Raw genomic sequence first — 144179 nt, forward strand, 5'->3', positions numbered from 1 at the left:
ATTTATTAACGTTGTTCTTATGTTTGTCCATGAAGAAATGCTCTAAAATTTTTGAAATAACATAGACAACATTTCCTGACCACAATGTAATTAAAAGAAAAGTAAATAAAATGTCATACATTTAGCAATTGGAGAACACAGTTTTAAATAACTGATGGGTCAAAAGAGACAAAAACAGAAATTGATCGATATTTGGAATGAAGTGTAATTAAATTACTGCATTTCAAAGCCTATGAAAAATTAAAATTTAGCTTTCAGTGTGTATTAGGAAAGAGAAAGAATGAAAATTAATCAGCAAAATACATATCTGCTTCAGATTCTGTGTCTCCCTCTCTCTCTGCCGCTCCTCCACTCATACTCTGTCTCCCTCTCTCTCTCTCAAAAATAAATAAACACTTTAAAATATTATTCAGTTTCACTGAAGGGTAAATTTTCTACAATCCCTGGCATATGCCTGCTCCTGGAGAAGAACCTGCAGTGTAGACAGGGCTGCTTAGAGCTCTCGCCAACCTGCCCTTCTCCTCCTGTCCTTGCCTTGGCTCTGATTGCTCATGGGCTGGGGGAGAAGAGGCAGGAACACTGAAGACCAGTCAGGTGTAGTCTGGCCTTGGTGGGGGTGGGGGATGGTGGCAGCATACTTAGTGGCTCTTTCCCCGCCCAGGAGACCTTTAATGAGTCTTTAGAGAGTCTTCCCTGGGAATCTGCAATCACAAGTCCAACAGACGGCCACTCTCTCCCTTCTCGCTGGTTGCTTCCATGTCTGTTCCTGGTGCCTGGACTTCCAGAGCTCTGGTCCACACAGAAGCTGTTGGGATCCCTGCTGGGCCCCTGGGCAAGTCCCCCTCAAACTGGCTTTGGCTGCCTCCCTACTGTATGGCCCACATTTGATATGAGGAACCTATACTTTTGCCCCTCCCCCCGCTCCTTAGTGAAAGTTTTGACTGCTTCCAAGACTGCCACCACCGTGTGTACCCTACTCCCTCCACAGAACACAGCAATAGCCTTCATGTATCCCATGGGACCAGCAGGGAGCAAAGCCAAACTCCAAAGGACACACATCAAGTCTCTTAACATACACCACCCACCCACATCCCTCTGGCAGCATCAAAGTCCTGAGGCCACCTCACTAGCTTTTGGGAAGAAGGAACCTCCATCTCGCTGGACATGGCACACAGAGAGGAGTCCCTGTGGGGCTTCCCTTATATAGTCACACGGTACACCTGGGTCACCTTCTGCACTGGGGGGGGGGGATTGCTCTACAGATGAACCCCAAGAATAGACCAATTCTAATTTGTCATTGTCCTTATAATTGAAGCGTTCTCTTTTAAAAGTCATTCCTCCGGGGGTGCCTGGCTGGCTCAGTTGGAAGAGCATGTGACCCTTGATCTCAGGGTCATGAGGCGGAGCCCCATGTTGGGTGTAGAGATACTTAAATAAAACCTAAAAAAAAAAAGTCCTTTCCTCTTGACCCCTTCAAATATCTATCAAATTAGTTGAAGGACTAAATCTTACAAAACTGGTTCTCGCTTCTTCCTTTGGGCATCCTATGTGGATCTTCTGGCATATAGCTTTTGGCTGTGGGGTATTGGCAATTAGAAAGATTCAGCTGAAATTGGAGATATTTATGTTAATATCCACCCACATTTACCCCAAGCCTTTCACATAACCTTCGGACGCAGATTTCAAGTTAAAGCGGGTCGTTTATATTGGACCCTACCTTTGACATCTGATATTCAACTTGTCACAAACCTAACTGAACGCTGTTGCTCCTGACTCTACCCTTCCCGTGAAAATCTTACCTGTCACCCTGAACTTTCCTGTTTGTGAATAGAAGCATGATCATCATACCCATCACCCACATGGACACATCCTACACATCCTTCACAGTAGACTTCACACCTACATCCTTCCTCAGGTCTTCTTCTATAAATTCTTGTTTAAATTCCCCATCATGAGTCATGACTATCACATATTTCAACAACAGGGATCATGCACACATTAAACGCTGGAAATACCACAGTTTTCAGCACTGAAATAGAACCATCTTCAGGGAAAACTGGGACATAAAATATGTTAAGAGAAGTGAGTGAGCAATATTTCAATTGTCAAGTGAAGAGATAATGATTTATTTGATTTACTTGTTTTTCTCTGGGTATGTGTTACCTTCCAAAATAGAACCTAAGGTTGGGAAAAAAGAAGTTAGCTCATGTAAGCTGCACATTCAAACAGCCCTCACACAGGTTAATTGTATTAAGAATGCTTCTGCATATCTCTGAGAGAAATATCTTTTAAACGGTTCTGAAATGAAAAAAGTCAGGAGAGAGCATGAATACTTTGCTCTCTAGAAATACCATCACACAGATGAGTCACTTACAAGGAAGTACTTTTGAACATAAGAAGTGCATGATGCCAAAGAGTACTTTGGTCTCACTTTGTCATTTGACACATGTTTTCTCAGGAGAGGATTTTTCTTCCGTGTTGCTTTTACTGCGTTCTGACTACTGGTGATGAATCTTAGAATGAGCAGGTATTTAGAATCTTAGTTTTCCAGACTTAATCTCTAATCCATCTCCTGAAAATTCACTGATATGGTAAATACTCTCAGTCATGTTCACAGACAAAACAAAGGACGAATAAAAATTCTAATAATTTGGATTTGGGATGTCTGCAATCCTTGTGAGTGACTGACAGTCACCCATCTAACTTTGAAATTTCTCTATTATTTTAGCAAGACAGAACCTTTCATCTACTTACTGCAAATGTCACAGCATGGAAGGCTAAGGAGAGATTTTTCTGGTGTCAGAAAACAAGCACTAGAGGGAATGTAAAACCATCAACAACAATAAAGATGCTCTGAAAGAGAACTGCGTACCATAAGATTTATCAATCAGGTTCTCACAGGAAAAATATAGTCTGCTCTCATTAGGTAATTGGAGAAAGTTTAGAGAAGGGGCCTCTTATACACTGTGGACACAGGAAATTTAGAAAACACGGGGACATTGATAGTATCGATAAGAAAATTGAGTCCCACCTGAAGGGGTGAACAAAGACTGGAATGCAGAGGAAGAGTTGGGTAGAAAGGCCACGAAGGGAAGAGCTGTGACCTTTGGTGTAGGACTGCAGTTAATCAGAGATGGCCCTACAGAGATAGAGGTGGGAGAATGGATACCCCAGCCTTGCTTTTCTACTTCCACAGGGCCTCTGACTTGGACTTCCCATTGGCCAGCCAGGCAGAAGTCAGAGAGCAAGAGACCCCACCGATGTAGTGCAACTAGATCAGCCTCAGGGGGCGAAGAGCTAGGGTGAAGTGTGATTCTGCAGAGGCAAATGAAAACTATGTGGCCCAGATGGGATGTTTCAGATACAATTGGAGACATTTTAAGTTAGGATGGTCCCTAAAACAGAAAAGAGAGAAACACAATAATAGAATCCTGTGACTTTCAGATCTTCATGAAACACAGAACAATCTTTCCAGAGAAACCCAATACCTCCCTAAAAAGTACTTGTGACCATGCAGTGCAACGACACATGTGACCAGTGGTTCAGACACTTAACATGTGCAGGATTTCTGATTTGAATTTTCCTGAGTCTTTGAACTCTATATGCCATTGCCTGATTATGCCAACTTTGTGTGAAGAGGGACAGGTGGGAAGGGGAGGCACTGGGGATTGAGAGCTGGGAAGAGGCTTCATTCTGGTTAGTTCTTGCTGCATAACAAACCATTCGGAAGCTCAGTGGTTAAAAACAAAAACCATCATTTATTTGTTCTCATAAAGCTGCCATTTGGGCAGGACTCAGTGGGAATGGATCATCTTTGCTTTCTGCAACTTCGCCTGAGATGTCGGGGCAGCTGCAGGGCCTGCTTCTGTGTTGCCTCATTTGCATGGCGGGCAAGTTTTGTGAGTCACAAATGAAAGGTGAGCTGGGAAGTGGGCCAGTGACTTCAAGCCCTCTGCATGGGGGCCTCTCAAGAGGCAGCCTGGGCTTTCTCACAACATGACAGTCAAGTTCCAAGGGCAAGAACCCCAAGAGGGCAAGGAAGCATTGCCCACATGTAACCTTAGAGTCACAAGGTGTTGCTTCAACCATCTGCTATTAATTGAAACGGTCCCAGATCTGCCCAGTTCCAAGGTAGAGGACACAGGCCCCGCAACTCAGTGGCAGGAGTAACAGGGTCAGGTTATAGGAAGAATAAGTAGAAGCTACTGTCACAGCTGTCTATGGAAACTACAATCTACCACTATTGCAAATCATCGTAAATTCAAAAGAAAAAATGAAATGGACTTTACTACCAAAACATATGCCATATTTGTGAAAGCACCCTCCTAATCCCATCTAAAACATGTTCAAATATGCCCTTCTCAGCTTCTTCCCTGATATTTTTTAATTGTTCATCATAAATCCTCTTTAACCATTTTATTTTTTCCTCCCGTTCTTCCTGTGATTTATGAGCATATTCCTTTTCTACTAGTTTAATTTCATTATTTAATTGATCAGTGTAGATCTTCCTCAGGACTTCTGCCTGTTGCTTCAGCCTCTTCTCTGTGTCCTCGTAAATGGCATCAGTAAAGTAATCCCCTCCGTTGCTCTGCACCATCTCCTCTATCAGCTCCACCAGCTCCTGCACTTGAGATTCCTTCTCAGCCTCTGAGGCTCTGTTGTTGAAGGCACAGCAGCGGTTCCCACACTCGCTGATGATGTTTCTTAGCTTCACATCTGCATCTGCTAAGAAGTCACTCAGGCTCTGCCCCTCCAAGTTATCTTTGCGAGTGAACAACATGATCATGTGCCTCAAGGCTGGCTTCCCAAAGACATACTTGATCAATGCCACGGTCTTCTGCTCTTCCTCCGTGTAGCGGCCCAGCTGGAGGACCAAGACGATGGCATGGGGCCCAGGGCAGGAGTAGAGGACACACCGGCTGATTTCCCTGCACGTCGTATCCAGGGTCTCCTTGGTGTCAAAGAGCCCTGGGGTGTCAACAACAACAAGTTTCCTCCCCTTCCATTCCTTGGATGATTTTTGACACTTGGGAGTGACAGCATTGGGAGCAACTCTAGCCTCAAAGACTCTACTCCCCAGGATGGTGTTGGCCGTTGCGCTCTTCCCACTTCCAGTTTTCCCCACCAAAACAATCCTCAGAGTGTTGTCCTGAGGGTCTTCCATGTCACTACCAGTGGCTGTGGGGTGGAAAAAAGAGATGGAGAAGGAAAAGAGTCAACGAAGGTAAGTGGAAACCATCACGTTCCTCTTATCTCCTTTGTGTTTCTCCATGAAAACCTGCAGTAGTGTACTGTCCATGTTGGTCCCATAAAGACAAAAAGATGAAACAACTCACTCACCATGGAAGAAACAATAAAGTAGTTAAAGAGTTCCCCTACAAAGAGTACCAGGCCCAGATGGTTTCATGGGGATCTCACTTAACCTTTCTTAAACTATTCCTGATGACTTAAAACAGAAGGAAATCTTTCCTGTTCATTCTATGCCACAAGTATGATATTGATCCCAAAGTTTACCAAAGATTTCACCAATAAATAAAGCTACAGACATGTCTCTTTGTGAATACTAATGCAAAAATCCCAAATAACTTGTCAGACACTAAAAAGTAATAGCCCATAATTAAATGTGATTCATTTCAGAAATAGTAGGGTGGTTCAATATGAGAAAATGGATTGTTACAATACATCCTCTTTAGTAGAGTTAAGAAGAAAAGTACTTTGATGTAGAACAGACATTTCCCCAAATTCAACGCTGTTTTAACAGATACTTCTTTAATGTGATTTTATAGAAATATAAATTTTAACAAATTTGTCACCATTTTTTCTCTGTAGCTAATATAGTTGAGTATAATCTTCATTTGGATGAATGAAGAAAGAAAATTAGCCTGTAGAGTCAAAAAAGAGAAGAACGATGAGGGAGGGCCATATCTACGAGATAGTAAAATATTTTACCCCCTATAATTAAGGCAGTATGACGTGTGTGTGAACAGAGACAGAACGGAAAACAAAAACAGACAATTCAGAGTTAGACCAAATTGGTCTACTATATTCATGAGTATCCAGTGCAATTGTATTACGTTACATTTATCGTCTGTAAGACAGCCTCTCACAGCAATGGGGAGAAAGATGGACTAATAACCAGCATTAGGATAACTACAAAACCACACAGAAAAAGACAAAACTGCACCCACATCTTCATGCCATTCACATGCTAAATACATTAGAAACATAATACTAAAAATCAATCCACATAAATACTAGAAGAAACTCAGACCAATCTTTTGTAACCTAGGGGCGGGGCAACTCTTTCTAAGATTTGAAAGATTGTAAGGAAAAGGATTCATACATCTGACTACATAAAGACCTAAAAGACAATGGGAGACAACGAACATCACAGACAATTAAAATACGAATGTCAGACTATATCAAAGAGGGTGAATTCTCCTCTTATACAAAGAATACCTAAAAGTAGAGAGACAAATATCCAACAGCTCGATAGAAAATGGAGCAAGACATAGGAATAAACAGTTCAAAGAAATAAAAGAAATGCCAATGCTCCTCAACTATGTAAAAATATATGAACACTCACTTAAAGTAGAGAAAAATCCAATATAGGAAAAGAAAATAACTAAATATAGTAAATTAAAATTACACTGAGATACTATTTCTCCACTTATGGATTTGGCAAAAATCAAAAAATTTGCTGCTATAATCAGTCAGTAAAGTTTTAGAGGAAACAGATTCTCTTCTCCATGGCTAATGAAATTGAAAAACAGTCTAAAACCTACTGAGGAGAAATTGGCAATATCGTACAAATTACATATACATTTATTTTTGGATTCTGAGTCCCAATTTTAGGATTTATGCCTGTAGTGGTCAAGGGCAGATCACACCTAAAGGTGCAATGTTGGCATATTATTTTATTTTTATTTTTTTACATTTATTTATTTTGGAGAAACAGAGTGAGACAAAGCGTGACCGGGGGAGGGGCAGAGAGAAGGAGACACAGAATCTGAAGCAGTTTCCAGGCTCCCAACAAGCAGTTAGCACAGAGCCTGAAGCTGGGCTCCAACCGACGAACTGTGAGATCATGACCTGAGCGAAGTCGGACGCTCAACCCACTGAGACACCCAGGCGCCCCGGCATACTGACTATTTTAAATAAAAGTTACTTAAGATACAACCTATGTGGGAAGATTACTAAGACCCTCTTCTGCCCCCCTGCAAGCAGGAAACAAATCTCCCATGTAAAAGGTCCCCTTCCCGTCCAGGAGGTAAAGAGACACTCTCATGACAAGGGATGGGAGATTTAGAGCCAAGAAGACTGTATAAACAGCCCACTACTTTCTACTAATTTACTACCCCAGCCCAAATTCTCTTTAGAATTCCTCCCTAACAGATGCTCCCAAAGTTAAGTTTTCCATGTTTTGTCAATCCCTCACAGATCCATCATCTCTTTGCCTAAAAAGTATAAAAACTGCCTGCCTTGGTCATTTCTCTTGGTCTTAGTTTCATTACTGAGCATTTGTGCACACTGCTTTTTTTTCTGTTGTTAATCTGCCTCAAGTGAATGTAATTCTTAGTGCAGCTGGAAGACCTTGAAGGGTAGAGGAAGAAGTTCCCCTTCCTTTTATCCCAGAGGTACACTGACGAAACCACAGGAAAAGATAAGGCATATGTTTATTCTCTGCATCACTATTTGTAATAATTAAAGACCAAAAATCTACCAAAAGCTCACCAGTAGGAGTCTGGTTGAATAAACCAAGGTACATACACACAGAGATGTACTATCCAACTGTAGAAAGGAATAAGAAATACCTCTGTATGCCGGGATTCACAGATCTCCAGGATATTTCATAAAGCAAAAAAAAAAAAAAAAAAGGCAAAGTGAAGAAAATAATATTTAGTTTACTGTATTTCTCTAATGGGGAGGAACATGAACTGTAGGTACAAAATACAACATATACTTCATGCACATGAAAAAGCAATGGCACATCATCAACCGTCACCAAAGAAGTTACTGACACAGGGATGGGAGGAATAAGGCGGGGGACAGGGTAGAAGCTGGAAACTACTTTGAATATACTTCGATTTCATAGATTTGTCTTGAAAGCATGTACTTCCTTCTTTTTGAGAGTTCGAATTACACCTCTTTTCCTTTATGAAAGACCTACATGTGTACCTGCTGCTGCTGGCTGACATAAATTCAAAGAGGATTTTTCATTTGTACAAAAAAAAGCTGAACACGAATACAGCGTTCCGCATTTGTTTTACAGCCAGTTGAGCTAATGGAGAGGCCAAGTGGGCCGTTGTCCACGCCAGCTGCCAATCACCTTCCCCAGGAACCTCACACAGGGGTTCACCATCCAGTCACCAGTCTGTGAGCCAGATGAGCGCGTGGGCTTTCTCTCAATTGAATGTGTGCATCTGTTAACAAGTTGTGTCTAAAAGTATCAGAAACACATAAGGGAGGTTATTTGGGGGAGATCTGGGAATGCGCACCCTTTTTCCATGTACATTGATGGTAATTGCTTCTTTCCTTTATGTCATTTTGTTTCATAAAAGATTTCATAGGAACGTTCTGCTTGTGGATAGTGAGAAACATCTGTAAATAGCTTACATAATTATAAACAAAAACTATGTTTTCAGATAACTAGTAAAAATCAAAAGCAAATGAAATACATAGTATTTGGTGTAATAGACAAACCACACAAAGAATTGGTCCAAGAAACTTGAAAATGCAGTTGCTTCATTGGCTAATGTCCTAATGGGATATAGTGTAAGGCCAAATAGGGGGGAAAAACGTCAAGAAAATCTTAAATTGCTTTCAGGAATCCTGTCCTATACTTAGCTTTTTGTGCACATGTGTAGTTTTGAAGCCCAAGGACAAGCCCAGTGGCAATGAACACCCTTAGCGCCCATACTGTGCCCTTCAAATGCCATTCATTTCCCACTAAAAACATTAAGAATCTTAGGAGAACGTACCAATTCCAGATCTGGGCCAAGAAATGTGCAAGTGGATCCTACACTATCTAGTCATACTAGAAAGTGAGGATTCTATCAAAAACTACTCAGACTGTGGGACGCCTGGCTAGCTCTGTCAATACAGCATGCATCTCTTGATCCCACGTTCATGAGTTCTAGCTCCACATTGGGTGCAGAGATCACTTTAAAAAAAAAATGTTTGGATGTTACCGAAAGGACTACAGAGCCAACTTGAAGAGGCTGACTGGACAGAGATGGGATAATTTGAGTACCAATGAGAATAATAATTTCAATGGATTAAAATTCATCAAATATGTTGAAGTTCATGAATTCATAACAATACCATGATCACAAAAGAAGTGAAGTGTTCTCTTTGGGGTATGCTAGGAAATGATGTCATCAGTCTGAACATGGACAAAAAAGAATCAAGCATTCCTTTTGTCTTATTAACTACACCTTATGGAAATGAAAGTATGATTCAGGGGAACTTTCTTTTTAAAGGATTATGCCATGCAATAAATGAAGAAAGAATGATAGAATTATAATATTATATTTTGTGACCGTTAATGAAACAAAGTTACTCTAGGCTATCATTACTGTCTGCTGCATTACAGAAAGAGACAGAAGAATATATAAGGTGCCTTCTGATGGACGTTTACAACTGCACCTATGAAATATTGCCACCCAACTAACCAGGCAAGCCTTAATCTGATCAAGCCTCTCCTTAAATTTAAACTTATACAAAACACTGAAACTAGAAGAACATGTCATATGACGTCTTGAGGATTTCATGAGCAAAAAGTACACTGTCCAATTCTCTTGGAAAAAGGACCAACCATTTCTTAACCAAAAACATTTTACAAAAAGAAACAGAAAGGTGAAAACTTATTTATCAAATTAAATTTAAGAGATATGAAAGAATCAAAATTTATTAACCATATTTGGAGCTGATTTCAATTTTAAATTCTAGGAGATGATCTGGGAATTGGAATACACCTGGTAATTTTTTAAAAATTCTAATTGTTTTTTGAACTCTGATTATGGTATATTTTAATGACCTTTATCTTCCAGACATACATATGTAAGTAATTACTGATAAAGTGATAAAATTTTTAGTATTCTAGTAATTTAATACTTTTTAGTATTCTAAAGTTTAAAGTGTATGTATGTATGTATGTATTTAATCTCTACACCGAGCATGAGGCTCAAACTCACAGCCCTGAGATCAAGAGTCCCATACTCTTCCCACTGAGCCACATAGGCGCCCCCACTCTGATTTTTGAAATGAGATTGATGTGGCTCAGAAATGCTGAGAAAGTTGCCCAAGGTCACTGCGCTAATGGGCTTTGGGCAGAGAAGGGATCCAATGCAAAGTATGTCTGACCCACACTCATGCATAACCCTTACACGCTCTGATCTCTTCTTCGTTCCTTCTCAGGTCCTTGATTCTACATTTCTGTTTACATTGGATCAGAAATAGATCATGGGAGGCCAGGGGAGGTACTTCACTCTCTGTCCAGAAATGTGAACTGGTAGCAACCCTGAAATTAAGGAAGGCAACCAAAGGGCTTCACGCACATTTGTTTTCTATAGAATAGCTCATTCTCTCCCCATGGCATCCCTTCCTTACCTCCTCTGTTATACTGTAGATCACACCATTTCTCTCTTACATGTTGGAAAGGACACAGCCAGCTGAATTCTAGACTTCCTGTGCCAATTGTGACCTGGGTATCCCGGGGAATTTGATAAAACCACATGCACACCGTCTGGGATTCAGATTTTCTTTCAGGAAAAAGAGGGATTTGGACAGACTTCTCTCTAAATTGCCTTCCAGGTCTAAAGACCTGCCTTGAGGACACTAGTTTCCCACTAAGGGAAATGTATGGGGTGTCAGGCAGCACTCACTCTGTCATGACAAAAACTGATGGAAGATATGCTGTTCAGCAAGTTTGTCCTGCTAAATAGGAGACGTGTGGACATGGGGCAATCAATCTCCTTACTCCCACTCTTCCTCCCCCCGGGACCCCTATGGCAGCATCCTTTTTGCTGGGCTACTGGCACGACACTTGGTCCCCTCTCAGACCAGAACCCACACCCATGCACACCCCTATGTCCTGCTGCCCCTCACAGCGCCATTGCTCTGAGGCCAGGCTCACCTTCTTTTGAAGGAGCTGAGTTCCCCATTGTTCTCCAAAGAACCTGTTTGAGCTGCTGCTTTTGCTTTCACTTGAGGAAAATGTGTTTGCACCCTTCAAACCTCTGAGGCAGGAAGCTCAGATTGGGTGGAGCTAGTGAAGGAACTATTTGGCTTTAAAGAGACAGAAATATTGCCCTATAATTGGAGGAGTGCGTTATTTTACCAAGGTGTAAGCTTTTTCTCCATGTGCCTGCTCTCACACCAAATTTTCCAAACCTATTTTTGTTGCTTGGGGTTATACTGGTGGATCCCAAAGGCCCTTATTACGTGACACAAATCATGCACACAGAGCCAGGCATGGTGTTGGATCATCTTCCCTGCATGACGTGGGAGACTCTGGCGTGATTCTGGGAAGAAGAAACTCAAATACATGGCTACATGTGTCCAAATTTAGAGCCTGGGATACTTCCCAGTGATTGTATCATATGGGTTTTCATGATAGTCTTTCATGAAGGTCTCAAGTTACTCATTAAAAATTTACCAGCCTTCAGGTACAAAGCCAAGAGTCTAAAGCATTGGGAGCCAAGAGAAAAAAAGGAAGATGTGGCCTGGAAAAAGTCGTCCAATGACCATACACCTTCTCTGGTTTTCTTCATATGGTTCTTTCAAGCCTCAAAGTGTGCATGACCTGACAAGAAAAGATGCACCCAGGGAGGAGATCAAACTTTCCCCTACAACCTTCCTACTTTCCTCTACCCCAGACCCAGGCACAGGTAGATTTTCCCAGATTTAGCCAGTGCATCCATTCCAACCTGCTCTGGAAACTTTGAGATGATAGGCAGATGGTCAAACCTCTCATGGTTGACCAGCTGTTCCAATTGTCTCTTGCATCATCATAAAATAATAAGGTTTTTGATTATACATTTTTGTTCACTACATTGAGACATGGGATTAGTTGATGCTCACACTTGAAGGTGGGTACTAAGAGAACTAAATGTGGCAGGAAGTAGTGGACAATGGGGTGGCAACCCATAGATGGAAGCAGCTGGATTTGGAAATTATTGTATTAATACTATATTATTGGTCCATATCATTAGACCAGTTATTGGTGCTAATGACTTGGAGGGCCCCAGGTAACTGTTTTCCAACTTGCAATAAAGACGCAGACTAGGACCAGCTATGTAATTTGCAAAGTCTGGCACAAAAGGAATATGCCAGGCCCTTTGTCAAAAACAAAAAAGAAAATTAAGAATTTCAAGATGACATCAATAGAACAGTAAATCCTTCTAAGTACAGGGCCCTGTGCAACGGCACGGGTCACATACCCATGAACTTGGTCTTGATGAGGCTACATTCATAAAAGTCTAGAGGAGAGCTAGAACCATATGTCCTCCCCAAAATATCTCTACCATTTCCTAGTTTCATTTCAAGCTACATATTCCTTGAGTGAAACTTGTCCTTGGATGTTTTCATGGTCAGCTAATTGCTTCTCCAGGTATTATGCTCAGGTACGCTGTTAAGTTCCCTAGAGGGAACAGGAGACTAGTTGACACAGAATCCATGGATGCCACAAGAAATCAGATGCGGGTCTCAAATGGTAACAGCCTTGTGATCCTTGGTCAAAAAGGAGCATGTGGCCCCCATCAGTCCCATCCTGAGCCCTAAGTTAGGAGTGATCTCCTTCTACAAGATTCTGCATAGAAGCAGTGTAGCCCCATATCTGTATTGTTCACTTAGCCACACTCCTGATCATTGAGGGCTTCCTTCCACTTGCACCTATGCTGTGAGCCACAGGCCTCTCCACCGCTTGTCTCCTCCTGCAACCCTGGAAACACAACTTTCCACCCAGGATCTTGCTCCTTCCACATAGTCAGAAGCAGAGAGATAAATGTGGACAAAGCCACAGCTACCTTTTTTATGTTTTCCTTTGATTCTTTCCATTTCACACACACACAGAAATGTGGATATAATGAATTTTCAAAAGGTGTGGCGTCATTAAGAGACATTCTTTGAATTCTATAGGAGTCTTCTTGTGGGGCTCAGGGTGTTTTCTGCTGCTCAGATCTAGATAATCTCAAAGCTCAACTTATTAAAATAGTGCAGAAATACTAACTGTAGTTTAAAAGAATCGTTTCCCCATTGTCCTGTTTCTTCTACATATCGTCTTTGGAACCTTGGTGGATCCGTTTCCTATTGCCTCCATAACAAATTCCCAAAACATTAGTAGCTGAAAACAATATACACTTCATCTTCTACAGTTATGGAAGATAAGAGCATGGAATTAGTCTTATGGAGATAAAATCAAGGTCCTGCAAGGTCCAACAAGAAATCTTGTTCAAGTCCAAAATCAAGGTCCAACAAGAAAGCTTGTTCTTTCTGGAGCCTCCAGGAGAGAATCCATCCCTTGCCTCTTACATCTTCTAGAAGCTGCCAGCTGTCCTGGGCTTGTGGCCACATCACACCAATCTCTGCTGCCTTCATCAGATTGCCTTCTGGCCTCTCGTTAGAAGGACCTTTCTGATTACATCTGGGGCCCACCCAGATAATCCGGAATAATCTCCCCATCTCAAAGTCATTAACTTAATCACATCTGCAAAGGTGCCAGTGGAATAAGGTAACATTCACAGGCTCTGGGGATTAGAGTGTGGCCATCCTTCAGGGGCCACCATTCAGTCTGCCACATTTGGGTGAGTTAACCTCTCTGCAACTCACTCCCCTAATCTTTAAAATGGAATACTTACTTCAGACGGTCATTGTGAAACCAGATAAATTTGTAGACATGAAGTGGTACTCAAACCATAGTGATCAATAGGTATTAGTTAGAAGTAGTAATAGAACCCTCTATGCTAGTCTCATAGATTACCCTTCTAAGGCTCACCTACACATCAGAGATGCTGTCTTAATCAGCTTGCACAACCATAATACCAAGCCTGGGAGCAAGAACAACAGGAATTCATCTCACAGTTCTGCAGCCTGGGCAGCCCAAGCCCAATGTGCCAGCCAACTTGCTTCCTTGGGGAAGGCTCACCTCCTAATTTGCGGATGGAGCCGTCTCACTGTGTCCATATTGAAGGAGTGAGGAAGCAACTCTCTGCTTTCTCTTGTTACAAGGGCACTAATCCCATCAAGAGGACCCCAGATTCATGAACTCATGGAAACCCACTTACCTTTCCATAAATATCATCATGTTGGGGGTTAGGGATTCTGGAGCCTTCTCTCTTGGTGCCAAATAAAACTAGTCACTTCTACTTTGTATCAACCTCTTTTAAGTGGATATCACTCAAGGTTTCCTGGTTTCTCCCCACTCACTCCACCCCCAAAGGGCACTGCATGAAAAGGAAGACTCAGCGCCTCCACAGCCTGTCTACCAGGAGAAAGGATCTGGATTATCTATACCCCTGCACTCACATGTCTTCAATGAAATTGTCTTCTGGCTCCTCGGATGTGCAAGAAGAGCTGCCTCTTGCAGGCTCATGGCAGCCGTGTCACAAAAGAGATATAGGTGTTACGTGTGACAGTGCACTTGGGGCTGAATCCCTCAGAGGAAACATTGACCAAACCCTCATGAAATAAGGACCATGCCCCCCAAAGAGCCTCTTACTTTCTTCCACCATGTTATATTCTGTTATGAACCACAACCTTTCAGTCCTGTTCTCAAACAGGTCTCTGCTTCCTCATAAGGCTTCTCTGAAGAACTGCCAAAAGTGACCACTCAGAATTTGTGCCTTCACCAGAGGGTCACAGTCTTGCAGCTTCAGGGGAAAAACTGTAGGACATGCTCTGAACTACTGTTGCCTCAAAGAGACTCTTCAGAGCAGGTTTCCAAGATGGCAGCACTGACTCAATGCTCAGACTCTGCCAGTGAGCAAAGCCACGACTACTGGGACTCTCAGTCTGGAAGCATATGTACCTCATGAAATCAGACAACTGTCTCAAGATCCAGCAGAGTGAGAAGTAATACATAGGACTGAGTGAACGGATTCAAGATGTGCCATTGTGGTTATTTGTTTGGAATATTGATGGCATTCTGTTTGATGTTCTACTTGTAAGGCTATGTGTGGAAACCTAATTGCTTTCTCTTTAAATGAATTAGTAGACTGTGTGTTTGTAAACCCACAACAACCATCTTTAAACATTACCTCATCTTCACCTACCCTCAAAATTGAGAAACAATTGCTTCTATTGAGTTTCATTCAATTTCATCATGATAGAACCATTTGCATAGGTTTAATAAAATTCTGTCCTCTTGTTTACAAAGATACCATTGGAAAAAACGATTCTGTAGCAAGGCCATATGTACAGGGTGATATCTGAGAGTGATTGTTGTTTCATCAAAGACCATCAGACCACTGCTAAGGAGCAATTGTTGGTGTTGCATGTGGAGCTAATATCTCCAAAACCTTCATAAGAAAACTAATATGATTTCTGGCTTCCAGGATCCCAATCTGGGAGAAAGGAAGTCCACTCCCAGGTAGTCCAGAAACCCAGGCAAATTTTGGAGACCTCGGGAAGAGGGAAATTCACTGAGATTTATGGGTACAGCATGCAAAGATTACTGGAGAAAGTGTTTGGGCCTTGGTTTCCTACTCCTAGGATAGAAGAATGGCAGGGGCTTTGAAAAGTCTGATTCAAAATTCATTTTGAAAATTTCCAAAAGCAGTTTATCCTTTGGAATTGATAGTTACTTAATATGATTAGGCTCTAGATTTCCCCAAAAAACTCAAGGAGGCTTTTCCAGTTAATTAAGATTCTTGCTGCATCTGTATAAATAATCAGGCCATGCATAGTAAAAACAATCTTCTAGGATCAACAATACTTGTTGGAGACTGTTTATGATCACAAAGTAGAGAACGCTATGAAAATGATCCAAAACTTAGAAATAGGCAAGAGAGATTACTGGAGTATTCTCTTCTGGGTGGTACTGTGCTTGATGATCAGCTGTGATGTTTTACAACACTTTAAGGACAGAGAGAATTTTTGCACATCTCTGCGTTGGAGATACTCAGCGAATTTTCTGTCTGGTGGAATATACAACTCAAAAATTACATGTTACTACTCTCTTGAACACATCAACCCTTGATTTTAAATGAACATTGTGTTTCTGTTTGTTTGTGTTTTTTGTTTTATTCTTTGCTTATTTGTTTGTTTTTAACTAGGTTTCACACCCAGCATGGAGCCCAAACTCAACACCCTAAGGTCAAGGCCTGAACTGAGATCAAGAGTCAGACGCTTAACTGATTGAGCCACCCAAAGGAACTTTGAACCAATTATAGAATCAAACTGGTTCTCTAGTTAAGCCATGAGTTGAGCCAAATCTTTGATGTGTTTATACTTGACCGGGAGTCATGAGTTTGCTTTTTTTGAAAACTGCAGATAGGAAAGACAGGCAGAAATAGCATGATCCAAGCCTTGGGGTGGAAATAACACTGGACACAGGCAGAGAACAGCTAACAATTTAGAGTGCAGGAATCATTACCAGCCTTTACTGAGGGCCTACTGTGTCCCAGGCACTGACCTCCATATCATTATCACCTTCGTTCCTTACAAAAGTATAAAATGGATATTAATGGGAACAATGATATCTAGAAGAATCTCATTCTTGGAAGAGGAGTTGAGACTGATTATAATGACTGTTGAATACCAGGCCAAGGAATGTGGATTCTAAGCCCTAGGCAGTAGAAGATTTCCAAGAAGCAGAGACCTAAGAAAACTATCCCAATGGGCTTAACCTGGTAACTGCAACGAGGACTGGAGAGGAAGAGATCACGGGTACTGTACCCTCACACTGCACACACTGTCCCTCTCTTACCATCCATCCTAGGTTGAATTGTGTCCTCCTAAAGAAGTGCTAACCCCTGGTACCTGAGAATGTGACCTACTTTGGAGCACGGTCTCTGTGATGTCATGTCATGAAGTTAAGGTTGAGCCCTACTCCAATGCCTGGAATCGTTTCATTCACAGTGAGGGAAGTTTACACACAGATACACACAGAGAGCACCATGTGACAAAAGAGGCAGAGATTGGAGTGAAGCACCTAGAAGGCAAAGAACAAAGCATGAAAGCCAGCACCAGAAGATTAGAAGCAGCAAAGAAGGATCCTTCCCCAGAGCCTTCATGGAGAGTATGGCCCTGGGAACGTCTCGGTTTGGCACTTGTAGCCTGTGCCAGTGAGACAGTAGCCATAACAATGAGACAGTAAGTTTCTGCTCTTTAAGCAACAGTTTGTGGTCATTTGTTACAGCAGCTCCTGGGGGAACTAATATAGATTTTAAGGACAAGAAGTAGGGTCCTGCTCTGGTAATTACCTAAAATGTAGGAGTCGTTTTGAAATTGAGTAATGCATGGAGGCTCGAAGAATTCTGAGGTACATGATGAAAAGAAAGGCCTAAGAGGATGTCGGTGGTAGGTCAGCATCCAGGTCACTTTCTGGTGAGGTCCCAGAGAGAGGTGGGGACCATGCTGCTGGATATTGGAGGGATGATGGCACTTGCTATAAAATGGCAGGGGGCAGGGGGCAGGGAAGTGGGCTAAACTGAGGTGGGCTGCTGGGTGGAGAGTAGACCATGTAAGTGATGAACTTGAATATTTAGCTGAGGAGAATTCCGAGAACAGTGTGGAAGGTGCGGCCTGGTTTCTCCTTGCTGCTTCTAATGAAATGCGTGAGGAAGGAGAGTGGTGACCTATCTGCCAGCCAAGGAGCACCAAGATGGCCAGCTGCCAGCAGAGCCCGGGAAGAAGCAAGTAAATTCCCCCCCTCAAGGCTTCAGAGAGCGCACACCTCTGCTGGCATCTTGACTTTGGACTCCAGGAGCTACCACACAATCCATGTCTCAGCTGTTTCAACTGGAGTTTGGATGACCTGTCGTGCAGTGCTAGGCATCCAGTATGTCCCCTCCACCTTGCCCCTGCCTGCTTTCTTGTCCCATCCTCTGAGAAACTCAAAGGTCTCCCCTTCTGTGGCACGGTGTGAAGAGGGCAAATCTTCTAGACTACATTCTTCCTCATTCCCGCCACATTTCTGGCCCAGTTGGACCCCCGGTCTCCCTGATGAGAGAGAGCTTGGGGCTTTCTCAGAACTTAGATTTCAGTGCTCTGGAGAATTTTCTTTTTGGAAACAATTATACAACACCAAAACAAAACCTAACAATTGTTTCTTTTAAAGAGACACACAGGAATTTAAGGCCTGGGAGCGTGGTTAAGGCCTCCTGAAATCTGAAGGCAAACAGGCAGACTGTCAGGGCACCATGAGCTGGGGGGTCAGAGGTAAAAGCAGGCCCTGGTCCCAGCAGCAACAATCAATCCCTCGCTCTTACAGAATACCAACAGAGCACAAAAGGACTATTTTCTCTTAATCAGCAAAAATGTCTCCTTAATATATAAAAATCATTCAGAGGAAAAGTGTGTGTGCCTGATTCTGCAATGATCAAGATCTATGGCTTGGAGAAAACCCAAACACAAACAGACCCAAAAAACCACAATCCCCATGTGCCCCAGTATCTTTATGGATAAGAAGTCCTAGATTGTCTCAATACAATGCCTCCTACAGAACAGCATCATGCGAGACTATCCGGGCATCTCCCAATGAGGAGGAATCCCAAGACTCTCCCCCCACCCCCGGCATGATTCATGAGCCTGGGCTCACATACCCACACAACCTCTCAGGTGTTGGTTGGCTGTAGGTATAAATCTCCAGCTGGAACAGGGGCCTGTGGCCCCCAAATGGAGACCCTGAGGAAGGCCGAGTCCCAAGACTCCTAGCTGGAGGACCCAGGTGTGAATACGAGTATGGAACTTCTTTCCCCAGGGCTTTGGCATCCCTGGGCCATCAGAGTAATGGACACTTACAGATGGTTATGGACATCACCTTTATTTACCAGCCAGCACCAACAGCCATGAACACAAGAAGGAAAGGCACAGGCATGTTTCACCCCGAGTTCTCTGCTACTCTCCACACACACAGCATCCTTCCTCACTCATCCGGCTAGACTTTCCAGTGCCACACCTCCAAACCCCACAGCCTTTCCTTGGATGGCCCCTGGATTCTTAGCCATTCCTCAGTACCAACGGTGGAAGAGGCGGTTTGGGAGAAAGGGGGTCAGGGAAAGAACTCACAGGCTGCCAGGACCAGCTGACAGCATTCAGTGATCTGCCCTCTCTGGGATTTAGAACAAAGTTGGCACGGTTTCTGCTGTTACCTTCGTTTCTTTCTTTTGGTTTCAAGTTGACATCTTTTATTGCTTCACTCACATCTTTGTGGAGTGTCTCGAGTGCTTTATTACAAATGATAAACACGGTAAGTAAATCTTTAACGAGGGATAAAGGAAAGACTTATATTTATGGCACCATATCACAGCACAGTTTTTTCTGTTATTGTTTCCCACAGTCCCTTCCATTTTCAAGAAATGGGTAACAGGGTGATTTCTCGTAAATTCACTCACGCATAGAAAAACATACATCTTACTTCAGCCCGAGCAATTTCCTGCCTCAATTCTCCCAAGTCTGTCTTCCTCATCAGGCCACAAAGGCAAGGTCACAGATTCATGTCTTCTCATTTATGGCTGCTCTTGTGCTCAAAAGGGTGTGGGGCAGGAAGGCGGGGCCAAGGAGGAACCCCACCATGGAGGTCTCACTGGACTCTGCACAGGTAGCTTTTCCCATCTCTCCTCAGGCTAGTGCTGGCCTGAGGATGAGGTGGACGTCTTCCTGGGAATCTCCCACCAGGGCCTGTTCAAAGCAAGCACAGCAGCTAGATCTTTTGACCCTGACGTGGGCTGAACAAGTCAGTTCTGCTCTTTATTAGAACAGGTGCACACGGATACTGCTATCTTCCAAAATTTTGACCAATTTTTCTACCGGTTGTTTGTTCATTGAATGATTGATTGATTGATTAAAGTTTGTTTATTAATTTTGAGAGAGAACGTGAGGAGGGGAGGGACAGATAAAGAGGGAGAGAGAGGATCCCAAGTAGACTCCCTGCCAGCACAGAACCCGGCACAGGGCTTGATTCAAGAACCATGAGATCATCGTCCTGAGGTGAAACCATGAGTTGGATGTTCAACCAAATGAGCCCCCCAGGCCCCCCTAACTTTTAAAAATTTTTTCACTCAAAACATAAATAACTAACAAACAGCCGAGCAGCCTTATTATTTCGACTATTATTTATTTATCAGGAAGATATAGAACGTGAAAGTTGCACTGAAATGACTCATGTCCAAGCTGTGAAAGAATATAAACAACTCTTTGGAAATACAGGGAGAGACCAGCGTCTCTCTCACCCTCTCCAAGTTCACCATATCTGCAGTTAGTAGGACAGCGGGACTCCATATAAAGACGGCTGTCGGTAGGACAGTGGTAACTGCTACCTGGCTCCCTTTTGGCGCTGTTTCGTTTAACTATAATAAGACACCACAAGGGGAAGACAAAACGAGGCAAACTCCAGGCAGCCAGCAGGAAGGAAGAAGGGGAGGGTTGGCAATGTGGCCAGAGTTTGACCCAAAACTAGGACAGCTTCCATATGTCCTGGAGGAACCCTACAGACCTAGTACTGGTGGGACAGCCATAAGTGGTGCAACATATATATTTTTAAAAATATATTAAAGTCTCTTAAAGTTGTTCTAAGATCATTCAGCAAAAGAAGAAAGACTATTTCAAAAAAAAAAAAAGGTCTACTAAATAGTAGTAAGAACAGTGAGTCTGTGACGTTTACCATAAGCTGCTTCCTCCCTTCCAACACACACTCAGCTCCTCTGGAAGGAAACTGCCTTCTGGGAGGTGTGGCCAAAGGTGGGGCTCCCTGTCCCCTCAGCCTTCCAGCAAGAGGACGGTATCTTGGGAGGAATCAGCTGGAGGTCAGTAGGTTTAACCGCCGGGTATAGTATGGACAGACAGAGTGGTTAGGGAAAGACGCACAGAGTGGGCCTAAGACAACTGTCACCTCCAGGGACTGTGCAGGCCCAGGCTGCACCCTCTCAGGAGAGACACCAGAGGTTTCACCCTGCAGGGGAAGCAGACTTCACCAGGAGAGTCCAGCCAAACACACAAACCCCCTGCACAAAGTTGCAGTGAAGCGACCAGAGCAGATATCCTTGTCTTATCTCTGATCACAGGGGCAAAGCTCTCAGCCTTTCATCAAGTATGGTACCAGTGGTGGGAGTTTTCACACTGATTTCCTTCAGTTCTTCCAACATGCTTAGAATTGCTCTTTGGAAGCCGTCTTTGAATCCAACATCCAGGGCCTCTGCCAGGCAATTCCTGTGGCCTGAGTTCTTCCAGTATATCGGTCACACCTTCCTGTTTCGTTGTACATCTTACAGTTCTGTTTAAAACTGGGCATTTTAGGTAACATCGTGTAGTGAATCTGGATACTGATTCCCTTTCTGCCTTTCTAGGCCTTGATTTGCTGCTGTCTGTGTGTCCATAAGAATACAGAAATTGCTTTTTGAAACAACAAAATAGAAATTCTGCAGCGGAAAAGTATGACTGAAATGAAAATTTTACTAGTGGAGCTCAACGATACATTTGAATGGCTACAACAAAGATTCAGTGAATTTGAAGATGTAATAGTTATAAACACACATGAACTTCACAATTGAGCTCCAAAACACAGGAAGCAAAAAATAACGGGCGTCAAAGAGAAATAGACAATTCAACAACAAGCTGTAGACTTCAATGTCCACGCTGACAAACGTGTTCCAGAGCTAATCAGAAGGTCAAAACAGAAACAGAAGATGTGACCCACAGATAAACAACTAGACCTAACACTAGAGCACCTTACCCAAAGAAGTTGATTATGCATTCTGTTCAGGTACACAGAGAACCTTCTCCTAAATATGACCAATAGGCCATAAAATGGGCCTCAATAAATCTAAGAGACTTGAAATCCTAGAGAATAACAGGGGGTAAGCTCCTTTACATCAGTCTTCGCAATAATTTTTTGGATTTGACCACAAAAGCAAAGGCAGCGACAGATAAAATGAACAAGTGAGATTACATCCAACTAATACGCTTCTGCCTGGCAAAGGAAACCATCAACAATACAAAAAGGCAGCCCGCTGAATGGGAGAAAGTATTTGCAAATCATATATTTGGTAAAGGGTTAATACCCAAAATACATAAAGAACTCATATAATTAATAGCAAAACCCGAGCAATTTATTTAAAAAGGACAGAGGAACCAAACAGGCATTTTCCCAAAGAGGACATCCAGGTGGCACATAGGTGCATGGAGATGTGCTCAGTATCACCATCATCAGGGGAAACGCAAATCAAAACCACAATGAGGTATCGCCTCACACCTGTTAGAATGACTATCATCAAGAAGACAAGAGGTAACAAGTGTTAGGGAAGATGTGGAGAAAAGGGAAGCCTTGTGCACTATGCACGGGATGCAAAATGGTGCAGCCACTGTGGAAAACAGTATGGACGGTCCTCCAAAAATTAGAGGTAGCATTACATTTGATCCGGCAATCCCACTTCTGGGTATTTATCCAAAGGAAATGAAAGCAAGATCTCAAAGAAAGATCTGCACTCACAAGCTCCCTACAGCATTGCTCACAATACCCAAGATGTGGAAGCAACCTAAGGGTCCATCAATGGGTGTATATATATATAGTTCTGTGAAAAGAAAGAGGAATATCTTGTCATTTGCAACAACAGGGTCGAACTTGAGGGCATTATCGTAAGCGAAACATGTCGAACATAGAAAAACAAATACTGTATGATATCACTTTTATGTGGAATTTTAAAGCGCCAAACTGATAGAAATGGAGAGTAGAACGGTGGTGACCAGGGGCTGGGGGATGGGGGGGTGGGGAGACATTGGTCAAAGAGTACAAAGTTCCAGTTATAAGATGATTAAGTTGTGGGGATCTAACGTGCAGCAGAGTGACTATAGCTTATCCCAGTGTATCATACCTTAATAGTTACAAGAGAGTAGATGAGCTTAAATGTTCTCACTCAAAACGAGTAATGGTAAATATGTGATGTGATGCAGGTGTTAGCTAATAATACTGTGGTGGCAATTATTTTGCAATATAGAGTGTATCAAATCAACACATTGCACCCTTCAAAATTACAGTGTTACATTTCAATTATATCTCCATAAAGCTGGATAGGGTGTGGGGGGATAAGGTGGAGGGCCATGGGTTAGGTATCTTCACTAGAGAGAATGAACTGGCAAGACTGGCTAAAAATCAGGCCCCAGAGCATTAGCTTCAGGTTAACTGAAAGCCCTCACTACACACGGGGAGAGTTGACTCCAGAAACTGTAAGTGAGTTGGGCAAGATCGCAGAGTTGATTCCAGAATAAACCAGGTCCGGGGCACATAGCACCATACGCTATTGTAGCCTTCTCTCCACAATTGTCTGCCTATTTTACTCACGGCTATTTTCCTCTCTCATGACCTCCTGACAGGAGAAACAGACACTTGGGTCAGAGATACCAACTTGAGGCCAGACTAAGTCTCCTATGAAAATTCCATCCTCTTCCTGCTGTCTGATCTTTAATAGCTCAAAAGACCTCTTTTTCTTTAGGAATGAGGAGATGGCAGAGAGGACCACATTGGTGGCCCTGTCCACACTGATGTCCAGTCAAGGATTCCTCCCTGATTCCTGGGGAAGGAGATTCTCAAGAGGCCATTTTCTAGGAAAACACCCAAAAAGCAAACGGCAACTGGAGATAAGAGTAGTGGGCAGAGGCCAAAACTGAGAACAGGCCTCAGAAGTCTAAACTGCCCTTCACTGAGGTTACAGCCCCTCCCGGGAACAAGATGTGGTGCCACAGCGACCTTCAGAAAGGATCAGCACAGTCCCAAGCAGGGGGTGGGTTGCGCAGTGAAAAGAACTCAAAGGCACCACTCGCTGGCCCACCTGGCCCATGTCCTGTCCCTTTAAATCGGCACCACTGGGCCCTCCCTCCCTGGGCTCTGAGACTTCCTGCTCTGTGCTGGCAGGAACAGCCTCTGTACTCACAACCCAAGGCACAGCACCAGGTCGCAAGTTTCTGGAGCCAACCACAGAGACTGTCACCACTTCTGCTGGAAGGTGAGCACACACGGGGAGGAAGGGAGCCACCTGGGACAGAGGGGAGTGGAGGAAGTGGGGGGGTTCGGGGGGCTCTAAGGAATTCAGGGCCTGGTTGCAGCTCCCTGAGTGGGCGCCTGCATTCTACTACCTCCCAGGAAGGGGAGCGGGATCTAGAAAGAATAACTTCACCCTTGCAGGCTTTTCAGGGAGCTCTGAGTTTCAGAACAAGCAAGGGAAGAAGAAATGGTAAGCATCTTCTTCAGCCCTGGAGTGCGCACACTTTTACTTGGGACTACATACTTCATCCTGCCCTGCTCCTCGCCTGGTCAGAAAGGTGTTTGCTAGAAGCACTGTCAGGGCTGAGCACGCTGGAGAAGGCTGCAGACACTCCCTCTGAGGGCATGTGCAGCCAAGGAGAGAGACATTTCTGAGGACAAACAAGTGAGTCTAACCTCAGAACACATCGCAGAGTGGAAATCGTGTCTGTGAGCCAAGCTCCACTCACACACTCCACCTCCTCAGCCCTGTGCACCCCCAGGGACTTGCAGGAGCCAGCAACAGTTATGAACATGGTCTTCAGACCTCTGCAGTACACGTGCTTGTGTGTCCTTGCACATCCCTTCCCCCGCCCAAGCTGCCCAGGGCTCTGTGGGCTGGAGCCCTCTTCACCCCACACACTGGCTATAAATGAAGAGCTTGGACAGGATGAATGGCTCACAAACTCAGAGCAAGGAACCAATGCATTAGAATCATTCAGGGGGTTGGGGTGGGTACCTCAGTGGCTTGGTCCATTAAGCTTTGAGCCCTGGGATGGATTCTGTGCTGTCAGTTCAATGCCTCGAGCCTGCTTTGGATTCTTCATCTCCCTCTCTCTTTCTGAGCCTCCCCTGCTCGAGCTCTGTCTCACCATCTCTCAAAAAAATAAGTAAACAGTAAAATAAATTTTTTTAATTAAAAAAATCCCTCAGGAGGAGGGGTGAGAGATACCGTTTTTTTAACGTTTATTTATTACTTATTTATTTGTTTGTTTATTTTTTAGACAGACATATGAGCAGGGGAGGCACACATGAAGAAGGAGGAGAGAGAATCCGAAGCAGGCTCTGTGCTAATAGCTCAAACCCACAAACCATAAGATCATGAGCTGAACCAAAATTAAGAGTCAGACACTTAACAGACTGAGCCACAAAGGCACCCCCTTTTTTCTTATTAAAGTACACATCTATGTAACAAAATGTCAAATATATATTTTAAAGACTCCCATAAATACTTCCAAAAGACAGCAGGTTCAGGAAGCAGGGGACTACATAATATCCAATCGCATTTATGATGCTAGGAGTCTCCATGTTCTACATCAGTCAGTGACTCCAAGCCTCTAAACCCCAGATGTCAGCTCTCAGAAACTCTGGAAGAATTTTTCAAATCCCATCCCAAACCATCGCAAACCTTGGGAACTCCCATAGGGACCAGGAGTCCAGTGGATTTCCTAGAGCACACTTGGTCAGTTCCATCATCGATAAGGACGTCTTGCTTTAGCTAAATTCTTGTTCTTTGCACTGAATCTTCTGGCTGTTTCTTCAGTTCTGCTGTGCAGTGTTATGGGAGTTTGCTAATTTTTACACACAAGATCACTACTCACCTGAGGCCTGTGGGATCAACTTTACCAAGGGTTTGGGGAGCCGAAAGGGGCATTACACAGAAGACAAACCTGACATCTAACGGGTCAGAGACAAGCTATCAATCAACCCTTCCCTTTGCTTGTCCTTGTGTGTTGCCCATGGGACACAGCACGGTCACCCGTGGTAGCCAGGTGTTGCCATGAAGAGGTAGCATTTGAAATGGATGGTGGAGCACAGACAGGACTCAGACAGAAACGTGGGAGAGAATGAGTGTTCATGGGGGTGAGCGCACAGGTAGGCTGGAAAGGCCCTGAAACCTGTCCTCTGCGGAGCAGCTGACCCAGAAGGGGAGTGAGTGGGACACAGGGCTGGCGAAGCAGACAGAGCAGAGCTGCGCCCTTGTGACCAGGTCCTCGTGAGATGGAGCAGACTCCATCACTGAGTGGCTAGCTGTCGCAAATCCTGCCGGACTTGGGGTCATCGCTTAGTTTGAGAGGCCTCAGATTCGAGGCAGGAACACCAGGAGCCGGAAGGGAGTGTCCCATCTCTCCAGCACACAGGTCATATTTACACAAATGACACAAGCCAAATTCTTTGGTCTTCAGAGAGCAGATCACAGGTTCTTCACATCAACATGGAAGATAGGTATCTTTCCTAATTTTCAAAAGCAAACTGCAAACTCGCTTCTTGTCCCCCACCCCCACCCATCCCCGGCCAACCGCCCTAAGGTTGTTCCCCAAGTCACTGAGCAGAATTTCTGATTCTCAGGGTTTTCCAAAGTCTGCCCTGGCTGTGGAATCTTCTGAGAAAACTTTGTGCCTACAGTTAATGCCACTGACATAAATTACCTGGGAAATTCTCAGCTAAGGCTCACTCACTGACACAGATGACGGGTTATCACCACCACTCTGTCATTTGCATTCAGGGTCCCTGAAAGGACCAACGGGGTTCACCAAAGGTTCTCACGGTTTGGTTCCAATACCAACCAGGTCCTTCCAGGGTTCTTCCCCAAATTCTGATGTTCAGAGGAGGGCAGGAAGCATGACCTTTCATTGGGATGTCACCAGCTCTTTGGACCTTGCCTGAGCCACCTTAGGTAGTTATACCTATTCGATAAACGAATGAATGATTGAAGGAATGAAGGAACTAATAGGTTGTGTTCGGAACTCTTTCAGGTGGGCATGGGAGGACGCAAGATGGCCAGAGATGAAGAAAATGCCTATGGTAAGAAATGATTTCAGTGTGTACTTGCCCCTAGACGTCAGCTCTGGGTCCCAAGGCCATGGGCTAACTCAAGACTGAACAGAGACATTGGGGCATCTGGGTGGCTCAGTCGGTTGAGCGTCTGACTCCAGCTCAGGTCAAGATCTCCAGCTCGTGAGTTCGAGCCCCACGTTGGGCTCTGTGCTGACAGCTCAGAGCCTGGAGCCTGTGTCAGATTCGTCTCCCTCTCTCTCTGTCCCAACCCACTTGCATTCTGTCTCTGTCTCTCTCAAAAATAATTAAACATTAAAAAAAGAAAGACTGAACAGAGACAAATCCCAGACACGTCCCCATGCTGAGGTGAAACAGCTAGAGCCCCAGCTTTGCATTTTTGCTGGACCTCTGCCCCTGCCCTACTGTAGGATATTAAATGCCTTGACTAGCCTGTGCCTTGGGTCGCAAAGGGTACAATGAGGATAAACCATCTACTCTGATCCCCACAGAAGTTGTGGAAGGTTGAGATCATGGACTAGAGGGAACACGGTTTACCAGGTAGACTGTGTCCGTGAACAAGGATGGAGGGTTAACTGTGTCTTACTGGAAGCAGGTTTCCTAGAGAGAAGAGGGAGGAGGAGGGGAAGTGGAGGAAGGAAGAAGCAAAGAGATCCTGTCACCTAATATTCTGAGCAACCCTGGGAGACACAACTCTCTGTCACCCCTCCCATTATGCAGAAGACGTTGAACGCTTAGACTAAACTTGCCCAAGGTTCCACAGCTGGCACATGCGGGGCTGTGATTCCAACCCGGGGTTGTCTGGGACTCCAGACAGCCCTTCACTCCCAGGCCTTCTGTGCCCCCCCACATCTCCTCGCTGGGATGGCCCCTGGGAGAAGTCTGGCAGAGGCCTGGGAAGTCGTCAAGCACGGAGCAGCTCTGCACGGTGCGGACGACCACAGGTAATGTCAGCTGAAGTCATGGCCTGCGACCTTCGAGGGGGACCCTCCAGAGCAGTGTGTACCCGGTGCCAGAGCATGGACTGGGGGGCAGGTGCACGCACTGGAGCCAAAGATGGAAGAAAGGTGGCTAAAAATGCCCCCGGAGTCGCACAAGCTCTAACCAGAGCGCCTGGGAAAGGCCTGGTTGGACAAGCAGAAGCGGGAGGCGTCGGTGCCCTCCTCCGTTCAGGAAGCAGCCCAGAGCCCAGGTGGAGCGGGATGCGCGCTCTCAGGACGGCGGCCCACGCCTACTCTGTCCTCACAGGTTCCCAGGACCCGGAAGACCAGCAGCCCCTCGCGCAGGAGCGCAGGCTCAGGCTCATCCTGGCCGGCAGGACCGGAGTGGGCAAGAGCGCCACGGGCAACAGCATCCTGGGCCACAGGCTCTTCCCGTCCAGGCTCGCGGCCACCCCGGTGACCAGAAGCTGCACCCTGGGGAGCCGCAGCTGGGCCGGGTGGCGCGTGGAGGTCACCGACACCCCCGACCTCTTCACCGCCCAAGGCCGGCACGCGGACCCGGACTGCACCGAGCGGGCCAGCTGCTACCTGCTCTCGGCGCCCGGACCGCACGCGCTGCTGCTGGTCACGCAGCTGGGCCGCTTCACCGCCCAGGACGAGGAGGCGGCGCGCGGCGTCCGCGAGCTGTTCGGCGCCGGCGTCCTGGCGCGCGCCGTGGTCGTCTTCACGCGCCGGGAGGACCTGGAGGGGGCCTCGCTGCACGACTACGTGCGCGCCACCGACAACCGCGCGCTGCGGGCCCTGGTGGCCGAGTGCGGCGGCCGCGTGTGCGCCCTGGACAACCGAGCGGAAGGCGCCGAGCGCGATGCGCAGGTGGGCGAGCTGCTGGCGCTGGTGGAGCGGCTGGCGCTGGAGCACGACGGCGCGCCCTTCACCGACGACGTGTACGGCCTGGCGTGGGCCCGGCGCCACGCGCGTCCCGAGGACACGCTCCGCCTGGTGGCTGCGCGGCTGGCGGCCCGCGGTCTGGGGCGGGGGTGGGGTCGGCAGTGGGGGCGGGGGCGGCGCTGGCTGGAGGCCACAAGGCGGTTGTGGCCGCTGGCGCTCCTGCTGCTGGGGGGCGCACTGTTACTTGTCCTGCTGCTTCTCCAGCGGGGGGCTCCAGGGCCAGATTGAAGGCTCTGCCCTTCCAAATGTGGGGAGCCTGGAGGGTAAAGGGGCTGGGTCAAGGCGCTGAGGGGAACTTAAACCCAATTTCAAAGGAAACCTGGAGTTTCAGACTGGGAGTCTTAATGACTCAGGACGCCTTGGACACTGTATCGACTTTGCAAAGGCTCAAGTTCACTTTTAGCATTCAAATGTCACTTTTGACTATATGTACACTATTCAAATAAATGTGGTTAACTTTCAAATGTCCTTAATTCATTTTAGGAGTTTGGATGTATTTTTCCTTCTTGAAAAAATAGTGCATTGACTGGTAGTGTTTTATATAGAAAGTGGATTCATGGCAAAGGGAAACAAACATTTTTTGTGTGTGTGAGCATTTATCAAAACGTAGACACTGTCTTAGTCCGCTTGAGTTGCTATTAGAAAAAAAAACAAACAAACAGGAAAGCTCTCAGTTTTCCCCCATTGAGGATATTAGCTGTGGGCTTTTCATAAATGGCTTTTATGATGTTTAAGTATGTTCCTTCTCTCCAGACTTTCTCCAGGGTTTTTTTTAAGAAGGGATGCTGAATCTTGTTTAATTGTTTTTATGCATCGATTGACAGGATCACATGGTTCTTTTCTTTTCTTGTATTAATGTGAGGTATCACATTGATTGATTTGCATATGTTGAACCAGCCCTGCAGCCCAGGAATGAATCCCACTTGATCACGGTGAATAATTCGTTTTATATGCTGTTGAATTTGATTTGCTAGTAACTTACTGAGAATTTTTGCATCCATATTCATCAGGGATATTGGCTTGTAGTTCTCTTTTTTTTGCTGGGTATCTGTCTGGTTTAGGAATCAAAGTAATGCTGGCTTCAAAGGTTGAGTCTAGAAGTTTTCCTTCCCCTTCTATTGTTGGAACAGCTTTAGAAAGATAGGTATTATCTCTCCTAAAATGTCTGGTAGAATTCCCCAGGGAAACCATGTGGTACAGGACTCTTAGTTGTTGGGAGATTTTTGATAACTTATCAAATTTTTTATTTCTTCCTGTTTGACTTTTGGAAGTATGTGGGTGCTTAGGAATTTGCCCATTTCTTCCAGGTTGTCCAATTTGTTGGCATATAATTTTTCATGGTATTCCTTGAGAATTACTTGTATTTCTGAGGGATTGAGATCAGGAACACGACAGGGATGTCCACTCTCACTGCTGTGTTTACCATGGTGTTGGAAGTTCTAGCATCAGCAATCAGACAACAAAGGAAATCAAAGGCATCAAAATTGGCAGAGATGAAGTGAAGCTTTCACTTTTTGCAGATGACATGATATTATACATGGTCACACCTAGATCAGAGCTTCAGGTCCTTAAGAAGAAGGTTTTCTTACCATCAATGCCACCTTCTGCAACATGGTAATTGTTGATTCCAAACCCCAGAGAATGCAGTCTAACTTAGGAAGAATTTCAGATAATCAAGATACTTCTTAACAGGAAGAAAGAACTTCAGAACAATTGCCTCAGATATTCCATTTTGTATTTTTGTTCATAAACATAGACTAGGCCGAAAATAAATAAATGAAATAAACATAGACCACTGTTTTAAAAACATGCCAGAAATTATGCAACCTTACATCCACATTCACAAATGATGACAAATGCACTCTGGGTTGTTGTTCATGGAATATGTGCACAGCACTTTGGCAAATGATCGCTGTCTCTGGAACATGCATCTTCAGGGCTCATCACTCACAACGTCTCTGAAACTCCCTCAGCAGAGTCGTCTTCAGAGTTAAAGGCGACAATGGAAGACAAGTCTCTAATGTGTAGCTTCTTTTTGCTTCCAAACACTAGCATGCTTTGGTCACTCACCCTATTTACCAGATTGAGATTGTCAAAAATGAAATTCACTCTCAAAAGGCCAAGTTGTGGTCTCTAAGTGTACTCAGAAATTTAGCCCCAGTCACGCCACAAGCCTGCCGGCAAAGTCACCCACACAGATGTAAAGATCATGTGCATTCGGTGCTGTGCTCTTGACAGCCTGTCCTCTCCTCGGATGCAAGGATGTGGACACTCCTTGGCACAGATTTTTAGCTGGTCAAGTCTTGGGTCTGATTGATCTTGAATAAGTAAGGCCCAGGGCCCAGAGGGACCCTGACCACCTGAGATATTGGAGGCCCTACTCCACCTCTCTGAATCTCTAGATTCTCTGTGATTTACATATAAATGTCCCTCCCTGGTGGGATGTGGGAACTTCCTGTCAGTTCTCTGCACGAGCAAAGTGCCTGTCACCTGGATTCCCAGTGCTACACTCATAGGAAACACACACCTCAGTTACAGGATTAGGATGGGCAAGATCTTGGGGTTCTTCTCTACTGGAATCTCCTCTCCATCAAAGTCCTCTTATGTGCAACTATGTGATTAAATAAGAGGGATGTCACAAGGACAGGGAGAGAAGACACTTATTCTTTCCTCCCATCGGCCCTTCAAACTGGCTCCATCCGTGCCACCTGAAGGAAACCTTACACAGGTTCTGCCTTAAACAAAAAACCTTTCCAATCACTATTGGTCACATTCATGTACTCAAATCATCTAGTGTAATAATCACACTCTCAATTTCACTGAGGGGTGGGGTGCCTGGGTGACTCAGCTGAGCGTCTGACTTCAGCTCAGGTCATGATCTCGAGGTCCATGGGTTTGAGCCCCACGTTGGGCTGTGTGCTGACAGTTTGGAGCCTGGAGACTGCTTCCGATTCTGTGTCTCCCTCTCTCTCTGCCCTGCCCCTGCTCATGCTCTCTCTCTCACACAAATAAATAAACACTTGAAAAAATTTTCAGAAGGAGTTAACATGGCAGAGAAATAAGGGAATCTGAAGTTCCCTCGTCCCTCAAACACAGAAGTATTGAAGTGAGAAGGCTTGAAATTCCAGGAATCCAGGCTACAGAGTGACAGAAACATCTCCAGGGGCCCATGGGGACAATGTGATGGGCCATAGATGCATGATTTCAAACTGGGAGAGATAAAAAAAGACAGCGTAGGAACGGAGGGGAGGGATCCCCTTCTGCAGAAAGACAAAAGAAAGCGAAAGAGAGGTTGCAGAAGTGGAAGGTTGTATTTGGACAAGAGAAAAAACATGGGTTGGGGAACAGAAAAAATGGAGAAAGAACCAATTTTTAACTGCAGGGCTTTCTCCGGCCTCTTTGTGTACCTGGGGAGGAGGGGAGCCAGCCCAAGCTCTGTAGCCAGCTCCCAGGCACAGTTGGAGAGAGCAATCCCCTCCCTTGAGCGCTGTGGGAAGAAGGCAAATAGCCATTCCAAGGACAAAGGACACTGCAGGACCCCCCCACCACCCAGAGGCCCTTTGTGCCCATACACTGGAGTGACAGTACGCCAGAACTGGGGCACGTGGAGCAGGATCCTTTAAGACATTGGGGTTTGAATCCCAGCCGACTGCCTTGGAGACCCAAGATCCTGGAGCGAAACAGACTGCCCACTCGTGCTCCTGTGGCACTGTGAGGACGACCTGAACAGAGTGGTCTAAGATGCCTGGTCTGGGGAGGAGAGACTGGGGTGTCACCATTTTACTCCCCATCACCAGCAAGGTGGGGCTTCAGGGAACGGACAATGGATCGACAGTGGAGGTGGACCTGCTCACACCAAAGCATGCCCCTCTGCACCTGGTAACTGTGTGTCTAACAGAGCAAGACTCAACACTGACTGAACCAGACAGTCCCTCCTCCAGACCAGCACAGGCACTGGATACAAGGCACCATCAGATGTTGGTCCAGTAGTTTTGCATTCTCTGATTTGATTCTTGGTCAATTTTTATTTTATGTATATATATACATATATTCTTCTTCTTCTTCTTCTTCTTCTTTCATCCTTCTTCCTTCTTCTTCTTCTTCTTCCTCTTATTTCTTCCCTTCTCTAGGCTGGTTATTCTGGTTGTTGGTTTGTTTAAGCAGACATTTTTAATCTATTCTCTTTATGCCTCTTCTGTATCTCCTTTATTTTCCTCTCTCTCTCTCTCTCTATGGACTAAGCCATAAAGTTTCTCTGATCTCTGTTTGGTCAATTTTTTTTTCTTTTCCTTTTCCCTGCCCCTGTCATTTCTCTCTTTGTATGGGATAAAGCCTCTTCCACCACCACCACCCCCATTAAAAATTTCTTTTTCCAAGCATACTTCAACAACAAATCAAAGCACTCCGGGTGGAAGGTCCAAACCACCACTAGGAATAGGGAGATAAAGTAATCAGAGTCTAAACGACAGAGAGCACAAAACACACTCCAAAAATACCTCTTGAAGGGCCAGGCCCTGGACAACATTATGACCCCCTGTTTTAATATAATAGTCTTCACAGGAGCAAGACCCATAAGAAGCTATTAAAACACATAAGGGACAGAAAACAAGGCAAAATGATGCAACGGAAGAATTCTCCTCAAAAGAAATTCCAGGAGGAAATGACAGCTAGAGAATTGCTCAAAACAGATATAAGCAATATAACTGAGCAAGAATTTAGAATAATAGTCATATTACTGGGCTTGAAAGAAGCATAGAAGACAGAAGAGAATCTATTGCCACAGAGATCAAGGAACTAAGAAATAGTCACAACGAATTAAGAAATGCTGTAATTGAGGTGAAAAATAAACTAGATACAGTGACAGCAAGGATGAAGGAGGCAAAGGGTAGATTAAGTGAAATAGAAGATAAAATTATGGAAAATGATGAAGCCAAGAAACAGAGAGATAAGAACATACTAGACCCAGAGGGGAGAAATAGAGAACGAGGAGATTCAATGAAACATAATAATATCCATATGATAAGAGTTCCAGAAGAAGAAGAAGAAAAGAGAGAGAAAAAGGGAAGAAGGTTTACTTGAACAAATTTTAGCTGTGAACTTCCCTTATCTGCGGAAGGAAATGGACATCCAAATCCAGGAGACAAAGAGAACTCCTTTCAGATTTAACAAGAATAGATCTTCTCCACAGAATATCATAGTGAAACTGGAAAAAATACAAAGATAAGGAGAAAATTCTGAAAGCATCCAGGGAAAAACTAGCCTTAACCTATAAGAGTAGACACATAAGGGTAGTAGCACACCTATCCACTGAAACTAGGCAGGCAAGAAGGGAGTGGCAGGAAATATTCAATGTGCTGAATAGGAAAAATATGCAGCCAAGAATCCTTTATCCAGCAAGGCTGTCATTCAGGATAGAAGGAAAGATAAAGGCTTTCCCAGACAAACAAAACCTGAAGGAATTCATGAACACTAAACAAGTTCTGCAAGAGATCCTTAGGGGGACTCTGTGAGTGGAATGCTGCAAAGACTACAAAGGACCAGAGACATCACCACAAGCATGAAACCTACAGGTCACACAATGACACTAAATCCATATCTTTCAATAATCACTCTGAAGGTAAATGGACTAAATGCCCCAATCAAACACATAACATATCAGAATGGATTAAAAAAAAAAAACCAAGATCCATCTATATGCTGTCTACAAGAGGTCCATTTTAGACCTGAGGACACTTTCAGATTGAAAGTGAGGGGATGGAGAACCATCTATCATACTACTGGAAGTCAAAAGAAAGCTGGGGTAGCCATACTTATATCACACGAACTAGATTTTAATCTAAAGGCTGTAACAAGACATGAAGAAGGGCAATATATCATAATTACAGGGTCTATACATCAAGAAGAGCTAACAATTGTAAATGTTTATGCTCCCAACTTGATTGCACCCAAATACATAAATCAGTTAATCACAAACATAAGTGATCTTATCGATAGAAATTCTGTAATTGGAGGAAACTTTAATTCTCCACGTACAACAATGGACAGATCGTCTGGGCAAAAAAAATCAATGAAAAAACAATGGCTTTGAATGATACAGTGGACCAGATGGACTTGACAGATATTTCCAGAACTTTTCATCCAAAAGCAGCAGAATTCTTTTCGAGTGCACATGGAACATTCTCCAAAATAGATCACATCCTAGGTCACAAAACAGCCCTCAACAAATATAAAAGAACCGAGATCATACCATGCATATTTTCAGACAACAATGCTATGAAACTTGAAGTCAACCACAGGAAAAACTTTGGAAGCCTCCAAATGCCTGGAGGTTAAAGAACATCCTACTAAAGAATGAATGGGTCAACCAGGCACTTAAAGAAGAAATTAAAACGTATATGGAAGCAAGTGAAAATGAAAACATGACAGTCCAAATCCTTTGGGATGCAGCAAAGGCAGTTCTAAGAGGAAAATACATTGCAATCCAGGCCTATCTCGAGAAATAAGAAAAATCCCAAATACAAAATCTAATAGCACACCTAAAGGAAGTAGAAGCAGAACAGCAAAGAAACCCCAAAGCCAGCAGAACAGCAGAAGAAGAGAAATAATAAAGATTAGAGCAGAAATAAAAAATATAGAACACCCCGCCAAAAAAATACAGTAGAACAGATCAATGAATCTAATAGCTAGTTTTTTTCTTTTCTCGAAAAAACAAACAAAATTGATAAACCCCTACTCGGGCTTCTCAAAAAGAAAAGAGAGAGGACCCAAATAGATAAAAAGCACAAATAAAAGTGGACAGATCACAACCAACATCACAGAAATACAATTCTCAGGGAATACTATGAAAAATTACATGCCAACAAACTTGACAACCTGGAGAAAATGGACAAATTTCTAGACACCCACACGCTACCAAAACTCAAACAGGAAGAAGTAGAAAATTTGAACACACCCATAACCAGTGAAGAAATTGAATCAGTTGTCAAAAACCTAACAACAGATAGGAGTCCTGGGCCATATGGCTTCCTAGGGGAATTCTACCAGACATTTAAAACAGAGTTAATACTTATCCTTCTCAAGCTGTTCCAAAAAAATAGACATGGAAGAAAGCTTCTGGACTCATTCTGTGAAGTCACCATTACCTTGATTCCCAAACCAGACTGAGACCCCACTAAAAAGGAGAATTACAGACCAATATCACTGGTTAACATAAATGCAAAAATTCCTAACAAAATACTAGCAAATCAAATTCAACCGCATCTCAAAAGAATTATTCACCACGATTAAGTGGGATTCATTTCTGGGCTGCATGGCTGGGTCAATATTCTCAAATCAATTAATGTGATACATCACATTAATAGAAGAAAGGATAAGAACCATATGATCCTGTCAATAGATGCAGAAAAAGAACTTGACAAAATATAGCATCCTTTCTTAGTAAAAGCCCTCAAGAAAGTCGGGATAGAAGGAACCTACCTTAACTTCATAAGAGCCATGTATTAAAAGCCCACAGCTAATACCGTCCTCATGGAAACAAAGTAAGAGCTTTCCCCCAACATCAGGAACATGGCAGGGATGTCCACTCTCATGGCTGTTGTTTAACATCATGTTGGAAGTCCTAGCCTCAGCAAGCAGACAACAAAATGAAATAAAAGGCATCCAAATTGGTGAAGAACTCAAACTTTCACGTTCCACAATGACATGATACTCTACATGGAAAACCTGAAAGACTCCACCAAAAAGCTACTAGAACTGATACATGAATTCAGCAAAGTCACAGGATACACAACCAATGTACAGAAATCAGTTGCCTTTCTATATACCAATAATGAAGCAACAGACAACTTTCGTACACCATACACAAAATTAAACTCAAAATTGATGAAAGACCTAAATGTGAGAGAGAAAACCATTAAAACCCTAGAGGAGAAAACAGGCAATAACCTCTTTGACCTGAGCCCCAGCAATTTCTTGCTCGACCCATCTCCTAAGGCAAGGGAAATAAAAGAAAAAATGAACTCTTGGGACCTCATCAAGATAAAAAGCTTCTGCACTGCAAAGGAAACAATCAACAAAACAAAAAGGCAACCAATGCAATGGAGAAGATATTTAAAAGTGACATATCAAACAAAGGGTTAGTATCCAAAATCTATAAAGAACTTACCAACCTCAACACCCAAAAAACAAATAACCCAGTGAAGAAATGGGCAGACAACATGAATAGACACTTTTCGAAAAAAGACATCCAAATGGCCAACAGACACATGCAAAGATGTTCAACGTCACTCATCATCAGGGAAATACAAATCAAAACCACACTGAGATGCCACCTTACACCGGTCAGAGTGGCTAAAATTAACAACTCAGGAAACAAAAGATGTTGGCGAGGATGTGGAGAAACGGTAACTCTCTTAACTGTTGGTGGGAATGCAAACTGGTGCAGCCGCTCTGGAAAACATTATGGAGGTTCCTCAAAAAATTAAAATGGAACATCCCTACAACCCAGCAATAGCACTACTCAGAATTTATCCAAAGGATACAGGAGGGCTGATTCACAGGGGAACATGTACCCCAATATTTATAGTAGCACTTTCAACAATAGCCAAATTATGGAAAGAGCCCAAATGTCCATCGACAGAAGAATGGATAAAGATGTGGTTTATATATACAATGGAATACTACTTGGCAATGAGAAAGAATGAAATCCTGCCTTTTGCAACAACATGGATGGAACTGGAGGGTATTATGCTAAGTGAAATAAGTCAGTCAGAGAAAGACAGATGTCATATGTTTTCACTCATATGTGGACTTAGGAAACTTAACAAAAGACCATGGGGGAAGGGAGGGGAAGAAATAATTTCAACCAGAGGGGGAGGCAAACCATAAGAGACTCTTAAAAAGTGAACGAACTGGGGGTTGATGGGGGGTGGGGAGGGGGGAAAATGGGTGATGGGTATTGAGGAGGGCACTTGTTGGGATGAGCACTGGATGCTGTATGTAAGTGACGAATCATAGGAATCTGCCCCCAAAACCAAGAGGACACTGTATACACTGTATGTTAGCTAACTTGACAATTTATTGACAATAAATTGTCCAGCTAGCTATATATATGTATATATATATACACACAAAAACTTTTAAAAAATATTACTGAAGGGTAAATCTTCTACTGTCCCTGGCATCCCTGGCATGTGCCTGCTCCCAGAGAAGAACCTGCAGTGTAGACAGTGCTGCTTAGAGCTCTCCCCACGCTGCCATTCTCCTCCTCTCCTTGCCCTGGCTCTGATTCTTCATGGGCTGGAGGAGAAGAGGCAGAAACACTGAAGATGAGTCAAGTGTAGTCTGGCCTTGGTGGGGGGACAGTAGCAACATTCTTAGTGGCTCCTTTCCCCATGGAACACTGTTAATAGCCTTCAGAGTCTCCTCTGGGAATCTGAAATCATAAGCCCAACAGAAGGCCACTCTCTCCTCTCCCATCACTTGCTTCAACGTCTGTTCCTAGTGCCGGACTTCCAGAAATCTGATGCACATACAAGCTGCTGGGATCCCTGCTGGGCCCCTGGGCAAGTCCCCTTCAAACTGGCTTTGGGTGCCTCCCTCCATGTGGCCCCATTTGATATATGAAGTACACATACTTTTGCCCCCCTGTTAGTGAAAGTTCTGACTGCGTCCAAGACCTCCACCACCATGTGTACTCTGCTCCCTCCACAGAGCAAAGCAACAGCCTTCATGTATCCCATGACCACCAGGCAGCAGAGCCAAACTCCGAAGGAAACACAACAAGTCTCTTAATGTACACCGCCCACACCCCTCTGGCAGTATCAAACTCCAGAGGCCGCCTCACTAGGTTTCAGGAGAGAGAGAACCTCCATCTCTCTGGACATGGCACGTAGAGACGACTCCCTGTGGGGCCTCCCTTACATAGTCACACGGTTACACCTGGGTCACCTTCTGCCCGGGGAGACGATTCTGTCACAGATGAACTCCAAGAACTGACCAATACTAAGTTGTCATTGTCCCTATAAATTAACTGTTCTCGTTTAAAATGCCCTTTCCTCTTGAGATGCCTGGCTGGATCATTTGAAAGAGTACGTGACCCTTGATCTCATGGTCATGAGTTGGAGCCCCATGGTGGGTATAGAGATTACTTAAATGCTAAAACCTAACAGACAAGGTCCTTTCCTCTTGACCCCTTCAAATATCTATCTAATTAGTTGAAGGACTAAACCTCACAAAACTGGTTCTTTCTTCTTCCTTTGGGCATCCTATATGGATCTTCTAGCATATAGTTTTGGACTGCGGGGTATTGGCAATTAGTAAAGATTCAACTGATATTAAGGGAGATATTTATGTTACCCCGAGCCTTTCATATAGCCTTCTGATCCAATAACTTTGAAGTTAATGCAGGTCATTTACATTGGACCCTAACTTTGACATCTGATATTGAACTTGTCACAAACCTAACTGAACGCTGTTGCTCCTGACTTTATCCTTCCCCTGAAAATCTTACCCGTCACCATGAACTTTCCTGTTTGTGAATAGAAGCATGACCGTTGTACCCATCACCCACATGGACACATCCTACACATCCTTCACAGTAGACTTCATACCCTAAATCTTTCCTCAGGTCTTCCTCTATAAATCCTAGTGTAAATTCCCCATCATGAGTCATGACTCTCACATATTTCAACAACAGGGATCATGCACACATTATACGCTGGAAATACCACAGTCTTCAGCACTGAAATAGAACCACATTCAGAGAAAACTGGAATATAATATATGTTAAGAGAAGTGAGTGAACAATATTTCGATTGTCAAGTGAAGAGATAATGATTTATTTGATTTACTTGTTTTTTCTCTGGTTATCTCTTACCTTCCAAAATGGAATCTAATGTTGGGAGAAAACAAATCAGCTTACATAAGCTGCACATTCAAATGGCCTGAACACAAGTTAATTGTATTAATAATGCTTCTGCATATCTCTGGTTGAAAATATCTTTTAAACGGTTCTGAAATGAAAAAGGACAGGGTAGGAATACTTTGCTCTCTAGACGTACTAGAGTCACTTACAAGGAAGTAGTTATGAACATAAGAAGTGCATGATGGCAGAGAGTACTTTGGTCTCACTTTGTCATTTGACACATGTTTTCTCATGAGAGGAATTTTTCTTCCGTGTTTTTACTGCATTCTGAATACTTATGAGGAATCTTAGAATGAGTGGGTATTTATAATCTTAAATTTTCCAGACTTAATCTCTAATCCATCTCCTGAAAAGTCACTGATATGGTAAATACTCTCAGTCATGTTCACAGACAAAACAAAGGACGAATAAAAATTCTAATAATTTGGATTTGGGATGTCTGCAATCCTTGTGAGTGACTGACAGTCACCCATCTAACTTTGAAGTGTCTCTATTATTTTAGCAAGACAGAACCTTTCATCTACTTACTGCAAAAGTCACAGCATGGAAGGGTAAGGAGAGATTTTTCTGGTGTCAGGAAACAAGCACTAGAGGGAATGAAAAAACATCAACAACAATAAAGATGCTCTGAAAGAGAACTGCGTACCATAAGATTTATCAATCAGATTCTCACAGGAACAAGACAGTCTGCTCTCATTAGGTACTTGGAGAAGGTTTAGAGAAGGGGCCTCTTACACACTGTGGACACAGGGAGTTTGGAAACCACAGTGACGTTGATAGTATTGATAAGAAAATTAAATCCCACCTGAAGGGGTGAACGAACACTGGAATTCAGAAGAAGAGTTGGGTAGAAAGGCCACCAAGGGAGGAGCTGTGACCTTTGCTGTAGGACTGCAGTTAGTCAGAGATGGCCCTGCAGAGATAGAGGTGGGAGAATGGATACCCCAGCCTTGCTTTTCTATTTCCACAGGACCTCTGACTTGGACTTCCCATTGGCCAGCCAGGCAGAAGTCAGAGAGCAAGAGATCCCACCGATGTAGTGCAACTAGATCAGCCTCAGCGGGCAAAGAGCTAGGGTGAAGTGTGATTCTGCAGAGGCAAATGAAAACTATGTGGCCCAGATGGGATGTTTCAGATACAAGTGGAGACATTTAAATAGGATGGTCCCTAAAAAAGAAAAGAGAAACACAATAAGAGAATCCTGTGACTTTCAGATCTTCATGAAACACAGAACAATCTTTCCAGAGAAACCCAATACCTCCCTAAAAAGTACCTGTGACCATGCAGTGCAATGACACATGTGACCAGTGGTTCAGACACTTAACATGTGCAGGATTTCTGATTTGAATTTTCCTGAGTCTTTGAACTCTATATGCCATTGCCTGATTATGCCAACTTTGTGTGAAGAGGGACAGGTGGGAAGGGGAGGCGGTGGGGATTGAGAGCTGGGAAGAGGCTTCATTCTGGTTAGTTCTCACTGCATAACAAACCATTCTGAAGCTCACTGGTTAAAAACAAAAACCATCATTTATTTGTTCTCATAAACCTGCAATATGGGCAGGACTCAGTGGGAATGGATCATCTTTGCTTTCTGCAACTTCGCCTGAGATGGCGGGGCAGCTGGAGGGCACACTTCTGTGTTGCCTCATTTGCATGGCGGGCAAGTTGGTCTGAGTCACAAATGAAAGGTGAGCTGGGAAGTGGGCCAGTGACTTCAAGCCCTCTGCACAGGGGCCTCTCAAGAGGCAGCCTGGGCTTTCTCACAACATGACAGTCAAGTTCCAAGGGCAAGAACTCCAACAGGGCAAGGAAGCATTGCCCACATGTAACCTTAGAGTCACAAGGTGTTGCTTCAACCATCTGCTATTAATTGAAATGGTCCCAGATCTGCTGAGCTCCAAGGTAGAGGACACAGGCCCCACAGCTCAGTGACAGCAGTAACAGGGTCAGGTTATAGGAAGAATAAGTAGCAGCTACTGTCACAGCTCTCTATGGAAACTACAATCTACCACTATCGCAAATCATCATAAATTCAGAAGAAAAAATGAAATGCTCTTTACTACCAAAGCATCTGCCATATTTTTGAAAGCACCCTAATAATCCCATTTGAACCATCTCTAAATAATCCCTTCTCAGCTTCTTCCCTGATATTTTTTATTTGTTCAGCATACTTCATCTTTAGCCATTTTATTTTTTCCTCCCGTTCTTCCTGTGATTTATCAGCATATTCCTTTTCTACTAGTTTAATTTCATTATTTAATTGATCGGTGTAGATCTTCTTCAGGTATTCTTCCCGTTGCTTCAGCCTCTTCTCTGTGTCCTTGTAAATGGCATCGGTAAAGTAAGCCCCTCCGTTGCTCCGCACCATCTCTTCTATCAGCTCCACCAGCTCCTGCACTTGAGCTTCCTTCTCGGCCTCTGAGGCTCTGTTGTTGAAGGCACAGTAGCGGTTCCCACACTCGCTGATGATGTTTCTTAGCTTCACATCTGAATCTGCCAAGAAGTCACTCAGGCTCTTCTCCTCCAAGTTATCTTTGCGAGTGAGCAACACGATCATGGGCTTCAACGCTGGCTTCCCAAAGACAGTCTTGATCAATGCCACGGTCTTCTGCTCTTCCTCTGTGTAGCGGCCCACCTGGAGGACCAAGATGATGGCGTGGGGCCCTGGACAGGAGTAGAGGACACACCGGCTGAATTCCCCGCGTGAGGTATACAGGGTCTCCTTGTTGTCAAAGAGCCCTGGGGTGTCAACAACAACAAGTTTCCTCCCCTTCCATTCCTTAGATGCTTTTTGACACCTGGAGAAGACAGCATGGGGAGCAACTCTAGACTCAAAGACTCTACTCCCCAGGATGGTGTTGGCCGTTGTGCTCTTCCCACTTCCAGTTTTCCCCACCAGAATAATCCTCAGAGTGTTGTCCTGAGGGTCCACCATGTCACTACCAGGAGTCTCTGTGCTGTAAAGGAAAGGAAGGAGAAGAAAAAGAGTCAAAGAAGTTGAAAGCATCACCTCGCTCTTATGACCTATGTGTTCCTCCCTGAAATCCTGCAGTAGTCTATTATCCATGTAGGTCCCATAAAGACAGAAAGATGAGACAATTCAATCACCATGGAAAAACAACAAAGTAGTTAAAGAGTTCCCCTACAAAAGAGTATCAGGTCCAGATGGTTTCATGGGGATCTAACTTAACCTTTCTTAAACTATTCCTGATGACTTAAAACAGAAGGAAAACTTTCCAGTTCTTTCTATGACTCAAGTGTGATATTGATCCCAAAGGTTAACAAAGATTTCACCAATAAATAAAGCTACAGACATGTCTCATTTGTGAATACTAATACAAAAATCCCAAATAAATTGTCAGACACTAAAAAGTAATACTCCACAATTAAATGTGATTTATTTCAGAAATATTAGGGTGGTTCAATATGAGAAAATGGATTGCAACAACACATCCTCCTTAGTAGATTTAAGAAGAAAAACACCTTCATACAGAACGGACATTTCCCCAAATTCAACACTGTTTTAAGAGATACTTCATTAACGTGTTTATATAGAAATATAAATATTAAAAAATTTATCTCCATTTTTTTCTCTGCAGCTAAAATAGTTGACTATTAAATTCACTTGGATGAATGAAGAAAGAAAATTAGCCTGTAGAGTCAACAAGGAGAAGAACGATGAGGGAGGACCAGCTGTACAGATAGTAAAATATTTTAGCCCCTATAATTAAGGCAGTATGAAGTGTGTGTGAACAGAGATAAATGGAAAACAAAAACAGACAATTCAGAAATAGACCAAATTGGTCTGCTATATTCATTAGTATCCAGTTCAATTATATCGTGTTACATTTATTGTCCGTAAGGCAGCATCTCACAAAATGGGGAGAAAGATGGACTAACAACCAGCATTGGGATAACTACAAAACCACACAGAAAAAGACAAAACTGCACCCACATCTTCATGCCATTCACATGCTAAATACGTTAGAAATATAACACTAAAAATCAATCCACATAAATACTAGAAGAAACTCAGACAAATCCTTTGTAACCTAGGGGTGGGGCAACTCTTTCTAAGATTTGAAAGATTGTAAGGAAAAGGATTCATACATCTGACTACATAAGGACCTAAAAGACAATGGGAGACAACGAACATCACAGACAATTAAAATACGTATGTCAGACTATATCAAAGAGGGTTAATTCTCCTCTTATACAAAGAATACCTAAAAGTAGAGAGACAAATATCCAAAAGCTCGATGGAAAATGGAGCAAGACGTATGAATAAACAGTTCAAAGAAAAAATAGAAATGCCAATGCTCCTCAACTATGTAAAAATATATGAACACTCAAAGTAGAGAAATATAAACCCAATGTAGGAAAAGAAAAAAACTAAATATAACAAATTAAAATTACACTGAGATACTATTTCTCCACTTACAGATTTGGCAAAAGTGCAAAAATTTGCTGCTATAATCAGTCGGTAAAGGTTTAGAGGAAACAGGTTCTCTTCTCCGTGGCTAATGAGAATAGAAAAACAGTCTAAAACCTACAGAGGAGAAATTAGCAATATCATACAAATTACATATACATTTATTCCGGATTGTGGGTCCCAATTTTAGGATTTATGCCTGTAGTGGTCAAGGGCAGGTCACCCCTAAACGTGCAACTTTGACATACTGACTATTTCATATAAAAGTAACTTAAGATACAGCCTGTGTGGGAAGATTACTAAAACCCTCTTCTGTCCCCCTACAAGCAGGAAAAAAATCTCCCGTGTAAAATGTGCCCTTCCTGTCCTAGGAGGTAAAGAAACACCCTTATGACCAGGGATGGGAGATTTAGAGCCAAGAAGACTGTATAAACAGCCCACTACTTTCTACTAATTTACTACCCCAGCCCAAAGTCTCTTTAGAATTCCTCCCTAACAGATAGATGCTCCCAAAGTTAAGTTTTCCTTGTTTTGTCAATCCTTCACAGATCCATCGTCTCTGCCTAAAAAGTATAAAAACTGCCTGCCTTGGTCATTTTTCTTGGTCTTAGTTTCATTAGTGAGCATTTGTGCGCACTGCTTTTTTTTTTCTCTTGTTAATCTGCCTGAAGTGAATGCAATTCTTAGTGCAGCTGGAAGACCTTGAAGGGTAGAGGAAGAAGTTCCCCTTCCTTTTATCCCAGAGCTACACTAACAAAACACAGGAAAAGATTAGGCATATGTTTATTCACTGCATCACTATTTGTAATAATTAAAGACCAAAAACCTACCAAATGCCCACTAGTAGGGGTCTGATTGAATAAACCAAGGTACATACACACAGAGATGTACTATCCAAATGTAGAAAGAAATAAGAAATACCTCTCTATGCTGGGATTCAGAGATCTCCAGGATATTTCATCAAGCAAAAAAAAAAAAAAAGGCAAAGTGAAGAAAATAATATTTACTTTACTGTCATTTGTCTACTGGGGAGGAACATGAACTGTAGGTACAAAGTACAACATATACTTCATGCACATGAAAAAGCAATGGCAGATCATCTGAACTGTCACCAAAGAAGTTACTGACAGAGGGATGGGAGGAATAAGGCGGGGGACAGGGTAGAAGCTGGAAACTACTTTGAGTATACTTAGATGTCATAGATTTGTCTTGAAAGCATGTACTTCCTTCTTTTTGAGAGTTCGAATTACAGCTCTTTTCCTTTATGAAAGACCTACATGTGTACCTGCTGCTGCTGGCTGAAATACATTCAAAGAGGATTTTTCATTTGTACAAAAAAAAAAAAAAAGCTGAACACGAATACAGCGTTCCGCATTTGTTTTCCAGCCAGTTGAGCTAATAGAGAGGCCGAGTGGGCCATTGTCCACGCCAGCTGCCAATCACCTTCCCCGGGAACCTCACACAGGGGTTCACCATCCAGCCACCAGAGCTGTGAGCCAGATGAGCACGTGGGCTTTCTCTCAATTGAATTTGTGCATCTGTTAACAAGTTGTGTCTAAAAGTATCAGAAACACATAAGGGAGGTTATTTGGGGGAGATCTGGGAATGCGCACCCTTTTTCCATGTACATTAATGGTAATTGCTGCTCTGCTTTATGTCATTTTGTTTCATAAAGGATTTCATAGGAACGTTCTGCTTGCAGATAGTGAGGTACATCTGTAAATAGCTTACATAATTATAAACAAAAAATATATTTTAAGGTAACTGGTAAAAATCAAAAGCAAATGAAATACATAGTATTTGGTGTAATAGACAAACCACACAAAGAATTGGTCCAAGAAACTTGAAAATAAAGTTGCTTCATTGGCTCTTGTCCTAATGGGATATAGTGTAAGGCCAAATAGGGGGAAAAAACGTCAAGAAAATCTTAAATTGCTTTCAGGAATCCTGTCCTATACTTAGCTTTTTGTGCACATGTGTAGTTTTGAAGCCCAAGGACAAGCCCAGTGGCAATGAGCACCCTTAGTGCCCATACTGTGCCCTTCAAATGCCATTTCCCACCAAAAACATTAGCACTCTTAGGAGAAGGTACCGATTCCATTTCTGGGCCAAGAAATGTGCAAGTGGATCCTAGACTCTCCTAGTCACACTAAAAAGTGAGGATGCTATCAAAAACAACTCAGACCGTGGAATGCCTGGCTAGCTCTGTCAATACAGCATGCATCTCTTGATCCCACGTTCATGAGTTCTAGCCCCACATTGGGTGCAGAGATTACTTTCAAAAAAAAAAAGTTTGGATGTTACCGAAAGGACTACAGAGCCAACTTGAAGAGGCTGACTGGACAGAGAATGGGTAATTTGAGTATCAATGAGAATAATAATTTCAATGGATTAAAAATCATGAAATATGTTGAAGTTCATGAATTCATAACAATACCATCATTGCGAAAGAAGTGAAGTGTTCTCTTTGGGGTATGCTAGGAAATGATGTCATCAGTCTGAACATGGACAAAAAAGAATCAATCATTCCTTTTGTCTTAATAACTACACCTTATGGAAATGAAAGTATGATTCAGGGGAACTTTCTTTTATAGGATTCTGCCATGCAATAAAAGAAGAAAGAATGATAGAATAATAATATTATAATTTGTGACCGTTAATGAAACAAAGTTACTCTAGGCTATCATTACTGTCTGCTACATTATAGAAAGAGACAAAAGAAAATATAAGGTGCCTTCTGATGGAAGTTTACAACTGCACCTATGAAATATTGCCACCCAAGTAACCAGGCAAATCTTAATCTGATCAAGCCTCTCCTTAAATTTAAATATATACAAAACACTGAAACTAGAAGAACATGTCATATGACATCTTGATTTAAAGAGCAAAATGTACACTGTCCAATTCTCTTGGACAAAGGACCAACCGTTTCTTAAACAGAAACATTTACAAAAAGAAACAGGAAGGTGAAAACTTATTTATCAAATTAAACTTAAGAGATATGAAAGAATTGCAATTTATGAACCGTATTTGGAGCTGATTTCAATTTTGTTTTAAAAAAAAAAAGTTAATGTTTATTTATTTTTGAGAGAGACAGAGACAGAATGCGAGTGGGTTAGGGGCAGAGAGAGAGGGAGACCCAGAAGCAGAGGCAGGCTCCAGGCTCTGAGCTGTCAGCACAGAGCCCGACGCAGGGCTCGAACTCATGAGCTGTGAGATCATGACCTAAGCCGAAGTCAGACACTCAAACAACTGAGCCACCCAGGCGCCCCTGATTTCAATTTTAAAATCTATGAGATAATCTGGGGATTGGAATATATCTGGTAATTGTTTAAAAATTCTAATTGCTTTTTGAAGTCTGATCATGGTATATTTTAATGACCTTTATCTCCCAGACATACATATGTAAATATTTACTGATAAAGTGATACAATTTTTGGTATTCTAGTAATTTAGTAATTTTTAGTATTCTAATGTTTGAAGTGTATTAATTAATTAATTTAATCTCTACACCCACCGTGGGGCTAGAACTCACAACCCTGAGATCAAGAGTCCCATGCTCTTCCAACTGGCCAGATAGGCGCCCCCACTCTAATTTTTTAAATGAGGAAATAGATGTGGCTCAGAAATGTTGATGAAGTTGCCCAAGGTCACTGCGCTAATGGGCTTTGGGCAGAGGAGGGATCCAATGCAAAGTGTATCTGACCCTACACTCATGCATAACCTTGCAAGCTCTGGTCCCTTCTTGGTTCCTTCTCAGGTTCTTGATTCTACATTTCTGTTTACATTGGATCAGAAATAGATCGTGGGAGGCCAGGGGAGGTACTTCACTCTCTGTCCAGAAACGTGAACTGGTAGCAACCCTGGAATTAGGGAAGGCAACCAAAGGGCTTCACGCACATTTGTTTTCTATAGAATAGCTCATTCTCTCCCCATGGCATCCCTTCCTTACCTCCTCTGTTACACTGTCGATCACACCATTTCTCTCTTAAATGTTGGAAAGAACACAGCCAGCTGAATTCTAGACTTCCTGTGCCATTTGTGACCTGGGTATCCCGGGGAATTTGATAAAACCACACGCACACCGTCTGGGATTCAGATTTTCTTTCAGGAAAAAAGAGGGATTAGGAAATACTGGTCTCTAAATTGCCTTCCAGCTCTAAAGACCTGCCTTGAGGACACTAGTTTCCCACCAAGGGAAACAGATGGGGTGTCACGCAGCACTCACTCTGTCATAAGAGCAACTGATGGAAGACATGCTGTTCAGCAAGTTTGTCCTGCTAAAGAGGAGACGTGTGGTCATGGGCCACTCTAACTCCTTAGTCCCACCCTACCTTCTGCAGCATCCTCATTGCTGGGCTGCTGGCACAGTACTCGGTCCCTTCTAGGTGCAGAACCCACACCCAGGCACACCCCTATGTCCTGCTGCCCCTCACGGTTCCATTGCTCTGAGGCTAGGCTCACCTTCTTTTGAAGGAGCTGAGTTCCCCATTGTTCTCCAAAGAACCTGTTTGAGCTGCTGCTTTTGCTTTCACTGTGAGGAAAAAGTGTTTGCACCCTTTAAACCTCTCAGGCAACAAGCTCCTCTGAGCTTGGGAGGAGCTAGTGAAGGAACTATTTGGCTTTAAAGAGACAGAAATATTGCCCTATAATTGGAGGAGTGCGTTATTTTACCAAGGTGTAAGCTTTTTCTCCATGTGCCTGCTCTCACACCAAATTTTCCAAACCTATATTTGTTCTTTGGGGTTATACTGGTGGGTCCCAAAGGCCCTTATTACATGACACAAATCATGCAAACAGAGCCAGGCATGGTGTTGGATCATCTTCCCTGCATGGAGTGGGAGACTCTGGGGTGATTCTAGGAAGAAGAAACTCAAATACGTGGCTAGATGTGTCCAAATTTAGAGCCTTGGATGCTTCCCAGTGATTGTATCATATGGGTTTTCATGATAGTCTTTCATGAAGGTCTCAAGTTACTCAGTAAGAATTTACCAACCTTCAGTTACAAAGCCAAGAGTCTAAACGATTGGGAGCCAAGAGAAAAAAAGGAAGATGTGGCCTGGAAAAAGTCTTCCAATGACCATACACCTTCTCTAGTTTTCTTCATATGGTTCTTTCAAGACCCAAAATATGCATGACCTGACAAGAAAAGATGCACCCAGGGAGGAGATCAAACTTTCCCCTACAACCTTCCTACTTTCCTCTACCCCAGACCCAGGCACAGGTAGATTTTCCCAGATTTAGCCAGTGCATCCATTCCAACCTGCTCTGGAAACTTTGAGATGATAGGCAGATGGTCAAACCTCTCATGGTTGACCAGCTGTTCCAATTGTCTCTTGCATCATCATAAAATTATAATGTTTTTGATTATACATTTTTGTTCACGACATTAAGACATGGGATTAGTTCATGCTCACACCTGAAGGTGGGTACTAAGAGAACTAAATGTGGAAGGAAGTACTGGACAATGGGGTGGCAACCCATGGAGGGAAGCAGCTATATTTGGAAATTATTGTATTAATACTATATTATTGGTCCATATCATTAGACCAGTTATTGGTGCTAATGACTTGGAGGGCCCCAGGTAACTGTTTTCCAACTTGCAATAAAGACACAGACAGGGACCAGCTATGTAATTTGCAAAGTCTGGCACAAAAAGAATATGCCAGGCCCTTTGTCAAAAACAAACAAAAAAAAATTAAGAATTTCAAGATGACATCAATAGAACAGTAAATCCTTCTAAGTACAGGGCCCTGTGCAACGGCACAGGTCACATACCCATGCATTTGGTCTTGATGAGGCTGCATACATAAAAGTCTAGAGGAGAGTTAGAATCATATTTCCTGCTCAAAATATCTCTACCATTTCCTAGTTTCATTTCAAGCTACATATTCCTTGAGTGAAACTTGTCCTTGGATGTTTTCATGGTCAGCTAATTGCTTCTCCAGGTATTATGCTCAGGTACGCTGTTAAGTTCCCTAGAGGGAACAGGAGACTAGTTGACACAGAATCCATGGATGCCACAAAATCAGATGCGGGTCTCAAATGGTAACAGCCTTGTGATCCTTGGTCAAAAAGGAGCATGTGGCCCCCATCAGTCCCATCCTGAGCCCTAAGTTAGGAGTGATCTCCTTCTACAAGATTCTGGATAGAAGCAGTGTAGCCCCATATCTGTATTGTTCACTTAGCCACGCTCCTGATCATTGAGTGCTTCCTTCCACTTGCAACTATGCTGTGAGCCACAGTCCTCTCCACCGCTTGTCTCCACCTGCAACCCTGGAAACACAACTTTCCACCCAGGATCTTGCTCCTTCCACATAGTCAGAAGCAGAGAGATAAATGTGGACATAGCCACAGCTTCCTTTTTTATTTTCCTTTGATTCTTTCCATTTCACACACACACAGAAATGTAGATATAATGAATTTTCAAAAGGTGTGGGGTCATTAAGAGACATTCTTTGAATTCTATAGGAGTCTTCTTATGGGGCTCAGGGTGTTTTCTGATGCTCAGATCTAGATAATCTCAAAGCTCAACTTATTAAAATAGTGCAGAAATAATAACAGTAGTTTAAAAGAATCATTCCTCCATTGTCCTGTTTCTTCTACATATCATCTTGGTAACCTTGGTGGATCCGTTTCCTATTGCCTCCATAACAAATTCCCAAAACATTAGTAGCTGAAAACAATATACACTTCATCTTCTACAGTTATGGAGGACAAGAGCATGGAATTAGACTTATGGAGATAAAATCAAGGTCCTGCAGAGCTGGTTCTTTCTGGAGGCTCCAGGAGAAAATCCATCCCTTGCCTCTTACATCTTCTAGAAGCTGCCAGCTGTCCTGGGCTTGGGGCCATATCACACCAATCTCTGCTGCCTTCATCACATTGCCTTCTTGCCTCTCCTTAGAAGGACCCTTCTGATTACATCTGGGGCCCACCCAGATAATCCGGAATAATCTCCCCATCTCAAAGTCATTAACTTAATCACATCTGCAAAGATGCTTATGGAATAAGGTAACATTCACAGGCTCTGGATTAAAGTGTGGCCATCTTTCAGGGGCCACCATTCAGCGTGCCACATTTGGGTGAGTTAACCTCTCTGCAACTCACTCCCCGAATCCTTAAAATGGAATACTTACTTCAGACGGTCATTGTGAAACCAGATAAATTTGTACACATGAAGTGGTACTCAAACCATAGTGATCAATAGGTATTAGTTAGAAATAGTAATAGAACCTTCTAGGCTAGTCTCATAGATTACCCTTTAAGGCTCACCTACACATCAGAGATGCTGTCTTAATCAGCTTGCATAACCATAATACCACAGCCTGGGAGCAGGAACAACAGGAACTCATTTCTCACAGTTCTGCAGACTGGACAGCCCAAGCCCAATGTGCCAGCCAACTTGTTTCCCTGGGGAAGGCTCACCTCCTGATTTGTGGATGGCGCCGTCTCACCGTGTCAATACATGATGGAGCGAGGAAGCAACTCTCTGCTATCTCTTCTTACAAGGGCACTAATCCCGTTAAGAGGACCCCAGATTCATGAACTCATGGAAACCCACTTACCTTATCCCTAAATATCATCATGTTGGGGGTTAGGGATTCTGGAGCCTTCCCTCTTGGTGCCAAATAAAACTAGTCACTTGTACTTTGTAACAACCTCTTTTAAGTGGATATCACTCAAGGTTTCCTGGTTTCTCCCCACTCACTCCACCCCCAAAGGGCCCTGCATGAAAAGGAAGACTCAGCACCTCCACAGCCTGTCTACCAGGATAAGGGATCTGGATTATCTATATCCATGCACTCACATGTCTTCAATGAAATTGTCTTCTGGCTCCACGGATGTGCAAGAAGAGCTGCCTCTTGCAGGCTCATGGCAGCCATGTCACAAAAGAGATATAGGTGTTAGGCGTGACAGTGCACTTGGGGCTGAATCCCTCAGAGGAAACATTGACCAAACCCTCATGAAATAAGGACCATGCCCCCCAAAGAGCCTTTTACTGACTTCCACGATGTTATATTCGGTTACGAACCACAACCATTCAGTCCTGTTCTCAAACAGGTCTCTGCTTCCTCCTAAGGCTTCTCCAAAGATCTGCCAAAAGTGACCACTCAGAATTTGTGTCTTCACCAGAGGGTCACAGTCTTGGAGCTTCAGGGGAAAAACTGTAGGACGTGGTCTGAACTACTGTTGCCTCAAAGAGACTCTTCAGAGCAGGTTTGCAAGATGGCAGCACTGACTCAATGCTCAGACTGTGCCAGTGAGCAAAGCCAGGACTACTGGCACTCTCAGTCTGGAAGCATATGTACCTCATGAAATCAGACGACTGTCTCAAGATCCAACAGAGTAAGAAGTAATGACATAGGATTGAGTGAACGGATTCAAGATGTGCCATTGTGGTTATTTGTTTGGAATATTGATGGCATTCTGTTTGATGTTCTACTTGTATGGCTATTTGTGGAAACCTTATTTCTTTCTCCTTAAACGAATTAGTAGACTGTGTATTTGTAAACCCACAACAACCATCTTTAAACATTACCTCATCTTCACCTACCCTCAAAATTGAGAAACAAATGCTTCTACTGAGTTTCATTCACTTTCATGATGATAGAACCATTTGCTTAGGTTTAATAAAAATCTGTCCTCTTGTTTCAAAGATACCATTGGAAAAATCGATTCTACAGCAAGGTCATATGTACAGTGTGATATCTGAGAGTCACTGTTGTTTAATCAAAGACCATCAGACCACTGCTAAGGAGCAATTGTTGCTGTTACATGTGGAGCTAATGTCTCCAAAACCTTCATAAGAAAACTAATATCATTTCTGGCTTCCAGGATCCCAGACTCTCAGGTAATAAGGAAGTCCACTCCCTGGTAATTCAGAAACCCAGGCAAATTTTGGAGACCTCAGGAAGAGGGAAATTCACTGAGATTTATGGGTACAGCATGCAAAGTTTATTGGAGAAAGTGTTTGGACATTGGTTTCCTACTCCCAGGATAGAAGAATAGCAGGGGCTTTGAAAGGTCTGATTCAAAACTCATTTTGAAAATTTCCAAAAGAAGTTTATCCTTTGGAATTGATAGTTGCTTAATATGATTAGGCTCTAGATTTTCCGAGCAAACTCAAGGAGGCTTTTCCGGTTAATTATGATTCTTGCTGCATCTGTATAAATAATCAGGCCATGCATAGTAAAAACAATCTTCTAGGATCAACAATACTTGTCGGAGACTGTTTATGATCACAAAGTAGAGAATACTATGAAAATGATCCAAAACTTAGAAATAGGCAAGAGAGATTACTGGAGTGTTCTATTGTTTCTGTGGTGCTGTGCTTGATGATCAGCTGTGATATACTACAACACTTTAAGGACAGAGAGAATTTTTGCACATCTCTGCCTTGGAGACACTCAGCGAATTTTCTGTCTGGTGGAATATAGAGCTCAAAAATTACATTTTACTACTCTCTTGAACACATCAACCCTTGATTTCAAATGAACTTTGTGCTTCTGTTTGTTTGTGTTTTTTGTTTTATTCTTTGCTTATTTGTTTGTTTTTAACTAGCTTTCACACCCAGCATGGAGCCCAAACTCAACACCCTAAGGTCAAGACCTGAGCTGAGATCAAGAGTCAGACACTTAACTGATTGTGCCACCCAAAGAAACTTTGAACCAATTATAGAATCAAACTGGTTCTCTAGTTAAGCCATGAGTTGAGCAAAATCGTTGATGTGTTTATACTTTCCCAGGAGTCATGAGTTTGCTTTTTTTGAAAACTGCAGATAAGAAAGAGAGGCAGAAATAGCATGATCCAAGCCTTGGAGGTGAAAATAACACTGGACACAGGCAGAGAACAGCTAACAATTTGGAGTGCAGGAATTATTACCAGCCTTTACTGAGGGCCTACAGTGTCCCAGGCACTGGCCTCCATATCATTATCAACTTTGTTCCTTACAACAGTGTAAAATGGATATTAACGGGAACAATGATATCTAGAAGAATCTCATTCTTGGAAGAGGAGTTGAGACTGATCATAATGACTGTTGAACCAGGCCAAGGAATGTGGATTCTAAGCCCTACGCAGTAGAAGATTTCTAAGAAGCAGAGACCTAAGAAAACTATCCCAATGGGCTTAACCTGGTAACTGCAATGAAGACTTGAGAGGAAGACATCAGGGGTACTGTTCCCTCACACTGCACACACTGTCCCTCTCTTACACTCTCTTATCGTAGGTTGAATTGTGTCCCTCTAAAGAAGGCCTAACTCCTGGTACCTGAGAATGTGACCTACTTTGGAGCACAGTCTCTGTGATGTCATGTCATGAAGTTAAGGTTGAGTCTTACTCCGATGCCTGGAATCGTTTCATTCACAGGGAGGGAAGTTTACACACAGATACACACAGAGAGCACCATGTGACAAAAGAGGCAGAGATTGGAGTGAAGCACCTAGAAGGCAAAGAACAAAGCAGGCCAGCCAGCACCAGAAGCTAAGATGCAGCAAAGAAGGATCCTTCCCCAGAGACTTCATGGAGATCATGGCCCTGGGAACATCTCGGTTTGGCACTTGTAGCCTGTGCCAGTGAGACAGTAGCCATAACAATGAGACAGTAAGTTTCTGCTCTTTAAGCAACAGTTTGTGGTCATTTGTTACAGCAGCTCCTGGGGGAACTAATATAGATTTTAAGGACAAGAAGTAGGGTCCTGCTCTGGTAATTACCAGTCGTTCTGAAATTGAGTAATGCATGGAGGCTCGAAGAATTCTGAGGTACGTGATTAAAAAAAAGGCCTAAGAGGATGTCAGTGGTAAGATGAACATCAAGGTCACTTTCTGGTGAGGTCCCTGAATGCGGTGGAGACCACGCTGCTGGACATTGAAGGGACGATGGCACTTGCTATAAAATGGCAGGGGGCAGGGAGGCGGGCTAACCTGCGGTGGGCTGCTGGGTGGAGAGTAGACCATGTAAGTGATGAACTTGAATATTTAGCTGAGGAGAATTCCGAGAACAGTGTGGAAGGTGCGGCCTGGTATCTACTTGCTGCTGCTAATGAAATGCATGAGGAAGGAGAGTGGTGGCCTATCTGCCAGCCAAGGAGCACCAAGATGGCCAGCTGCCAGCAAAGCAAGGAAGAAGAAGCAAGGTCCTCCCCTCAAGGCTTCAGAGAGCGCACGCCTCTGCTGGCATCTTGACTTGGACTCCAGGAGCTACCACACAATCCATGTCTCAGCTGTTTCAACTGGAGTTTGGACGACCTGTCGTGCAGTGCTAGGCGCCCAATATGTCCCCTCCACCTTGCCCCTGCCTGCTTTCTTGTCCCATCCTCTGAGAAACCCAAAGGTCTCCCCTTCTGTGGCACAGTGTGAAGAGGGCAAATCTTCCAGACTACATTCTTCCTCATTCCCGCCACATTTCTGGCCCAGACAGACCCCGGGTCTCCTTGATGAGAGCTTGGGGCTTTCTCAGATTTTAGATTTCAGTCCTCTGAAGACTTTTCTTTTTGGAAACAATTATACAACATCAAAACAAAACTAACAATTGTTTCTGTTAAAGAGACACACAGGAATTTAAGGCCTGGGAGTGCGGTTAGGGCCTCCTGAACTCTTAAGGCAAACAGGCAGACTGTCAGGGTGCCATGAGCTGGAGGGTCAGAGTTAAAAGCGGGCCCCGGTCCCAGCAGCAACAATCAATCCCTCACTCTTACAGAATACCAACACTGCACAAAAGGACTATTTTCTCTTAATCAGCAAAAATGTCTCCTTAATATATAAAAATCAGTCAGTGGAATAGTGTGTGGGCCTGATTCTGCCACGATCAAGATCTATAGCTTGGAGAAAACACAAACACAAACAGACCCCAAAAAACCACAATCCCCATGTGCCCCAGTATCTTTACGGATAAGAAGTCCCAGATTGTCTCAATTCAATGCCTCCTACAGAACAGCATCATGTGAGACTGTCTGGGCCTCTCCCAATGAAGACGAATCCCAAGACTCTCCCCCCAGCATGATTCATGAGCCTGGGCCCATGTACCCACACAACTTCTCAGGTGTTGGTTGGCTGTAGGTATAAATCTCCAGGTGGAACAGGGGCCTGTGGCCGCCAAAGGGAGACCCTGAAGAGGGCCCAGTCCCAAGACTCCTGGCTGGAGGACCCAGGTGTGAATACGAGTATGGGCGTTTTTTCCCCAGGGCTTTAGCATCCCTGGGCCATCAGAGTAATGGACACTTACAGATGGTTATGGACATCACCTTTATTTACCAGCCAGCACCAACAGCCATGAACACAAGAAGCCAAGACACAGGCATGTTTCACCCTGAGTTCTCTGCTACTCTCCACACACACAGCATCCTTCCTCACTCATCTGGCTAGACTTTCCAGTGCCACACCTCCAAACCCCACAGCCTTTCCTTGGATGGCCCCTGGATTCTTAGCCATTCCTCAGTACCAAGGGTGGAAGAGGCAGCTTGGGAGAATGGGGGTCAGGGAAAGAACTCACAGGCTGCCAGGACCAGCTGACAGCCTTCAGTGATCTGCCCCTCTGGGATTTACAACAAAGTTGGCACGGTTTCTGCTGTTACCTTCGTTTCTTTCTTTTGGTTTCAACTTGACATCTTTTATTGCTTCACTCTCATCTTTGTGGAGTGTCTCCAGTGCTGTATTACAAATGATAAACATGGTAAGTAAATCTTTAACGAGGGTTAAAGGAAAGACTGTTATATTTATGGCACCATATCACAGCACAGTTTTTTCTGTTATTGTTTCCCACAGTCCCTTGCATTTTCAAGAAATGGGCAACAGGGTGATTTCTCGTAAATTCACTCACACATAGAAAAACATACATCTTACTTCAGCCCCAGCAATTTCCTGCCTCACCTCTCCTGAGTCTTTCTTCCTCATCAGCCCACAAAGGCAAGGCCACAGGTTCATGTCTTCTCATTTGTGGCTGCTGTTGTGCTCAAAAGGGACTGGGACAGGAAGGCGGGGCCAAAGAGGAACCCCACCATGGAGGTCTCACTGGCCTCTGCACAGGATATTTTCCCATCTCTCCCCAGGCTGGTGCTGGCTTGAGGATGAGGTGGACGTCTTCCTGGGAATCTCCAACCAGGATCCATTGAAAGCAAGCACAGCAGCTAGATCTTTTGACCCTGACGTGGGCTGAACAAGTCAGTTCTGCTCTTTATAGAACAGGTGCACACGGATGCTGCTACCTTCCAAAATTTTGACCAATTTTTCTACTGGTTGTTTGTTCATTGATTGATTGATTGATTGATTAAAGTTTATTTACTAATTTTGAGAGAGAGTGAAGAGGGGAAGGACAGATAAAGAGGGAGAGAGAGGATCCCAAACACACTCCTTGCCAGCACAGAGCCCGATGCAGGGCTTGAATTCAAAAACAGTGAGATCATGACCTGAACTGAAACCAGGAGTCAGATGCTCAAGCAAATAGCCACCCACATCCCCCCAAGTTTTAAAATTTTTTCACTCAAAACATAAATAGCTAACAAACAGCCAAGCAGCTTTATTATCTTGACTATTATTTATTTATCTGGAAGATATAGAACGTGAAAGTTGCACTGAAATGACTCATGTTCAAGCTGTAAAAGAATATAAATGACTCTTTGGAAATACAGGGAGAGGCCAGCGTCTCTCTCACCCTCTCCAAGTTCACCATATCTGCAGTTAGTAGGACAGCGGGACTCCATATAAAAACGGCTGTCGGTAAGACGGTGGTAACTGCTGCCTGGCTCCCTTTTGACGCTGTTTCGTTTAACTATAATAAGACACCACAAGGGGAAGACAAAACGAGGCAAACTCCAGGCAGCCAGCAGGAAGGAAGAAGACGGGAGGTGGCAATGTGGCCAGAGTTTGACCCAAAACTAGGACAGGCTTCCATATGTCCTGGAGGAACCCTACAGACCTAGTACTGGTGGGACAGCCATAAGTGGTGCAACGTATATATTTTCAAAAATATATTAAAGTCTCTTAAAGTTGTTCTAAGATCATTCAGCAAAAGAAGAAAGACTATTTCAAAAAAAAAATCTACTAAATACTAGTAAGAACAGTGAGTCTGTGACGTTTACCATAAGCTACTTCCTCCCTTCCAACGCACACTCAGCTCCTCTGGAAGGAAACTGCATTCTGGGAGGCATGGGCAAAGGTGGGGCTCCCTGTCCCCTCAGCCTTCCAGCAAGAGGACGGTATCTTGGGCGGAATCAGCTGGTGGTCAGTAGGTTTAACCACCGGGTATAGTGCGGACAGGCAGAGTGGTTAGGGAAAGACGCACAGAGTGGGCCTAAGACAACTGTCACCTCCCGGGACTGTGCAGGCCCAGCCTGCACCCTCTGAGGAGAGACACCAAAGGTTTCAGCCTGCTGGGGAAGCAGACTTCACCAGGAGAGTCCAGCCAAACACGCAAACCCCCTGCACAAAGTTGCAGTGAAGCGACCAGAGCAGATATCCTTGTCTTATCTCTGATCACAGGGGCAAAACTCTCAGCCTTTCGTCAAGTATGGTACCAGTGGTGGGAGTTTTCACACTGATTTCCTTCAGTTCTTCCAACATGCTTAGAATTGCTCTTTGGAAGCCGTCTTTGAATCCAACATCCAGGGCCTCTGCCAGGCAATTCCTGTGGCCTGAGTTTTTCCCCTATATGGGTCACACCTTCCTGTTTCGTTGTACATCTTACAGTTCTTGTTAAATACTGGGCATTTTAGGTAACATCGTGTAGTGAATCTGGATACTGATTCCCTTTCTGCCTTTCTAGGCCTTGATTTGCTGCTGTCTGTGTGTCCATAAGAATACAGAAATTGCTTTTTGAAACAACAAAATAGAAATTCTGCAGCGGAAAAGTATGACTGAAATGAAAATTTTACTAGTGGAGCTCAACGATACATTTGAATGGCTACAACAAAGATTCAGTGAATTTGAAGATGTAATAGTTATAAACACACATGAACTTCACAACTGAGCTCCAAAACACAGGAAGCAAAAAATAACGGGCGTCAAGGAGAAATAGACAATTCAACAACAAGCTGTAGACTTCAATGTCCACGCTGACAAACGTGTTCCAGAGCTAATCAGAAGGTCAAAACAGAAACAGAAGATGTGACCCACAGATAAACAACTAGACCTAACACTAGAGCACCTTACCCAAAGAAGTTGATTATGCATTCTGTTCAGGTACACAGAGAACCTTCTCCTAAATATGACCAATAGGCCATAAAATGGGCTTCAATAAATCTAAGAGACTTGAAATCCTAGAGAATAACAGGGGGTAAGCTCCTTTACATCAGTCTTCACAATAATTTTTTGGATTTGACCACAAAAGCAAAGGCAGCGACAGATAAAATGAACAAGTGAGATTACATCCAACTAATACGCTTCTGCCTGGCAAAGGAAACCATCAACAATACAAAAAGGCAGCCCACTGAATGGGAGAAAGTATTTGCAAATCATATATTTGGTAAAGGGTTAATACCCAAAATACATAAAGAACTCATATAATTAATAGCAAAACCGGAGCAATTTATTTAAAAAGGACAGAGGAACCAAACAGGCATTTTCCCAAAAAGGACATCCAGGTGGCACATAGGTGCATGGAGATGTGCTCAGTATCACCATCATCAGGGGAAACGCAAATCAAAACCACAATGAGGTATCGCCTCACACCTGTTAGAATGACTATCATCAAGAAGACAAGAGGTAACAAGTGTTAGGGAAGATGTGGAGAAAAGGGAAGCCTTGTGCACTGTGCACGGGACGCAAAATGGTGCAGCCACTGTGGAAAACAGTATGGATGGTCCTCCAAAAATTAGAGGTAGCATTACATTTGATCCGGCAATCCCACTTCTGGGTATTTATCCAAAAGAAATGAAAGCAAGATCTCAAAGAAAGATCTGCACTCACAAGCTCCCTACAGCATTGCTCACAATACCCAAGATGTGGAAGCAACCTAAGAATCCATCTATGGTGTGTGTGTGTGTGTGTGTGTGTGTGTGTGTGTATATATATATATATATATATATATATATATATATATATATATATATTTCTGTGAAAAGAAAGAGGAACATCTTGTCATTTGCAACAACAGGGTCGAACTTCAGGGCATTATCGTAAGTGAAACAGGTCACAGAGAAAAACAAATACTGTATGATATCACTTTTATGTGGAATTTTAAAAAGCCAAACTGATAGAAATGGAGAGTAGAACGGTGGTGACCAGAGGCTGGGGGATGGGGGGATGGGGACATTGGTCAAAGAGTACAAAGTTCCAGTTATAAGATGAATAAGTTGTGGGGATCTAACGTGCAGCAGAGTGACTATAGCTCATTACCACTGTATCATACCTTAAGTGTTACTAATGGAATAGATGATCTTAAATGTTCTCACTGGAAAAAAAAGAGTAATGGTAAATATGTGATGTGATGCAGGTGTTAGCTAATAATACTGTGGTGGCAATTATTTTGCAATATAGAGTGCATCAAATCAACACATTGCACCCTTTAAAATTACAGTGTTATATTTCAATTATATCTCAATAAAGCTGGATAGCGTGTGGGGGGATAAGGTGGAGGGCCATGGGTTAGGTATCTTCACTAGAAAGAATGAACTGGCAAGACTGGGTAAAAAGCAGGCCCCAGAGCATTAGCTTCAGATTAAGTGAAAGCCCTCACTACACACGGGGAGAGTTGACTCCAGAAACTGTAAGTGAGTTGGGCAAGATCGCAGAGTTGATTCCAGAACAAACCAGGTCCAGGGCACATAGCACTATACGCTGTTGTAGCCTTCTCTCCACAAATTGTCTGGCTATTTTCCTCTCTCATGACCTCCTGACAGGAGAAACAGACACTTGGGTCAGAGATACCAACTTGAGGCCAGACTAAGTCTCCTATGAAAATTCCATCCTCTTCCTGGTGTCTGATCTTTAATAGCTAAAAGACCTCTTTTTCTTTAGGAATGAGGAGATGGCAGAGAGGACCACATTGGTGGCCCTGTCCACACTGATGTCCAGTCAAGGATTCCTCCCTGATTCCTGGGGAAGGAGACTCTCAAGAGGCCATTTTCTAGGAAAACACCCGGAAAGCAAACGGCAACTGGAGATAAGAGTAGTGGGCAGAGGCCAAAACTGAGAACAGGCTCAGAAATCTAAACTGCCCTTCACTGAGGTTACAGCCCCTCCCGGGAACAAGATGTGGTGCCACAGCAACCTTCGGAAAGGATCAGCACAGTCCCAAGCAGGGGGTGGGTTGCACAGTGGAAACAACGCAAAGACACCCCTCGCTGGCCCACCTGGCCCATGTCCTGTCCCTTTAAATTGGCACCACTGGGCCCTCCCTCCCTGGGCTCTGAGACTTCCTCCCTGCTCTGTGCTGGCAGGAACAGCCTCTGTACTCACAACCCAAGGCACAGCACCAGGTCGCGGGTTTCTGCAGCCAACAGCAGGGCCTGTCACCACTTCTGCTGGAAGGTGAGCACACAGGGGAAAGAAGGGAGCCACCTGGGGCAGAGGGGAGTGGAGGAAGTGGGGGGGGTTCGGGAGGCTCTAAGGAATTCAGGGCCTGGTTGCAGCTCACTGAGTGGGCACCTGCATTCTACTACCTCTCAGGAAGGGGAGCGGGATCTAGAAAGAATAACTTCACCCTTGCAGGCTTTTCAGGGAGCTCTGAATTTCAGAACAAGCAAGGGAAGAAGAAAGGTAAGCATCTTCTCCAGCCGTGGAGTGCGCACACTTTTACTTGGGACTACATAATTCATCTTGCCCTGCTCCTCGCCAGGTCAGAAAGGTGTTTGCTAGAAGCACTGCCAGGGCTGAGCACGCTGGAGAAGGCTGCAGACACTCCCTCTGAGGGCATGTGCAGCCAAGGAGAGAGACATTTCTGAGGACAAACAAGTGAGTCTAACCTCAGAACACATCGCAGAGTGGAAATCATGTCTGTGAGCCATACCCCACTCACACCCTCCACCTCCTCAGCCCTGTGCACCCCCAGGGACTTGCAGGAGCCAGCAACAGTTATGAACATGGTCTTCAGACCTCTGCAGTATACGTGCTTGTGTGTCCTTGCACATCCCTTCCCCCGCCCAAGCTGCCCAGGGCTCTGTGCGCTGGGAGCCCTCTTCATCCCCACACACTGGCTATAAATGAAGGGCTTGGACAGGATGAATGGCCCAGAAACTCAGAGCAGGGACCCAATGCATTAGAATCACTCAGGTGGTTGCGGTGGGTACCTCGGTGGCTTGGTCCATTAAGCTTTGAGCCCTGCAATGGTTTCTGTGCTGTCAGTTCAATGCCTGGAGCCTGCATTGGATTCTTCGTCTGCCTCTCTCTTTCTGACTCTCGCCTGCTCGAGCTGTGTCTCACCGTCTCTCAAAAAAATAAGTAAACAGTAAAATAAATTTTTTTAATTAAAAAAATCCCTCAGGAGGAGGGGTGAGAGATACCGTTTTTTTAATGTTTATTTATATATTATTTATTTATTTATTTGTTTGTTTGTTTATTTTTGAGACAGACATGTGACCAGGGGAGGCACACATGAAGAAGAAGGAGAGAGAATCCGAAGCAGGCTCTGTGCTATCAGCACAGAGCCTGATGTGGGGCTCAAACCCACAAACCATAAGACCATGAGCTGAACCAAAATTAAGAGTCAAACACTTAACAGACTGAGCCTCAAAGGCACCCCCTTTTTTCTTATTAAAGTACACATCTATGAAACAAAATGTCAAATATATATTTTCAAGACTCCCATAAATACTTCCAAAAGACAGCAGGTTCAGGAAGCAGGGGATTACATAACATCCAGTCGCATTTAAGATGCTAGGAGTCTCCATGTTCTACATCAGTCAGTGACTCCAAGCCTCTAAACCCCAGATGTCAGCTCTCAGAAACTCTGGAAGAATTTTTCAAATCCCATCCCAAACCATCGCAAACCTTGGGAACTCCCATAGGGACCAGGAGTCCAGTGGATTTCCTAGAGCACACTTGGTCAGTTCGTCATCAATAAGGACTTCTTGCTTTAGCTAAATTCTTGTTCTTTGCACTGAATCTTCTGGCTGTTTCTTCAGTTCTGCTGTGCAGTCAGTTATGGGAGTTTGCTAATTTTTACACACAAGATCACTACTCACCTGAGGCCTGTGGAATCAACTTTACCAAGGGCTTTGGGGAGCCGAAAGGGGTGTTACGCAGAAGACAAACCTGTCATCTAATGGGTCAGAGACAAGCTATCAATCAACCCTTCCCTTTGCTTGTCCTTGTGTGTTGCCCATGGGACACAGCACGGTCACCCGCAGTAGCCAGGTGTTGCCATGAAGAGGTAGCATTTGAAATGGATGGTGGAGCACAGACAGGACTCAGACAGAAATGTGGGAGAGAATGAGTGGTCATGGGGGTGAGCGCACAGGCGGGCTGGAAAGGCCCTGAAACCTGTCCTCTGCGGAGCAGCTGACCCAGAAGGGGAGTGAGTGGGACACAGGGCTGGCGAAGCAGACAGAGCAGAGCTGCGCCCTTGTGACCAGGTCCTCGTGAGATCATGCAGATTCCATCACTGAGTGGCTACCTGTAGTAAATCCTGCTGGACTTGGGGTCATCGCTTAGTTTGAGAGGCCTCAGATTCGAGGCAGGAACACCAGGAGCCGGAAGGGAGTGTCCCATCTCTCCAGCACACAGGTCATATTTACACAAATGACACAAGCCAAATTCTTTGGTCTTCGGAGAGCAGATCACAGGTTCTTCACATCAACATGGGAGACAGGTATCTTTCCTAATTTTCAAAAGCAAACTGCAAACTCTCTTCTTGTCCTCCGCACCCCCCCTCCCCGGCCCATCCCTGGCCAACCGCCCTAAGGTGGTTCCTATGTCACTGAGCAGAATTTCTGATTCTCACGGTTTTCCAAAGTCTCCCCTGGCTGTGGAATCTTCTGAGAAAACTTTGTGCCTACAGTTAATGCCACTGACATAAATTACCTGGGAAATTCTCAGCTAAGGCTCACTTACTGACACAGAGGACGGGTTATCACTTCCACTTTGCATTCAGGGTCCCTGAAAGGACCAACGAGGCTCACCAAAGGTTCTCATGGTTTGGTTCCAACACCAACCAGGTCCTTCCAGGGTTCTTCCCCAAATTCTGATGTTCAGAGGAGGGCAGGAAGCATGACCTTTCATTGGGATGTCACCAGCTCTTTGGACCTTGCCTGAGCCACCTTAGGTAGTTATACCTATTCGATAAACGAATGAATGATTGAAGGAATGAAGGAACTAACAGGTTGTGTTTGGAACTCTTTCAGGTGGGCATGGGAGGACGCAAGATGGCCAGGGATGAAAAAAATGCCTATGGTAAGAACTGATTTCAGTGTGTACTTGCCCCTAGGCATCAGCTCTGGGTCCCAAGGCCATGGGCTAACTCCAGACTGAACAGAGACATTGGGGCACCTGGGTGGCTCAGTCGTTGAGCGTCTGACTTCAGGTTAGGTCATGATCTCACAGCTCGTGAGTTCGAGCCCCACGTTGGGCTCTGTGCTGACAGCTCAGAGCCTGGAGCCTGTGTCAGATTCGTCTCCTTCTCTCTCTGTCCAAACCCACTCGCATTCTGTCTCTGTCTCTTTCAAAAATAAATAAACATTAAAAAAAAAAAAAGACTGAACAGAGACAATCCCAGACATGTCCCCATGCTGGGGTCAAACAGCTAGAGCCCCAGCTTTGTATTTTTGCTGGACCTCTGCCCCTGCCCTACTGTAGGATATTAAGTGCCTTGACTAGCCGTGTCTTGGGTCCCAAAGGGTACAATGAGGATAATACATCTACTCTGATCCCCACAGAAGTTGTGGAGGGTTGAGATCATGGGCTAGAGGGAATACGGTTTACCAGGTAGACTGTGTCAGTGAACAAGGATGGAGGGTTAACTGTGTCTTACTGGAAGCAGGTTTCCTAGAGAGAAGAGGGAGGAGGAGGGGAAGTGGAGGAAGGGAAGAAGCAAAGAGATCCTGTCACCTAATACTCTGAGCAACCCTGGGAGACACAACTCTCTGTCACCCCTCCCATTATGCAGAAGACGTTGAACGCTTAGACTAAACTGGCCCAAGGTTCCACAGCTGGCACATGCGGGGCTGTGATTCCAACCCGGGGTGTCTGGGACTCCAGACAGCCCTTCACTCCCAGGCTTTCTGTGCCCTCCCGCATCTCCTCGCTGGGATGGCCCTGGGAGAAGTCTGGCAGAGGCCTGGGAAGTTGTCGAGCACGGAGCAGCTCTGCAAGGTGCAGACGACCACAGGTAATGTCAGCTGAAGTCATGGCCTGCGATCGTCGATGGGACCCTCCAGACCAGTGTGCACCCGGTGCCGGAGCATGGACTGGGGGACAGGTGCACCCACTGGAGCCAAAGATGGAAGAAAGGTGGCTAAAGATGCCCCCGGAGTCGCACAAGCTCTAACCAGAGCGCCTGGGAAAGGCCTGGTTGGACAAGCAGAAGCGGGAAGTGTCGTTGCCCTCCTCAGTTCAGGAGGCAGCCCGGAACCCCGGTGGAGTGGGACGCGCGCTCTCAGGCCAGCGGCCCACGTCTACTCTGTCCTCACAGGTTCCCAGGACCCGGACGACCAGCAGCTGCAGGCGCAGGAGCGCAGGCTCAGGCTCATCCTGGCCGGCAGGACCGGAGTGGGCAAGAGCGCCACGGGCAACAGCATCCTGGGCCACAGGCTCTTCCCGTCCAGGCTCGCGGCCACCCCGGTGACCAGAAGCTGCGCCCTGGGGAGCCGCAGCTGGGCCGGGTGGCGCGTGGAGGTCACCGACACCCCCGACCTCTTCACCGCCCAAGGCCGGCACGCGGACCCGGACTGCACCCAGCGGGCCAGCTGCTACCTGCTCTCGGCGCCCGGGCCGCACGCGCTGCTGCTGGTCACGCAGCTGGGCCGCTTCACCGCCCAGGACGAGGAGGCGGCGCGCGGCGTCCGCGAGCTGTTCGGCGCCGGCGTCCTGGCGCGCGCCGTGGTCGTCTTCACGCGCCGGGAGGACCTGGAGGGGGGCTCGCTGCACGACTACGTGCGCGCCACCGACAACCGCGCGCTGCGGGCCCTGGTGGCCGAGTGCGGCGGCCGCGTGTGCGCCCTGGACAACCGGGCGGAGGGCGCCGAGCGCGATGCGCAGGTGGGCGAGCTGCTGGCGCTGGTGGAGCGGCTGGCGCTGGAGCACGACGGCGCGCCCTTCACCGACGACGTGTACGGCCTGGCGTGGGCCCAGCGCCACGCGCGTCCCGAGGACACGCTCCGCCTGGTGTCCGCGCGGCTGGTGTCCCGCGGTCTGGGGCAGGGGCGGGGGCGGCGCTGGCTGGAGGCCCGCGGTAGGGGTGGCAGCGGGCGCTCCAGCTCCTGGAGGGGGAACTGTTACCTGTCCTGCTGCTTTTCCCGTGGGGGGGCCCCAAACCCAGATTGAAGGCGCTGCCCTTCCAAATGCGGGGAGCCTGCAAGGAGAGGGGCTGGGTACAAGGCGCTGAGAGAGACTTAAAACCAATTTCAAAGGAAACGTGGAGTTTCAGACTGCGAGTCTTAATGAAGCAGGAAGCCTTGGACACTATATCGACTTTACAAAGGCTCAAGTTCACTTTTAGCGTTTAGATGTCACTTTTGACTATATGGACACTATTCAAATAAATGTGGTTAACTTTCAAATGTCCTTAATTCATTTTAGTAGTGTGGATGCATTTTTCTTTCTTGAAAAAATAGTGAAATGACTGGTAGTGTTTTGTAGAAAGTGGATTCATGGCAAAGGGAAACAAACATTTTTGTGTATGTGTGAGCATTTACCAAAACGTAGACACTGTCTTAGTCCGCTTGAGTTGCTATTAGAAAAAAAAAAAACAATGGGAAAGCTCTCAGTTTTTCCCCATTGAGGATGATATTAGCTGTGGGCTTTTCATAAATGGCCTTTATGGTGTTTAAGTATGTTCCTTCTATCCCAACTTTCTCCAGGGTTTTTTTTAAGAAAGGATGCTGAATTTTGTCAAATGGTTTTTCTGTATTGATTGACAGGATCACATGGTTCTTTTCTTTTCTTTTATTCATGTGATGTATCACATGATTGATTTGCATATGTTGCACCAGCCCTGCAGCCCAGAAATGAATCCCACTTGATCATGGTGAACAATTCTTTTTATATGCTGTTGAATTTGATTTGCTAGTATCTTACTGAGAATTTTTGCATCCATATTTATCAGGGATATTGGCCTGTAGTTCTCTTTTTTTTGTTGGGTATCTGTCTGGTTTAGGAATCAAAGTAATGCTTGCTTCATAGGATGAGTCTACAAGTTTTCCTTCCCCTTCTATTTTTTGTAACAGCTTGAGAAGGATAAGTATTATCTCTGCTTTAAATGTCTGGTAGAATTCCCCAGGGAAACCATGTGGTACAGGACACTTAGTTGTTGTGAGATTTTTGATAGCTGATCAAATTTTCTATTTCTTCCCGTTTGAGTTTTGGAAGTGTGTGGGTGCTTAGGAATTTGTCCATTTCTTCCAGGTTGTCCAATTTGTTGGCATATAATTTTTCATAGTATTCCCTGAGAATTGCTTGTATTTCTGAGGGATTGAGATCAGGAACACGACAGGGATGTCCACTCTCTCCACTGTGTTTACCATGGTGTTGGAAGTTCTAGCATCAGCAATCAGACAACAAAAGGAAATCAAAGGCATCAAAACTGGCAAAGATGAAGTCAAGCTTTCACTTTTTGCAGATGTCATGATATTATACATGGACAATCTGATAGACTCCACCCAAAGTCTGCCAGACCTGATACATGAATTCAGCAAAGTCGCAGGATACAAAATCAATGTACAGTATCAGTTGCGTTCTTATACGCCAATAATGGAGCCACGGAAAGACAAATAAAGAAACTGATCCCATTCACAATTGCACCAAGAAGCATAAAATACCTAGGAATAAACCTAACCAAAGATGTAAAAGATCTGGATGCTGAAAACTATAGAAAGCTTATGAAGGAAATTGAAGAAGATACAAAGAAATGGAAAAACATTCCATGCTCATGGATTGGAAGAGTAAATATTGTTAAAATGTCAATACTACCCAAGGCTATCTACACATTCAATGCAATCCTAATCAAAATTGCACCAGCATTCTTCTTGAAGCTAGAACAAGCAATCCTAAAATTCGTATGGAGCCACAAAAGACCCTGAATAGCCAATGTAATATTGAAGAAGAAGACCAAAGCAGGAGGCATCACAATCCCAGACTTTAGCCTCTACTACAAAGCTGTAATCACCAAGACCGCATGGTATTGACACGAAAATAGACACATAGACCAATGGAATAGAATAGAGACTCCAGAATTGGACCCACAAAAGTATGGCCAACTAATCTTTGACAAAGCAGGAAAGAATATCCAATGGAAAAAAATCTCTTTAACAAATGATGCTGGGAGAACTGGACAGCAACATGCAGAAGTATGAAACGAGACCACTTTCTTACACCATTCACAAAAATAAACTCAAAATTGATAAATGACCGGAATGTGAGACAGGAAACCATCAAAACCCTAGAGGAGAAAGCAGGAAATAACTTCTCTGACCTCAGCCACAGCAATTTCTTACATGACACATCTCTAAAGGCAGGGAATTAAAAGCAAAAATGAACTTTTGGGGCCTCATGAAGATAAAAAGCTTCTGCATTGCAAAGGAAACAAGCAACAAAACTAAAAGGCAACCAACAGAATGGGAAACGATATTTGCAAATGACATATGAGACAAAGGGCAAGTATCCAAAATCTATAAAGAACTCTCCAAACTCCACACCTGAAAAACAAATAATCCAGTGAAGAAATGGGCAGAAAACATGAATAGACACTTCTCTAAAGAAGACATCCAGATGGCCAACAGGCACATGAAAAGATGCTCAACATCACTCCTCATCAGGGAAATACAGATCAAAACCACACTGAGATACCGCCTCACACCAGCAGAGTGGCTAAAATGAACAAATCAGGAAGCTATAGATGCTGGAGAGGATGTGGAGAAACAGGAACCCTCTTGCACTGTTGGTGGGAACGCAAACTGGTGCAGCTGCTCCGGAAAACTGTGGAGGTTCCTCAAAAAATTAAAAATAGAACTACCCTATGACCCAGCAATAGCACTGCTAGGAATTTACCCAAGGGGTACAGGAGTGCTGATGCATAGTGGCACTTGTACCCAATATTTATAGCAGCACTCTCAACAATAGCCAAATTATGGAAAGAGCCTAAATGTCCATCAGCTGATGAATGGATAAAGAAATTGTGTCTCATATACACAATGGAATACTATTTGGCAATGAGAAAGAATGAAATATGGCCTTTTGTAGCAATGCAGATGGAACTGGAGAGTGTTATGCTAAGTGAAATAAGTCATACAGAGAAAGATAGATACCATATGTTTTCACTCTTATCTGGATCCTGAGAAACTTAACAGAAGACCATGGGGGAGGGTAAGGAAAAAAAAAACATTAGAGAGGGAGGGAAATAAACCAATAGGACTCTTAAAAACTGAATATAAACTGAGGGTTGATGTGGGGTGGGAGGGACGCAGGAGGTGATGGGCATTGAGGAGGGCACCTGTTGGGATGAGCACTGAGTGTTGTATGGAAACCAATTTGACAATAAATTTCATATTAAAAAAATAAAAAATAAAATTTAAAAAAGCACAGACTGGGCCACTTCTAAATAGCAGAAACATTTTCTGCATGGTTCTAGAGGTTGGAGGTCCAAGATGGAGATGTGATTTCAGTCAGGATCTGGTGAGAGACCTCTCTGGGTTGCAGGCTGCTGACATCTGGCTGTGTCCTCACATGGTGGAAGGGATGAGTCAGCTTTCTGGGGCCTCTTGTAGAAGGGCACAATTCTCAGTCATATGGGATCTACCCTCTTGACTGACTCACCTTCCAAAGGCCCCAGCTCCTAAAACCATCCTCTTGGGCACGAAATTTTCAATATATAAAACCTGTTGGGGGACACAAACATTCAGACCAAAGCAGACACTGACCCTCCTTAATACAGTCCTAGTTCTTATTCCCGGCTAGATCTGGCCCTTTGTGACCCTTGGATGTTTTATTATCACCCGTGAAAGTGATGTCAGGGTCATACATATTAATGTTTACTTCTGATACATCGGTTTATTTCCTTTACAATAATTTACTGAGAAAAAAGAGAAATAACTATACTGAAAATAAAACAGTTCCCAAGTTTCTAGCATTTATTATGGCTGATGTCTTTCCAAAGTGAAGTCGAAATTTGGGGAATGTCTTCATTGTGCTTCTCAAATGGATTACTATGCAAAAAAACAAAACAAACAAACAAAACAAAACAAAACAAAGCAAAACCCAGAGGTCGTCTCACACAATGGAGAAAGAGGGAGCCACAGGTGCACTGGTGGAAAGCCTCAGACCCTGACATTCCACTGCTATGCTGGTACTATGGAGTTTAATGGGGGTAGGCCAGCCCATGAAAGTGCTTGACCGCCACATCACTAGAAAATCAGATGCCATCCTTAGGTTGTGTAACCAACCCATAGGGTTTCCTTATTGCTCTGTCACAATGTGACAAAACACTTTCAAGGAAGTTAGCTCCTCTCTTCAAATCAGCCATGCTCTAGTCCGGAGGTGTGGATGCAACAGGAGGCACCTACTCACCTGGCCCAGGGTCGGGGGCTGGAAGGAAGGTGGTGTTGGCAGCTCCACGTGGAGAAGGTGGTTGTTGGGGGGACCCCTAGGGCTATCCTAGTTCCACGTGGATTAAAAGGGCCCGCGCGCCTGTGCTTAGATGCCACTAGTTCCTGGGGCGCCAGAGTGGGGGTGGCAGCTTGGACTTCGGGGTTGTGGTGAGCTGTGGTCAGGAGGCCTGAGGGCCCTGGTGGCCCTTGCAGTGAGCTGGGCTCGGTGAAGTGCCTCTGGGCGGAAGTCCACCATTAATCTCCGTCTGAAGCGTCCTCAGCAGCCCTGCGGGGCTCACACGGGGGCTCTGAGTGAGGGGGGAATCCCTTCGGTAACCCGGCAACTCGGGGACCACGGGGCAACAGGGAGGGGACCGGGGTTGGGGGACGGCCGCTGTCCCCAGCTCTGCCTCCAGGGCGGCGTGTGCACGAGCACGCACTGTGGGGCTGACTTTAACCCGTCATTCTTTCATTTCACGTTGTCTCGTGCACACGTGTCCACACACGCCCTCCAATTGTTGTTTGTTTCTGTCTTGTTTGCATATAGAAATGGAAACTTAAAATAAATATAAGTATTTTGGCTTTTAAATTCGCATACGGAAATGTATGCTTGAATCAAAGGAAGGCTTCGACACCCACGGGTAAAAAGCCCTACTTGGGACATTGCGAGGGCGTGTTAGAAGGAGTAGCGGAGAGAGCAGGGTGTGGCACGTGGCCCCGGACTTGTGTCTGTCTCAGAGCCATCCCCTATGCACCTGCTCCAAGAGGTGGGGCCGAAAGGGGTTCCGTTTCTTTATTGACATGATCACATTAATGTTCATCTTGATAGCTTTCGTGTATGATGAAATAATATGATGAAACCACTTTGTAGGTTAAATTCCATAAAACTGTGATACACAATCATCAAATCCAAGAGGAAACTTTTCGTAATAGTAAATACTCATAAATTAAAAAAAAGGATTTCATAAACAGATACATTTCACACTCATACATACTCCACAGGTATTTTTCACAATAATAAATACTGCACATTATTGTGTGTATATTCCTGGGAGCTAGTGGAAGTATAAGGTAGGATATGATTACATGCCAGTTACAAAGTGCAAATGTGGAAAGATACCAATATCTATAGATACAGATATATATCTACATCGAGAGAGAGAGAGAGAGAGAGAGAGAGAGAGAGAGGTATAGATATTGATATCTTTCCACCTGGTTCTGTTTCTCTTGAGAACCCTAGTACAGTCAGACCTACTGAGAAAGTCCACATCCCCAGGCCCAGGTGCACAGGCCATGCTTAAGACTCAGGCTGGACCAGGACAACAGACATATGTGCTGCCCTGCCCCCACACGCCATAGGAGCAATGATTGATAAGCACTAGCCATCCATCACGGGCCTGGAGAGATTCTGGGAAGCAGAGTGTGTAGGGATGACTGGAAGCTGAAGGTAAACGGGATGAGAACACTAAGTAAAACCACATGGCATCTGAGTGCCCACACTAAGCTCAAGGCACCCTAGAGAAATATGGAGCCTTAGCTGCTCCATTGATAATTGTAGCAACAATCCCAACCGGTCCAACTCGCTGTGGGCTGACTCAAATCCCACCCTAACACCCTGATGGAGGACAAGGGATTCTGTATCTAGGCATCAATATTATTTATTTCATTTGCTCCTTTTCTCCTTTGTCTACAATTTAATAAAATTATGAAACTTGTTTTAAAAGCAGGAGAAGAAAAATAAAACACAATCAACAGGGTAGACTCACAAAAAGTCCAGAAACTGAACAGGGATTTTAAAATAACAACAAGGACTGAATAAAAACTGGACAACATGAAATAAAAGATGGGGAAATTTCAACAGACAGATGAAAACCAAAGAATCAAACATACGTGGTAGAAGTCAAAAGCACTATCAGAGATGAAGTATTCCCTAGCAGGTACATCAATCAACACAGTTGACTCAACATGAGTCAGTGAATTTGAAGAAGAGAGAATAGAAATTCTTCCACTGAAAACAAAAGTTAAAAATGAGTGAAAAAAAGAAAGAGAGAAGAGAGTATCCGGGAGCTGCAAAGCAAATCAAACAGGTTAACACACATGTATCTGAAGTACCAGAAAAAGAAAAAAAGAGAATGAACAGAAGAAACATTTGAAGAGCTAATGGTTCAGACGTTTGTAAAAACAAGGGAAGACACCAAGACACAGATCCAAGAGTCCCAGAGAAGCTTGAGCAGGATAAATACAGAAACAAACAAATAAAAATCTAGGCACTTCATACTCAAACTGCAAAAAATCAAAGATAAAGAGGAAGACTTAAAAATAACTGCGGTGTAAAAGGCACGTTATATTAAAGGAATAAAGATTGTAATTACAGATGATTCCTTGTCAGAGCTTGCAATCCAGACGACAATTTACTGACATCTTTATATTACTGAAAGAACAAAAGTGTCAGCCCAGAATTCTCTAAGCCATAAAAAGCTTTCAAGAATGAAATATGGCCCTTTGTAGCATCATGGATGGAACTGTAGAGTGTTATGCTAAGTGAAATAAGCCATACAGAGAAAGACAGATAACATATGGTTTCACCCTTATGTGGATTTTGAGAAACTTAACAGAAACCCATGGGGGAGGGGAAGGAAAAAAAAAAGAGGTTAGAGTGGAAGAGAGCCAAAGATAAGAGACTCTTAAAAACTGAAAACAAACTGAGGGTTGATGGGGGATGGGAGGGAGGAGTGGGTGGGTTATGGGTATTGAGGAGGGCACCTTTTGGGATGAGCACTGGGTGTTGTATGGAAACCAATTTGACAATAAACTTCATATATTGAAAAAAAAATTTAAAAATAGCTTTCAAATATAAAAGTGAGCTAAAGCCTGCCTCACAGAAGCTGAGCGGATTCACTGTTGACTTACCTGTGCTACAACAAATATTGGAGGAAGTTCCTCATCCAGAAGGAATGAAGGTGATACCGGACAGAAATTTGTATTTACCTAAAGAAATAAAAAGCTCCAGAAATGGCAAAAAGGAAGATAATACAAAAGACATTTTGTAGCTTACATTTTATAGTTCTAAAAGACAATTGTCTAAAACAAAAATAGTAATAGTGTATGGAGGGACTTACAACGTATGTGAAAGTAAGGCATGACAACACCCAGGAGGCAGAAATTGTTAAGTACATTAGTGTAAGTTCCTTAAACGACATGTGAAGTGGTCTAATAGTACTTCCATGTAGACTGTGATAAATGGTCTAAACACCCCGGAATAAAAAGCAGGGACTGTAGGACTGGATTAAAAAGCAAGGCCAACCACATGCTATTTAAAAGAAACTCACTATAAATATAACAAGTGCATTACTTTTTTATCGGTGCCTAACAAATGACCTCCAACGTAGCAACTTAAAACAACATACGCTTATTGGCTCCATCTCTGGGGGTCCGGAGTCTAGGCAAGGCCTGACTGGGTCCTGTGCTCAGAGTTGCTTGAAGCTTCAGTCAAGGAGTCAGCTGCTCAGTCGTGTCTTCTGTGGAGTTCAGGGTCTTTTTCCAAATTCATTCAAGTTGGTGGCAGCATTGAGTTGCTTGTGGTTGTAGGACTGAGTTCCTCCTCCCAGAGGGTCATCCTGGCTGTCCCTCTTGATAGGCAGTTCTCAATATGGATATTCAACATGGATATTCTCTCCATTGGGAGAATCTCTTGCTTTTAAATATTTTTTGATTAGGTCAGGCCCACCTGGTATAATCCCACCTCCCTTTTTCCCCTAAAGTTTATTTATTATTTTGAGAGAGCCCGAGATAGCACAAACGGGGAGGGGCAGAGAGAGAAGGGAGACATAATCCCAAGCAGGCCTTCCACTGTCAGCATGGACCCCTACTCAGGGCTCCAATTCAGGAAACCATGAGATCATGACCTCAGGCAAAGGAAACCAATAGTCAGATGCTTGACCAATTGAGCCACCCAGGCACCTCATTAGCATTTTTTTGAAAGACACAGAGAAGGATACAAGAGGGGACTCTCCTCTCTCTAGCTCAGAGGAGAAAGTGCTGATCCCTCCACCTTCACCCCAGGGAAGCAGAAACTCTGCTGCGAGCCCTTCATAAATGATCTCCTCATGAAAGACAGTGACTGATCTGTTTCAGAATGTGAGAATGTTAGGATAGTTCAGTAGACCACTTTTTCCTATTATGTTTTATTTGTTAAAAACATGAAACAGGTGGTAGTTTCTCCGTCTTAGCTTACTGGGGCCAGACGTGACCCACACTTTTGGTCCCTTATTCCATTCTGTATACACACCAAAGAAATTCTTTCTGGCAGGTCCCAGCTGAGTCACCTTCTTGGACAGTAAATCTGGTTGTCAGATGGCCCCAAGATGTGCGACTAGCTCTGTTCCATTCAGGGAGAAGAATAAAGTTTTCCAACTTCGGGTTTTGGCCCCTGCTCTGGTCTCCACTCCCTCTTTACTAGGGAGTCCTAGACTTTTGATAGAAATCTGGTATTTTGCCTTATTTGATTTAGTTCTTTGCATGTATACTTGAGAATCTTGGAGACGAGGAGTCTTCAGTATTCTGAATCTAGCTGGTAACAATTGGAACGAGGGAAATGCCTTGAATATGATTGAAATGACTTTGTCCCTTTCAAATGTGAGATTATTTGCGACTGGGCGGTCACTCTGAAGGTATGGTCCCAGACGAGCAGCATGGGCAACACCTGTGAACAACACAACGTGTAGGGAATGCAGATTCTCAAGCTCCACCCCGAGCCTACTGAATCAGGCTTTGTACTTTAACAAGCCTTCCCGATGGCTCTGATACATGCTAATGCTTCACACAGTATAGAGAAAAACCTGAACAAACAGCTTCTAGACTAAAAAAAGAAAAGAAAAAGAAAAAAGGATTTGTGAAAACATGACAGCCTTGTAATGCAGGGTGTTGGTGTTTCTTCACAAGGGATTGCCTATAGTCTAGCACTTGTCCAATTTACATGAGAAAGCCCAGGGGTCCCTTGCTGCCCAATAGAATTTTATATAGTAGATGTCCAGATAACAGAAGTTGAGAACACTCTGTCTTCTTCTAGGGGTAAGAAAACAGAGGAAGAAAGAATAAACCAATGAGACATGTGTCCCAGATTCCACCTCTCCAGGTTCAGAAAGCAAGAGATATATTGTCTTTTCCTCAGTTCATGGAGGAATGAAGAAGCATGAAGAATTGTATGAAAATTTGGTTGGGAGATTGTCAAGGGAATTCACCATGAGGGTGAGAACGAGATAGCTGTGCAGTGTCTATGTTTAATTTTGCTACGTAGGCTGTTCCCCGTGTACTCCACACTGCTCCACAAGAAGCAATTGACTTAAAGTCTAAGGGACTCATTTCCATAAGCCTGCTCAAAGCATTTTTCCTACAAAAGCAACTATTAACTCAAGAGGAATTAAAAATAGAATTAAAATCTCCCTATCTCATTGTCCTTTCTCACAAATCTGTATCAGAGAATTGGTGCTTAAGAAAATGTGCACACCAATGAGAAAGAATGAAATATGGCCCTGTGTAGCAACGTGGATGGAACTGGAGAGTGTGATGCTAAGTGAAATAAGCCATACAGAGAAAGGCAGATACCATATGTTTTCACTCTTATGTGGATCCTGAGAAACTTAACAGAAACCCATGGGGGAGGGGAAGGAAAAAAAAGAGGTTAGAGTGGGAGAGAGCCAAAGCTGAAGAGACTCTTTAAAACTGAGAACAAACTGAGGGTTGATGGGGTGTGGGAGGGAGGGGAGGGTCGGTGATGGGTATTGAAGAGGGCATCTTTTGGGATGAGCACTGGGTGTTGTATGGAAACCAACTTCACAATAAATTTCATATATTAAAAAAAAAGAGGGAAAAAATAAAAATTAAAAAAAAAAACAGATCTTTTGGAAACAGCCTAAAGATGGGTCTTGTTTTCTTATTCATTCTGTTACCCTATGTCTTTTGACTAGAGCATTTAGTCTATTGACATTTAGAGTGAGTACTGAAAGATATGAATTTATTGCCATTGTGTTGCCTGTAGAGTTTGAGTTTCTGGTGGTGTTCTCTGGTCTTTGTTGCTTTTGTTTTTTTTGTAGTTGTTGTTGCTTTGGTTCACCTTTTCTCCCCTGAGAGAGTCCCCCACACAATTTCGTTCCAGGCTGGTTACTGGCCACAAATGTATATAGTTTTCCTGTGTCTGGGAAACACTTTATCTCTCTTTCTATTTTGAACAAACAGCCTTGCTGAATAAAGAGCTTTGGGCTGCTTATTTTTCCAGTTCATCACATTAAATATATCCTGCCACTCCTTTCTGTCCTGCCAATTTCTGTGGATAGGTCTGCTGAGAACCTGATCTGGTTGCACTTGTAGGTTAAGGGCTTTTTTCCTTTGCTGCTTTCACAATTCTTTCCTTGTCTCTTTATTTTGTGGATTTGAATATGAAATGACTTGTTGATAGTTGGTTTTCCTTGAATCTGATGGGAGTTCTCTGTGCTTTCTGGGTTTTGATGTCTGTCTTTCCTCAGGGTAGGAAAGTGTTCTGGTATGATTTCCTCACATAAACCTTCTTCTCTGTGTTCTCTGTCTTCATTTTCTGGGACCCCTATTATTCAGATGCTGTTCCTTTTTAATGAGTCACCACGTTCTCTAAATCTTATATCATGCTCTTTTGCCTTAGTTTCCCTCTTTTTTTTCCTGCTTCATTAACCTCCATAAGTTTGTCCTCTGCATCATCGATTCCCTGCTCTGCTGCATCCATCCTTGCCTCCGTGGCAACCATATGAGATTGCATCTCAGTTCTAGCATTTTTAATTTCATGATGGCAAATTTTACTTCTTTTATCTCCACAGAAAGGGAATCTATGCTTTTTTCAAACCCAGCTAATATTCGTATTATCGGGACTCTAAATTCTGGTTCAGATATTTTGCTTATTTGTCAGGAGCATTTCCTCCTGTCCTTTCTTTTCAGTGAATTCCTTCATTTTGGAAGAAGTAAAGGAATTTTTTAAAAAATTTAAAAATTTTAAACAACACACAAAAAAATCAAATGAAGGATGCTAGATCCTAGGTGTGTTTTGGTCTGGTTGTTGAAAGAAGCTTGACAGAATAGAGAAAAAAAGGAAAGAAAGGGGGGAAAATGAAATAAAAAGTAGGAAAACATTTGATAATTAAAAACATGCAACCTTCCTTTTTCTCCAGCATCCATCCACTCCCCACTTCTACACTGTGACCAAGCCATGAGGTGGCACCTCCCTTCTGAATTTCATCTCAGAAGGGGCTGTGTTTCCAAACCCCTCATTTCTGAGGTCCCTTAGTCGTGGACCCACTCCAACCCTCCGTGGGAGGGTCTTGCCAAGCAATGGCCAGGTGCTCGCCACCCCTGGGAACATTCACGGGACCACCTGCTGCAGATGCCCAGAGCCTACAGCCAGGTACCAATGTGCCCCACAAGACTTTCACCCAGTCATGTAGCAGCAGCGTCTCAGGGATTGTGCTAAATCACAACACACATCTGGTGCCAGACTTCACTGCCCCATAATGCCTTTGTTCCAAAACCAACAAACAGCTGTTCTCCAGGGTCCACTGGGACACTTACCTGTAGGGAGGCCACACGACCTCTACCAAATGTTCTCTTAGCAGGGGAACCGCTTCTCCCCACGTGGCCCTCGGAGCCCTTGGACCTCGCTCCTGGGGATTCACCCTTCCCACCAGATCACCACCAGGTAGAGAAGTACAGAGTTTCCAACTCTGGGCTCCCTTGTTTATAGGGCCCGTCTTCTTAATGGTATTGAAAATCTACTTTCTCCTTTCTTGCTTTCTTGTTCAGTCCCTTTTGGCTGTTTCCACTCTTTCTCTTTCTCTACAGTTGCCTTTTGGGGGAGTGTTTTCCTGTATTCTACCCCCTGTTTCTGTCCTATCTCCACAAGCAAAAACAACTCCCTATCCTCCATGGCTTCTCTCTCTCCCAAATCACGTCTCATCCTGTGTATCTGCAAGTTCTGTGGCTCAGGTTATACAGATTGTTATGTTGATCCTCAGATAAATTTTTCTAGTGTGCAAAATGCTTTTGTGCTGATCTGGCTGAATTTCAGGAATGAGAGAAGCAGAAAACTTCCATGCTACTCCACCATCTTGGTCCCTTCTCCTGGGGAGAAGGGATTGTGAGGGATTGTGAGCTTCTTAGTGGTGTGCTTCCTTTATCCTTGAGATTAATTAAAAGTACAGTCTAAACTCATGGGTGTTTGAGGAAAACTGGGAGAGGTATATGTCCCTATGGGCAAAATGGCTTTGAGCATGGACAAGCCAATGTCAAGATGGCAGAGTGAGGAGAGTTGCCATAAGTCACATATGACCACCAGAACATATTGGTAGAACATGGAAATGTGCTTTGGGAAGCCTTCACATGGATTATGTGAGAAGTACCAAATAGAAAACTATAAAACAGATAGAGACACCTCCTACTGTTATCCATATATTAAAGGGTATTTTTGCTCCAGGAAAACCAGAAAGGTCTCTAAAGCCTTGGTTATACATAATTTCTATCAGTGCATAATGAATGAATCCAACGAGAAGGTGGTGTTTGACTCGCAGAGGGGTTGAGAATGTGGCTGGGAATTTCCAAGGAAAAGGAGGAGAGATGTGTTGAGGGTAGACCAAGACTAGCTCTGAAATCATCTTGAACTGTTACCAAAAAATGAAACTCACACCTGTAGTCCTAGAAGAAGTGGCAAACGTAGGGCACCTGGGTGACTCAGTCCGTTGAGCATCCCACTCTCACTTTCAGCTCAGGTCATGATCTCATGGTTTGTGGGTTTGAACCCTGCGTCAAGCTCTGCACTGATGTGTGGAGCCTGCTTGGGGTTCTCTCTATCACTGTCTCTCCCCTGCTCATGCCTCTAAATAAATAAATAAATTTTAAATAAAATAATAAAGAAAAAGAAATATCAAAGGTATTTTCCAAGAAGAAGTGGACTGAAAATTTATAGAAATATGACAGAACAGAAAACTTTTATTATAATACCAACTAGCAAGCAGTTCAGCTGGGAGAGGGTGGTATGTGCAGTAAGTTATGAAGGTCTGAGGTGGTGGAGGTGAAGTGGCAACAGTTAGTTTCACATGAAAAGGAGAGAACTGGTTATTCAGCAAATATGTTGCATTGAAGTCTGTCAAAGAGTTGCTGTAGATATATCTGAATACAGCAAACCATTGTTGTCTTCTGTGTTGAATCTCTGTCTTTCAACTGCTCTTTCTGGCATTTAACTTAGTTGAGTTGTGAGAGGTCTATTTTCCAGACAACTCTTTGTTCTTCGGTGGGCAGCTGATAAGAAACAACTTGAGTCCCTCTGTAAAAATGTAACTAAATAAATTTCCATTCATCTGGAAAGAATTCTATAAGCATCTCCATCATTAGACTACCTAACATGAAGAACCAATCTTTGTAACAAACCATATGGGTAAGGTGATTGCCGTGTCCTAAAAGCAAAAATAAGTGAGTAGAAGCAACAAAGGGAGAGCATCCACCAATCTAAAAGGAATCTGGATTTCACTTGGGACAAATAGAGAAATTTTGGGGTCATCTTCTTAGAAGAGCATCAATACCTTCTACTCTGGAGTTCCACAAATTGAGAATGCGTCCCTCGCCTGGTAAGTCAATCAAACATCTACCAATCAACACCAGTGAATCTGGTTATACCCCTTCGTCCTGAGAGTCTGAGAGACAGAATCGAGAGTGCTTCAAGGTTGGTGAATGAGTTCGGGGGTGAGGGGCTTGGCAGGGCCAGCGGAAAATGTGTAGCAAATCAGATCTTCTCATTCAGGTTAATCTTTCATAAACAGGTGAGAGAAGATAGGAAAAACCATCTGCAGAGCTTTCATGATCAAGTCAACTATCTTATACTGATTCTCATCTCTGTGTTTTTGCAGCTTTACAACATATAATGCCTCTTTCTCAGCCAATTCCCTCTCCATTTGTTCCATTTGTTTCTGCTGCTCCAGTTTATCCTCCAGCTTTCTGATCTTGTCTTCAAACTCCTTTCTTATCTGCACTCTCTCTCTCTCTCTGGCTCTGCTGTGTAAAATTCTTGCATTTCTTGCATTTGTTTCTGAATCTCGTTGTCAGCCTTTTGGTACATCTTATTAGTGTAGCATCTTCCTTCATTCTCGGCAACAATGCGCTGGACCAGGGCAAGCAGCTGATTTCTCTGGGCCTCCTGCTCAGCTCCTGTCGCCTGATTGTTGAACATGCAGTAGCGATCACCAAACTTGCCCACCAACTCTAGGATACCTTTCGGTGCTTTCTGTAAGTAATCATGGAAATTGATGCCATCCAAGTCATCTTTCCGGGTGAATAAGAGAATCATGTATCTCCTAGCTCTGAGTCCAAACATTTGCAGGATCTTCTCCGTGGCCTTTCGCTCTTCCTGCGTGTACCGGCCCAGCGGGACCACCAGGAGCAGAGCATGAGGCCCTGGGGAGGTCAGGAAGATGCAGTGAGAAATCTCCTTGCAGGTGTCAGCATCCTGTGCCTCGATGTCGAAAATGCCAGGCGTATCCACGACCACAATTTTTCTTCCCTGCCACCTGCTCTTCCCTTTCTTACAGGTCTTGGTGGCAGATGTTGCCGCAATGCTGGAATGAAACACTTTCTCTCCGAGGATGCTGTTGCCTGTGGCACTTTTCCCTCCTCCAGTCTTACCCACTAAGACTAGTCTCAGCTGTGAATCTCTGCCATCTTGGTTTCTAAGCCCTGGGACATCAGGAAACAAAAGCCACAGCATTAGGATGGTAATCCAGCTGCTTCCCCTGCATGGCCCCCCATTTCCCCTCACACACATCCCTCCTCTGTAGCCGCACGCCCCCCCCCATAAGTGACTGCGGCACTCCCAGAACTCTATAGAAGGCCCTTCTAGAGAAGCCTATTCGAAGTCTACAGAAAGCCTGACGTTCTCTTACAATACTTGGGGAATGCCCAAGTACTTTCCAGGATTTCCTGGAGCTTCTTACTCTTCCTTTTTGTAGCTAAGTAGCCCACAGAAGAGGAAACAAAATATTATAGTTTACAAAGAGAATTCTGAGCTGCTGCTGCTGGTAGCTATTCCTCATAAGAGCAATGCAGCAAGTAACACAAAATCTGACTTTGGGGCATCTCAGTGGGAGACTCCCCTCCCCATTTATATTCAAAATGGAACTTTGCTTCTTCCTATTAAGAAGCCAGCTAGGCAGGTTACACAAGCCAACTCACCCTTGTAGGGTACAAAAGGGATGCCTGTGTGGAAAGACCAAGTGTCTTTTTCTATTTCATGTGTGCAACCATCCTGTCAGGGATTGTGACATGAGAGAGAACAGTATAATTTAACTTTAAAGTTTAAAAGCTTAGCTTAGAATCCAGTGAAGTTTTTATATTCTAAAATAAGGCATTACAGAATTATAGTCATAAATTACTGACATTTCTCCAAAGTTATTATAAAATCCCTTGATACTAAAAAAAATGAAACAAAAAGAGCACCTGGGTGGCTCAGTTGATTGAGTGTTGCACTTTTGATATTCGCTCTGGTCATGATCCCAGAGTCGTGCGATTGAGTCCCACATAGACTACACGCTGAGCATGGAGTCTGCTTAAGATTCTCTCTCTCTCCCTCTCTCTCTCTCTTTATCTCTCTCCCTCTGTCCCTATCCCTTTCTCTCTCTCTCTAAAAAAAATGAGGGGCTCCTGCGTGGCTCAGTCAGTTGAGCATCCAACTTCGCCTCAGGTCATGATCTCACAGTTCATGAGTTCGAGCATCAAATCAGGTTCTGCGCTGACATCTCAGAGCCTGGAGCCTGCTTGGGATTCTGTGTCTCTCTCTTTCTCTACCAAACCCCTCCTCTATCTCTGTCTCTCTCTGACTCAAAAGTAAATAAGTATTAAAAATTTTATTAAAAACTTTTTTTAAAAAACGATCATATGTTTCAGTAATGCCACTTCTGGGTATTTATCCCAAGGAAAAAACACTAACTGGAAAAGTTATCTGCATTCCCATCTTTAATGCAGCATTATCTACAATAGCCAGGATATGGAAACAATCTAAGTGTCCACTGATGGATAAACGGACCAAGAAATCATGGCATATATACACAATTGGATATTAGTCATCCATTTAAAAAAAAAAACCCAAATATTACCATTTGCAACAGCATGGATGGATGTCAAGGGAATCATGCTCAGTGAAATAAGGCAGACAGAGAAAAACAAGTACTCTATGATCTCCCTTATATATGGAATCTAAAAAAGAAAAAACAAGACAAGCTCACAGTTACAGAGAACAGGCTGATGCTACCCAGGTTGAGGGGATTGGTGAAACCTGGGAAGGGATCAAAACATAAAAGATAAAATAAAATGAATATATGTTATGACAACATACACATATATAGGCTAGTGGGAAATAGCAAGACTTGCTGGAGGTATTTTTCAATTGATGATTAAATCTACCTGAAGGAGATGAATTTTATTTTATGTAAATTAAAATTCAATAAAGCTGAAAACTTGCAGCATTTTAGTACAACTGGATGCATTTAGGATAATCCGTCATGGTAGATTTACATGATTTTTTTAAGTTTATTCATTTATTTTGAGAGAGAGAGAGAGAGAGAGAGAGCATGAGCAGGAAGGGGCACAGAGAGGGAGAGAAAGAATCTCAGTCTCCATGCTGTAGGTGCAGAGCCCAAAACAGGGCTTGAACTCACAACCCATCAAATCATGACCTGGACCAAAATCAAGAGTCTAAATTTAAACTCAAGACATCTAATGCACTGAGCCACCCTGGAACCCCAACATTATTTACAATCACCTAAAACTGGCTACAAGCTGTCATCCTCCTGTGTCCATGCCCCGTTACGATATGAATTTGTATCTTTTCTCATCCACAGATCAAGTCTATTTCTGCATCTTTGGGAGCTCAAAGCCTCAAAGGTCTTGCAGTTTGCCTTTTGACAATGTCTGCTTCTTTACACATTTCTTGTTTCTGTTTTATAATTTGACACCTTTTTTCAACCCATGTCCTCCCTCTCATGCATTTAAAAATATCTGTAACACTTTATTAGAAATGACATAGTAAAGAGAAGAAAGGATGATTCCTATGCACCTCACAGCTCAGTACCCAGGAAGTCTGTAGTCTACAATCGACGTTGGCCCACTTCCCAGAACCTTCTCACAACAACAAGCACGGTTGTTGTCAATTTACTGGTGCACAGCCACACTTCTTTCTTGTCTTCACTGCAACCATTTCCTGTTTTTGTCTTCTGGTGACAAAGGGTTGTGAGCATCTCACAGCACACAAGGTTGAGGTGCAAGGCCCATGCCCCCTACCCAGCCCTGCAGTGGAAGCCTGCAGCATTTTGGTACAATTGGATGCAATTAGGATAATCAGTTGTTGTAGATTTACATGATTTTTCAAAGTTAATCATTTATTTTGAGAGAGAGAGAGAGAGGGAGGGAGAGATAGAGAGCGTGAGCAGGAAGGGGCAGAGAGAGCAATCTACAAACTGGGAGAAAATGTTTGTGAGTCACATATCAGATAAAGAAAGAACTTGTGTATATACTTGATAAAGATCTGACAAAGAATAGAATGTGTCAAGAACTCTGAAAATTCATTAATACAAAGACAGTCCAATTTAAAATAGAAAATACAAACATTTTCGACATGATTAAAGTATGTATACACCAGTGAAACCATCATAACAAGCAAGATAGCGAACGCATCCGTCAGCCACAAAAGTTCTTCATGCACCGCTCACCTGCCCATGTCCCTTAGGCACCATTTATGTGCACACAATATGCACAGCAAACTGTTCCTGATGTGAACATTTGAGTGGCCAGGCCTAGATTCAGAGCTTCAGGTCCTTAAGAAGAAGGTTTTCTTACCATCAATGCCACCTTCTGCAACATGGTCATTGTTGATCCCAAACCCCAGAGAATTCAGTCCAACTTAGGAAGAATTTCAGATAATCAAGATACTTCTTAACAAGAAGAAAGAACTTCAGAACAATTGCTTCAGATATTCCATTTTGTATTTTTGTTCATAAACATAGACGAGGCTGAAAATAAATAAAATAAAATAAACATAGATAGACCACTGTTTTAAAAACATACCAGAAATTATGCAACCTTACATCCACATTCACAAATGATTACAAATGCACTCTGGGTTGTTGTTCATGGACTATGTGCACAGCACTTTGGCAAATGATCGCTGCCTCTGGAACATGCATCTTCAGGGCTCATCACTCGCAACGTCTCTTAAACTCTCTCAGCAGTCGTCTTCAGAGTTAAAGGCGACAATGGAAGACAAGTCTCTAATGTGTAGCTTCTTTTTGCTTCCAAACACTAGCATGCTTTGGTCACTCACCCTATTTACCAGATTGAGATTGTCAAAAATGAAATTCATTCTCAAAAGGCCAAGTTGTGGTCTCTAAGTGTACTCAGAAGTTTAGCCCCAGCCACGCCACAAGCTTGCCGGCAAAGTCACCCACACAGATGTAAAGATCATGTCCATTTGATGCTGTGCTCTTGACCGCCTGTCCTCTCCTTGGACACAAGGATGTGCTCAGGTCATGATCTCGAGGTCCATGGGTTTGAGCCCCACGTTGGGCTGTGTGCTGACAGCTTGGAGCCTAGAGACTGCTTCAGATTCTGTGTCTCCCTCTCTCTCTGCCCTGCCCCTGCTCATGCTCTCTCTCTCTCTCTCTCACACACACACACAAATAAATAAACACTTCAAAAAATTTTCAGGAGTTAACATGGCAGAGAAGTAAGGGAATCTGAAGTTCCCTCGTCCCTCAAACACAGAAGTATTGAGGTGAGAAGGCTTGAAATCCAGGAATCCAGGCTACAGAGTGACAGAAACATCTCCAGGGGCCCATGGGGACAATGTGATGGGCCATAGATGCATGATTTCAAACTGGGAGAGATAAAAAAGGCAGTGTAGGAACGGAGGGGCGGTATCCCCTTCTGCAGAAACACAAAAGAAAGCGAAAGAGAGGTTGCAGAAGTGGAAGGTTGTATTTGGACAAGAGAAAAAACATGGGTTGGGGAACAGAAAAAATGGAGAAAGTACCAATTTTTAACTTCAGGCTTTCTCTGGCCTCTTTGTGTACTTGGGGAGGAGGGGAGCCAGCCCAAGCTCTGTAGCCAGCTCCCAGGCACAGTTGGAGAGAGCAATCCCCTCCCTTGAGTGCTGTGGGAAGAAGACAAATAGCCATTCCAAGGACAAAGGACACTGCACGACCCCTCCACCACCCAGAGGCCCTTTGTGACCATACCCTGGAGTGATACTATGCCAGAAATGGGGCACGTGGAGCAGGATCCTTTAAGACATTGGGGTTTGAATCCCAGCCGACTGCCTGGCAGAACTAAGATCCTGGAGCGAAACAGACTGCCCACTCATGCTCCTGTGGCACTGTGAGGACGACCTGAACAGAGTGGTCTAGGATGCCTGGTCTGGGGAGGAGAGACTGGGGTGTCACCATTTTACTCCCCATCACCAGCAAGGTGGGGCTTCAGGGAACAGACAATGGATCGACAGTGGAGGTGGACCTGCTCACACCAAAGCATGCCCCTCTGCACCTGGTAACTGTGTGTCTAACAGAGCAAGACTCAACACTGACTGAACCAGACAGTCCCTCCTCCAGACCAGCACAGGCACTGGATACAAGGCACCATCAGATATTGGTCCAGTAGTTTTGCATTCTCTGATTTGATTCTTGGTCAATTTTTATTTTATGTATGTATATACATATATATTTCTTCTTCTTCTTCTTTCATCTTTCATCTTTCTTCTTCTTCTTCTTCCTCTTATTTCTTCCCTTCTCTAGTCCGGTTATTCTGGTTGTTGGTTTGTTTAAGCAGACATTTTTAATCTATTCTCTTTATGCCTCTTCTGTATCTCCTTTATTTTCCTCTCTCTCTCTCTCTCTCTCTATGGACTAAGCCATAAAGTTTCTCTGATCTCTGTTTGGTCAATTTTTTTTTCTTTTCCTTTTCCCTGCCCCTGTCATTTCTCTCTTTGTATGGGATAAGGCCTCTTACACCACCACCACCCCCATTAAAATTTTTTTTTCCAGGGATACTTCAACAAACAAATCAAAGCACTCCTGATGGAAGGTCCAAATCACCACTAGGAATAGGGAGATAAAGTAATCAGAGTCTAAACGACAGAGAGCACAAAACACACTCCAAAAATACCTCTTGAAGGGCCAGGCCCTGGACAACATTATGACCCCCTGTTTTAATATAATAGTCTTCACAGGAGCAAGACCCATAAGAAGCTATTAAAACACATAAGGGACAGAAAACAAGGCAAAATGATGCAACGGAAGAATTCTCCTCAAAAGAAATTCCAGGAGGAAATGACAGCTAGAGAATTGCTCAAAACAGATATAAGCAATATAACTGAGCAAGAATTTAGAATGATAGTCATATTACTGGGCTTGAAAGAAGCATAGAAGACAGAAGAGAATCTATTGCCACAGAGATCAAGGAACTAAGAAATAGTCACAACAAATTAATAAATGCTGTAATTGAGGTGAAAAATAAACTAGATGCAGTGACAGCAAGGATGAAGGAGGCAAAGGGTAGATTAAGTGAAATAGAAGATAAAATTATGGAAAATGATGAAGCCAAGGAAAAGAGAGATAAGAACATACTAGACCCAGAGGGGAGAAATAGAGAACGAGGAGATTCAATGAAACATAATAATATCCATATGATAAGAGTTCCAGAAGAAGAAGAAGAAAAGAGAGAGAAAAAGGGAAGAAGGTTTACTTGAACAAATTATAGCTGTGAACTTCCCTTATCTGCGAAAGGAAATGGACATCCAAATCCAGGAGACAAAGAGAACTCCTTTCAGATTTAACAAGAATAGATCTTCTCCACAGAATATCATAGTGAAACTGGCAAAATACAAAGATAAGGAGAAAATTCTGAAAGCATCCAGGGACAAACGGGCCTTAACCTACAAGAGTAGACACATAACGGTAGTAGCACACCTATCCACTGAAACTAGGCAGGCAAGAAGGGAGTGGCAGGAAATATTCAATGTGCTGAATAGGAAAAATATGCAGCCAAGAATCCTTTATCCAGCAAGGCTGTCATTCAGGATAGAAGGAAAGATAAAGGCTTTCCCAGACAAACAAAACCTGAAGGAATTCATGAACACTAAACAAGTTCTGCAAGAGATCCTTACAGGGACTCTGTGAGTGGAATGCTGCAAAGACTACAAAGGACCAGAGACATCACCACAAGCATGAAACCTACAGGTAACACAATGACACTAAATCCATATCTTTCACTAATCACTCTGAAGGTAAATGGACTAAATGCCCCAATCAAACACATAACATATCAGAATGGTTAAAAAAAAAAACCAAGATCCATCTATATGCTGTCTACAAGAGGTCCATTTTAGACCTGAGGACACTTTCAGATTGAAAGTGAGGGGATGGAGAACCATCTATCATACTACTGGAAGTCAAAAGAAAGCTGGGGTAGCCATACTTATATCACACGAACTAGATTTTAATCTAAAGGCTGTAACAAGACATGAAGAAGGGCAATATATCATAATTACAGGGTCTATACATCAAGAAGAGCTAACAATTGTAAATGTTTATGCTCCCAACTTGATTGCACCCAAATACATAAATCAGTTAATCACAAACATAAGTGATCTTATCGATAGAAATTCTGTAATTGGAGGAAACTTTAATTCTCCACTTACAACAATGGACAGATCGTCTGGGCAAAAAAAATCAATGAAGAAACAATGGCTTTGAATGATACAGTGGACCAGATGGACTTGACAGATATTTCCAGAACTTTTCATCCAAAAGCAGCAGAATTCTTTTCGAGTGCACATGGAACATTCTCCAAAATAGATCACATCCTAGGACACAAAACAGCCCTCAACAAATGTAAAAGAACCGAGATCATACCATGCATATTTTCAGACAACAATGCTATGAAACTTGAAGTCAACCGCAGGAAAAACTTTGGAAAGCCTCCAAATGCCTGGAGGTTAAAGAACATCCTACTAAAGAATGAATGGGTCAACCAGGCACTTAAAGAAGAAATTAAAACGTATATGGAAGGAAGTGAAAATGAAAACATGACAGTTCGAATCCTTTGGGATGCAGCAAAGGCAGTTCTAAGAGGAAAATACATTGCAATCCAGGCCTATCTCAAGAAATAAGAAAAATCCCAAATACAAAATCTAATAGCACACCTAAAGGAAGTAGAAGCAGAACAGCAAAGAAACCCCAAAGCCAGCAGAACAGCAGAAGAAGAGAAATAATAAAGATTAGAGCAGAAATAAAAAATATAGAACGCCCCCACCAAAAAAAATACAGTAGAACAGATCAATGAATCTAATAGCTACTTTTTTTTCTTTTCTGGAAAAAACAAACAAAATTGATAAACCCCTAGTCGAGCTTCTCAAAAAGAAAAGAGAGAAGACACAAATAGATAAAAAGCACAAATAAAAGTGGACAGATCACAACCAACATCACAGAAATACAATTCTCAGGGAATACTATGAAAACTTACATGCCAACAAACTGGACAACCTGGAGGAAATGGACAAATTTCCAGACACCCACACACTACCAAAACTCAAACAGGAAGAAATAGAAAATTTGAACACACCCATAACCAGTGAAGAAATTGAATCAGTTATCAAAAATCTAACAACAGATAGGAGTCCTGGGCCATATGGCTTCCTAGGGGAATTCTACCAGACATTTAAAACAGAGTTAATACTTATCCTTCTCAAGCTGTTCCAAAAAATAGACATGGAAGAAAGCTTCCGGACTCATTCTGTGAAGCCACCATTACCTTGATTCCCAAACCAGACCGAGACTGCACTAAAAAGGAGAATTACAGACCAATATCCCTAGTTAACATAAATGCAAAAATTCCTAACAAAATACTAGCAAATCAAATTTAACAGTATCTCAAAAGAATTATTCACCACGATTAAGTGAGATTCATTTCTGGGCTGCATGGCTGGGTCAATATTCTCAAATCAATTAATGTGATATATCACATTAATAGAAGAAAGGATAAGAACCATATGATCCTGTCAATAGATGCAGAAAAAGAACTTGACAAAATATAGCATCCTTTCTTAATAAAAGCCCTCAAGAAAGTCGGGATAGAAGGAACCTACCTTAACTTCATAAGAGTCATATATTAAAAGCCCACTGCTAATACCATCCTCGTGGAAACAAAGTAAGAGCTTCCCCCCAACATCAGGAACATGGCAGGGATGTCCACTCTCATGGCTGTTGTTTAACATCATGTTGGAAGTCCTAGCCTCATCAAGCAGACAACAAAATGAAATAAAAGGCATCCAAATTGGCGAAGAAGTCAAACTTTCACGTTCCACAATGACATGATACTCTACATGGAAAACCTGAAAGACTCCACCAAAAAGCTGCTAGAACTGATACATGAATTCAGCAAAGTCACAGGATACAAAATCAATGTACAGAAATCAGTTGCCTTTCTATATACCAATAATGAAGCAACAGACTACTTTCGTACACCATACACAAAATTAAACTCAAAATTGATGAAAGACCTAAATGTATGAGAGAAAACCATTAAAACCCTAGAGAAGAAAACAGGCAATAAACTCTTTGACCTGAGCCAAAGCAATTTCTTGCTCGACCCATCTCTGAAGGCAAGGGAAATAAAAGAAAAAATGAACTCTTGGGACCTCATCAAGATAAAAACTTCTGCACTGCAAAGGAAACAATCAACAAAACAAAAAGGCAACCAATGCAATGGAGAAGATATTTAAAAATGACATATCAAATACAGGGTTAGTATCCAAAATCTATAAAGAACTTACCAACCTCAACACCCAAAAAACAAATAACCCAGTGAAGAAATGGGCAGACAACATGAATAGACACTTTTCCAAAAAAGACATCCAAATGGCCAACAGACACATGCAAAGATGTTCAACGACACTCATCATCATGGAAATAGAAATCAAAACCACATGGAGATGCCACCTTACACCGGTCAGTGTGGCTAAAATTAACAACTCAGGAAACAAAAGATGTTGGCGAGGATGTGGAGAAACGGTAACTCTCTTGACTGTTGGTGGGAATGCAAACTGGTGCAGCTGCTCTGGAAAACATCATGGAGGTTCCTCAAAAAATTAAAATGGAACATCCCTACAACCCCGAAATAGCACTACTAAGAATTTATCTAAAGGATACAGGAGGGCTGATTCACAGGGGAACATGTACCCCAATATATATAGTAGCACTTTCAACAATAGCCAAATTATGGAAAGAGCCCAAAAGTCCATCAACAGAAGAATGGATAAAGATGTGGTTTATATATACAATGGAATACTACTTGGCAATGAGAAAGAATGAAATCCTGCCTTTTGCAACAACATGGATGGAACTGGAGGGCATTATGCTAAGTGAAATAAGTCAGTCAGAGAAAGACAGATGTCATACGTTTTCACTCATATGTGGAGCTTAGGAAACTTAATAAAAGACAATGGGGGAAGGGAAGGGAAGAAATAATTTCAACCAGAGAGAGAGGCAAACCATAAGAGACTCTTAAATACAGAGAATGAACTGAGGGTTGATGGGGGAGGGGGAGGGGGAAAAATGGGTGATGGGCATTGAGGAGGGCACTTGTTGGGATGAGCACTGGATGCTGTATGTAAGTGACGAATCATAGGAATCTGCCCCCAAAACCAAGAGGACACTGTATACACTGTATGTTTGCTAACTTGACAATTTATTGACAATTGTCAAGTTAGCTATATATATATATATATATACAAAAACTTTTCAAAAAATATTGCTAAAGGGTAAATCTTCTACTGTCCCTGGCATCCCTGGCATGTGCCTGCTCCCAGAGAAGAACCTGCAGTGTAGACAGTGCTGCTTAGAGCTCTCCCCACGCTGCCATTCTCCTCCTCTCCTTGCCCTGGCTCTGATTCTTCATGGGCTGGAGGAGAAGAGGCAGAAACACTGAAGATGAGTCAAGTGTAGTCTGGCCTTGGTGGGGGGACAGTGGCAGCATTCTTAGTGGCTCCTTTCCCCATGGAACACTGTTAATAGCCTTCAGAGTCTCCTCTGGGAATCTGAAATCATAAGCCCAACAGAAGGCCACTCTCTCCTCTCCCTTCACTTGCTTCAACGTCTGTTCCTAGTGCCAGACTTCCAGAAATCTGATGCACATACAAGCTACTGGGATCCCTGCTGGGCCCCTGGGCAAGTCCCCTTCAAACTGGCTTTGGGTGCCTCCCTCCATGTGGTCCCATTTGATATATGAAGAACACATACTTTTGCCCCCCTGTTAGTGAAAGTTCTGACTGCATCCAAGATCTCCACCACCATGTGTACTCTGCTCCCTCCACAGAGCAAAGCAACAGCCTTCATGTATCCCATGACCACCAGGCAGCAGAGCCAAACTCCGAAGGACACACAACAAGTCTCTTAACGTACACCGTCCACACCCCTCTGGCAGTATCAAACTCCAGAGGCCGCCTCACTAGGTTTCAGGAGAGAGAGAACCTCCATCTCTCTGGACATGGCACACAGAGACGACTCCCAGTGGGGCCTCCCTTACATAGTCACACGGTTACACCTGGGCCACCTTCTGCCCTGGGGAGACGATTCTGCCACAGATGGACTCCAAGAAGTGACCAATACTAATTTGTCATTGTCCCTATAAACTAAATGTTCTAGTTTAAAAAGCCCTTTCCTCTTGGGATGCCTGGCTGGATCATTTGGAACAGCATGTGACCCTTGATCTCATGGTCATGAGTTTGAGCCCCATGTTGGGTGTAGAGATTACTTAAATGTGGAAAACTAACAGAAAAGGTCCTTTCCTCTTGACCCCTTCAAATATCTATCAAACTAGTTGAAGGACTAAACCTCACAAAACTGGTTCTTTCTTCTTCCTTTGGGCATCCTATATGGATCTTCTAGCATAGAGTTTTGGACTGCGGGGTATTGGCAATTAGTAAAGATTCAACTGATATTAAGGGAGATATTTATGTTACCCCGAGCCTTTCATATAGCCTTCTGACCCATTAACTTTTACGTCATTTACGTCATTTACATTGGACCCTAACTTTGACATCTGATATTGAACTTGTCACAAACCTAACTGAACACTGTTGCTCCTGACTCTATCCTTCCCCTGAAAATCTTACCTGTCACCCTGAACTTTCCTGTTTCTGAAGAGAAGCATGACCATCATACCCATCACCCACATGGACACATCCTACACATCCTTCACAGTAGACTTCATACCCTAAATCTTTCCTCAGGTCTTCCTCTATAAATCCTAGTGTAAATTCCCCATCATGAGTCATGACTATCACATATTTCAACAACAGGGATCATGCACACATTAAACGCTGGAAATACCACAGTCTTCAGCACTGATAGAACCACATTCAGAGAAAACTGGAATATAAAATATGTTAAGAGAAGTGAGTAAGCAATATTTCGATTGTCAAGTGAAGAGACAATGATTTATTTTATTTACTCGTTTTTTCTCTGGGTATGTCTTACCTTCCAAAAAAGAATCTAAGGTTGGGAGAAAAGAAATCAGCTTACATAAGCTGCATATTCAAATGGCCTGAACACAGGTTAATTGTATTAAGAATACTTCTGCATATCTCTGGGGGAAAATATCTTTTAAACGACTCTGAAATGAAAAAGGAGAGGGCAGGAATACTTTGCTCTTTAGACATACTATCACACAGATGAGTCACTTACAAGGAAGTACTTTTGAACATAAGAACTGCATGATGGCAAAGAGTACTTTGGTCTCACTTTGTCATTTGACACATGTTTTCTCATGAGACGATTTTTCTTCCGTGTTGCTTTTACTGCATTCTGAATACTGGTGATGAATCTTAGTATGAGTGAGTATTTAGAATCATAAATTTTCCAGACTTAATCTCTAATCCATCTCCCGAAAAGTCACTGATATGGTAAATACTCTCAGTCATGTTCACAGAAAAACAAAGGACGAATAAAAATTCTAATAATTTGGATTTGGGAGGTCTGCAATCCTTGTGAGTGACTGACAGTCACCCATCTAACTTTGAAGTGTCTCTATTATTTTAGCAAGACAGAACCTTTCATCTACTTACTGCAAATGTCACAGCATGGAAGGGTAAAGACAGATTTTTCTGGTGTCAGGAAACAAGCACTAGAGGGAATGAAAAACCATCAACAACAGTAAAAATGCTCTGATAGAGAACTGGGTACCGTAAGATTTATCAATCAGAATCTCACAGGAAAAAGATAGTCTGCTCTCATTAGGTACTTGGAGAAAGTTTAGAGAAGGGGCCTCTTACACACTGTGGACACAGGGAATTTGGAAACCACAGGGACGGTGATAGTATCGATAAGAAAATTGAGTCCCACCTGAAGGGGTGAAGAAAGACTGGAATGCAGAAGAAGAGTTGGGTAGAAAGCCCACCAAGGGAGGAGCTGTGACCTTTGGCGTAGGGTTGCAGTTAGTCAGAGATGGCCCTGCAGAGATAGAGGTGGGAGAATGGATACCCCAGCCTTGCTTTTCTACTTCCACAGGGCCTCTGACTTGGACTTCCCATTGGCCAGGCTGGCAGAAGTCAGAGAGCAAGAGATCCCACCGATGTAGTGCAACTAGATCAGCCTCAGGGGGCAAAGAGCTAGGGTGAAGTGTGATTCTGCAGAGGCAAATGAAAACTATGTGGCCCAGATGGGATTTTTCAGATACAAGTGGAGACATTTTAAGTAAGGATGGTCCCTAAAACAGAAAAGAGAGAAACACAGTAAGAGAATCCTGTGACTTTCAGATCTCCATGAACCACAGAACAATCTTTCCAAAGAAACCCGATACCTCCCTAAAAAGTACTTGTGACCATGCAGTGCAACGACACATGTGACCAGTGGTTCAGACACTTAACATGTGCAGGATTTCTGATTTGAATTTTCCTGAGTCTTTGAACTCTATATGCCATTGCCTGATTATGCCAACTTTGTGTGAAGAGGGACAGGTGGGAAGGGGAGGCGGTGGGGACTGAGAGCTGGGAAGACGCTTCATTCTGGTTAGTTCTCATTGCATAACAAACCATTCTGAAGCTCACTGGTTAAAAACAAAAACCATCATTTATTTGTTCTCATAAAGCTGCAATTTGGGCAGGATTCAGTGGGAATGGATCATCTTTGCTTTCTGCAACTTCGCCTGAGATGGCGGGGCATCCGGAGGGCCCGCTTCTGGGACAGCCCGAGTTGCCTCATTTGCATGGCGGGCAAGTTGGTGTGAGTCACAAATGAAAGGTGAGCTGGGAAGTGGGCCAGTGACTTCAGGCCCTCTGCATGGGGGCCTCTCAAGAGGCAGCCTGGGCTTTCTCACAACATGACAGTCAAGTTCCAAGGGCAAGAACCCCAACAGGGCAAGGAAGCATTGCCCATATGTAACCTTAGAGTCACAAGGTGTTGCTTCAACCATCTGCTATTAATTGAAATGGTCCCAGATCTGCTGAGCTCCAAGGTAGAGGACACAGGCCCCGCAGCTCAGTGACAGCAGTAACAGGGTCAGGTTATAGGAAGAATAAGTAGAAGCTACTGTCACAGCTCTCTATGGAAACTACAATCTACCACTATCGCAAATCATCGTAAATTCAGAAGAAAAAACGAAATGGTCTTTACTACCAAAACATCTGCCATATTTTTGAAAGCAAGCTCATAATCCCATTTGAACCATCTCTAAATAATCCCATCTCAGCTTCTTCCCTGATATTTTTTATTTGCTCAGCATACTTCATCTTTAGCCATTTTATTTTTTCCTCCCGTTCTTCCTGTGATTTATCAGCATATTCCTTTTCTACTAGTTTAATTTCATTATTTAATTGATCGGTGTAGATCTTCTTCAGGTATTCTTCCCGTTCCTTCAGCCTCTTCTCTGTGTCCTTGTAAATGGCATCGGTAAAGTAAGCCCCTCCATTGCTCCGCACCATCTCCTCTATCAGCTCCACCAGCTCCTGCACTTGAGCTTCCTTCTCGGCCTCTGAGGCTCTGTTGTTGAAGGCACAGTAGCGGTTCCCACACTCGCTGATGATGTTTCTTAGCTTCACATCTGAATCTGCCAAGAAGTCACTCAGGCTCTTCTCCTCCAAGACATCTTTGTGAGTGAGCAACACGATCATGTGCTTCAAGGCTGGCTTCCCAAAGACAGTCTTGATCAATGCCACGGTCTTCTGCTCTTCCTCCGTGTAGCGGCCCACCTGGAGGACCAAGATGATGGCGTGGGGCCCAGGGCAGGAGTAGAGGACACATCGGCTGATTTCCCTGCATGTGGTATTCAGGGTCTCCTTGGTGTCAAAGAGCCCTGGAGTGTCAACAACAACAAGTTTCCTCCCCTTCCATTCCTTGGATGCTTTTTGACACCTGGAGGAGACAGCATGGGCAGCAATTCTAGAGTCAAAGACTCTACTCCCCAGGATGGTGTTGGCCGTTGCGCTCTTCCCACTTCCAGTTTTCCCCACCAGAATAATCCTCAGAGTGTTGTCCTGAGGGTCTGCCATGTCACTACCAGCAGTCTCTGTGGTGTAAAGGAAAGGAAGGAGAAGAAAAAGAGTCAAAGAAAGTAAGTGGAAAGCATCACCTCGCTCTTATGACCTATGTGTTCCTCCCTGAAATCCTGCAGTAGTCTACTATCCATGTAGGTCCCATATAGACAGAAAGATGAGACAATTCAATCACCATGGAAAAACAACAAAGTAGTTAAAGAATTCCGCTACAAAAGAGTATCAGGTCCAGATGGTTTCATGGGGATCTCACTTAACTTTTCTTAAACTATTCCTGATGACTTAAAACAGAAAGAAATCTTTCCACTTCCCACTATGACATATGTATGATATTGATCCCAAAGGTTAACAAAGATTTCACCAATAAATAAAGCTACAGACATGTCTCATTTGCGAATACTAATGCAAAAATCCCAAATAAATTGTCAGACACTAAAAAGTAAAACCCCACAATTAAATGTGATTTATTTCAGAAATAGTAGGGTGGTTGAATATGAGAAAATGGATTGTTACAACACATCCCCTTTAGTAGATTTAAGAAGAAAAATACCTTCATACAGGACAGACATTACCCCAAATTCAACACTGTTTTAATAGATACTTCTTTAACGTGATTTTATAGAAATATAAATTTTAAAAAATTTGTCACCATTTTTTTCTCTGCAGCTAAAAAAGTTGACCCTAAACTTCATTTGGATGAATGAAGAAACGAAATTAGCCTGTACAGTCAAAAAAGAGAAGAACGATGAAGGAGGGTCAGCTCTACTAGATAGTAAAATATTATAGCTCCTATAATTAAGGCAGTATGAAGTGTGTGTGAACAGAGACAAACCGAAAACAAAAACGGACAATTCAGAAATAGACCAAATTGGTCGACTATATTCATGAGTATCCAGTTCAATTGTATCGTGTTAAATTTATCTTCCGTAAGGCAGCATCTCACAGCAATGGGGAGACAGATGGACTAATAACCAGCATTGGGATAACTACAAAACCACACAGAAAAAGACAAAACTGCACCCACATCTTCATGCCATTCACATGCTAAATACGTTAGAAAATACACACTAAAAATCAATCCACATAAATACTAGAAGAAACTCAGACAAAACCTTTGTAACCTAGGCGCGGGCCAAGTCTCTAAGATTTGAAAGATTGTAAGGAAAAGGATTCATACATCTCACTACATAAAGATCTAAAAGACAATGGGAGACAACGAACACCATAGACAATTAAAATACGAATGTCAGACTATATCAAAGAGGGTTAATTCTCCTCTTATACAAAGAATACATAAAGGTACAGAGACAAATGTCCAATAGCTCAACAGAAAATGGAGCAAGACATATGAATAAACAGTTCAAAGAAAAAAAAAGGAATGTCAATGCTCCTCAACTATGTAAAAATATATGAACACTCACTTAAAGTAGAGAAATATGAACCCAACAAAGGAAAAGAAAAAACTAAATATAACAAATTAAAATTACACTGAGATACTATTTTTCCACTTACAGATTTGGCAAAAGTGCAAAAATTTGCTGCTATAATCAGTCGGTAAAGGTTTAGAGGAAACAGGTTCTCTTCTCCATGGCTAATGAGAATAGAAAAACCGTCTAAAACCTACAGGGGAGAAATTAGCAATATCACACAAATCACATATACATTTATTCTTGGATTGTGAGTCCCAATTTTAGGATTTATGCCTGTAGTGGTTAAGGGCAGGTCACCCCTAAACGTGCAACTTTGGCATACTATTTCATATAAAAGTACCTTAAGACACAGCCTGTGTGGGAAGATTACTAAGACCCTCTTCTGTCCCCCTGCAAGCAGGAAACAAATCTCCCATGTGAAAGGTCCCCTTGCTGTCCAGGAGGTAAAGAGACACTCTCATGACAAGGAATGGGAGATTTAGAGCCAAGAAGACTGTATAAACAGCCCACTACTTTCTACTAATTTACTACCCCAGCCCAAAGTCTGTTTAGAATTCCTCCTTAACAGATGCTCCCAAAGTTAAGTTTTCCTTGTTTTGTCAATCCCTCACAGATCCATCGTCTCTTTGCCTAAAAAGTACAAAAACTGCCTGCCTTGGTCATCTCTCTTGGTCTTAGTTTCATTACTGAGCATCTGTGCACACTGCTTTTTTTTTTTTCTCTTATTTATCTGCCTGAAGTGAATGCAATTCTTAGTGCAGCTGGAAGACCTTGAAGGGTAGAGGAAGAAGTTCCCCTTCCTTATATCCCAGAGCTATACTGACAAAAACACAGGAAAAGATTAGGCATATTTTATTCTCTGTGTCACTATTTGTAATAATTAAAGACCAAAAATCTACCAAATGCCCACTAGTAGGGGTCTGATTGAATAAACCAAGGTACATACACACAGCGATGTACTATCCAACTGTAGAAAGGAATAAGAAATACCTCTCTATGCCGGGATGGAGAGATCGCCAGGATATTTCATTAAGCAAAAAAAAGGCAAAGTGAAGAAAATAATATTTAGTTTACTGTCATTTCTCTAATGGGGAGGAACATGAACTGTAGGTAAAAAATACAACATATATTTCATGCACATGAAAAAGCAATGGCAGATCATCTGAACCGCCACCAAAGAAGTTACTGACAGAGGGATGGGAGGAATAAGGCGGGGGACAGGGTAGAAGCTGGAAACTACTTTGAATATACTTCAATTTCATTGATTTGTCTTGAAAGCATGTACTTCCTTCCTTTTGAGAGTTCGAATTACAGCTCTTTTCCTTTATGAAAGACCTACATGTGTACCTGCTGTTGCTGGCTGACATAAATTCAAAGAGGATTTTTCATTTGTACAAAAAAAAGCTGAACACGAATAGAACGCTCCGCATTTGTTTCACAGCCAGTTGAGCTAATAGAGAGGACGAGTGGGCCATTGTCCATACCAGCTGCCAATCACCTTCCCCGGGAACCTCACACAGGGGTTCACCATCCAGTCACCACAGCTGTGAGCCAGATGAGCACGTGGGCTTTCTCTCAATTGAATGTGTGCATCTGTTAACAAGTTGTGTCTAAAAGTATCAGAAACACATAAGGGAGGTTATTTGGGGGAGATCTGGGAATGTGCACCCTTTTTCCATGTACATTGATGGTAATTGCTTCTCTCCTTTATGTCATTTTGTTTCATAAAAGATTTCATAGGAACGTTCTGCTTGTGGATAGTGAGAAACACCTGTAAATAGCTTACATAATTATGAACAAAAACTATATTTTAAGATAACTGGTAAAAATCAAAAGCAAATGCAATACATAGTATTTGGTGTAATAGACAAACCACACAAAGAATTGGTCCAAGAAACTTGAAAATAAAGTTGCTTCATTGGCTATTGTCCTAATGGGATACAGTGTAAGGCCAAATAGGGGGGAAAAACGTCAAGAAAATCTTAAATTGCTTTCAGGAATCCTGTTCTATTCTTAGCTTTTTGTGCACATGTGTAGTTTTGAAGCCCAAGGACAAGCCCAGTGGCAATGAACACCCTTAGCGCCCATACTGTGCCCTTCAAATGCCATTTCCCACCAAAAACATTAGCACTCTTAGGAGAAGGTACCGATTCCATTTCTGGGCCAAGAAATGTGCAAGTGGATCCTAGACTATCCTAGTCACACTAAAAAGTGGGGATGCTATCAAAAACAACTCAGACCGTGGGACGCCTGGCTAGCTCTTTCAATACAGCATGCATCTCTTGATCCCACGTTCATGAGTTCTAGCCCCACATTGGGTGCAGAGATCACTTTCAAAAAAAAAATGTTTGGATCTTACCGAGAGGACTACAGAACCAACTTGAAGAGGCTGACTGGACAGAGATGAGGAAATTTGAGTATCAATGAGAATAATAATTTCAATGGATTAAAATTCATCAAATATGTTGAAGTTTATGAATTCGTAACAATACCATCATCGCGAAAGAAGTGAAGTGTTCTCTTTGGGGTATGCTAGGAAATGATGTCATCAGTCTGAACATGGACAAAAATGAATCAAGCATTCCTTTTGTCTTATTAACTACACCTTATGGAAATGAAAGTATGACTCAGGGGAACTTTCTCTTTAAAGGATTATGCCATCCAATAAATGAAGAAAGAATGATAGAATTATAATATTATAATTTGCGACCGTTAATGAAAGAAAGTTACTCTAAGCTATCATTACTGTCTGCTACATACCAGAAAGAGACAGAAGAATATATAAGGTGCCTTCTGATGGACGTCTACAACTGCACCTATGAAATATTGCCACCCAAATAACCAGGCAAGCCTTAATCTGATCAAGCCTCTCCTTAAATTTAAATTTATACAAAACACGGAAACTAGAAGAACATGTCATATGACGTCTTGAGGATTTAATGAGCAAAATGTACACTGTCCAATTCGCTTGGAAAAAGAACCAACCAATTCTTAACCAAAAACATTTTACAAAAAGAAACAGGAAGGTGAAAACTTATTTCTCAAATTAAATTTAAGAGATATGAAAGAATCGAAATTTATGAACCTTATGTGGAGCTGATTTCAATTTTCAATTCTAGGAGACGATCTGGGAATTGAAATACACCTGGTAATTTTTTAAAAATTCTAATTGCTTTCTGAACTCTGATTATGGTATATTGTAATGACCTTTATCTTCCAGACATACATATGTAAGTAATTACTGATAAAGTGATAAAATTTTTAGTATTCTAGTAATTTAATACTTTTTAGTATTCTAATGTTTAAAGTGTATGTATGTATGTATTATGTATGTATGTATGTATTTAATCTCTACACCGAGCATGAGGCTCAAACTCACAACCCTGAGATCAAGAGTCCCATGCTCTTCCCACTGAGCCACATAGGCGCCCCCACTCTGATTTTTGAAATGAGGAGATTGATGTGGCTCAGAAATGCTGAGGAAGTTGCCCAAGGTCACTGCGTTAATGGGCTTTGGGCAGAGAATGGATCCAATGCAAAGTATGTCTGACCCTACACTCATGCATAACCCTTGCACGCTCTGGTCTCTTCTTGGTTCCTTCTCAGGTCCTTGATTCTACATTTCTGTTTACTTTGGATCAGAAATAGATCATGGGAGGCCACGGGAGGTAGTTCACTCTCTGTCCAGAAACATGAACTGGTAGCAACCCTGGAAATAGGGAAGGCAACCAAAGGGCTTCACGCACATTTGTTTTCTATAGAATAGTTCATTCTCTCCCCCATGGCACCCCTTCCTTACCTCCTCTGTTACATTGTAGATCACACCATTTCTCTCTTACATGTTGGAAAGGACACAGCCAGCTGAATTCTAGGCTTCCTGTGCCATTTGTGACCTGGGTATCCCGGGGAAGTTAATAAAACCACACGCACACCGTCTGGGATTCAGATTTTCTTTCAGGAAAAAAGAGGGATTGGGACAGACTGGTCTCTAAATTGCCTTCCAGCTCTAAAGACCTGCCTTGAGGACACTAGTTTCCCAGTAAGGGAAATGGATGGGGTGTCAGGCAGCACTCACTCTGTCATGACAACAACTGATGGAAGATATGCTGTTTAGCAAGTTTGTCCTGCTAAATAGGAGATGTGTGGACATGGGGCAATCAATCTCCTTACTCCCACTCTTCCTCCCCCGGGACCCCGTGGCAGCGTCCTGTTTGCTGGGCTGCTGGCACGGTACTTGGTCCCCTCTCAGACCAGAACCCACACCCATGCACACCCCGATGTCCTGCTGCCCCTCACAGTTCCATTGCTCTGAGGCCCGGCTCACCTTCTTTTGAAGGAGCTGAGTTCCCCATTGTTCTCCAAAGAACCTGTTTAAGATGCTGCTTTTGCTTTCACTGTGAGGAAAATGTGTTTCACCCTTTAAACCTCTCGGGCAGCAAGCTCAGATTGGGTGGAGCTAGTGAAGAAACTATTTGGCTTTAAAGAGACAGAAATATTGCCCTATAATTGGAGGAGTCCTTTAGTTTTACCAAGGTGTAAGCTTTTTCTCCATGTGCCTGCTCTCACACCAAATTTTCCAAACCTGTATTTGTTGTTTGGAGCTATACTGGTGGGTCCCAAAGGCCCTTATTACATGACACAAATCATGCACACAGAGCCAGGCATGGTGTTGGATCATCTTCCCTGCATGGCGTGGGAGACTCTGGCGTGATTCTAGGAAGAAGAAACTCAAATGGGTGGCTAGATATGTCCAATTTTAGAGCCTGGGATACTTCCCAGTGATTGTAACATATGGGTTTTCATGATAGTCTTTCATGAAGGTCTCAAGTTACTCATTAAAAATTTACCAGACTTCAGGTGCAAAGCCAAGAGTCTAAACCATTGGGAGCCAAGAGGAAAAAAAGGAAGATGTGGCCTGGAAAAGTCTTCCAATGACCATACACCTTCTCTAGTTTTCTTCATATGGTTCTTTCAAGCCCCAAAATATGCATGACCTGACAAGAAAAGATGCACCCAGGGAGGAGATCAAACTTTCCCCTACAACCTTCCTACTTTCCTCTACCCCAGACCCAGGCACAGGTAGATTTTCCCAGATTTAGCCAGTGCATCCACTCCAACTTGCTCTGGAAACTTTGAGATGATAGACAGATGGTCAAACATCTCATGGTTGACCAGCTGTTCCAATTGTCTGTTGCATCATCATAAAATTATAATGTTTTTGATTATATATTTTTGTTCACTACATTAAGACATGGGATTAGTTCATGCTCACACCTGAAGGTGGGTACTAAGAGAACTAAATGTGGAAGGAAGTAGTGGACAATGGGGTGGCAACCCATGGAGGGAAGCAGCTATCTCTGGAAATTATTGTATTAATACTATATTATTGGTCCATATCGTTAGACCAGTTATTGGTGCTAATGACTTGCAGGGCCCCAGGTAACTGTTTTCCAACTTGCAATAAAGACACAGACCAGGACCAGCTATGTAATTTGCAAAGTCTGGCACAAAAGGAATATGCCAGACCCTTTGTCAAAAACAAACAAAAAAAAATTAAGAATTTCAAGATGACATCAATAGAATAGTAAACCCTTCTAAGTACAGGGCCCTGTGCAACGGCACAGGTCACATACCCATGAACTTGGTCTTGATGAGGCTGCATACAGAAAAGTCTAGAGGAGAGCTAGAATCATATTTCCTCCCCAAAATATCTCTACCATTTCCTAGTTTCATTTCAAGCTACATATTCCTTGAGTGAAACTTGTCCTTGGATGTTTTCATGGTCAGCTAATTGCTTCTCCAGGTATTATGCTCAGGTATGCTGTTAAGTTCCCTAGAGGGAACAGGAGACTAGTTGACACAGAATCCATGGATGTCACAAGAAATCAGATGCAGGTCTCAAATGGTAACAGCCTTGTGATCATTGGTCAAAAAGGAGCATGTGGCCCCCATCAGTCCCATCCCGAGCCCTAAGTTAGGAGTGATCTCCTTCTACAAGATTCTGGATAGAAGCAGTGTAGCCCCATATCTGTATTGTTCACTTAGCCACGCTCCTGATCATTGAGGGCTTCCTTCCACTTGCACCTATGCTGTGAGCCACAGGCCTCTCCACCGCTTGTCTCCACCTGCAATCCCTGAAACAGAACTTTCCACCCCGGATCTTGCTCCTTCCACATAGTCAGAAGCAGAGAGATAAATGTGGACAAAGCCACAGCTTCCTTTTTTATGTTATCCTTTGATTCTTTCCATTTCACACACACACAGAAATGTGGATATAATGAATTTTCAAAAGGTGTGGGGTCATTAAGAGATATTCTTTGAATTGTATAGGAGTCTTCTTGTGGGGCTCAGGGTGTTTTCTGCTGCTCAGATCTAGATAATCTCAAAGCTCAACTTATTAAAAGTGCAGAAATAATAACAGTAGTTTAAAAGAATCATTCCCCCATTGTCCTGTTTCTTCTACATATCGCCTTTGTAACCTTGGTGGATCCGTTCCTATTGCCTCCATAACAAATCCCAAAACATTAATAGCTTAAAACAATATAAACTTCATCTTCTGAAGTTATGGAGGATAAGAGCATGGAATTAGTCTTATAGAGATAAAATCAAGGTCTTGCAGAGCTGGTTCTTTCTGGAGGCTCCAGGAGAGAATCCATCCCTTGCCTCTTACATCTTCTAGAAGCTGCCAGCTGTCCTGGGCTTGTGACCACATCACACCAATCTCTGCTGCCTTCATCACATTGCCTTCTTGCCTCTCCTTAGAAGGACCTTTCTGATTACATCTGGGGCCCACCCAGATAATCTGGAATAATCTCCCCATCTCAAAGTCATTAACTTAATCACACCTGCAAAGATGCTTATGGAATAAGGTAACATTCACAGGCTCTGGGGATTAGAGTGTGGCCATCTTTCGGGGGCCACCATTCAGCTTGCCACATTTGGGTGACTTAACCTCTCTGCAACTACTTCCCTAATCTTTAAAATGGAATGCTTTCTTCAGACGGTCATTGTGAAACCAGATAAATTTGTAGACATGAAGTGGTACTCAAACCATAGTGATCAATAGGTATTAGTTACAAGTAGTAATAGAACCCTCTATGCTAGTCTCATAGATTACCCATCTAAGGCTCACGTACACATCAGAGATGCTGTCTTAATCAGCTTGCACAACCATAATACCACAGCCTGGGAGCAGGAAGAACAGGAATTCATTTCTCACAGGTCTGGAGACTGGGCAGCCCAAGTCCAATGTGCCAGCCAACTTGTTTCCCTGGGGAAGGCTCACTTCCTGATTTGCAGATGGCGCCGTCTCACCGTGTCCATACATGATGGAGTGAAAAGCAACTCTCTGCTATCTCTGCTTACAAGGGCACTAATCCCGTCAAGAGGACCCCAGATTCATGAACTCATGGAAACCCACTTACCTTATCCCTAAATACCATCATGTGGGGGGTTAGGGATTCTGGAGCCTTCTCTCTTGGTGCCAAATAAATCTAGTCACTTCTACTTTGTAACAATCTCTTTAAAGCGGATATCACTCAAGGTTTCCTGGTTTCTCCCCACTCACTCCACCCCCAAAGGGCACTGCATGAAAAGGAAGACTCAGCACCTCCACAGCCTGTCTACCAGGATAAGGGATCTGGATTATCTATACCCCTGCACTCACATGTCTTCAATGAAACTGTCTTCTGGCTCCACGGATGTGCAAGAAGAGCTGCCTCTTGCAGGAAAATGGCAGCCGTGTCACAAAAGAGATATAGGTATTAGGTGTGACAGTGCACTTGGGGCTGAACACCTCAGAGGAAACATTGACCAAACCCTCATGAAATAAGGACCATGCCCCCCAAAGAGCCTTTTACTGACTTCCACAATATTATATTCGGTTATGAACCACAACCGTTCAGTCCTGTTCTCAAACAGGTCTCTGCTTCCTCCTAAGGCTCCTCCGAAGATCTACCAAAAGTGACCACTCAGAATTTGTGCCTTCACCAGAGGGTCACAGTCTTGGAGCTTCAGGGGAAAAACTGTAGGACGTGCTCTGAACTACTGTTGCCTCAAAGAGACTCTTCAGAGCAGGTTTCCAAGATGGCAACACAGACTCAATGCTCAGACTGTGCCAGTGAGCAAAGCCAAGACTACTGGGACTCTCAGTCTGGAAGCATATGTACCTCATGAAATCAGACAACTGATTCAAGATCAGCAGAGTGAGAAGTAATGACATAGGATTGAGTGAATGGATTCAAGATGTGCCATTGTGGTTATTTGTTTGGAATATTGATGGCATTCTGTTTGATGTTCTACTTGTATGGCTATGTGTGGAAACCTTATTTCTTTCTCCTTAAACGAATTAGTAGACTGTGTATTTGTAAACCCACAACAACCATCTTTAAACATTACCTCATCTTCACCTACCGTAAAAATTCAGAAACAAATGCTTCTACTGAGTTTCATTCAATTTCATCATGATAGAACCATTTGCCTAGGTTTAATAAAAATCTGTCCTCTTGTTTACAAAGATACCATTGGAAAAATCGATTCTGCAGCAAAGCCATATGTACAGGGTGATATATGAGAGTGACGGTTGTTTAATCAAAGACCACCAGACCACTGCTAAGGAGCAATTGTTGGTGTTACATGTGGAGCTAATATCTCCAAAACCTTCATAAGAAAACTAATATGATGTCTGGCTTCCAGGATCCCAATCTCTGGTAGTAAGGAAGTCCACTCCCAGGTAGTCCAGAAACCCAGGCAAATTTTGGAGACCTCAGGAAGAGGGAAATTCATTGAGATTTATGGGTACAGCATGCAAAGTTTACTGAAGCAAGTGTTTGGGCCTTGGTTTCCTACTCCTAGGATAGAAGAATGGCAGGGGCTTTGAAAAGTCTGATTCAAAACTCATTTTGAAAATTTCCAAAAGAAGTTTATCCTTTGGAATTGATAGTTGCTTAATATGATTAGGCTCTAGATTTCACGAGCAAACTCAAGGAGGCTTTTCCAGTTAATTAAGATTCTTGCTGCATCTGTATAAATGATCAGGCCATGCATAGTAAAAACAATCTTCTAGGATCAACAATACTTGTTGGAGACTGTTTATGATCACAAAGTAGAGAACGCTATGAAAATGATCCAAAACTTAGAAATAGGCAAGAGAGATTACTGGAGTGTTCTATATTTCTGTGTGGTGCTGTGCTTGATGATCAGCTGTGATATTTTACAACACTTTAAGGACAGAAAGAATTTTTGCACATCTCTGCCTTGGAGACACTCAGTGAATTTTCTGTCTGGTGGAATATACAGCTCAAATATTACATTTTACTACTCTCTTGAACACATCAACCCTTGATTTCAAATGAACTTTGTGTTTCTGTTTGTTTGTGTTTTTTGTTTTATTCTTTGTTTGTTTGTTTTTAACTAGGTTTCACACCCAGCATGGAGCCCAAACTTAAGACACCTGAGCTGAGGTCAAGAGTCAGACGCTTAATTGATTGAGCCACCCAAAGGAACTTTGACCAATTATAGAATCATACTGGTGCTCTAGTTAAGCCATGATTGAGCAAAATCTTTGATGTGTTTATACTTTCCCAGGAGTCATGAGTTTGCTTTTTTTGAAAACTGCAGATAAGAAAGAGAGGCAGAAATAGCATGATCCAAGCCTTGGAGGTGGAAATAACATTGGACACAGGAAGAGAACAGCTAACAATTTAGAGTGCAGGAATCATTACCAGCCTTTACTGTGGGCCTACCATGTCCCAGGCACTGACGTCTATATCATTATCACCTTCGTTCCTTACAAAAGTGTAAAACGGATATTAACAGGAACAATGATATCTAGAAGAATCTCATTCTTGAAAGAGGAGTTGAGACTGATTATAATGATTGTTGAATACCAGGCCAAGGAATGTGGATTCTAAGCCCTAGGCAGTAGAAGATTTCCAAGAAGCAGAGACCTAAGAAAACTATCCCAATGGGCTTAACCTGGTAACTGCAATGAGGACTGGAGAGGAAGAGATCAGGGGTACTGTACCCTCACACTGCACACACTGTCCCTCTCTTACCATCCATCCTAGGTTGAATTGTATCCTCCTAAAGCAGTCCTAACTCCTGGTACCTGAGAATGTGACCTACTTTGGAGCACGGTCTCTGTGATGTCATGCCATGAAGTTAAGGTTGAGCCCTACTCCAATGCCTGGAATCGTTTCATTCACAGGGAGGGAAGTTTACACACAGATACACACAGAGAACACCATGTGACAAAAGAGGCAGAGATTGGAGTGAAGCACCTAGAAGGCAAAGAACAAGGCAGGCCAGCCAGCACCAGAAGCTAGGAAGCAGCAAAGAAGGATCCTTCCCCAGAGACTTCATGGAGATCATGGCCCTGGGAACATCTCGGTTTGGCACTTGTAGCCTGTGCCAGTGAGACAGTAGCCATAACAATGAGACAGTAAGTTTCTGCTCTTTAAGCAACAGTTTGTGGTCATTTGTTACAGCAGCTCCTGGGGGAACTAATATAGATTTTAAGGACAAGAAGTAGGGTCCTGCTCTGGTAATTACCAGTCGTTCTGAAATTGAGTAATGCATGGAGGCTCGAAGAATTCTGAGGTACGTGATTAAAAAAAAGGCCTAAGAGGATGTCAGTGATAAGATGAACATCAAGGTCACTTTCTGGTGAGGTCCCAGAGAGAGGTGGGGACCACGCTGCTGGACATTGGAGGGATGATGGCACTTGCTATAAAATGGCAGGGGGCAGGGGTCAGGAGGCTGGCTAAACTGAAGTGGGCTGCTGGGTGGAGAGTAGACCATGTAAGTGATGAACTTGAATATTTAGCTGAGGAGAATTCCGAGAACAATGTGAAAGATGTGGCCTGGTTTCTCCTTGCTGCTTCTAATGAAATGAGTGAGGAAGGAGAGTGGTGGCCTATCTGCCAGCCAAGGAGCACCAAGATGGCCAGCTGCCAGCAGAGCCCAGGAAGAAGCAAGTAAATTCCCCCCCTTGAGGCTTCAGAGAGCGCACGCCTCTGCTGGCATCTTGACTTTGGACTCCAGGAGCTACCACACAATCCATGTCTCAGCTGTTTCAACTGGAGTTTGGACGACCTGTCATGCAGTGCTAGCCATCCAGTATGTCCCCTCCACCTTGCCCCTGCCTGCTTTCTTGTCCCATCCTCTGAGAACCCAAAGGTCTCCCCTTCTGTGGCACGGTGTGAACAGGGAAAATCTTCTAGACTACGTTCTTCCTCATTCCCACCACATTTCTGGCCCAGATAGACCCCGGGTCTCCCTGATGTGAGAGAGCTTGGGGCTTTATCAGAATTTACATTTCAGTGCTCTGGAGAATTTTCTTTTTGGAAACAATTATACAACACCAAAACAAAACCTAACAATTGTTTCTTTTAAAGAGACACACAGGAATTTAAGGCCTGGGAGTGCAGTTAAGGCCTCCTGAAATCTGAAGGCAAACAGGCAGACTGTCAGGGCGCCATGAGCTGGGGGGTCTGATGTAAAAGTGGGCCCCGGTCCCAGCAGCAACAATCAATCCCTTGCTCTTACAGAATACCAACACCGCACAAAAGGACTATTTTCTCTTAATCAGCAAAAATGGCTCCTTAATATATGAAAATCAGCCAGTGGAAAAGTGTGTGGGCCTGATTCTGCCACGATCAAGATCTATGGCTTGGAGAAAACACAAACACAAACAGACCCCAAAAAACCACAATCCCCATGTGCCCAGTATCTTTACGGATAAGAAGTCCTAGATTGTCTCAATTCAATGCCTCCTACAGAACAGCATCATGTGAGACTATCTGGGCCTCTCCCAATGAGGACGAATCCCAAGAATCCCAAGACACTACCCCCAAGACACTTTCCAGTTCCACACCTCCAAACCCCACAGCCTTTGCTTGGATGGCCCCTGGATTCTTAGCCATTCCTCAGTACCAACGGTGGAAGAGGCAGCTTGGGAGAATGGGGGTCAGGGAAAGAACTCACAGGCTGCCAGGACCAGCCGACAGCCTTCAGTGATCTGCCCTCTCTGGGATTTAGAACAAAGTTGGCACGGTTTCTGCTGTTACCTTCATTTCTTTCTTTTGGTTTCAACTTGACATCTTTTATTGCTTCACTCTCATCTTTGTGGAGTGTCTCGAGTGCTTTATTACAAATGATAAACACGGTAAGTAAATCTTTAACGAGGGATAAAGGAAAGACTTATATTTATGGCACCATATCACAGCACAGTTTTTTCTGTTATTGTTTCCCACAGTCCCTTGCATTTTCAAGAAATGGGCAACAGGGTGATTTCTCGTAAATTCACTCATGCACAGAAAAACATACATCTTACTTCAGCCCCAGCAATTTCCTGCCTCACCTCTCCCGACTCTGTCTTCCTCATCAGGCCACAAAGGTGAGGTCACAGGTTCGTGTCTTCCCATTTGTGGCTGCTCTTGTGCTCAAAAGGCACTGGGGCAGGAAGGCGGAGCCAAGGAGGAACCCCACCATGGAGATCTCACTGGCCTCTGCACAGGATACTTTTTCCATCTCTCCCCAGCCTGGTGCTGGCCTGAGGATGAGGTGGACGTCTTCCTGGGAATCTCCCACCAGGGCCTGTTCAAAGCAAGCACAGCAGCTAGATCTTTTGACCCTGACGTGGGCTGAACAAGTCAGTTCTGCTCTTTATTAGAACAGGTGCACACGGATGCTGCTACCTTCCAAAATTTTGACCAATTTTTCTACTGGCTGTTTGTTCACTAAATGATTGATTGATTGATTAAAGTTTATTTATTAATTTTGAGAGAGAGAGAGAGAGTGAGGAGGGGAGGGACAGATAAAGAGGGAGAGAGAGGATCCCAAGCACACTCCTTGCCAGCACAGAGCCCGACGCAGGGCTTGAATTCACAAACAGTGAGATCATGAACTGAACTGAAACAAGGAGTCAGATGCTCAAGCAAATAGCCCCTCACGTCCCCCCAAGTTTTAAAAATTTTTCACTCAAAACATAAATAGCTAACAAACAGCCAAGCAGCTTTATTATTTTTCACTATTATTTATTTATCCGGAAGATATAGAACATGAAAGTTGCACTGAAATGACTCATGTCCAAGCTGTTAAAGAATATAAACGACTCTTTGGAAATACAGGGAGAGGCCAGCGTCTCTCTCACCCTCTCCAAGTTCACCATATCTGCAGTTAGTAGGACTGCGGGACTCCGTATAAAGATGGCTGTCGGTAGGACAGTGGTAACTGCTGCCTGGCTCCCTTTTGACGCTGTTTCGTTTAACTATAATAAGACACCACAAGGGGAAGACAAAACGAGGCAAACTCCAGGCAGCCAGCAGGAAGGAAGAAGACGGGAGTTGGCCTGTGGCCAGAGTTTGACCCAAAAGTAAGACAGGCTTCCATATGTCCTGGAGGAACCCTACAGACCTAGTACTGGTGGGACAGCCATAAGTGGTGCAACATATATATTTTTAAAAATATATTAAAGTCTCTTAAAGTTGTTCTAAGATCATTCAGCAAACGAAGAAAGACTATTTCAAAAAAACAAAAAGTCTACTAAATAGTAGTAAGAACAGTGAGTCTGTGACACTTACCATAAGCTGCTTCCTCCCTTCCAACACACACTCAGCTCCTCTGGAAGGAAGCTGCATTTTGGGAGGTGTGGCCAAAGGTGGGGTTCCCTGTCCCCTCAGCCTTCCAGCAAGAGGACGGTATCTTGGGAGGAATCAGCTGGAGGTCAGTAGGTTTAACCGCCGGGTATAGTATGGACAGACAGAGTGGTTAGGGAAAGACGCACAGAGTGGGCCTAAGACAACTGTCACCTCCAGGGACTGTGCAGGCCCAGGCTGCACCCTCTCAGGAGAGACACCAGAGGTTTCACCCTGCAGGGGAAGCAGACTTCACCAGGAGAGTCCAGCCAAACATGCAAACCCCCTGCACAAAGTTGCAGTGAAGCGCCAGAGCAGACATCCTTGTCTTATCTCTGATCACAGGGGCAAAGCTCTCAGCCTTTCATCAAGTATGGTACCAGTGGTGGGAGTTTTCACACTGATTTCCTTCAGTTCTTCCAACATGCTTAGAATTGCTCTTTGGAAGCCCTGTCTCTGAATCCAACATCCAGGGCCTCTGCCAGGCAATTCCTGTGGCCTGAGTTTTTCCCCTATATGGGTCACACCTTCCTGTTTCGTTGTACATCTTACAGTTCTTGTTAAAACTGGGTATTTTAGGGAACATGGTGTAGTGAATCTGGATACTATTCCCTTTCTGCCTTTCTAGGCCTTGATTTGCTGTTGTCTATGTGTCCATAAGAATACAGAAATTGCTTTTTTAAACAACAAAATAGAAATGCTGCAGCAGAAATGTATGACTGAAATGAAAATTTTACTAGTGGACCTCAACGATAGACTTCAATGGCTAGAACAAAGATTCAGTAAATTTGAAGATGTAAAAATTATAAAAACACATGTACTTCACAATTGAGCCCCAAAACACAGGAAGCAAAAAATAACAGACATCAAGGAGAAATAGACAATTCAACAACAAGCTGTAGACTTCAATGTCCACATTGACCAATGCGTACTACAGCTAATCAGAAGGTCAAAACAGAAACAGAAGATGTGACCCACAGATAAACCAACTAGACCTAACATTACAGCACTTTACCCAACGAAGTAGATTATGCATTCTGTTCAGGTACACAGAGAACGTTCTCCTAAATATGACCAATAGGCCATAAAATGAGCCTCAATAAATCTAAGAGACTTGAAATCCTAGAGTATAACAGGGGGTAAGATCCTTTACATCAGTCTTGACAATAATTTTTGGATTTGACCACAAAGGCAAAGGCAGCGACAGATAAAATGAACAAGTGAGATTACATCCAACTAATACGCTTCTGTCTGGCAAAGGAAACCATCAACAATACAAAAAGGCAGCCCACTGAATGGGAGAAAGTATTTGCAAATCATATATTTGATAAAGGGTTAATACCCAAAATACATAAAGAACTCATATAATTAATAACAAAACCCGAGCAGTTTATTTAAAAAGGACAGAGGAACTAAACAGGCATTTTCCCAAAGAGGACATCCAGGTGGCACATAGGTGCATGGAGATGTGCTCAGTATCACCATCATCAGGGGAAACACAAATCAAAACCACAATGAGGTATCCCCTCACACCTGTGAGAATGGCTATCATCAAGAAGACAAGAGGTAACAAGTGTTAGGGAAGATGTGGAGAAAAGGGAAGCCTTGTGCACTGTGCACGGGACGCAAATTGGTGCAGCCACTGTGGAAAACAGTATGGACGGTCCTCCAAAAATTATAGGTAGCATTACATTTGATCCGGCAATCCCACTTCTGGGTATTTATCCAAAAGAAATGCAAGCAAGATCTCAAAGAAAGATCTGCACTCACAAGCTCCCTACAGCATTGCTCACAATACCCAAGATGTGGAAGCAACCTAAGGGTCCATCTATGGGTATATATATATATATATATATATATATATATATATATATATATAGTTCTGTGAAAAGAGAGAGGAACATCTTGTCATTTGCAACAACAGGGTCGAACTTGAGGGCATTATCATAAGCGAAACATGTCGAACAGAGAAAATCAAATACTGTATGATATCACTTTTATGTGGAATTTTAAAAAGCCAAACTGATAGAAATGGAGAGTAGAACGGTGGTGACCAGGGGCTGGGGGATGGGGGGATGGGGAGACATTGGTCCAAGAGTACAAAGTTCCAGTTATAAGATGAATAAGTTGTGGGGATCTAATGTGCAGCCCAGTGATTATGGCTCATACCACTGTATCATACGTTAACAGTTACGAGAGAGTAGATGATCTTAAATGTTCCCACTCAAAACGAGTAATGGTAAATATGTGATGTGATGCAGGTGTTAGCTAATAATACTGTGGTGGCAATTATTTTGCAATATAGAAGTGTATCAAATCAACACATTGCACCCTTTAAAATTACAGTGTTACATTTCAATTATATCTCAATAAAGCTGGATAGGGTGTGGGGGGATAAGGTGGAGGGCCATGGGTGAGGTATCTTCACTAGAGAGAATGAACTGGCAAGACTGGCTAAAAATCAGGCCCCAGAGCATTAGCTTCAGATTAAGTGAAAGCCCTCACTACACACAGGGAGAGTTGACTCCAGAAACTGTAAGTGAGTTAGGCAACATCGCAGAGTTGATTCCAGAACAAACCAGGTCCGGGGCACATAGCACCATACGCTGTTGTAGCCTTCTCTCCACACAAAGTCTGGCTATTTTACTCACAGTATTTTCCTCTCTCATGACCTCCTGAGAGGAGAAACAGACACTTGCGTCAGAGATACCAACTTGAGGCTAGACTAAGTCTCCTATGAAAATTCCATCCTCTTCCTGCTGTCTGACCTTTAATAGCTGAAAAGACCTCTTTTTCTTTAGGAATGAGGAGATGGCAGAGAGGACCACATTGGTGGCCTTGTCCACACTGATGTCCAGTCAAGGATTCCTCCCTGATTCCTGGGGAAGGAGATTCTCAAGAGGCCATTTTCTAGGAAAACACCCAAAAAGCAAACGGCAACTGGAGATAAGATTAGCAGAGGCCAAAACTGAGAACAGGCCTCAGAAATCTAAACTGCCCTTCACTGAGGTTACAGCCCCTCCCAGGAACAAGATGTGGTGCCACGGCGACCTTCAGAAAAGATCAGGACAGTCCCAAGCAGGGGGCGGGTTGCACAGTGGAAACAACGCAAAGGCACCCCTCGTTGGCCCACCCGGCCCATGTTCTGTCCCTTTAAATCGGCACCACTGGGCCCTCCCTCCCTGGGCTCTGAGACTTCCTCCCTGTGCTGTGCTGGCAGGAACAGCCTCTGTACTCACAACCCAAGGCACAGCACCAGGTCGCGGGTTTCTGCAGCCAACAGCAGAGCCTGTCACCACTTCTGCTGGAAGGTGAGCACACAAGGGGAGGAAGGGAGCCACCTGGGACAGAGGGAAGTGGAGGAAGTGGGAGGGGGTAGGAGGGCTCTAAGGAATTCAGGGCCTGGTTGCAGCTCACTGAGTGGGCACCTGCATTCTACTACCTCCCAGGAAGGGGAGCGGGATCTAGAAAGAATAACTTCACCCTTGCAGGCTTTTTAGGGAGCTCTGAGTTTCAGAACAAGCAAGGGAAGAAGAAATGGTAAGCATCTTCTTCAGCCCTGGAGTGCGCACACTTTTACTTGGGACTACATACTTCGTCCTGCCCTGCTCCTTGCCTGGTCAGAAAGGTGTTTGCTAGCAGCACTGCCAGGGCTGAGCACGCTGGAGAAGGTTGCAGACACTCCCTCTGAGGGCATGTGCAGCCAAGGAGAGAGACATTTCTGAGGACAAACAAGTGAGTCTAACCTCAGAACACATCGCAGAGTGGAAATCGTGTCTGTGAGCCGAACCCCACTCACACCCTCCACCTCCTCAGCCCTGTGTACCCCCAGGGACTTGCAGGAGCCAGCAACAGTTATGAACATGGTCTTCAGACCTCTGCAGTACACATGCTTGTGTGTCCTTGCACATCCCTTCCCCCGCCCAAGCTGCCCAGGGCTCTGTGGGCTGGAGCCCTCTTCATCCCCACACACTGGCTATAAATGAAGATCTTGGACAGGATGAATGGCTCACAAACTCAGAGCAAGGAACCAATGCATTAGAATCACTCAGGGGGTTGGGGAGGGTGCCTCGGTGGCTTGGTCCATTAAGCTTTGAGCCCTGGGATGGGTTCTGTGCTGTCAGTTCAATGCCTGGAGCCTGCTTGGGATTCTTCGTCTCCCTCTCTCTCTCTGACCCTCCCCTGCTCATGCTCTGTCTCACCGTCTCTCAAAAAAATAAGTAAACACTAAAATAAATTTTTTTATAAAAAAAAAATCCCTCAGGAGGAGGGGTGAGAGATACCGTTTTTTTAACGTTTATTTATATATTATTTATTTATTTGTTTGTTTATTTTTGAGACAGACATGTGACCAGGGGAGGCACACATGAAGAAGAAGGAGAGAGAATCCGAAGCAGGCTCTGTGCTATCAGCACAGAGCCTGATGAGGGGCTCAAAACCACAAACCATGAGATCATGAGCTGAACCAAAATTAAGAGTCAAACACTTAACAGACTGAGCCACAAAGGCACCCCCTTTTTTCTTATTAAAGTACACATCTATGAAACAAAATGTCAAACATATATTTTAAAGACTCCCATAGATACTTCCAAAGACAGCAGGTTCAGGAAGCTGGGGAATACATAATATCCAATCGCATTTAAGATGCTAGGAGTCTCCATTTTCTACATCAGTCAGTGACTCCAAGCCTCTAAACCCCAGATGTCAGCTCTCAGAAACTCTGGAAGAATTTTTCAAATCCCATCCCAAACCATCGCAAACCTTTGGGAAGTCCCATAGGGGCCAGGAGTCCGGTGGATTTCCTAGAGCACACTTGGTCATTTTCATCATCGATAAGGACTTCTGCTTTAGCTAAAATCTTGTTCTTTGCACTGAATCTTCCGACTGTTTCTTCAGTTCTGCTGTGCAGTCAGTTATGGGAGTTTGCTAATTTTTACACACAAGATCACTACTCACCTGAGGCCTGTGGAATCAACTTTACCAAGGGCTTTGGGGAGCCGAAAGGGGCGTTACACAGAAGACAAACCTGTCATCTAACGGGTCAGAGACAAGTTATCAATCAACCCTTCCCTTTGCTTGTCCTTGTGTGTTGCCCATGGGACACAGCAGTAGCCAGGTGTTGCCATGAAGAGGTAGCATTTGAAATGGATGGCGGAGCACAGACAAGACTCAGACAGAAACGTGGGAGAGAAGGAGTGGTCATGGGGGTGAGTGCACAAGTGGGCTGGAAAGGCCCTGAAACCTGTCCTCTGCGGAGCAGCTGACCCAGAAGGGGAGTGAGTGGGACACAGGGCTGGCAAAGCAGACAGAGCAGAGCTGCGCCCTCGTGACCAGGTCCTCGTGAGATCGAGCAGACTCCATCACTGAGTGGCTAGCTGTAGTAAATCCTGCTGGACTTGGGGTCATCGCTTAGTTTGAGAGGCCTCAGATTCGAGGCAGGAACACCAGGAGCCGGAAGGGAGTGTCCCATCTCTCCAGCACACAGGTCATATTTACACAAATGACACAAGCCAAATTCTTTGGTCTTCAGAGAGCAGATCACAGGTTCTTCACATCAGCATGGGAGATAGGTATCTTTTCCAATTTTCAAAAGCAAACTGCAAACTCTCTTCTTGTCCCCCGCCCCCCCCGACCCCCCCTCCTTGGCCCATCCCCAGCCAACCGCCCTAAGGTGGTTCCCTATGTCACTGAGCAGAATTTCTGATTCTCAGGGTTTTCCAAAGTCTCCCCTGGCTGTGGAAACTTCTGGGAACACTTTGTGCCTACAGTTAATGCCACTGACATAAATTACCTGGGAAATTCTCAGCTAAGGCTCACTCACTGACACAGAGGACGGGTTATCACTTCCACTCTGTCATTTGCATTCAGGGTCCCTGAAAGGACCAACGAGGCTCACCAAAGGATCGCACGGTTTGGTTCCAATACCAACCAGGTCCTTCCAGGGTTCTTCCCCAAATTTTGATGTTCAGAGGAGGGCAGGAAGCATGACCTTTCATTGGGATGTCACCAGCTCTTTGGACCTTGCCTGAGCCACCTTAGGTAGTTATACCTATTCAATAAACGAATGAATGATTGAAGGAATGAAGGAACTAACATGTTGTGTTCGGAACTCTTTCAGGCGGGCATGGGAGGACGCAAGATGGCCAGAGATGAAGAAAATGCCTACGGTAAGAACTGATCTCAGGGTGTACTTGCCCCTAGGCATCAGCTCTGGGTCCCAAGGCCATGGGCTAACTCAAGACTGAACAGAGACATTGGGGCACCTGGGTGGCTCAGTCGGTTGAGCATCTGACTTCAGCTCAGGTCATGATCTCACAGCTCGTGAGTTCGTGCCCCACGTTGGGCTCTGTGCTGACAGCTCAGAGCCTGGAGCCTGTTTCAGATTCGTCTCCTTCTCTCTCTGTCCCAACCCACTCGCATTCTGTCTCTGTCTCTCTCAAAAATAAATAAACATTAAAAAAAAAAAAAAGACTGAACAGAGACAATCCTAGACATGTCCCCATGCTGGGGTGAAACAGCTAGAGCCCCAGCTTTGCATTTTTGCTGGACCTCTGCCCTTGCCCTACTGTAGGATATTAAGTGCCTTGACTAGCCTGTGCCTTGGGTCCCAAAGTGTACAAGGAGGATAATACATCTACTCCGATCCCCACAGAAGATGTGGAGGGTTGAGATCATGGACTAGAGGGAACACGGTTTACCAGGTAGACTGTGTCCGTGAACAAGGATGGAGGGTTAACTGTGTCTTACTGGAAGCAGGTTTCCTAGAGAGAAGAGGGGGGAGGAGGAGGGGAAGTGGAGGAAGAGAAGAAGCAAAGAGATCCTGTCATCTAATACTCAGAGCAACCCTGGGAGACACAACTCTCTGTCACCCCTCCCATTATGCAGAAGACGTTAAAGGCTTAGACTAAACTTGCCCAGGGTTCCACAGCTGACACATGCGGGGCTGTGATTCCAACCCGGGGTGTCTGGGACTCCAGACAGCCCTTCACTCCCAGGCCTTCTGTGCCCCCCCCCCCCCCACATCTCCTCGCTGGGATGGCCCCTGGGAGAAGTCTGGCAGAGGCCTGGGAAGTCGTCGAGCACGGAGCAGCTCTGCAAGGTGCGGACGACCAGAGGCAATGTCAGCTGAAGTCATGGCCTGCGACCTTCGAGGGGGACCCTCCAGAGCAGTGTGCACCCGGTGCCGGAGCATGGACTGGGGGGCAGGTGCACGCACTGGAGCCAAAGATGGAAGAAAGGTGGCTAAAGATGCCCCCGGAGTCGCACAAGCTCTAACCAGAGCGCCTGGGAAAGGCCTGGTTGGACAAGCAGAAGCGGGAGGCGTCGGTGCCCTCCCCTGTTCAGGAGGCACCCCGGAGCCCTGGTGGAGCTGGACGCGTGCTCTCAGGCCGGCGGCCCACGTCTACTCTGTCCTCACAGGTTCCCAGGACCCGGAAGACCAGCAGCAGCCGCTCGCGCAGGAGCGCAGGCTCAGGCTCATCCTGGCCGGCAGGACCGGAGTGGGCAAGAGCGCCACGGGCAACAGCATCCTGGGCCACAGGCTCTTCCCGTCCAGGCTCGCGGCCACCCCGGTGACCAGAAGCTGCGCCCTGGGGAGCCGCAGCTGGGCCGGGTGGCGCGTGGAGGTCACCGACACCCCCGACCTCTTCACCGCCCAAGGCCGGCACGCGGACCCGGACTGCACCCAGCGGGCCAGCTGCTACCTGCTCTCGGCGCCCGGGCCGCACGCGCTGCTGCTGGTCACGCAGCTGGGCCGCTTCACCGCCCAGGACGAGGAGGCGGCGCGCGGCGTCCGCGAGCTGTTCGGCGCCGGCGTCCTGGCGCGCGCCGTGGTCGTCTTCACGCGCCGGGAGGACCTGGAGGGGGGCTCGCTGCACGACTACGTGCGCGCCACCGACAACCGCGCGCTGCGGGCTCTGGTGGCCGAGTGCGGCGGCCGCGTGTGCGCCCTGGACAACCGGGCGGCGGGCGCCGAGCGCGATGCGCAGGTGGGCGAGCTGCTGGCGCTGGTGGAGCGGCTGGCGCTGGAGCACGACGGCGCGCCCTTCACCGACGACGTGTACGGCCTGGCGTGGGCCCGGCGCCACGCACGTCCCGAGGACACGCTCCGCCTGGTGGCCGCGCGGCTGGCGGCCCGCGGTCTGGGGCGGGGGTGGAGGCGGGAGTGGGGGCGGGGGCGGCGCTGGCTGGAGGCCGCGAGGCGGAGGTGGCCGCTGGCGCTCCTGCTACTGGGGGGCGCACTGTTATTTGTCCTGCTGCTTCTCCAGCGGGGGGCTCCAGGCCCAGATTGAAGGCTCTGCCCTTCCAAATGCGCGGAGCCTGGAGGGTAAAGGGGCTGGGTCAAGGCGCTGAGGGGAACTTAAACCCACTTTCAAAGGAAACCTGGAGTTTCAGACTGGGAGTCTTAATGACTCAGGACGCCTTGGACACTGTGTCGACTTTGCAAAGGCTCAAGTTCACTTTTAGCATTCAGTCACTTTTGACTATATGTACACTATTCAAATAAATGTGGTTAACTTTCAAATGTCCTTAATTCATTTTAGTAGTTTGGATGTATTTTTCCTTCTTGAAAAAATAGTGCATTGACTGGTAGTGTTTTGTAGAAAGTGGATTCATGGCAAAGGGAAACAAACATTTGTGTGTGTGTGTGAGCATTTATCAAAACGTAGACACTGTCTTAGTCCGCTTGAGTTGCTATTAGAAAAAAAAAAAAAAAACAATGGGAAAGCTCTCAGTTTTTCCCCATTGAGGATGATATTAGCTGTGGGCTTTTCATAAATGGCCTTTATGGTGTTTAAGTATGTTCCTTCTATCCCAACTTTCTCCAGGGTATTTTTTAAGAAAGGATGCTCAATTTTGTCAAATAGTTTTTCTGCATTGATTGACAGGATCACAAGGTTCTTTTCTTTTCTTTTCTTTTATTAATGTGATGTAGCACACTGATTGATTTGCATATGTTGCACCAGCCCTGCAGCCCAGAAATGAATCCCACTTGAAAATGGTAAATAACTCTTTTTATATGCTGTTGAATTTGACTTCTTGCTAGTATCTTACTGAGAATTTTTGCATCCATATTCATCAGAGATATTGGCCTGTAGTTCTCTTTTTTTAGCTGGGTGTCTGTCTGGTTTAGGAATCAAACTAATGCTGGCTTCATAGGATGAGTCTAGAAGTTTTCCTTCTCCTTCTATTTTTTGTAACAGCTTGAGAAGGATAGGTATTATCTCTGCTTTAAATGTCTGGTAGAATTCCCCAGGGAAACCATGTGGTACAGGACTCTTATTTGTTGGGAGATTTTTGATAACCGATCAAATTTTTTATTTCTTCCTGTTTGACTTTTGGAAGTGTGTGGGTGCTTAGGAATTTGCCCATTTCTTCCAGGTTGTCCAATTTGTTGGCATATAATTTTTCATGGTATTCCCTGAGAATTGCTTGTATTTCTGAGGGATTGACATCAGGATCATGACAGGGATGTCCACTCTCACCGCTGTGTTTACCATGGTGTTGGAAGGTCTAGCATCAGCCATCAGGGCGGCGGGCGCCAAGCGCAATGCGCAGGTGGGCAAGCTGCTGGCGCTGGTGGAGCGGCTGGCCCTGGAGTACGACGGCGCGCCCTTCACCGACGACGACGTGTACGGCCTGGCGTGGGCCCGGCGCCACGCGCGTCCCGAGGACACGCTCCGCCTGGTGTCCGCGCGGCTGGTGGCCCGCGGCCTGGAGCGGGGGTGGAGGCGGGAGTCGGGGCGGGGGCGGCGCTGGCTGGAGGCCGCGCGACCAGGTGGCGGCTGGTGCTTCTGCTGCTGGGGGGCGTGCTGCTGCTGGGCCTGGTGTTCCCGCGTGGGCCCCTGGCCTTGCCTGAGGGCCGTCCTGAGTGACCCTGTTAGAAGGACTTTGACCCATCAACTGAAGATCACGTTCCCCTGCTGGTGTTGTGCGTCTCTAGGGCCCACAAGCTCTTCCTTCCTCCCTCCTATTCAGAGCCCTGCCTTGGGCCAACTCCTACAATACCTTCCCAGAGGTCAAGGGCTTCCCTGAGCTCTCTCTCCCTTGAGTGAAGCCGAACAACCAGCGTTTCTTTGGTCTGTTTTCCACCGATCAGACTGCCTCTCCCGTCGTTGAACTGTCTCCGCTCCTGTCTTTGCCTTCCTGTCCTGGACTCCCCTCAGGTTAGGGTGAAAGCCAACAATGATCAGAGCCTCCGGCCATACTCGTTTATTTGAGTTATCTGAATTGAATAAATAAACGCACTAAATCACATTGTGTTTTCTTTAAATATAATTTATTGTCAAATTGGCTTCTATTCAACACCCAGTGCTCATCCCAACAAGTGCCCTCCTCAATGCCCATCCTTCAGCTGGTAGATGATTTTTCTGCTTTATCTGCCCATTGAATAGACACTATGTCATTCTTAGCCCAGTCTGCAAAAACCAGATACCTCATGCTTGCGCGTGCACGCGCGCGCACACACACACACACACACACACACACACACACACTCAAGCACCTAATCATAAGAACAGAATACACTGGAATAGAACTGTCCATCTGTACCAGCAAGGGAATTTGTCCCTGGGCATGGCCATTCCCACCCCTCTGCAGCTTGCAAGCAGACGTTCTACAAGTCGCAGGAGAATAAGACTAGAGACTCCATTCCCTAGGGGCCATTGAGACCCTGAAGAAAGTCCACTTCCAAAGAGGAGTTTTTTTGACTGGCTCACACACTCACAGGGTGAGGATACACTTTTCAACTCAGGGATAAATAAACAACATTTAAGAGGTTTGGAAATTTTTCTTTTATTTCAATCTCAAAAAAAGTCCGGGTGGGTAGGGAGACAAACAGATTTGTGGGCCAACTAGTGAGATGATGTGAGGTGCAGAATCATCTCCTTCTGTCCCATGCATCTCTGGAAGGGTCATCTCTCCGGTCCAGGTCAAATGAGCCAGGTTAGCCTCTATTGTCCATCCTAACTGTGCCTCCTTTGCTCTCTACCCACACTTGCTTTGTCTCCAACATCTCTACCCTCACACACAAAGTCAAGCCCCTCTCTGATACTACAGTGCAATTCCATATCTCTTCCCTCCAGTATCCTCTGCCAGGTTGTCCTCACAGCCAGGGATTCTCAGGTTGCTGATGACCTCAGATTTCTAATGAAATGCATAAAAAGGGGAAATTGTCTGCAACAGCTGAGCACACATCGCAAAGAAAGGCCCACCAGCCTGCATGCAAGCCATGCAGACATGAACGGGGACACGGATGCCACACGCTAAGACCTGAAATTCCCTCAACTGCAAAAGTTATTCTGGCTTAAGCGGTTGTGTATGGTTCTAGCAGAAGCCCTGATAAGGAATCTTGATTTGGGTCTTGTTCACTTCTCAAACAGAAAGAAAGAAAAAAAATAAAACAAAACTCTGGCAATGTCACTTTGCTGAGAAAAGGGATGGTCCCTGGCAAAAATAAATGTGAGAAAAGAATAACAAGGTGTCCAACGTGAACAATGGAAACTTTTAACTCATGACCCAAATAGTGAGAAATATTGGCTTCTTGCTCTTTAGTTGGGGAGGTTGAGAGCCCAGGGGACTCCCAAGGAGCAGTGTTTGAGCTGATGGGAATATGGGAAGGAACATTCAGGGGGTCCTAGAGGGCCAGCATGTCCCACTAAGGCTGCGATCCAGGACATTTTGAGAAGAGAGTGTGTTTGTGGGCAGTGTGTTAGAAGCTATCTATACATGTAGGATATATGTGAAAGTATAGAGCATGCCAGGAAAAACTGTCTGAAACAGGGTGCCTGGGGCACTCAGTTGGTTAAGTGTCCAACTCTTGATTTCAGCTCAGGTCATGATCTCACTCACGGTTCATGAGATGGAGACCCACGTTGGGCTCTGTGCTGACAGTGCAGAGCCTGCTTGGAATTCTCTCTCCCTCTCTTTCTGCCCCTTCCCCCTCTCAAAATAAATAAACTTAAAAGAAAACCTATAAAACTCTGAAAACACAGTGTAAATCTTTACAACCGTAAGTTAGGCAATAGTTTCTAATATATGACACCAAAATCAGAAGCAACCAAAGAAAATAGATGTACTGGATTTCGTCAAAATTTAAAATTTTTGCATATCATGGAACACCATCAAAAATGAAAAGATGACCCACAGAATGGGAGAAAATATTTGCAAATTACATATCTGACAAAGATCTAGTACCAGACTATATAAAGAACTCTTACAACTCCACAATAAAAAAACAAATCACTCAGTTTTTAAATAGATAAAAAAAAATGGATTAGACATTTCTCCAAAGAAGATACACAAATAATCAACAAACACATGAAAAGATGCTCAACATCATTAGTCACTAGGGAAATGCAAATCACAGAATGAGAAACCACTTCATATTCATGGAGTGGTTATAATTTTAAAAAAAGAAAAAGAAAAACTAACAAACACTAGTGAGGATGTAGAGAGATTGAACCTTTATACATTGCTGCTCAGGGTGTAAAATGGTGCTGCCACTGTGGAAGATAGTCTGGCAATTCCTCAAAAAGCTAATCATAGAGTTGTCATGTGACTCAGTAATTCCATTCCTAGGTATATACCCAAGAGAACTGAAAACATGTTCACACAAAAACTTGTACATGGATGTTCATAGCATTATTCATTATAGCCAAAAAAGTGGAAGCAACCCAAATGTATATCAACTGATAAATGGATAAACAAAATATGATATATCTAGACAATAGAATATCATTTAGCCGTAAAAAGAAATGGAGTACTGATCCATGATACAACCTTAATGAACCTTAAAAGCATTATGCTAAGTGAAAGAAGCCAGACACCAAAAAATCACATAAAGGTATGGTTCCATTTATATGGAATGTCCAGAAACTTGAGTGGGCTCATGAGAGCGTCCTTAAGAGGGTTTTAACTTTAGTTCTTTGTACTCTGTTAACATTTATATTCAGTTTCACTTTTTAAGCTTTTCTCCCCACTAATGGGTTGAATTGTACTATCCCAAAAAAGATATGTTCAAGTCCTAAACCCCAGTACCTATGAATGTGACCTTATTTAGAAATAAGGTCTTTGAAAATTTAATTGTTAAGAAAAAGCTATTAGACTTCAAACTGTATTACAAAGCTGTAATCATCAAGATAGTATGGTACTGGCACAAAAACAGATACATAGATCAACGGACCAGAATAGAAAAGCCAGAAATGGACACACAAATATATGGCCAACTAATCTTTGACAAAGCAGGAAAGAATATCCAATGGAAAAAAATACCGTCTCTTCAGCAAATGTTGTTGGGAAAACCGGACAAACAACATGCAGAAGAATTAAACTGTACCACTTTCTTATACCATACGCAAAAATAAATTCAAAATGGATGAAAGACCTAAATGTAAGACAGGGAACCATCAAAATCCTACAGAACACAGACAGTAACCTCTTTAACCTCGGCCACAGCAACTTCTTGCTATACATGTCTCCAGAGGCAAGGGAAACACAAAAGCAAAAATAAACTATTGACACTTCATCAAAATAAAAAGCATCTGCACAGCAAAGGAAACAATCAACAAAACTAAAAGGCAGCCAGCCTATAGAATGGGAAAAAATATTTGCAAATGACATATCTGATAAAGGGTTAGTATCCAAAATCTGTAAGGAACTTATAAACTCAACAACCAAAAAAGAAATAATCCAGTGAATGGGCAGAAGACATGAATAGACACTTTTCCAAAGAAGGCATCCAGATGGCTAACAGACACATGAAAAAATACTCAACATCGCTCATCATCAGGGAATTGCAAATCAAAACCGCACATCTGTCAGAATGGCTACAATTAACCACTCAGGCAACAACAGATGTGGGTGCGGATGTGCAAAAAAGGGAACCCTTTTGCACTGTTGGTGGGAATGCAAACTGGTGCAGCCACTCTGGAAAACAGTGTCGAGGTTCCTCAAAAAATTAAAAATAGAACTACCCTACAACCCAGCAATTGCGCTACTAGGTATTTATCCAAAAGGTAATAGGAGTGTTGATTCGAAGGGGCACATGCACCCAAATGTTTATAGCAGCACCATCAACAATAGCCAGACTATGGAAAGAATCCAAATGTCCATCAACTGATGAAGGGATAAATAAGATATGACATATATATGTATATATATATATATATATATATATATATATATATATATATGCCACTCCTATGTGGAATTTAAGAAACAAAACAGATGAACATAGGGGAAGGGAAGGAAAAATAAAATAAGATAAAAAAGAGAGAGGGAGGTAAGCCATAAGAGACTCCTAAGCATAGAGAACAAACTGAGGGTTGACAGAGGGAGGTGGGTGGGGGATGGGCTAGATGGGTGATGGGCATTAAGGAAGACACTTGTTGGGATGAGCACTGGGTATTGTATGCAAGTGATGAATCACTGAATTCTACTCCTTAAACCAATACTACACCATATGGTAACTAACTTGAATTTAAATTTAAAAAAAGATAAGGCCATTAGGGTACACCTTAATCCACATGACTTGTATCCTTATCAGAAAAGGGAAAGTGGACACAGACACATACAAAAGGAAGACAGGCATGTAAAGATGGAGGCAGAGGTGGGAATCATGTTTCCAAGGAACATCTGGGGCCATCAGAAGCTCGGAGAGACAAGGAAGGATCCTCCCCTTCAGTCTTCAGAGGGAGCCTAGCCCGGCCTACACTTTTATTATGGATTTCTGACTTCCAGAACTGTGAGAAATTAAATGTTTGTCATTATAAGCCACACAGGGTGTGGCACTTTATTACAGAAGCCCTAGAAACTAATATAGTTGACCTTTGAACATGGGGGTTAGGAGTGATGACCTCCCCACCTCCTGACAACTGAAAATCTGAGTATAACTTTGGACTCCTCCCCAAACTTTACTAATAATGTAAGTGGTTGATTAGCACATGTTTCGATTTTTTTATTTGGGAGAGACAGAAAGAGAGAGAGAGAGAGAGAGAGAGAGAGAGAACCTCAAGCAGGCTCCATGCTCAGCACAGAGACCGATGTGGAGTTCGATCCCACAACCCTGGGATAATGATCTGAGCCAAAATCAAGAGTCAGACACTCAACCTACAGAACCACCCAGGCGCCCCGACACATACTTTGTATGGTATATATATTATACACTGTATTCTTACAATAAACTAGAGAAAAGAAAATGTTACTATGAAAATCATAAGGAGAAAAATACATTTACAGTACTGTACAGTATTTTTTAAAGATTTTATTTTAAAGTAATCTCTACACCCAACATGGTTCTCCAGCCCACACCCCTGAGATCAGGAGTCACGTGCTCAACCGACTAAGCCAGCCAGGTGCCCCATACAGTACTAAACAGTATCTATTGAAAAAAAAACCCATGTGTAAGTGGACCCACCGAGTTCACACTCACGTTGTCCAAGGGCCAACTGAACATCCTTCATGTTGTGATTCCTTCTAGTTAACCCTGGTCAACGTACATTAATTATATGTTTGTGCCATTAAAGGAGATCACAATCGATGTGAGGAGACAGGGCAGTAAGGAAGTGTAGGCTGCCCCCACATCACCCTGCTCTGAGGATGGCCCCGTAGTAGCAGTAATGACTAGGGAAGACATCAGTCCTGAAGGGGCAGCTATTGATCCAAACCAAAGCAAGCTGAGACCCACTGTGACACTGAGTGAAATTCAAGCACAAGGTGATCATGGAGTAGCTGATACATAAAGACAAACTGGAAGTGCCTGACCCTAAATACATGGTGGGATAAGGGCAGGGATCCTGGATCCTACTGTTCTGTAGACAGGGGATATAGAAGTGACAGGCTCTAGAGAACTAGCCTATGATGCAGCAATTGCACTACTAGGTATTTATCCAAAGAAAACAAAAATACAAATGCAAAGGGATGCATGAACCCCAATGTTTATAGCAGCATTATCAACAATAGCCAAATTATGAAAAGAGCCCAAATATCCACTGACTGATGAGTGGATAAAGAAGATGTGATATGCACACACACACACAGTAAAACCTTGGATTGTGAGTAACTTGTTCTGAGAGTGTTCCACAGGATGAGCAAACATTTCTAATAAATTTTAACATAATAAATGAGTGATGTCTTGCAATACAAATAGTACATGATGCCAAATTCACATGATCACAACAGAGCCAATGGTTCATCTCTCTCTCTCTCTCTCTCTCTCTCTCTCTCTCTCTCTCACTGAGGGATTGTGGATGATCATCTCCCATGCTCCAATGCTGGTCTCAGGCCACGGCATTTGGCAGAAATCAGTGATTTTTTTTCAGAACGTTGGGAGGTACCTACAACTGGCACTAGTGTATTTTTTGTCACTTCAAAGCACCTCTGGACAGTCCTTTGCTTTTCCATACAAGAATAAGCCTAGGAAAGCTTTGCTTCTATTCTAGGTCAGGCTGCCTGCAGATAGAGACCCTTTCCTCTGCTGTCTTATTGCCAGTTACATTAAATACAGTATATGACAAGAGTTTATTAATTCTGTACTGTAGTCAACATCCGTGCCACTGTATGCAATGGCCCCCATGCAGTAAAAGGTTGAAAAGAAAGGCAGTAAGAAGAAGGAGATGATTACAGTGGAAGCTAAGAAGGAAATCATCAAGAAGTACAAACAAGGTATGCAAGTGGCAGAAATTGCAAGATTTTATGACAAGTCTACATCTGCATCTCATCTGCAGAGGAGGAGAAAAAGGCGGAGGAAGAGAATGGAGGAGGAAGAGAATGGAAGAGAGGAAGGAATCTCACTTCAAATGAGATTAGAGAGATGTGTAAAACATGAGAAGCAGTGCAAAATTCTGTAGAAAATCACCACCCGAATAAGGCTGTACAAGTGTAGTGATAAATCTGTTTAACAACAATGCAATGTCACATTTCCGCAAAATCCTCAAAAGGAGGCAAAATAAAGTGTCATGGGACAGGTTCCATGTTAAAGTTGCATGAAAAGAAAAAGATTCCATTGAGCCAATAGATAGCAGTGATTCCATTAGCGATAGTGAATGTTGTCCTACACAATAACCCTCCTCTCTCACGTCTCCCTCACACCAGCCATGAAGGTTTTCAAAGGGAAGTGTAGGTTGATTTGCTTATTTTTCTTTATATTTTGTATTTGATTTATTATTTTGTATTACATTACAGTATTTTAATTCATTTTACATGAAAATTTGGGGGCTGGGAATGAATCATCTGAGTTTCCATTATTTCTTATGGGGAAACTTGCTTTGATATACAAGAGCTTTGGATTGCAAACATGTTTCCAGAACGAATTATACTCGCAAACCAAGGTTTGACTCTGTGTGTGTGTGTGTGTGTGTGTGTGTGTGTGTGTGTCTGTGATGGAATATTACTCAGCCATGAAAAAGAATGAAATCTTGCCATTTTCAACAATTTGGATGGAGCCAGAGTATAATGCTAAGTGAAATAAGTCAGTCAGAGAAGGACAAATACCATATGATTTCACTCATATATAGAATTTAAGAAACAAAACAAACAACCATAGGGGTGAAAAAGAGAGAGGAAAACCAAAAAACAGACTCTTTACTATAGAGAACACACTGATGGTTACAGGAGAGGAGGTGGGTAGGGGCATAAGTGGGGATTGAGGATGATGAGCACTGAGTGTGGTATGGAAGTGTGGAATCACTAAGCTGTACACGGGAAACTCACTGTGTATTAACTAACTGGAATTTAAATAAAAACTAACTCACACACACACAACCAATAAATAAATAAATAAATAAATAAATAAATAAATAAATAAACTATATTAAAATCAAAATAGAATTATAAAATTGTTCCAGTATCCCACAGGAATGTAGAGGGGAAAATAGAGAAGTGAAAACCGGAGAGAACAAAGGAAAAAAAATAAAATAAAATAAAAATGGCAGACTTATGCTCTAACACCTCAATATTTAATTACATTAAATGTAGGGATCTGAATACACCAATCAAAAGATAGAAATGGGAAGGTAGATTAAACCACATGACCGAACTATATGCTGCTTATAAGAAAATCATTTCAGGGGCGCCTGGGTGGCGCAGTCGGTTAAGCGTCCGACTTCAGCCAGGTCACGATCTCGCGGTCCGTGGGTTCGAGCCCCGCGTCGGGCTCTGGGCTGATGGCTCAGAGCCTGGAGCCTGTTTCCGACTGTGTCTCCCTCTCTCTCTGCCCCTCCCCCGTTCATGCTCTGTCTCTCTCTGTCCCAAAAATAAATTAAAAACGTTGAAAAAAAAATTGAAAAAAAAAAAGAAAATCATTTCAGATATTATGGTAGAAACAGGTTGAAAATAAAAGGATGAGAAATGATAAACAATGCCAATATCAACCATGCAAAGGAAAGAAGGAATGGCTATATTAATATCAAATAAAGTAGATTTCAGAGCAAAGAAAATCATCAAAATCAGAGAGTGATGTTATACAGTGATGAAAAGGTCAGTCCATCAAGAAGGCAAAGCAATTCTAAATGTATATTCCCAAAAACAGAACTGCAAAATGTGTGAAGCAAAACCTTAAAGAATTGAAACGAGAACTGATGAAGCCACAATTCTATTCAAAGACTCCATACCTCTCTCTCAACCATCGATAGAGCAACTTTTAGAAAATGAGCAAGCACATAGGAGAAATGACCCAATAACACCATCAACCAGCAGGATGTAATTGATATTGACAGAAATAACCACAGCAGACACATCCATTTCAAGTACACATGGGACATATACCAAGACAGACCACATCCTGGGCTATAAGACAAATCTCAACAAATTTAAGAGTTGAAACCAAATGGAGTATATTCTCCAACCACTATATTTCCAGTTAGAAATCAAATAACAGAAAGATAACAGAAATATCTTCTGGACTGCCCTATAGGCAGCATCATGACTCCCTTAACAATCACCAGAATCTTAACAAAGGCTTTGTTGATGGTCTTCCAATGTCAAATTCTAAGGCTGAAAAGGGACTTTTCTGGGCTTGGAAAACACTCAAGACTGTCGCCGAAGGATGGAAAAGTAAGTGATAAATAGCCATTTCTTCTTTTTTTTTCTACCCATTACTAAAGCCAACTTCTTTGCCATTGAAGAGAAGAGGGAATTATATGTTCCCTACTGCATGTCTGTCCCCTGTCCCAACGTTTACTCATTTTTCACTTTGAGTGCAGATGACTTTACTCAAGAATGGACAAACCCGATGTCTACTCACCCTTGGCCAGCTTCCGCCCACCAGCTGTGGCCTAGCCAACCCTCTGGGCACAATCAACTCAACTATGTAATTTAGCCCTTAGGTGAAAATGCTGAGAGCACTTCCTGGTCAGGGACAGACACCTTCCAGCCTATGCTGAGAATAGGTCTAACAGGATGCTGGGAACACCACGGCTCCCATCCCTGGTGCACTGTGAACAGCCTCCTCCATCCACTCACAGGGATCTCAGGGATTCCAACTTTACTCACCCAAGAGAAAGATGACTCTTTTTCTTTTTTTTTTGACAAAAGAGAAAAATGAAGCCTGGAAAGCTTAGATAGCATATACCAAGCCCCTCTTTGTGCAAGATCTGGAACTAAGTGAAATCTGACAGTTCATCTCCTCTCTGTCCCTCCACACACCTCACAAGACCCCACCCCATCCACTCAATGATTAGACTGATAGTGGTAAGAAATGTGGAAATGAAACCACAAGTCAGAGTTTGATGGGAAGAAATCTGAATTATGAAACAATATTTCTTCCCTTGTCTATGCTCAGTCTTGAGAAGAAAATGTATGCTGTTGAGAAAGGAGTGTTGAAATCTCCAGTTCTATGGATTTGTCTATTTCCCCACTCATTGTTTTCAGTTTCACTTCTTCAGTTTTGAAGTTCTCTTGGTTTTTTGGTTTGGTTTTGTTTTGGGGTTTTTTTTGCAACTCTGTTACTAATGAGGTACATGCACATTCAATATGATTGTGTCTTGTCTATGAATTAACCTATTTATTACTATGAGGGTCCTTCTTTATCCCTGGTGTACAGATGGCATTGTTCTGAAGCTTACTTTGTCTGATACCAATATAGCCACTACAGGTTTTATAGACTTTATGTACGTTATATCATTTTCAGTTCTTCAACTTGAACCTATCTGTGACTATATTTTTATCTTTTATTTTGAGAGAGAGAGAGAGAGAGAGAGAGGCTTAAGCAGGTTCCATGCTCAGCTGGAGCCCAACACAGGGCTTGATCCTACAACCCTGGGATTATGACCTGAACTGAAATCAAGAATTGGAGGTTCAGCCAAGTGAGGCACCCAGGCACACCCCCCTTTTAAATGAATTAATTTATTTTTTAATAAATCTGTGACTTAATATGTAAACCCAGACCTTTAGGGTTTCTATGGAGGCTTTGCTGCATCGTCATGATTAAGTCATTGGCCATTGACTGATCCAACCTCCAGTCCTCACCTCTCCCATCCTGGGAGGTCTGGGGGTGGAACTGAAAGCTCAATGCTCTATAATCACCTTGCTGGTCCTCCAGGCAATCAGTACTGGCCCTGCCTTGAGTGGATCCTTCATTAACATAACAAAGACACCTTTATCATCCATATCACAGGAAATTTCAAGGATCTTAGAAGCTGAGCCATGAGCCATAGACAAAGACCAAATACATATGAGAAATATATTTTGATCATTTGACAAAATAAATATTGCTTTCTTTTTTTTTTTAGTTTATTTATTTATTTTGAGAGAGAGAAAGTGAGCAGGGGAAGGGCAAAGAGAGGGAGAATCCCAAGGACTCAATCTCATGACTGTGAGATCATGACCTGATCTGAAATCAAGAGTCAGACACTTAACTGACTGAGCCATCTAGGCACCCCAAATATATATTTCTTATAAATCACAGTATCACAGGATGGATGATAAATAATAACCTTGGTTATTCCATCATGGCCTGAAACAGAAGACCCCCACCCCCTGTCTTCTTTTGCAAAGTGCTTATCCAAGACATTAGACATTTGTACAGTTAATTTTCCCACATTCTGAATTTTTCTGTTTTCACCCTCACAATGTCTTTTAGTACGTTCCTCTGTCTCAAACAATTTTGTAAGCTGACACTTAGCTGTGATTGGTTTGATTGGACAGATCAGAATCAAGTTCAATTTTTTTTTTGACAATGTTACTTATAAATGGTGCCCTATGTTTCCATCGGGGGGGATGTAGTGTATTTTTTCATCTCTTTTTATGTTAACAGTCATTGATGATCACTGTGGAGATCTATTATTTAAATAAGTATTGCAGGTGTGCCTGGGTGTTTCAGTCGATTGAGCATCAAACTCTTGGTTTCAACTCAGGTTATGATCTCATGGTTTGTGAATTCGAGCCCCACATCAGGCTCTGCACTGACAGTGCGGAGCCTGCTTGGGATTCCCTCTCACCCTCTCTCCCTGCCCCTTCCCTGCTCACTCTCTCTCTCTCAAAACAAATAAACTAAAAAGATTTAAATAAGTATTGCAAAATGGTGATTTTCTATTCTAATATTTCTTTTCCATTATGCAGCTAGAATATTTGTACTAGGATATTCTTTCCCTCTTCACTTACTTAGTAACCTGAAGTACAGTTGATGCTAGAAAGGCAAGATAAACGCTTGACAAACACCAGACAAATTACACATGAATAAAAGATTTAAATGTTAGCAAAAAGGAAATCAAAAAAGTTCTAGAAGGAAACATAAAAGTATGCATGTGGAAAGTCTTTCTAACTATGACTCAAAAGCCAGAGCACATAAATTTATTGATTCATTTGCCTACAATAACAGTGATATACAACTACATTTTTTAAAAAGTAAAATATGAATAACAAACTAGAAAATAATATTTGTAACCTATATAATAGACAAATCACTAAGCTGTCTAATACGTAAAGATTCTAGGAAATTGAAAGGGAAGAGACCAACAACCCATTGTAAAAATGGACAAAAGAAAACTCGAGAGTTGCCAGAAAAACAAACTGATTGTAAACATATAAAAAAGATCCTTCATCTCACTCATGTGGAAAGAAATGCATATCAAACGGTGTCGTAGACTCTGGGTCTAGAGTTCTTTCTTGCCCAGCAAGAAAGCGGGATGCAGGATTAAAATGCAAGAGATGGCTAATGTCCAGGAGAATACAAGAACCCTGATAAGGGTACTTGCTCCATTTTTATTAGAATCAGAAGGCTTACAAACATGATGATGGACGTGCACAAAGAGACAATAAATCTGTGAACATTAACTCATGGGCATGAGGGAAAGGCATTTTTGAAGATATATGGTGTTAGGGGGTTAGGTCAATATAAAACAAAATCCTGGCGCCTGGCAGATGGATGTTAATGGCAGACATGAGATGCCACATCTATTCATCTTAGCTAGCCTAGGGGATAAGACAGATAAAGCATGCTACCTGAGGATCAGCAAAGCACCTTTCTTTTGCTAATTAGCTCTGCTCTGGGCAGCTTCACCCCCGAAGAGTCTATAGCTCTATTTACATGTTAACCTAATTTGGTCCTTCCTTCCATGAAAGCAGCTTTTTGCTATAGTACTAAATTAGGGGGCGTTTTCGCCCTGAATACTTAATCTTGTTTACGTCATATACCTTTGTATTGGGACCTTTGCCCTGCCCTGTCTGTACTGGGGCCTTTGCCCTGCCCTCTCTATACTCATTTACCTAATCTTGTTTACCCAAACTTGGGTGTGAGCATCCTATGGCTTCGCAATTCCTTATGCCTTGTTAACCCATCAGTGCAGCTCAGGGAATTCCTAAGCTTATTCCTCACAAAATGGCACTCAGGTATGACTCCTCCCCTACCAGTTTTTCAAAACGAAAAGTATGCCTCTGATAGATTTTAGCCACGTTCATGTGCTTAGAAAGACAAAAGAGTAAGCATATTAATAATTTTTGAACTGCTATTCTCATTCCGGATGCTACTGTTTCCACTCAGAGTGCCAAGGAGCCTCTTCTTTCCTCCAGAGTTCTGAATAATAGCATATACACACAAAGAATGGAGTCATTTGGGCAAATTATCACCTTTTCATCCAAAGTACAGAGCCCCTTAGTAAGTTAGGTTAAAGAATGTAGCAGGAATCTAGGTTAAAATGGAGCTCTCCAAATCTTCTGGACTCAATGGAAGACTTGCGGGGCCCAGAGTGAGCCTCTACTCACCTCACCCCACACCACACTGAGAAAGGTAAACCTGAAGAAGAAGACCCACCTGAGTCAGCCAGAGACAGTCCTTCTGTGGTTAGATTAGACCATGGAGACCAGAAACCCTAGGCAGGACCCTAGGACATGGGTCCAGGGAGATCCAGGAACTGAAGAGAGGGGACATGGAACCTATTTCCTGGTTCGAGGCAAAGAAACCCTACTCCATTTTTCTGGACACAATGGATGTCAGGCTTTCCCCCCAAGTTCTTTCCCCCAAATTACTTCTGGTTCTATGAGAAGGAGTGAATATTATTCTCTTCCCAGGGAGTGGAATTCAAGTATTCTCTCCTTTGGAAACTGAGGAGCAAGAGATTCTCTATGAAAAGAGTAGAGAGCTCATGGAACACTGCTCCTTGAACAGTCCCTCTCAGAACCCAGCCACCATGTTCTGCAAAGCTCAGACTGGAGCAGAAGACCACATGTGGGCACTGCAGTTGACAGGCCCAGCTGGGCTCCCAGCCAAAGCCAGCATCCACTACCAGCCTATGAGTGAAGCATCTAGTACAAGTATCTAGTGAAGCATCTAACTGGGAACCCAGGTGATTGCAACTCCTGCCAATGTCACACAAGGAAGGACCATCTGACAAGCTCAGTCAACTCACAGGTTTCTGGGAGATAATGAAATGTAGGAAATGTTATAAATACATAATGACTATATTAGATCATATAGTGCATATAAATTAATTAGCAAAAAAGATCAATGCTTTTATATTATTCCCAGGACCTCAGTCATACAACTGGGTGTATATATTCCTGAAAATCAGGGTGTACCTTCTTTAATGGAAATAAATGTGTACCTCATTTTTGGTAGATATCATGAAATTTTAGCCACAAAAGTATCTAAGGCCAAGAAAGATTCAGAGCTATGGAATCTAAAAGCTTCAGGTGAGTGGACAATAGTTTAGTACAGATGTCAACAAAGCAATTTCCTCCTGTGGGTAAGAAACATTGGTCTACACTGCACAAATGCAGGAAGAGCTACAGTGCAACTACCTGAAAATGACCCTATTTATGATGAGATTGGCTTTCTAGTCAAACTCCTGTCAAAGTAACAATTTGCTTGTTGCTATTTGCTATACCGTTGTAAATTTCACTTTGGAGGCCGTTCTCATGGCTCAGCCTCCCTCAGTTTTCACACAGCCATCTCAGTACTGTCTGGGTTTTGAAGACAAGGAGATAAATGGAGCTTGGTGTGTTTAAAAATGCACTTATCTCCAAACCAGTGGCCTCTAATTTAACATAGAGTAAATCCTTGATTTGCAAGCATAATTCATTCTGGAACCATACTTGTAATCCAAAGCACTTGTATATCAAAGCAAATTGCCCTGTAAGAAATAATGGAAACTCAGATGATTCATTTCACACCCCAAAATATTCATATAAAAAGGATTACAATAATGCAATATAATACAAAATAATAAAGAAAATACAAAACATAGAGAAAAATAAAGAAATTCACCTGCACTTCCTTTTGAAAACCTTTGTGGCTGGTGTGAGGGAGACAAGAGAGAGGAAGATTATTGTGTAGGACGATTTCCACTATCACTAATGGAATCACTGCTATCTATTGGCTCAGTGGAATCTTTTTCTGCACCAGGGCCATTGTATATGCTCGCACGGATGTTGACTACACTACAGAATTAATAAACTCTTGTCATAGACTGTATTTAATGTAACTAGCAATGAGGCAGCAAAGGAAACGGTCTCTATCTGCAGGCGGCCTGACCTAAAATGAAGGAAAGCCTTCTTTAGCTTACTCTTAGATGGAAAAGCAAAGGCCTGTCCATAGGTGCATTGAAGTGACAAAAAATACACTAGTGCCAGTTGTGGGCACCTTCCAACGTTCTGAAAAAATCACTAATTTCTGCCAAACACAATGGCCTGGGACCAGCATCCAAGCATGGGAGAAGATCACCCACAATCCCACAGTGAGAGAGAAAAAGAGAGGGAAGAACCATTGGCTCACTTGTGATCATGTGACATTGGGCATCATGTACTACTCATATTGCAAGACATCACTTGTTTTTCAAGTTAAAATTTATTAGACATGTTTGCTCATCTTGCAGAACACTCGCAGAACAAATCATTCGCGATGCAAGGTTTTACTGTACTTTGGTGCTCCAATGAGGGAGGAGCACAGCTTAACTGCTACATGTGCTAAGAATGGGTGCAAGATTTTGCATTTTACTAGCGCTTTCCTGCCTAAGAATAATCTGCTATCAAATGCAGAAAAACAGCTGCTCTCTTAGCAGAAATCTTTTGACATAGTATTTCCAATGAAATCTGTAACATATGAAGCAGTTCTAAGCAAAGTACCCAATGAGAAGCCAATATTGAAATGACTTTTAGAACTCCAGGTATAAGAAACCAACAAGTCACCGTTCTCAACCTGCATGAGGAAACACCCAAAAACATGGAACCACAGGAGCAAAGTAATAAACCATAATCAAAAACAGCTCCTACAATATGTAAAGGAAGAACAAGGCCAAAAGCTGAAAAACAAGCACACCACAAAATATCTTCCCTCAAGCAACATCATGAGACCCTGGGAAAGAGGAAAAATCAAGAGCCTAGAGAAGGAACTGGCAGTGATCTGGTAACGGAAATAACAAGCAACAAGCAGTAAACAGTCGAAAAAAAAACGTTGGAAAACATTCAAAAAGAGACAGCCTTTCTCTAGGTGCTAGAAGATTTACAGTGGAGTCTTTCAACTATTCACAGAACACAAGCAGGATACCAAAAATAAGTACAAATAGATCTTCTCACTGAGCCTGATGGAATACCCTGAACATTTTCTTTAATGTTTTTATTTTATTTCTGAGAGAGAGAGACAGAGCATGAACAGGGGAGGGACAGAGAGAGGGAGACACAGAATCCAAAGCAGGATCCAGGCTCTGAGCCATCAGCACAGAGCCCAACGCAGGGCTGGAACTCATGAACTGCAAGATCATGACCTGAGCCTAAGTCAGATGCTTAACCGACTGAGCCACCCAGATGCCCCGATATTTTTTGGTCCACAGTTGATGTTTATCTATCCTCTACACAATGTTCTTAATATGTGGGAAATTTTTAAATTTTAAATGAAGTGTATTAAATTGACTTTTCTTCCCTTTCAATACAATGCAGGGGAGGGTGCTTGGGGAGTGAGGGGCTTTTTACACCAAAACTTGACAGACTGAAAGAGAAATGTCATCATTGTCCACGAAGGGACAGGATCTCATATACATGAGTAAAATCATCTGAAAATTTGTTTAAAAGAGAGGAGAGCGAAGAGAAGAGAGTGATCAAAATGAAAGAGGAAGCCGTGGGCTGACTCGTGTGCTCTGCGCAAATCTCCGGTAACGTTTCTAAAATTAAAAAAAGAAAGAAAAGGCTGAATATTAATAATTGTGTGTGCATACCAGTTTAAATAAAAACTGTAAAAGCACTGCATTTTGGACTTTCAGAGACATAGGCTGAAACTGAAACAGTGCATAATTTCATAGGAAAGAGAAAATGGAGAAAAGGCTGAGGAAGAGCACAGAGCTCTTAGAAATGGGAAGGAGGACTTCAAGCTCTCACATACTGTGTAACAATGGATTGGACCAAATTTAACCAATTCATCAGAGTAAGGGATACTCAACTGACATCTGAGTGACAAATTCAAAACTGAGGAGGGCCTTGGGGGTGCCTGGGTGGCTCAGTGATTTAAGCGTTGGACACTTAATTTCAGCCCAGGTCATGACCTCATGCTGGTGGGATGGAGCCTTGAGTCAGGCTCCAAGCTGGGCACAGGGTCTGCTTGGGATTCTCTCTCTCCCTTTCCCTCTGCCCCTCTCATATGTTCTCTCTCTGTCTCTAAATAAATACATACATACATACATACATACACACATTCATACATAATAAATAATAAATAAATAAAAATAAAAACTGAGGGCCTTGGACATATCAAATATTGGGATATAACTTAACAACAAGGAGTTTCTGTCACCAAAGATTTTACAAGGTACTTGGGTATATAGACAAGATAGTAAGCACTTGATCTGAGTGTCATATAGGACAGACACTTAAGCCAACCTTGGGTGGATCAGAAAACTTTCCTTAAGAATATAAGCTATAAGGGTGCCTGGGTGGCTCAGTCGTTAAGCATCTGACTTTGGCTCAGGTCATGATCTCGTAGTTCATGAGTTCAAATCCCACATTCAGTGAGCATGAGCCAGGCTTTGGGTAAAACGTGAATCCCAGGTGAGCCCCGCCTCTCTCTCTCTCCCTCTCTGACTCTCTCTCTGCTCCTCCCTCACTTGTGCCCTCTTTCTCTATAAATAAATAAATAAATAAATAAGAATATGAGCTGTAAGATGAATCCTTAAGTCTAAGCAATGAGTTGGCACAGTCATCCACAGCATGCGTGTGTCTGGGGAGGTGACAGGGGACTGCTTCAGGAAGCACTGTGGGCAGGAGGGCAGCACCCTGGGGTATGACTACAGAAGTAGGAATTGTGAGTGGAGAGTTACAAGGAGGCCACAACTGAACAGCTTTGCCTAAAATACCAAGGAGTTGGGACAGCTGTGAAGCACATCGTGATTATATTTCTTCCCAGTTTCCCAAGTATTTTATCATAAAGGGGTGTTGGATCTTGCCAAATGTTTTTTCTGCATCTTTTGAGATAATATGTGATTTCTATCCTTTATTCTCTTAATAGGGTAGAATACGCTGATATATTGAATGAGGGTTAATCCCAGGTAGATATATTTTTAGGTGGTACATACTTCTCATGGTCTACTCTTCTTTTTATAAGTTGTTGTATTCAATTTGCTAGTATTTTTTTCACCTTTATATGTATATTTTTTTAATATAATTTATTGTCAAGTTAGCTAACATATAGTGTATACAGTGTGTCCTTGGCTTCAGGGATAGATTCCCACGATTCATTGCTTACATACAACACCCAGTGCTCATACCAACAAGTGCCCTCCTCAGTGCCCACCACCCATTTTCCCCTCCCTGCCCATCAACCCTCAGTGAGTCTCTTATAGTTTGCCTCCCTCTCTGTTTGAAACTATTTTTTCCCCTTCCCTTCCCCCATGGTCTTCTGTTAAGTGTCTCAAATTCCACATATGAGTGAAAACATGATACCTGTCTTTCTCTGACTGACTTATAATTTGCTAGTGTTTTGTTGAGGATTTTTGCCTAAGTCAAGGTTTTTGGCATGGGCATCTGTGGAGTGTCACCATTTCCATTGTAGGTAATCCAGGGAGGAAGGGGATGAGTGACCAATGGAGCCAACAGTGGTGCCCATGAGAACCTCATTGCCCAATGGAAACAGATGGTTAGAAGAAATAACAGGGGTGTTTAGCGAAAACTCCAGTCTCCAGTAGACCTGGCAATGTGGAGAACCTGGCTGACCAATGAGATTGAGAGTTATTCTTGATGATCAATAGTGCCTTCTAGGCAGTACCCAGCAGAGGATTCATATCAGAGAAAGAAGAAAAACATGGTAATACCACATGGCAGGTCACAGGTTTTCAGGAGCTAATGGGATTCATCCTTTGGGGAACCTCAAAAATATATCCAAGGAAAACCAGAACTTGTGGGGCTCTGGAGGGCTGCACCAGCAGGAAGAGTGAAAGCTAGGAAAACATTCATAATGTCTAAATGACCTCATTTTGAACTTACTAGCCTTATTACAGACAAATTACAAATCTATTTCCAGAAGCTCATTTGAGCATAACACTTCTTGGCACAGGCTTGACCCCTTTTCATCTAGCCCACACACCATCCTCTAATCTGGGAAAACACAGAACCACCACACTACCATCACCTAACACATATGAAGAAGCATTAGGTGAAAAGCAATAAACAGGAAATGTTTGCAGCCGAAGATCAAAATGTGTCATGTTTTTCACAGGTAGATTTCACACCAATCTGGTAAGTATATCCTGTGTCTATTCTCAGAAATAAACACAAGGATTAAGACCACAAAGTTTTCCTGTTAACATCACATTGCTTCTGCTGGTAAAATAGAAGATGAGATATGCTGATGCCTAAGTCCGTTAGGGAGGAGGATAATATGGCAGCAGGGAAGGCTGGGCCAATGGGTCCACGGTACAAACAATTGTAATGATGGGACAGGAAGATGAGGGTTGGGGTGTGTCTGCGGGTTTTTTTCAGATTTCCTGCCTTTTTGCATCAGCAAACTGTTGGGGTTTTTTTAACTCTTAAAAGTTAAACTCACCACAAAAGCCATATTCTGAGCAATGCCTTTCTCAGGGCAGGAAGAGAGAGAACAGGAAGTGAAGGGGGTCGCTGTAAGGAAGGGGAGGCTGTAGGGGGGAGTCAGGGGGCACTTGATGATCCAGTGTGACAAATAGGTACACACGCAGTGCGTTAGCAAAACAGAAACACTGTGAATAAGGAAAAAACACTTCCTTCGAAGCTACTTCTCCCACTCTCTAATCCAAAGACAGCTGGTGTGTCTGGACACCCTTCAATCCATTGCATTGGGGTCTCTCACCCTCAATACTATCAACATATGGGGCCATACAGGGATTGTCCTGTGTATTGCAAGATGTTTAGCAGCATCCCTGGCCTCTACCTACTACATTCCACTACCATCCCCCTACTGTGACAACCCAAAATGTCTCCAGGGATTGCCAAGTCTACTTGTGGGGCAAAATCATTCCCAGTTGGGAACCACCATGTGACATCCATGATATCTCACTCAACAGGCAGGATGAGCAGTTCATGGCCAGCATTTAGTGGCCTTGTTAAGACACATACGCTTGAGAGAGTCTTGAGGTCTTACCAGGGTCTTAGATCCTTCAGGAATAAAGGTTTAGGTCACACAACAGGCAAACACTGACGTGAACATCAATGAGAGCTGAGTGTGAGGGGAAGGAAGATGCACGGTGGAGGAGGAAGACTGAGCACTGGCTGTAGCCCAAGATTGAATGCAATGACAAGGACTGCAGTTCAGCCTAGAAATTTTCCTCTTTTAGTCGCCTTGCAGGAAAAGAGACCCTGTGGAACCCCATAGGAACCGATCTCCAAACATACATGGAGAAGTGGATCTGTATGGAGGACAGCAGAGGATGTGACAGCCTCGAAGGTGCACCAGTCTCGAAGGTCTCCCTTCAAGCAAATGTATTAGTCAACTGGGGCACATAGGTGGCTCAGTCAGTTAAGCGTCCAACTTCAGGTTATGATCTCATGGTTTGTGAGTTTGGGCCCTGCATCAGGCTCTCTGCTGTTAGTGCAGAGCCTGCTTCAGATGCTCTGTCCTGCCTCTCCTCCCTCTGCCCCTCCCCAGCTTGCTCACTCTCTCAAAAATAAATAAACATTGGGGCACCTGGGTGGCCCAGTCATTTAAGCATCCAACTTTGGCTCAGGTCATGATCCATGGTTCGTAAGCTCAAGCCCCTGCTTCAGACTCCATGCTGACCATGCAGAGACTGCTTGGAATTCTCTCTCTCTGTTCCTTGCTCACCAGCACCCTCTCTTTTCAAAAATAAATAAAAAATAAATAAATAAAAATTTAAAAACAAACACATAAATAAACATTTTTTTAAAAAGAAAAGAGGTGGGGCGCCTGGGTGGCTCAGTCGGTTAAGCGTCCGACTTCGGCTCAGGTCATGATCTCGTGGTCCGCGAGTTCAAGCCCCGTGTCGGGCTCTGGGCTGATGGCTCAGAGCCTGGAGCTTGCTTCTGACTCTGTGTCTCCCTCTCTCTCTATCCCTCCCCCGTTCATGCTGTGTCTCTCTCTGTCTCAAAAATAAACGTTAAAAAAAATTTTTTTAATAAATAAATAAATAAATAAATAAAAAGAAAAGAGGGAATTGTGGGAAGATGGTGGCGTAGGATGATACTGGGCTCACCGCGTCCTGCAGATCACTTAGATTCCACCCACACCTGCCTAAATAACCCAGAAAACCGCCAGAAGACTAGCAGAATGGATTCTCTGAAGCCAGGCACAGACGAGAGGCCCACAGAAGAGGGTAGGAAGGGTGGAGAGGTGGTGTGTGCCACACAGACTGGCAGGAGGGAGCCGGGGCAGAGGGGCAGCCCGCTGGCAAAGCAAAGCCCCCGAGTCTGGCTTGTAAAAACAGAGGGGTGGGACGGAGTGTGTTTGGAAAGCAAGCAGGACTTAACATCTGGAAGGTCATAAGTTAACAGCTCTGCTCGAGAGCAGGAGGGCTGGAGGACAACGGGAGGGAAAGTTGTTGAGCCCTGGACAACAGAGCATAGCTTGGCGGGGAACAAAGGTGCTCGCCAGCGCCATCTCCCTCGCCCATCCCCCAGCCAAAATCCCAAAGGGAACCAGTTCCTTCCAGGGAACTTGCTTGCACTGCGTAAACACCCAACGCTGTGCTTCTGCGGATCCATCCCTCCAGTGGCAGGTCTGACTCTCTCCCGGTGCTGCAGGGCCCCTCCCAAAGTGGATCACTGAAGGAAAAGTGAGCTGAGCCTGCCCCTCCTGCCCCTGTGCACCTTGCTGATCCACCCCAGCTAATACGCCAGATACCCAGCACCACAAGCCTGGCAGTGTGCAAGTAGCCCAGACAGGCCACGTGACCGCACAGTGAATCCTGCCCCTAGGAGAGGGGAAGAGAAGGTACACACCAGTCTGACTGTGGCCCCAGCAGTGGGCTGGGGCAGACATCAGGTCTGACTGCGGCCCTGCCCACCAACACAAGTTATTCAAGACAGCACAGGGGAAGTGCCCTGCAGTTCCGCATCACTCCAGGGACTATCCAAAATGATGAAACTGAAGAATTCCCCTCAAAAAAACCTCCAGGAAATAACGACAGCTAACGAACTGATCAAAAACGATTTAAACAATATCACAGAAAATGAATTTAGAATAATAGTCATAAAATTAATCACTGGGCTTGAAAACAGTATAAAGGACAGCAGATAATCTATTGCTACAGAGATCAAGGGACTAAGGAACAGCCAAGAGGAGCTCAAAAATGCTATTAATGAGATGCAAAATAAAATGGAGATGACAACAGCTCAGACTGAAGAGGCAGAGGAGAGAATAGGTGAATTAGAAGATAAAATTATGGAAAAAGAAGAAGCTGAGGAAAAGAGAGATAAAAAAAAAAATCCAGGAGTATGAGGGGAAAATTAGAGAACTAAGTGATGCACTAAAGAGAAATAATCTATGCATAATTGGTATTCCAGAGGAGAAAGAGAGAGGGAAAGGTGCTGAAGGTGTACTTGAAGAAATAATAGCTGAGAACTCCCCGGCTCTGGGGAAGGAAAAAGGCACTGAAATCCAAGAGGCACAGAGAACTCCCTTCAGACGGAACTTGAATCGATCTTCTGCACAACATATCATAATGAAACTGGCAAAATACAAGGATAAAGAGAAAATTCTGAAAGCAGCTAGGGATAAACGTGCTCTAACATATA

The 144179-nt window shown here is 43.6% G+C and overlaps 4 protein-coding genes across 21 annotated transcripts; 2 read left to right on the top strand and 2 right to left on the bottom strand.

Annotated features, from left to right (window-relative positions):
* Window positions 1-3738: 3738 nt before the first annotated feature.
* LOC106986850 (GTPase IMAP family member 7-like) lies at window positions 3739-82195 on the bottom strand. 10 transcript variants are annotated; one of them, XM_053217896.1, is made up of 5 exons: window positions 81009-82195; window positions 73919-73934; window positions 42105-42734; window positions 18769-18790; window positions 3739-5178 (listed from the first exon to the last, which is right to left on the bottom strand). In XM_053217896.1, the coding sequence occupies exons 1-5, from the start codon at window positions 81710-81712 to the stop codon at window positions 4289-4291; spliced, it is 2262 nt and encodes a 753-aa protein (XP_053073871.1). In that variant the 5' UTR covers window positions 81713-82195; the 3' UTR covers window positions 3739-4288. The 10 variants fall into 10 exon arrangements, with proteins under 10 accessions (XP_053073871.1, XP_053073870.1, XP_053073864.1 ...); XM_053217895.1 differs by lacking the exons at window positions 18769-18790; window positions 42105-42734; window positions 73919-73934; window positions 81009-82195 and adding exons at window positions 10612-10705; window positions 11138-11238; XM_053217889.1 differs by lacking the exons at window positions 18769-18790; window positions 42105-42734; window positions 73919-73934; window positions 81009-82195 and adding an exon at window positions 48681-48775.
* Window positions 24069-29326, top strand: GIMAP1 (GTPase, IMAP family member 1). 3 transcript variants are annotated; one of them, XM_053217874.1, is made up of 4 exons: window positions 24083-24158; window positions 24338-24581; window positions 26932-26980; window positions 28220-29326. In XM_053217874.1, exons 3-4 carry the CDS (start codon window positions 26938-26940, stop codon window positions 29086-29088), a joined length of 912 nt encoding a protein of 303 aa, XP_053073849.1. In that variant the 5' UTR covers window positions 24083-24158; window positions 24338-24581; window positions 26932-26937; the 3' UTR covers window positions 29089-29326. The 3 variants fall into 3 exon arrangements, with proteins under 3 accessions (XP_053073848.1, XP_053073849.1, XP_053073847.1); XM_053217873.1 differs by lacking the exon at window positions 24338-24581 and having other exon boundaries at window positions 24069-24158; XM_053217872.1 differs by lacking the exon at window positions 24083-24158 and having other exon boundaries at window positions 24215-24581.
* LOC128314680 (GTPase IMAP family member 1-like) lies at window positions 24135-119972 on the top strand. Of its 7 annotated transcripts, none has more exons than XM_053217881.1 (4): window positions 61596-61681; window positions 61862-61909; window positions 64492-64540; window positions 118965-119972. In XM_053217881.1, the coding sequence occupies exons 3-4, from the start codon at window positions 64498-64500 to the stop codon at window positions 119834-119836; spliced, it is 915 nt and encodes a 304-aa protein (XP_053073856.1). In that variant the 5' UTR covers window positions 61596-61681; window positions 61862-61909; window positions 64492-64497; the 3' UTR covers window positions 119837-119972. The 7 variants fall into 7 exon arrangements, with proteins under 7 accessions (XP_053073858.1, XP_053073853.1, XP_053073856.1 ...); XM_053217877.1 differs by lacking the exons at window positions 61596-61681; window positions 61862-61909; window positions 64492-64540 and adding exons at window positions 114799-114856; window positions 115037-115085; window positions 117664-117712; XM_053217883.1 differs by lacking the exons at window positions 61596-61681; window positions 61862-61909 and adding an exon at window positions 24135-24158.
* Window positions 95039-96702, bottom strand: LOC128314681 (GTPase IMAP family member 7-like). The gene has a single exon (XM_053217898.1). It carries the CDS (start codon window positions 96473-96475, stop codon window positions 95600-95602), a length of 876 nt encoding a protein of 291 aa, XP_053073873.1. The 5' UTR covers window positions 96476-96702; the 3' UTR covers window positions 95039-95599.
* Window positions 119973-144179: the final 24207 nt, after the last annotated feature.

The sequence above is a fragment of the Acinonyx jubatus genome, chromosome A2, assembly GCF_027475565.1.
Source record: "Acinonyx jubatus isolate Ajub_Pintada_27869175 chromosome A2, VMU_Ajub_asm_v1.0, whole genome shotgun sequence".
Taxonomy (NCBI): Eukaryota; Metazoa; Chordata; class Mammalia; order Carnivora; family Felidae; genus Acinonyx; species Acinonyx jubatus.

Excerpts from the sequence above, each read along its gene's own strand:
- GIMAP1 (XM_053217873.1), top strand. The coding sequence starts at position 26,938 with ATGGGAGGACGCAAGATGGCCAGAGATGAAGAAAATGCCTATG. Across the intron at positions 26,981-28,219 it reads AGATGAAGAAAATGCCTATG|GTTCCCAGGACCCGGAAGAC; the intron begins GTAAGAAATGAT and ends CTGTCCTCACAG.
- LOC106986850 (XM_053217896.1), bottom strand. The coding sequence starts at position 81,712 with ATGTGTGTGAGGGGAAATGGGGGGCCATGCAGGGGAAGCAGCTGGATT. Across the intron at positions 18,791-42,104 it reads TTACCGATGCCATTTACAAG|CAACCAACACCTGAGAGGTT; the intron begins GACACAGAGAAG and ends TATACCTACAGC. Across the intron at positions 5,179-18,768 it reads ACCAACACCTGAGAGGTTGT|CCACTGGTAGTGACATGGAA; the intron begins GTGGGTATGTGA and ends TCCACCCCACAG.
- LOC128314681 (XM_053217898.1), bottom strand. The coding sequence starts at position 96,475 with ATGGCAGACCCTCAGGACAACACTCTGAGGATTATTCTGGTGGGGAAA.
- LOC128314680 (XM_053217876.1), top strand. The coding sequence starts at position 114,686 with ATGTTCTGTCCCTTTAAATCGGCACCACTGGGCCCTCCCTCCCTGGGC. Across the intron at positions 114,857-117,663 it reads GTCACCACTTCTGCTGGAAG|GCGGGCATGGGAGGACGCAA; the intron begins GTGAGCACACAA and ends GAACTCTTTCAG. Across the intron at positions 117,713-118,964 it reads AGATGAAGAAAATGCCTACG|GTTCCCAGGACCCGGAAGAC; the intron begins GTAAGAACTGAT and ends CTGTCCTCACAG.